General features: G+C 50.4%; 5 protein-coding genes and 1 non-coding gene across 27 annotated transcripts; 4 read left to right on the top strand and 2 right to left on the bottom strand.

Annotated features, from left to right (window-relative positions):
• Positions 1-33,522: 33,522 nt before the first annotated feature.
• GPKOW (G-patch domain and KOW motifs) lies at positions 33,523-44,167 on the top strand. 3 transcript variants are annotated; one of them, XM_024240986.3, is made up of 11 exons: positions 33,523-34,022; positions 34,793-34,947; positions 35,047-35,171; positions 37,764-37,873; positions 39,783-39,993; positions 40,428-40,560; positions 41,266-41,368; positions 41,575-41,698; positions 41,794-41,863; positions 43,636-43,721; positions 43,819-44,167. In XM_024240986.3, the coding sequence occupies exons 1-11, from the start codon at positions 33,847-33,849 to the stop codon at positions 43,951-43,953; spliced, it is 1,428 nt and encodes a 475-aa protein (XP_024096754.1). In that variant the 5' UTR covers positions 33,523-33,846; the 3' UTR covers positions 43,954-44,167. The 3 variants fall into 3 exon arrangements, with proteins under 3 accessions (XP_024096754.1, XP_024096753.1, XP_054400512.1); XM_024240985.3 differs by having other exon boundaries at positions 33,820-34,022; positions 41,266-41,410; XM_054544537.2 differs by having other exon boundaries at positions 33,820-34,022; positions 41,266-41,446.
• A 31,435-nt stretch (positions 44,168-75,602) lies between these two features.
• On the bottom strand, positions 75,603-75,742 carry LOC112131070 (U4 spliceosomal RNA). The gene has a single exon (XR_002913220.1). It is a non-coding gene; the product is annotated as a U4 spliceosomal RNA (small nuclear RNA).
• A 1,222-nt stretch (positions 75,743-76,964) lies between these two features.
• On the top strand, positions 76,965-82,888 carry WDR45 (WD repeat domain 45). Of its 13 annotated transcripts, none has more exons than XM_054544535.2 (11): positions 76,965-77,361; positions 79,217-79,288; positions 79,418-79,492; positions 79,582-79,686; positions 80,579-80,684; positions 80,805-80,899; positions 81,385-81,464; positions 81,577-81,785; positions 81,865-81,966; positions 82,049-82,194; positions 82,419-82,888. In XM_054544535.2, the coding sequence occupies exons 2-11, from the start codon at positions 79,234-79,236 to the stop codon at positions 82,526-82,528; spliced, it is 1,083 nt and encodes a 360-aa protein (XP_054400510.1). In that variant the 5' UTR covers positions 76,965-77,361; positions 79,217-79,233; the 3' UTR covers positions 82,529-82,888. The 13 variants fall into 13 exon arrangements, with proteins under 13 accessions (XP_054400510.1, XP_024096322.1, XP_054400511.1 ...); XM_024240554.3 differs by having other exon boundaries at positions 77,020-77,361; positions 80,576-80,684; XM_063721298.1 differs by having other exon boundaries at positions 77,045-77,361; positions 81,667-81,785.
• Positions 82,889-83,004: 116 nt separating this feature from the next.
• Positions 83,005-86,201, top strand: PRAF2 (PRA1 domain family member 2). Its single transcript, XM_024240560.3, has 3 exons — positions 83,005-83,521; positions 84,710-84,927; positions 85,354-86,201. Exons 1-3 carry the CDS (start codon positions 83,343-83,345, stop codon positions 85,491-85,493), a joined length of 537 nt encoding a protein of 178 aa, XP_024096328.2. The 5' UTR covers positions 83,005-83,342; the 3' UTR covers positions 85,494-86,201.
• Positions 86,202-87,468: 1,267 nt separating this feature from the next.
• Positions 87,469-113,578, bottom strand: CCDC120 (coiled-coil domain containing 120). 6 transcript variants are annotated; one of them, XM_054544530.1, is made up of 12 exons: positions 103,659-104,036; positions 99,201-99,481; positions 95,367-95,525; positions 95,159-95,249; positions 94,883-95,016; positions 93,467-93,607; positions 92,808-93,102; positions 92,374-92,436; positions 91,847-92,021; positions 91,630-91,728; positions 89,311-90,225; positions 87,469-88,857 (listed from the first exon to the last, which is right to left on the bottom strand). In XM_054544530.1, the coding sequence occupies exons 4-12, from the start codon at positions 95,205-95,207 to the stop codon at positions 88,743-88,745; spliced, it is 1,986 nt and encodes a 661-aa protein (XP_054400505.1). In that variant the 5' UTR covers positions 95,208-95,249; positions 95,367-95,525; positions 99,201-99,481; positions 103,659-104,036; the 3' UTR covers positions 87,469-88,742. The 6 variants fall into 6 exon arrangements, with proteins under 6 accessions (XP_054400505.1, XP_054400504.1, XP_054400508.1 ...); XM_054544529.2 differs by lacking the exons at positions 99,201-99,481; positions 103,659-104,036 and adding an exon at positions 113,366-113,578; XM_054544533.1 differs by lacking the exon at positions 99,201-99,481 and having other exon boundaries at positions 103,659-103,796.
• A 477-nt stretch (positions 113,579-114,055) lies between these two features.
• Positions 114,056-128,860, top strand: TFE3 (transcription factor binding to IGHM enhancer 3). 3 transcript variants are annotated; one of them, XM_002831617.6, is made up of 10 exons: positions 114,056-114,465; positions 117,034-117,147; positions 118,177-118,480; positions 119,145-119,390; positions 119,473-119,577; positions 123,332-123,449; positions 123,803-123,859; positions 124,045-124,120; positions 126,041-126,188; positions 126,986-128,860. In XM_002831617.6, the coding sequence occupies exons 1-10, from the start codon at positions 114,350-114,352 to the stop codon at positions 127,427-127,429; spliced, it is 1,728 nt and encodes a 575-aa protein (XP_002831663.4). In that variant the 5' UTR covers positions 114,056-114,349; the 3' UTR covers positions 127,430-128,860. The 3 variants fall into 3 exon arrangements, with proteins under 3 accessions (XP_002831663.4, XP_063577366.1, XP_063577367.1); XM_063721296.1 differs by lacking the exon at positions 114,056-114,465 and adding an exon at positions 114,522-115,524; XM_063721297.1 differs by lacking the exon at positions 114,056-114,465 and having other exon boundaries at positions 118,242-118,480.
• Positions 128,861-131,684: the final 2,824 nt, after the last annotated feature.

The following is a 131,684-nucleotide window of genomic DNA, read 5'->3' as shown; positions in this document are numbered from 1 at the left end:
GATTACAGGCATGACCCACCAGGCCCAGCTGGGTAATTGGGTTGTATTCACAAATGGACGAGGCTAAGAAGGGCATTGATTTGAATCCACAGTGGGGCAAGGCTAAGTGAGGGTTTGCTCCCCCATAGTGTCATTGTAATCAATATTAAAGATAAGCACCAACACTGCTACCAAATAGCTTGGCTTGGCACAACACCAGCAATTTGGAAGCTTTGTTCCGAACTCTCTTGACAATCTTACCATGCATATCTCATCACCCCCACTTCCCAGAGAGGTACATTGAGGTGTCAGACAATGCAGTGGCTGGAGTTCCTCCCTCATGTCTGCATCCTCTCTACAACCCTAACCCTGCCAGCAGCCTCAGTGACACATGCACTACTCTCTGGCCCTGGAATTTCGGCCCTGCTGGTGTCAGCTCTCTCAGTAAACACCTATCCAGCATCCTGGGCCCCTACCCCTGTAATTCACATCCCCTGAGGACGTCCTTGGACCCCTTCATTCGTTCATGATTCCCCAAGCCTGAATACCTCCCAGACTGGAAGCAGTTTCCCATCCAGTTGGCAAGCTCCCTGATGGATGTTAGTAGATTCTACCTGGTGCTTGGATGCCTCCCCTCACCGTCCATCTGTTCTCAGCCCTTGGACAATGCCCCAGTCTGCAAGACCCTCCCATCCATGGAGCTACATAGCCTCAAGCTCTCCTTCACGGTGTGTAAGCACCTCACTCTCACATCCACAGGTTCTTAAAACCTGGAGCCCCAGATTGGAAGCTGCCCTCTCCAGATTCAGGTGTGGAAGTTTCAACAAGAATTGGGAGGAGCAGTGAAGGAGGTTCAGGGTGTCCCCCCCGGCCCCTGGGGACCTGTGGAGGGGGACTCTGGAGGTATGTGGGCCATGGGGGGAACGCGCCCTCTGAGGGAATTCATGGGGGTAGCAGCAGTTGCCTAGGATACCTATAGGGGGAATTGGGGGCCCCAGGGCTACGGGGTCAGGCCGTGTTCTCCCAGGATATCTGGGGGAAATGGGTCCCCTGAGATATCGTGGGTGAAGAGTTGGGCATCCAGGGTGATTAGGGGGCAGTCGAGGACCTCACGGGGTGTTCGGAGGTGTCTAGGACTATTGCAGTCAAACAGCGATCTCCAGTGACACCGTGGGAGCAGGCTGGGGGTGCACCGGCTACCCCCGATGGTCGGGAATCGCGTGAGAGGGGAGGGACAGCAGTGACCTCCGAAACTATCGAGGGAGTGGCCAGGGGTCGCCGGGTATCCTGAGGGGCATTTCTAGTCTTTGAGCGTCCGGAAGCATGGGGTTGGCCGAGGCCGAGGGTCGGCGTTGACCTGTCCCCTCTTGCGCGCAGGCCTGGACCCCTACTGCCCGCGTGCCCCCGCTTCCGGCAGCTCCTGGCGCGGCTGGACGCGCGCCCCCTGGCGGCGAGAGCTGCGGTCGATGTGGCGGCGCTAGTACACAGGGCGGGCGCCACATTGCGCCTGCGCCGGAAGGAGGGTGTGTGACCGGGTGGGGCCTCCCAGGGGGCAGGTTCGGAGAGGAGCTGGGTTCAGAGGAGCAGGCCTGGGGGGTCAGCAGCTACTGCCCTGCCTTGGGTGGGGCCAAGGGGCGCGATTTGGGAGGGCGGGGATCGGAGGATGCTTCGAAGGGGAGGAGCCTTGGGGTTATCCTAGAATATTCCTTGAGGGTTATCGCAGTAGGCGAGGGCCAGATTAGTTGAGAATTTGGAGCTGGATCCCTGTTCTGGCCGGCGGGGCCTTGAGGGTCCTTTCCGAGGGGGCGAGGCCTGGAGAGTGCTGGGGGCGAGCACGCAGCGAAGGGGCAGGCCTGAAATGTGAGACACAGGGATGGAGCCTATAGTCCCATGGGGGCGGGGCTTGCGATGTCAGGAATGGGTTGAGGGTTAGAGGCTAATTAAAGTGTGCTCTGGAAAGTTCGGGAGCCAAATTTTTGTAATTATTATTATACTTTAAGTTCCAGGGTACATGTGCACAACGTGCAGGTTTGTTACATAGGTATACATGTGTCGTGTTGGTGTGTTGCACCCACTAACTCGTCATTTACATTAGGTATATCTCCTAATGCTATCCCTCCCCACTCCCTCCACCCCACGACAGGCCCTGGTGTGCGATGTTCCCCACAGGAGCCAAATTTTGAAGTAGCATTCTCCAGGGTGGGCCGAATGGAGTTTGCCTGTGTGTGACCATATTTGGAGATAATCCTAAAGGTGTTATTTGAGAAATGTTTTCTGCACTTTATTAAAGGGAGATAGGAAGGTAAGGTCTGGAGGTGTTCAAATGGCCGGGCCCAAGATTATTTAAGGAGGTGGAGCTTTGGGGATTACTTGAGATGAGGGTGCGGAGACAGTTTAATTGGAGGCGTGGCTCGGACGTAAATTCAAGGAGCTGCGGCTAGAAAGTGAATTTAGGGGGCGGGGCTGAGACAATTTCTATGGAGAGTCCCTAACCGCTTTCTCCGCCTCTTCAATCCCCTAGCCTTTATCGTTCTGGGCTGTAAGGACAATAATGTCATGGATAGTCGCCTGCCCCACAGACCCCCTCGCCTTTCATGCAGAGGTTCTATCATGACAAATACAGCCAGGCGTGAAAAGCCTTGGGTACTTTTCGGGAGCTGTGAACAGTACGTGGCTCTGGAGTCTGCCTTAATGAACCTTGGGGGCGGGAGGCTTGCAAGGGTATGGGGAAGGATGGAAGGTGAAGAAGGGCAGTGGACAAAGCTAGGCTGAAAACATGGCAGAAGCCCTGAGCCAATATGGAGAATTGGGTAAGACTCCAAACTCTGGTGCTAGGCAGCCTGGGTTCAAGTCTGACTGCTACTACCTGCTTCCTCACCTTCAGTATGTTATTTAAGCTCTTTGTGAAAAGCTTAGCTACAGCCATACAAAAGAATGAGATCATGTCCTTTGCAGGTACATGGATGGAGTTGGAGACCATTATCCTTTACAAACTAACGCAGGAACAGAAAACCAAGTACTGCATGTTCTCAGTATAAGTGGGAGCTAAATGATGAGAACATATGAACACATAGAGGGGAACAATACACACCGGGGCCTATTGGAGATTGGAGGATGGGAGGAGGGAGAGGATCAGGAAAAATAACTAATGGTTACCATTAATACCTGGGGGATGAAATAATCTGTACAACAAACCCCCATCACACACGTTTATCTATGTAACAAAACTGCACATGTACCCCTGAACTTTTTTTTTTTTTGAGACGGAGTCTCGCTCTGTTGCACAGGCTGAAGTGCAATGGCGCCACCTCGGCTCATCGCAACCTTTGCCTCCTGCCTCAGCCTCCCGAGTAGCTGGGATTACAGGTGCCCACCACCATGCCCAGCTAATGTTTGTATTTTTAGTGGAGTTGGGGTTTCACCATTTTGTCCAGTCTGGTCTTGAACTCCTGGGCCCAAGTGATCCACTCACCTCGGCCTCCCAAAGTGTTGGGATTACAGGCATGAGCCACTGCTCTGGGCCACCCCTGAAACTAAAAATTAAAAAAAAAATACTAGACCAGGCACGGTGGCTCACGCCTGTAATCCCAGCACTTTGGGAGGCCCAGGCAGGCGGATCACGAGGTCAGGAGATCGAGACCATCCTGGCTAACATGGTGAAACCCCATCTCTACTAAAAATACAAAAAAAATTAGCTGGACATGGTGGCGGGCACCTGTAGTCCCAGCTACTTGGGAGGCTGAGGCAGGAGAATGGCGTGAACCCGGGAGGGGGAGCTTGCAGGGAGCCAAGATTGTGCCACTGCACTCCAGCCTGGGCAACAGAGCCAGACTCCGTCTCAAAAACAAACAAACAAACAAACAAAAAAACTAAAAGAAAAGAGAAAGAAAGAAAAATTTAGCTACTCGAATGTAAACAAAATACATAAATTCATGTTAAGAATCAGAACAACAACAAAAAACCAAAACCATGTAACCTGTATTTTTCTGAAACAACTTTCAGACCTTTTGTTTGAAATACAGGAGATCATGGGTAGTTAATGTATTGCAATCTTTTAATAACTTTTTAATAGACATATTGAGATATTATATATATAGTTTACATACCATAAAATTCATCCATTTAAAGTGTACACTTGGTTTTAGTATATTCACAGGACTGTGCAATCGTCATCCCATTGTAAATTTAGAACATTTTTGTCTCCCTAAAAGAAACCCCATGCCAGTCACAGTGGCTCACATCTGTAATCCCAACACTTTGGGAGGCTGAAGCAGGAGGATCACTTGAGCCCAGGAGTTCCAGACCAGCCTGGGCAACATAGTGAGACCCTGTCTCTCCTAAAAGTAAAAAATAAAGGTTGGGCACGGTGGCTTACGCCTTTAATCCCAGCACTTTGGGAGGCCGAGGTGGGCGGATCACAAGGTCAGGAGATCGAGACCATCCTGGCCAACATGGTGAAACCCCATCTCTACTAAAAATACATAAATTAGTTGGGTTCAATGGCACGTGCCTGTAATCCCAGCTACTCGGGAGGTTGAGCCACGAGAATCGCTTGAACCCAAGAGGCAGAGGTTGCAGTGAGCCGTGATCGTGCCACTGCACTCCAGCCTGGTGACAGAGCAAGACTCCATCTCAAAAAAATAAAAATAAAAATAAAAAATAAAAATGTAGCCTGACATGGTGGCAAACACCTGTAGTCTAGGTACTTCAGGGGTTGAGGCAGAAGAATCACTTGAGCGGGAGAGGTGGATGTTACAGTGAGTCCTGATCACACCACTGCACTCCAGGCTAGGCAACAGAGCAAGACCCTGTCTCAATGAATGTATGAATGAATGAATGAATGAATGAATGAATGAATAAACCCTATAGCCTTTTTTTAGAGAGATGGGATCTTGCTATATTGCCCAGGCTGGAGTGCAGTGGCTATTCACAGTTGTGATACCACTACTGAGCAGCACAGGAGTTTTGACCTGCTGTGTTTCCAGCGTGGGTAGATTCACCCCTCCTTAGGCAATCTGGTGGTGCCCAGTCCTGAGAGGTCACCGTATTGATCACAAAGTTAGTGTGAACACCCAATCAGCATAGCACACTATAGCCCGAACTCCTGGACTCAAGCGAGCCTCCTGCCTCAGACTCCAGAGTAGCTGAGACTGCAGGCATGGTCACAGAGTCTGCCCCACAACCTTTAGCTCTACTCCTCCAGCCCTTGGCAACCATTAACACACCATCTCTATGGATATGCTTATTCTCATTTCCTAAATATTGAATCATACAATATGTGGTCTTTTGTGATTTCCTTCACAAGGCACAATGTTTTTGAGGTTCTATGTTGTAGCCTGTGCCAGTACCTCACTCCTTTATATTGCCAATTAATATTTCTTGTATGGACATACCATATCTTATTTATACATTCATTGGTAAATGAACATTTGGATTGTTTCCACTTTTTGGCTATTATAAATAATGCTGCCCTGAACATTTGTGTATGAATTTTTGAGTGGACATATGTTTTCATTTATCTTGAGTGTATACCTAGGGGTAGAATTGTTGGGTCATGTGGTAACTCTAAGTTTAACATTCTGAGGAGCTATTAAACTATATTCCAAAGTCATTGCAACATTTTACAATCCCACCAGCAATGTATGAGTTTCCCAATTTCTCCAAGTTGTCTCTAACCCTTGTTATTGTCTATATATTTTTTTGAGAGAGGGTCTCGATCTGTTGCCCAGGCTGGAGTGAAGTGGCACCATCTCGGCTCACTGCAAAAAAAACTCCACCTCCCGGGTTCAAGTGATTCTTGCACCTCAGTCTCCACAGTAGCTGGGATTACAGGTGTGCACCACCACACCTGGCTATTTTTTTATTGTATTTTTAGTAGAGACAGGGTTTTTCCATGTTGGCCAGGCTGGTCTAGATCTCCTGGCCTCAAATGATCCACCCACCTCAGCCTCCCAAATTGCTGGAATTACAGGCATGAGCCACCACTCTCTGCCTTATCTATATTTTATGTATTTATTTTTTTGACATGAAGTCTTGCTCTGGCCCAGACTGGAGTGCAGTGGTGCGATCTCACCTCAATGCAGCCTCTGCCTCCCGGGTCCAAGTGATTCTCCCACCTCAGCCTCCCAAGTACCTGGGACTACAGGTGTGTGCCACCACACCCAGCTAATTTTTGTATTTTTAGTAGAGATGGGGTTTCACCATTTTGACCAGGCTGGTCTCAAACTCCTGACCTCAAGGGATCACCCATCTCAGCCTCCCAAAGTGCTGGGATTACAAGTGTGAGCCACCGTGCCTGGCCCCTTGTCTGTATTTTTTAATATAACATCCTAGTGGATGTGAGGTTGGATCTCATTGTGGTTGATTTGCATTTTCCTAATAAATAATTATGTTTTTATATGCTTTAGATAAATATGTTTTGACAGGCAGAACAATAAGCTCCCAAAGATGTTCACCTCCTAATCCCTAGAACCTGTGAATATGTTACCTTATATGGCAAAAGATACATTGCAGTTGTGATTCAGGATCTTGAAATGGGGAGATTATCCTGGATTATTGAGGGGGGCAATATAGTCAAAGGAGTTCTTAAAAATAAAAGAGGATGCAGGAGAATCAGTGAAGAAAATATGACAAGGGATGAAAAGGAAATGTGAAGCAGGGGTGATAGAGAAAGATTTGAAGATGATGCAGTGCTGGCTTTAAAGATGGAGGAAGTGCTGGCCGGGCACAGTGGCTCATGCCTGTAATCCCAACACTTTGGGAGACCTAGGCGGGCGAACCACCTGAGGCCAAGAGTTTGAGACCAGTCTGGCCAACATGGTGAAACCCCGTCTCTACTAAAAATACAAAAATTAGCCGGGCGTGGTGGCACATGCCTATAATTCCAACTACTCGGGAAGCTGAGGCAGGAGAATTGCTTGAACCCAGGAGGCAGAGGTTGCAGTGAGCAGAGATCTCGCCATTGCACTCCAGCATGGGCAACAAGAGCAAAACTCCATCTCAAGAAAAAAAAAAAAAGAAGAAGAAAAAGTGGCCGGGCGCAGTGGCTCACGCCTGTAATCACAGCACTTTGGGAGGCCGAGGCGGGCAGATCACGAGGTCAGGAGATCGAGACCACAGTGAAACCCCATCTCTATTAAAAATACAAAAAATTAGCCGGGCCTGGTGGCGAGCGCCTGTAGTCCCAGCTACTTGGGAGGCTGAGGCAGGAGAATGGCGTGAACCCGGGAGGCGGAGCTTGCAGTGAGCCGAGATTGCGCCATTGCACTACAGCCTGGGCGACATAGCAAGACTCTGCCTCAAAAAAAAGAAAAAGGAAAAGATGGAGGAAATGGCCACATACCAAGGAATGCAGGCTACCTGTAGAAGCTTCAAAAGGCAAGGAAAACAGATTCTCCACAAGGAAGGCAGCCCTGCTGACACCTTGATATTAGCCTGATGAGAATTCTGCCCTACAGAACTGTAAGACATTTTGTGGTGTTGTTTCAAGCCAGTAAATGTATGGTAATTCGTTACAGCAGCAATCAGAAATTAATACAGATTTTAAGCATCTTTTCATTGTGCTTATTGGCCATGTGTGCATGTGTATACACATATATATATATATATATAAATACATTGTGTGTGTGTATATATGTATATTTAATTACATATATATTTATTTATTTTGGAGACAGAGTCATGCTCTGTCACCCAGGCTGGAGTGAAGCAGCACGATCTCAGCTCTCTGCAATCTCCCTTCCCTGGGTTCAAGGAATTCTCCCTGCGTCAGCCTCCTGAGTAGCTGGGATCACAGGCATGCACCACCACACCGGCTAATTTTTGTATTTGTAGCAGAGATGAGGCTTCACCATGTTGGCCAGGCTGGTCTTGAACTCCTGACCTCAGATGATCTGCCCACCTCAGCCTCCCAAAGTGCTGGGATTATAGGCATGAGCCACCGCACCCAGCAAATTTTGAGCTAACTTTTAAAAAAATTATTTCTTTTTTTTTTTTTTGAGACGGAGTGTCACTCTGTCGCCCAGGCTGGAGTGCAGTGGCGCGATCTCGGCTCACTGCAAGCTCCGCCTCCCGGGTTCATGCCATTCTCCTGCCTCAGCCTCCCGAGTAGCTGGGTCTACAGGCACCCGCCACCACGCCTGGCTAATTTTTTTGTATTTTTAGTAGAGACGGGGTTTCACCGTGTTAATCAGGCTGGTCTCGAACTCCTGACCTCGTGATCCACCTGCCTCGGCCTCCCAAAGTGCTGGGATTACAGGCGTAAGCTACTGCATCCGGCCCTGAATGCCTATTTTTTCTTGCCTAATTACCGTGGCTAGAACTTCTAATATGGTATTGAATAGAAGGAGCAAGAGCAGACGCTCTTGTTTTGTTCCTGATCTTAGGTGGAAGGTATTCAGTCTTTTACCATTAAATATGATTTTAGCTGTCTGCTGGGCTCTCTTGTTTCTGATGAGAAGTCAACTCTTAATCTTACTGGAGTTCCCTTATATGTGACAAGTCATTTTTCTATTTGTGCTTGCAAGATATTCTCTTTGGATTTCAAGATTTTTGACTATGATGTGCCTGAGTGTTTTGTCCTGTCTAACCATGACTGGAATCTCTCAAAAATCAGCAGTAAGGGAGTTCCCACAAGGGAGTGGCTGAAATTGAGGAGAGAGGCCATTTCTCCTACTGTCCCCTGTCTCCAAAGAAAAGGAGGAAGTAAAAACTGAAAAATAACAGACTGATCGGCACCACTGGCCAGGCCTGTAGGTTAAAGATTAACCCACACCCTAACCGCTTGTGATATCTATAGATCACAGACAATGGTATGGAGAAACACTTGCCTTGCCCACCACCCCCACCTAGTCATGTACCCCATGCTTGTTCAATCTATCACGACCCTTTCACGTGGACCCCTTAGAGTTGTAAGCCCTTAAAAGGGCCAGGAACTCTTTCTTAGGGGGGGCTTTGTTCTTGAGACACAAATCTGCCAATGCTCCTGACCGAATAAAGTCTCTTCCTTACATTTCTTGGTTCCCTGACCGGGAAGCGAGGTGATTAACGATGGTCGAGGCACCCCCTTAGGTGGCTTAGGCCTGCCCTGTGGAGCATCCCTGCAGGGGACTCCAGCCAGTTTGAGCAACGTGGATCCTGAAAGCGCTCCTGGGTAGGCATTTGCCCTCGTGGAACACCTTATCACAGCGGTGCACGGCAGGCCCCTGCGGAGGATCAATGCAGCAGCTGAACACCAGGAAGGAACTGGCGCTTGGAGTCCGGGCATCTGGAATATGGTAGGACCAGTCCTGGGAACTTACCCACTCCATTTGAGTGGAAGCATGGCCTGATCACCCACGGTGTGCCCTTATCGGCACTTTGGTCTCAGTTTTGATTATGATTTGGCTTGGCTTGTTTGAAAAAAAGGAAAGTGAAAGTGAGTGAATGCTTGTTTTAGACGGGCACTGGATGGACAGTGGTCGCCATCCAAAGTGAGTGTTGAGCCCCAAGCTGCAGTTCCGTAGGATACCTCACATGGCTAATGGCAGTTCGTGCTGGCGCCTGGTACCAGCCTGCCTAAGCTAAGAGGATCCGAGATTCCCGCGAGGGAAGCGGCCAGTGACTGCTGAGGCGAGTGGGTGACCCCTTTACCCTTTCCCTTCTTGTGTCGTGAGTGTCGTTTTTGTCTTGTGTGGGGGTGGAGATGGGTGAGACGCAAAGTAAGCCCACTCCATTAGGAACTATGTTAAAGAATTTCAAAAAAGGTTTTAATGGAGATTATGGGGTTACTATGACCCCAGGAAAACTTAGGATCTCGTGTGAGATAGATTGGCCAGCATTAGAAGTGGGTTGGCCATCAGAAGGAAGCCTAGACAGGTCCCTTGTTTCAAAGGTATGGCACAAGGTAACTGGTAAGCCAGAAAACCCAGACCAGTTTCCATACATAGACACTTGGTTACAGCTGGTTTTAGACCCCCACAGTGGTTAAGAGGACAGGCAGCAGCAGTACTAGTGGCAAAGGGACAGACAGCCAAGGAAGAATCCCGCTTCACCCACCAAGGGAAGTCGGCACCTAAAGTCCTGTCTGACCCAATATCAAAGGATTCATGGCAAGAAGCAGCGCCAGTGGCCCCTCCTTTCACCAAGAAAGAAGGCCTCCCACTCCTGAGCCCACTGTGCCCAAGCTTCCACAAGGCCTACATACCCCTAGGCCACCTAGAGTAGAAAAGAAAGGATGCGAGACCTCAGGAGAAACTCCTCCCTTGGTAGCCCATTTGAGGTCTAAAACTGGGATACAAATACCCCTGAGAGAGCAACGGTATACTGGGGTAAATGAGGACGGGCATATGGTGGAAAGGCGTGCCTTTGTGTACCAACCCTTCACCTCTGCCAATCTCCTCAATTGGAAAAACAATACCCCATCCTATACTGAAAAGCCTCAAGCTATAATTGATTTGCTCCAAACTATTATCCAGACCCACAACCCTACTTAGGCTGATTGCCACCAGTTGCTCATGTGCCTGTTTAACATGGATGAACGGCAAAGGGTGCTCCAAGCAACAACTAAGTGGCTAGAGGAACATGTTCCGGCTGATTACAAAAACCCCCAAGAGTATTTGATGGCCCAGTTACCAGGAACAGACCCCCAGTGGGACCCAAATGAAAGACAGGATATGCAAAAGCTAAACTGGTAGAGGGAAGCCCTCCTGGAAGGGTTAAAGAAAAGAGCTCAGAAGGCCACCAATATAAATAAAATATCTGAGGTTATTCAAGGAAAGGAAGAGAGTCCAGCACAATTTTACGAGAGACTATGTGAGGCCTATCGTATATATACTCCCTTTGATCCCAACAGCCCTGAAAACCAGTGCATGATTAACATGGCTTTAGTTAGTCAAAGTGCAGAAGACATTAGAAGAAAACTACATAAACAGGCTGGGTTTGCAGGCATAAATACTTCAGTTATTGGAGATAGCCAACCAGGTGTTTGTGAATAGAGATACGGTAAGTCACAGAGAGAACTTCAGAGAGAGTGAACGCCAAGCCCAGCGAAACGCCAACCTGCTAGCCATAGCAATAGAGGGGTCCCCCCCGAAGGGGCGAGAAAGGGGGGCCCCAGGAAAAATACCCAGTCTGGCCATCCACGCTTGCAGCGTAACCAGTGTGCTTATTGTAAGGAAATAGGATGTTGGAAAGACAAGTGCCCCCAGTTGAAAGGGAAACAAGGTGACTCTGAGCAGGAGGCCTCAGACAAGGACGAAGGGGCCTTGTTCAATCTGGCAGAAGGGTTACTGGACTGAGGGGGACTAGGCTCATGTGCCCCCAAAGAGCCCATGGTCAGAATGACAGTCGGGGGCAAGGACGTTGAGTTTCTTGTCGATACTGGTGCTGAACATCCAGTAGTAACCACCCTGGTCGCCCCCTTATCCAAAAAGACTATTGATATAATCGGAGCCACGGGGGTTTCGGCAAAGCAAGCTTTCTGTTTGCCCCGGACCTGCACTGTCGGGGAACATGAGGTAATTCACCAGTTCCTGTACATGCCTGACTGCCCCTTGCCTTTACTGGGAAGGGACCTACTTAGCAAGCTGAGACCCACTATCTTTTTTACAAAGCATGGCTCTTTACAGCTAAAGTTACCTGGAAAGGGAGTCATCATGGCCCTTATGGTTCCTCGGGAGGAGGAATGGAGACTCTTCTTAACTGAGCCAGGCCAAGAGATAGGACCAGCTCTGGCTAAGTGGTGGCCAAGGGTGTGGGAGGAAGACAACCCGCCAGGGTTGGCAATCAACCAGGCCCCCATACTAATAGAAGTTAAGTCTGGGGCCCAGCTGGTCAGGCAAAAGCAGTACCCGGTCCCCAGAGAAGCCCTTGAGGGCATCCAGGTCCATCTCAAGCATCTGAGGGCCTTTGGAATTATAGTCCTTTGTCAGTCTCCATGGAACACTCCCCTCCTACCTGTTCCCAAGCTGAGGACCAAGGACTACAGGCCAGTACAGGATTTGCATATGGTCAACCAAGCAAAATGACTTTGCATCCAACCCATACACATTGTTGGGGTTGCTGCCAGCTGAGGACAGCTGATTCACCTGCTTGGACCTAAAAAATGCTTTCTTTAGCATCAGACTAGCTCCTGAGAGCCAAAAACTGTTTGCCTTTCAGTGGGAGGATCCGGAGTCAGGTGTCACCACTCAGTACACTTGGACTCGGCTCCTCCAAGGGTTCAAGAACTCTCCCACCATCTTCGGGGAGGCACTGGCTCGAGACCTCCAGAAAATTCCCCCCAGAGACCTAGACTTCGTGCTGCTCCAGTACGTCGACAACCTCCTGCTGGGACACCCCATGGCAGTCAGGTGTGCCAAGGGAATGGGTACCCTGCTCCGGCACCTGGAAGACTATGGGTATAAGGTGTCCAAGAAGGAAGCTCAGATCTGCAGATAGCAGGTATGTTACCTGGGATTTACTATCCGACAGGGAGAGCGCAGCCTGGGATCAGAAAGAAAGCAAGTCATTTGCAACCTGCCAGAGCCTAAGACCAGAAGGCAGGTGAGAGAATTCTTAGGAGCTGTAGGGTTCTGCAGGTTGTGGATCCCAAACTTTGCAGTATTGGCTAAGCCCCTGTACGGAGTCACAAAGTGAGGAGACAAGGAACTTTTCAAATGGGGTCTCAACAGCAACAAGCTTTTCATGAGTTAAAAGAGAAACTCATGTCGGCCCCAGCCCTGGGGCTACCTGACCTAACAAAACCTTTCACACTGTATGTGTCAGAGAAAGAAAAAATGGCCGTTGGAGTTTTAACCCAGATGGTGGGGCCCTCGCCAAGACCGGTAGCCTACCTCTCCAAACAGCTAGATGGAGTTTCTAAGGCAAGGTCTGAAAGATGCGAGATGTAGAAGTACCGGCCTAACAACTTTTCAAGTGACTCTTGGCCTAGTGGTCTCATGCACAGCCAGTATGACTGCAGCTCCTAGCAGTTGTGGCACGGCTATTCTTCCATCCGACAACTGGATCCATCCGTCTTCTATCACCTGCCCTCCCTCTGCCTGGAGAAAGTCCAGGCAGGATGAATTACTGGTGAATTACCTCATGCCCCCTGACAGTGCAGGTCCAGGGCAAACAGAAAGCTTGCTTTGCCGAAACCCCCGTGGCTCCAAATTATATCAATAGTCTTTTTGGATAAGGGGGTGACTGGGGTGGTTACTACTGAATGTTCGGCACCAGTATCGACAAGAAACTCAATGTCCTTGACCCCAACTGTCATCCTGACCATCCTGACTCTCATCCTGGCCCCTGTGCTTAAGAGCCTTGGCAGCAACGGCCCTGCTAGCACTAGAGGCAGATAAGCTAACTCTTGGGCAAAACGTAAACATAAAGGCCCCCTAGCTGGGCACGGTAGTTCACGCTTGTAATACCAGCACTTTGGGAGGCTGAGGCGGGCGGATCACGAGGTCAGGAGATCGAGATCATCCTGGCTAACACGGTGAAACCCCATCTCTACTAAAAATGCAAAAAAATTAGCCGGGCATGGTGGCCGGCGCCTGTAGTCCCAGCTACTCGGGAGGCTGAGGCAGGAGAATGGCGTGAACCTGGGAGGCAGAGCTTGCAGTGAGCCGAGATCGCACCATTGCACTCCAGCCTGGGCAACAGAGCAAGACTCCATCTCAAAAAAAAAAAACATAAAGGCCCCCCCATACTGTGGTAACACTAATGAACCCCAAAAGACATAACAGGCTAACGAATGCTAGACTAACTAGGTACCAAAGCTTGCTCTGTGAGAATCCCCACATAACCATTGAAGTTTGCAATACCCTGAACCCCGCCACCTTGCTCCTGTTATCAGAGAGCCAAGTTGAACATAACTGTAGAGGTGTTGGAGTCAGTTTATTCTAGCAGGCCTGACCTCCGAGACCATCCTTGGACAACGGTAGACTGGGAGCTGTACATGGACGGGAGCAGCTTCGTCAACCCACAAGAAGAGAGGTGTGTGGAATATGGTAACCCTGGATGCTGTCATTGAAGCCAAATCATTGCCCCAGGGCACTTCAGCCCACAAGGCCAAACTCATTGCTTTAATTCTGGCCTTTGAGCTAAGTGAAGGTAAGACTGTAAACATTTACACTGACTCTTGGTATGCCTTTTTAACTCTCCAAGTGCATGGGGCATTCTACAAGGAAAAAGACCTGTTGAACTCTTGGGGAAAAGACATAAAGTATCAGCAAGAGAACCTGCAATTATTAGAGGCAGTGTGGAAGCCCCAAAAGGTGGCTCATGCACTGCAGAGGACACCAGCGAGCTTCCACCTCGATTGCCTTGGGGAACTCCCAAGCTGACTCAGAGGCTCGAAAAGCAGCATCCACCCCCTACCGGGCATCAGTCACAGCCCCCCTGCTCCCTCAGGCACCTAACCTTGTACCTACTTATTCTAAAGAAGAGAAGGACTTTCTCCAGGCAGAGGGAGGTCAGGTAATAGAAGAGGGATGGATCCAGTTATCGGATGGAAGAATAGCTGTGCCACAACTGCTAGGAGCCGCAGTCATACTGGCTGTGCATGAGACCACCCACCTAGGCCAAGAGTCACTTGAAAAGTTGTTAGGCCGGTACTTCTACATCTCGCATCTTTCAGCCCTTGCCAAAACAGTGGCGCAGCAGTGTGTCACCTTCTGGCAGCACAATGCTAGGCAAGGTCCAACCATCCCTGCTGGCATACAAGCTTATGGAGCAGCCCCCTTTGAAGATCTCCAAGTAGACTTCACCGAGATGCCCAAATGTGGAGGTAACAAGTATTTGCTAGTTCTAGTGTGTACATACTCTGGGTGGGTGGAGGCCTATCCAACAAGGACTGAGAAAGCTCGTGAAGTAACCCGTGTGCTTCTCCGAGATCTCATCCCTAGGTTTGGACTGCTCTTACAAATCAGCTCAGACAACGGGCCAGCATTTGTGGCTGACTTGTTACAGAAGACAGCAAAGGTATTGGGGATCACATGGAAACTATATACCGCCTACCGACCACAAAGTTCCGGAAAGGTGGAGCGGATGAATCGCACTATCGAAAATAGTTTAGGGAAAGTGTGTCAAGGAACAGGATTAAAGTGGGTACAAGCTCTCCTTGTGGCATTGTTTAAGATTAGATGTACCCCTTCTAGAAGAACAGGATATTCCCCTTATGAAATATTATATCATAGGCCCCCTCCCATACTACGGGGACTCCCAGGCACTCCTCAAGAGCTAGGTGAAATTGCGTTACAGGGACAGCTACAGGCTTTAGGGAAAATTACACAAACAATTTCAGCCTGGGTAAATGAGAGGTGCCCCGGCAGCTTATTCTCCCCAGTTCACCCTTTCTCCCCAGGTGATCAGGTGTGGATCAAGGATTGGAACGTAGGCCCCTTGCGGCCACAGTGGAAAGGACCCCAGGCTGTCATCTTGACCACTCCCACAGCCGTAAAGGTAGAGGGAATCCCAGCCTGGATCCAACACAGCCAGGTAAAACCTGCAGCACCTGAGACCTGGGAGGTGAGACCAAGCCTAGATAACCCCTGCAAAGTGACTCTGAAGAAGATGACAAGCCCTGCTCCAGTCACACTCAGAAGCTGACTGGTCCACACATGGCCAAAGCGTGAGAAAACTCATCGTGGGGCTCATTTTCCTTAAATTTTGGACTTGTACAGTAAGGACTTCAACTGACCTTCCTCAGACTGAGGACTGTTCCCAGTCACTAAGGTAGGACAAAATCAAGTAGGACAAAAGGTTGCTGCAGTCCTATTATTTTATAGTTAGTATGAGTGTACTGGGACTCTAAAAGGAACTTGTTTGTATAATGCTACTCTATACAAGGTATGTAGCCCAGGAAGTGACCAGTCTGATGTGTACTATAACCCATCTGAGCCCCCTACGACTACTGTTTTTGAAACAAGATTGAGGACTGGCAGTGGGGAAAAGCTGATACTAGTAAAGTAATAACTAGAACAGAAGAGAAAGAAGTCCGCAAACAAATTATCTTAAAATTTGATGCCTGTGCGGCAATCAACAGTGACCCATACAGAAATAGAATAAGATGTGGCTCTCTAGATTGGGAAAGGGGCTATATAGTAGAAAATAAGTATGTTTGTCATGAATTAGGACTGTGTAGTGATGAATGTAGTTACTGGTCCTGTGGTATTTAGGCCACCTGGAAAAAAAGATGAGAAGGACCCTGTCCGCCTTCAAAAAGGAAAGAGTAACTCTGCCTGCACTGGTGGTCACTGTAACCCATTGAACTACTAATTACCAATCTCCTTGATCCCTGCTGGAAAACAGGAGAGTATGTAACTCTAGGAATCGATGGAACTGAACTGGATCCCCGAGTAAATATTTTAGTCCAAGGGGAGGTCCACAAGCGATCTTCCAAACCAGTGTTTCAGACCTTTTATAATGAGCTGAATCTGCCAGCACCAGAGCTTCCACAAAAAAGGACAAAGAACTTGTTTCTCCAGTTAGCAGAAAATGTAGCTCATTCCCTCAATGTTACTTCCTGTTATGTATGTGGGGGAACCACTATGGGAGACTGATGGCCTTGGGAAACCCGAGAATTAGTGCCTACTGATCCAGTTCCTGACATAATTCCAGTCCAGAAGGCCCAAACTAGCAACTTCTGGGTCTTGAAAACCTCTATTAATGGACAATACTGCATAGCTAGAAAAGGAAAAGACTTCACCATCCCCATAGGAAGGCTCAATTGTCTAGGACAGAAGCTGTATAAAAGCATAACAGGGACACAGGGACAGTCACCTGGTGGGGTCTAAACCATACTGAAAATAATCCCTTCAGTAAATTTCCTAAATTACAGACTGCTTAGGCCCATCCACAATCTCATCAAGACTGGACGGCTCCCGCTGGACTCTACTGGATATGTAGGCACAGAGCCTACACTCAGTTACCTAATCAATGGGCAGGTAGTTGTGTCATTGGCACCATTAAGCCATCCTTTTTCTTACTGCCCATAAAAACAGGTGACCTCCTAGGTTTCCCTGTCTATGCCTCCTGAGAAAAGAGGAGCATAGCTACAGGAAATTGGAAAGATGATGAGTGGCACCCCGAAAGGATCATACAGTACTATAGGCCTGCCACATGGGCACAAGATGACTCATAGGGATACCATACCCCCATCTACATGCTCAACTGGATCATATGGTTACAGGCCATCTTAGAAATAATCACTAGTGAAACTGGCAGAGCTTTAACTCTTTTAGCCCAGCAGGAAACCCAAATGAGAAATGCCATCTATCAGAATAGATTGGCCTTAGACTATTTGCTGGCAGCTGAAGGAGGAGTCTGTGAAAAATTCAACTCGACCAATTGCTGTCTGCAAAGAGATGATCAAGGACAAGTAGCCAAAAATATAATTAGAGACATGACAAAGCTGGCACATGTACCCATGCAGGTTTGGCATAGGTTTGATCCTGGATCCCTGTTTGGAAAATGGTTTCCAGCTCTAGGAGGGTTTAAAACTCTCATAATAGGAATGATAATAGTGTTAGGAACCTGCATGTTACTCCCCTGTATGTTACCCGTATTTCTCCAGTTACTAAGAAGCTTTGTTATCACCTTAGTTCATCAAAAGACCTCAGCACAAGTATACTACATGAATCACTATGGATCTGTCTCAAAGGAAGATCTAGATAGTGAGGATGATAATGAGAACTCCCACTAGTAAGTGAGGTTCTCAAAGGGGGGGATGAGGAGAGAGGCCATTTCTCCTACTGTCCCCTATCTCCAAAGAAAAGGAGGAAGTAAAAACTGAAAAGAATAACAGACTGATCGGCACCACTGGCCAGGCCTGTAGGTTAAAGATTAACCCACACCCTAACTGCTTGTGCTATCTATAGATCACAGACAATGGTATGGAGAAACACTTGCCTTGCTCACCACCCCCACCTAGCCATGTACCCCATGCTTGTTCAATCTATCACAACCCTTTCACGTGAACCCCTTAGAGCTGTAAGCCCTTAAAAGGGCCAAGAACTCTTTCTTCAGGGACTTGGTTCTTGAGACGCAAGTCTGCCGATGCTCCTGGCTGAATAAAGCCTCTTCCTTCTTTAACCCAGTGTCTGAGGGGTTTTGTCTGCGGCTCATCCTGCTACAAAATGATCCTGAGATGGGATGAGTTGGGATTCCAAAAAAAGAAGCACTAAATGCCGGGGTGATAAGCCCAAAATGCATATTGGGGGAATTTACATACAGAGTGCTGCAGAGACAGCACTCTATCCTTATGAGGGACAGCAAGAGAAAAGGGATGTTCTACCTAGGTATGTCCACAGCCAAAGGGTCACGGTATGGAGTTTATATGAGGCTTTAAGGAATTTGTTCAGGGCTAGGGTCAGTTTCTTTCAGTGCTTGGGCAACAACCCAGATACCTTTATCAGTGCCTGGGAATGTTCAAGGCCTTGGTTTGAGTTCAAGCCTGCTGAGAAAAACCTGCAGCTCACTGGGTGGAAGAATGGCCAAAGCACTCTGTGATTTTAGGTCAGAACACAAAAAGAAAGGAGGAGGAACTCAGGGATCCTACACTAGGTGCGGACCTCTTTGCATTTATCTTACTTGTTCATTGAACTTCTTGGATGTGTAGATTAAAGTTTCTCCATCAGGGACCCACATGGTGGCTCATGCCTATAGTCCTAGTACTTTGGGAGGCTTAGGTGGACAAATCACTTCAGGTCAGGAGTTCGAGACCAGCCTGACCAACATGGTGAAACCCTGTCTCTACTAAAAATACAAAATTAGCCAGGTGTGGTGGTGCATGCCTGTAATCCCAGCTACTCAGGAGGCTGAGGCAGGAGAATCACTTGAACCTAGGAGGCAGAGGTCACAGTGAGCCAAGATTGCGCCATTGCACTCCAGCCTGGGCAACAAGAGTGAAACTCCATCTCACAAAAAAAAAAAAAAAAAAAAAAAAGGCCAGGCACGGTGGCTCATGCCTGTAATCCCAGCATTTTTGGAGGCCAAAGCAGGTAGATCACCTGAGGCCAGGAGTTTGAGACCAGCCTGGCCAATATGGTGAAACCCCGTCTGTACTAAAAACTACAAAAACTAGCTGGGAGTAGTAGTGGGCACCTGTAATCCCAGCTACTCGGGAGGCTGAGGCAGAGAATTGCTTGAACCCGGGAGGTGAAGGTTTCAGTGAGCTGAGATCATGCCACTGCACTCCAGCTTGGGCAACAGAGCGAGACTTTGTCTCAAAAAAAAAAAAAGGAAGAAAGAAAGAAAGAAAAAAAGACAAAAATTAACCTAGCCTGGTTGCGGGCACCTGTAATCCCAGCTACTCAGGAGGCTGAGGCAGGAGAATCACTTGAACCAGGGAGGTGGAGGTTGCAGTGAGCTGAGATCGAGCCACTGCTCTCCAGTCTGGTTGACAGAGGGAGACTCCATCTGAAAAAAAAAAAGAAAGAAAGAAAGTTTCTCCATCAGGCTGGGCATGGTGGCTCATGCCTGTAATCTCAACAGTTTGAGAGGCCTAGGATGGAAGATCCCTTGAGCCCAGGAGTTTGAGACCACCCTGGGCAACATAGCAAAACCTCATCTCTACAAATAATAATTTTTTTAAAAACCTGGGCATGGTGGTGTGTGCCTGTAGTCTCAACTACTTTGGAGGCTGAGGTGGGAGGATCACTTGAGTCTGGGAGGTCGAGGCTGCAGTGAGTTGTGTTGAGCCACTGCACCCCAGCCTGGGTGACAGAGTGAGACCCCATCTCAAAAAAAAAAAAATAATAAATAAGTTTCTCCTTCAAATGTGGGAAGTTTTTAGCTGTTATTTCTTTGGATATTTTTTTCTGTTCCTTCCTGTGGAGTCCTGATAACTAAGCAACAAGGAAGGGGCCCTAGTTCAGGAAGGGCCCCAGGATGGGGAGAACAATGAACAATTGTTCTGAGAGATGGCTAATCACAAACAACCTGCTGGCACAATGACCTCATTCCACCAGGTAGGCCCCTCCAGCATGTATCTCCAGCCCCCACCTCTTGGCAGACAGCCCCTTCTCTGCTGCCTGTTGTACCCTGCAATGTATCTTCATACTTTCTCTAACAAATCTGCTTTTCTTTTTTCCTTTTTTTTTTGAGACAGAGTTTAGTTGTAGTTGCCCAGGCTGTAGTGCAATGGCATGATGTCGGCTCACCGCAAACTCCGCCTCCCAGGTTCAAGCAATTCTCCTGCCTCAGCCTCCCAAGTAGCTGGGATTAATTTTGTATTTTTTTTAATAGAGACAGGGTTTCTCCATGTTGGTTAGGCTGGTCTCAAACTCCTGACCTCAGGTGATCCTCCCACCTCAGCCTCCCAAAGTGCTGGGATTACAGGCATGAGCCACTGTGCCCAGACTTTTTTTTAATTTTTTATTATTTTTAATATTTTTGGGGAGATGGAGTCTCCCTCTGTTGCCAAGGCTGGAGTACAGTGGCGCAATCTTGGCTCACTGCAACCTCTGCCTCCTGGGTTCAGGCGATTCACCTGTCTCAGCCTCCCAAGTAGCTGGTATTTCAGGCATGCACCACCATGCCCGGCTGATTTTTGTATTTTTAGTAGAGATGGGGTTTCACCATGGTGGCCAGGCTGATCTCAAACTCCTGACCTCAAATGATCCGCCCACCTAGGCCTCCCAGTGTGCTGGGATTACAGATGTGAGCCACTATGCCTGGCCTAAATTTTCTTTTCTTTTCTTTTCTTTTTTTTGAGACAGAGTCTTGCTCTGTCGCCCAGGCTGGAGTGCAGTGGCGCAATCTTGGCTCACTGCAAGCTCTGCCTCCTGGGTTCATGCCATTCCCCTGCCTCAGCCTCCCAAGTAGCTGGGACTGCAGGCACCCACTACCACACCCAGCTAATTTTTTTTTTTTTGTATTTTTAGTGGAGATGGGGTTTCACCGTGTTAGCCAGGATGGTCTCAATCTCCTGACCTCATGATCCTCCTGCCTCAGCCTCCCAAAGTGCTGGGATTACAGGCGTGAGCCACCACACTGAGCCAAATCTGCTTTTCTTTACCTATGACTGTCTTGGTAAATTCCTTTACTGCTTGCGACACAGGCCCCAGCTACTCGCAGCCATGATACTTCCTGTCTCCACTTCTTTTATGTATGTATGTATGTATGTTTAATGTTCCCCTTTCATCTTGCATGTCTCCACTTCTGCTGGTATTGCTGTTACTTGTGTGTTGGTGCACCTAATGGTGTCTCATATTTCTCTGATGCTGTGTTCATTTTTCTTGATTCTTTCTACTGTCTGGTCTTCAGTTTGCATAATCCATATTGTTTTCTCTACTAGTTCACTGGTGCTTTTGCCTGCCAGCTCTAATTTACTGTTATCCCCTCTAGTGAATTTTTTTTCTTTTCTCTCTTCTCATTTCAGTTATTATACAGTACTATTCAACTTCAAGATTTGTGGGATTTTGTTTTGTTTTGTTTAGAGATGGAGTCTCACTCTGTCGCCTAGCCTGGAGTGCAGTGGTACAATCTCAGCTCATTGCAAGCTTCGCCTCCCAGGTTCACACCATTCTCCTGCCTCAGCCTTCCGAGTAGCTGGGACTACAGGCGCCCACCACCATGCCAGACTAATTTTTTTGTATTTTTATTAGAGATGGGGTTTCACTGTGTTAGCCAGGATGATTTCGATCTCCTGACCTCGTGATCCACCTGCCTCAGCCTCCCAAAGTGCTGGGATTACAGGCGTGAGCCACCGCGCTCAGCAATTTGTGGGTTTTTTGTAATTTTTACTTCTTTATTAATCTTCTCTATTTGATGAAATAGTGTCATCATACCTTCCCCTTCCCTTAAGGTTTTTTGTTGTTGTTGTTATTGTTTTTTGGGTTTTTGTTTTGTTTTGTTTTTTTGAGATGGAGTCTAGCTCTGTTGCCCAGGCTGGAGTGCAGTGGCACCATCTCGGCTCACTGTAGCCTCTGCCTCCCAGGTTCAAGCAATACTCCTGCCTCAGCCTCCCGAGTAGCTGGAATCACAGGCATGCACCACCATGCCCAGCTAATTTTTGTATTTTTAGTAGAAATGGGGTTTCACCATGTTGGCCAGTCTGGTTTCGAACTCCCGACCTCAGGTGATCCACCCACCTCGGCCTCCCAAAGTGCTAGAATTACAGGTGTGAGCCACCACACCTGGCCTATTTTATTTTATTTTTTATTTTTATTTTTATTTTTGAGACAGTTTCACTCTTGTTGCCCTTGCTGGAGTGCAGTGGCGTGAGCTTTTCTCACTGCAACCTCTGCCTCCTGGGTTCAAGCAATTCTCCTGCCTTGGCCTCCCCAGTAGCTGGGATTACAAGCACGCGCCACCACACCCAGCTAATTATTTTTTAATTTTTAGTAGAGACGGGGTTTCACCATGTTGGCGAGGCTGGTCTCAAAGTCCTGACCTCAAATGATCCACCCACCTCGGCCTCCCAGAGTGCTGGGATTACAGGCGTGAGCCACCACACCCGGCCTATTTTCTTGAATAAATATGTCTCCATTTGCTCTGTGACCTTTGACAACTCTCAGGGGGTTGTTGTTTTATTTTTTAATAATTTCCACCAGTTATGCTTGCTTTGTTGGGGAGAAGGTCCACCAAGCTCCTCATCCTACCTGTCTGAAAGTCCTTCTCTCTCTAGTTTTTAAAATGGTGATATATAGCTAGTAGAGAAGAACATGCATACAATGTACATAAACAGTTTAATGAATTGTAAAATTAATATATGTGTAACCCCTGCCAGGTTAAAAAAGAGACTGTGACCAATTCCCCAGAAGTCACCTGCACACTTCTGAAATTGCTTTTCCCACTTAACAAAATATTCTAGCTATTGTTCCCTATCACTCTAGAATAATTTTTAAACCTGTTTAATCACGGTATGGCATACACTGATTTATAAGCATACAGATTGATGAATTGTCACAAATAACACATAAAAGCTTACTCCTATGGTTTAGACATGGTTTGGCTCCGCCAACCCTCGTGTTAAAATTTGATCCCCAGTGTTGGAGGAGGGGCCTGATTAGAGGTGTTTGGATCTTGTGGGTGGATCTCTCAGGAAGGGAGTGAGTTCGTTCACACTCTTAGTTCCCTGGGGAACTGTTTGTTGAAAAGAGCCTGGCAAAGGCCGGGCGTGGTGGCTCACGCCTGTAATCCCAGCACTTTGGGAGGCCGAGGTGGGTGGATCACGAGGTCAAGAGATCCAGACCATTCTGGCCAACATGGTGAAACCCTGTCTCTACTAAAAATACAAAAACTTAGCCGGGCGTGGTGGCACATGCCTGTAGTCCCAGCTACTCAGGAGGCTGAGGCAGGAGAATTGCTTGAACCCAGGAGGCGGAGGTTGCAGTGAGATGAGATTGCGCCACTGCACTCCAGCCTGACAACAGAGTGAGACTCCATCTAAAAAAGAAACAGAGAGAGGAAGGAAGGAAGGAAGGAAGAAAGGAAAGAAGGAAAGAAGGAAGGAAGGAAAGAAGAAAGGAAAGAAAGAAGGAAGGAAAGAAGGAAAGAAAGAGCCTGGCACTTCCCCTCTCTCTTGCATGGCTCTTCCTATGTGATCTCTGCATGGTGGCTCCCCTTGGACTTAGGCCATGAATGAAAGCAGCAAAAGGCCCTGACCAGAAGCCAAACAGATACTGTCATGCTTCTTGTACAGTCTGCAGAACTGTGAGCCACATAAACCTCTTCACTTTATGAATTACCCAGCCTTAAATAACTAATAAGTAAATAAAAATATTTAAAAAGATTTTAAGTGCCAGGCACAGTGGCTCACACCACTTTGGGAGGTCAAGACAAGAGGGTTGCTTGAGCTCAGGAGTTGGAGACCAGCCTGGGCAACATAGTGAGACCCAATTATATAAATATAAAACATTTATAAATAAAAATAAATGTATTACTCAGTCACAAGAAGATCACTTGAGCCCAGGAGTTCAAGACAAGGTGGGGCAACATAGTGCGACTTCCTCTCCACTAAAAAAAGAAAAAATTAGCTGGGAGTTACTTGGGAGCCTGAGGTGGGAGGAGTGCTCGAGCCCAGGAATTTGAGATTGCAGTACGTTATGATTGAGCCACTGTACTCCAGCCTGGGCAAACAGTGTGATACCTTTTCTCAAAAATAAATAAATAAATAAAAGTAAATTACCTGGCTGGGCGTGGTGGCTCACGCCTGCAATCCTATCATTTTGGGAGGCTGAGGCAGGCCAATCACCTGAGGTTGGGAGTTCGAGACTAGCCTGACCAACATGGAGAAACTCCGTCTCTACTAAAAATACAAAATTTGCTGGGTGTGGTGGCACGTGCCTGTAATCTCAGCTACTTGGGAGGCTGAGGCAGGAGAATCGCTTGAACCTGAGAGGCAGAGGTTGCGGTGGGCCGAGATCGTGCCATGGCACTCCAGCTTGGGCAACAAGAGCGAAACTCCATCTCAAAAATAAAAAAATAAAATAAAATAAAAATAAGGCCAGGTGCGGTGGCTCAAGCCTGTAATCCTAGCACTTTGGGAGGCTGAGGTGGGTGGATTGCCTGAGCTCAGGAGTTCAAGACCAGCCTGAGCAACATGGTGAAACCCCATCTCTACTAAAATACAAAAAAAAAAAATAGCCAGACATGGTGGCGGGCGCCTGTAGTCCCAGCTGCTTGGGAGGCTGAGGCAGGATAATTGCTTGAGCCCAGGAGGCAGAGGTTGCAGTGAGCTGAGATAGTGCCACTGCACTCCAGCCTGGCGACACAGCAAGAGTCCATCTCAAAAAGTAAAATAAAATAAATAAAATAAAATAAAAATAAATTACCTGCCAGGCACGGTGGCTCACGCCTGTAACCCAGCACTTTGGGAGGCCGAGGTGGGCAGATCACTTGAGATCAGAAGTTCAAGACCAGCCGGGCCAACATGGTGAAACCTCCGTCTCTACTAAAAATACAAAAATTAACCGGGCATGGTGGCACATGCCTGCAGTCCCAGCTACTCGGGAGGCTGAGGCATGAGAATCGCTTAAACCCGGGAGGCAGAGGTTGCAGTGAGCTGAGATCATGCCACTGCACTCCAGCCTGGGTGACAGAGTAAGACTCTGTCTCAAAAATAAATAAATAAATAAATAAATAAATAAATAAATAAATCAGGCTCAGTTATTACCTTATAGCAACATAAACAGTCTAAGACACTTATTTATCGATAAAATAAGTGGCATCATAGCTCACTGCAGCCTCCAACTCCTGGGCTCAAGCAATCCTCCCATCTCAGTCTCCCCAGTAACTTGGACTACAGGCAGGCACCACCATGCAAGGCTAATTTTTTAATTTTGGAGAGATAGGGGGTCTTGCTAAGTTGCCCAGGCTGGTCTTGAACTCCCAGCCTCAAGTGATTGTCTTGCCTCAGCCTTCCAAAGTGAACTAATTCTTTTTTTTTTTTTTTTTTTTTTTTGAGATGCAGCTTTGCTGTTGTTCCCCAGGCTGGAGTGCGGTGGCGTAATCTCAGCTCACTGCAAACTCCACCTCCCGGGTTCAAGCAATTCTCCTGCTTCAGCCTCCCGAGTAGTTGGGATTACAGGAGCCTGCCACCACGCCCAGCTAATTTTTATATTTTTAGTAGAGATGGGGTTTCACCATGTTGGCCAGGCTGGTCTCAAACTCTTGACCTCGTGATCCGCCCACCTCATCCTCACAAAGTGCTGGGATTATAGGAGTGAGCCACCACACCCAGACGTGATTTATATTTCTTTCTTTTTTTTCTTTTCGTGTGTGTGTATATGTGTGTGTGTGTGTGTGTGTGTGACGGAGTTTCACTCTTGTCACCCAGGCTGGAGTGCAATGGCATGATCTCGGCTCACTGCAACCTCCGCCTCCCAGGTTCAAGCGATTCTCCTGCCTCAGCCTCCCGAGTAGCTGGGATTACAGGTGCCCACCACCAAGCCCAGCTAATTTTTTTTGTATTTTTACAAAAAATAGAGATGGGGTTTCACCATATTGGCCAGGCAGGTCTCGAACTCCTGACCTCAGGTGATCCGCCTGCCTCGGCCTCCCAAAGTGCTGGGATTACAGGCATGAGCCACTGTTCCCGGCCTGTATATCTTATGTTATGAAATACCTGATTATGTCCATTGCCTATTTTTCAGTCAGGGATTTCCGGCAGTTTATAGTTATTGAATTGGAGGAGCTCTTTGCATTTTGGGGATGTTGACCCTGTATGTTTTATGCATGTTACTTTTTGGGGTTTTTTTGAAACAGGGTCTTGCTCTGTTGTCCAGGCTGGGGTGCAATGGCACAATCTTGGCTCACTGCAGCCTTGACCTCCTGGGCTCAAGCAATCCTCCCATCTCAGCCTCCCAAGTAGCTGGGATTACAGGCGCCTGCCACCATGCCCTGCTAATTTTTTTATTTTTATATTTTATTTTATTTTATTTTTGAGATGGAGTCTCACTCTGTCACCCAGGCTGGAGTGCAGTGGCACGATCTCAGCTCACTGCAACCTCCGCCTCCCAAGTTCAAGCAATTCTTCTGCCTCAGCTTTCTGAGTAGCTGGGATTACAGGTGTGCGCCACCACGCCTGGCTAATTTTTGTATTTTTAGTAGAGACAGGGTTTCACCATATTGACCAGGCTGGTCTTGACCTCCTGACCTCGTGATCCACCCGCCTAGGCCTCCCAAAGTGCTATGATTACAGGCGTGAGCCACCGCGCCGGCCAATTTTTGTATATTTTGTAAAGATAGGGTTTGCCATGTTGCCCAGGCTGTTCTACCTTTTTTTTATATATACTTTTAAATAAAACACACATTTTTGTCATGTCCCATAACCTTCTCATGACTTCCTCATTACCCCAGCAAAGTCCTAATATTCCCTGCTATCCATGACCTAGCCTCTGCACATCACTCCAACTTCACTTCCTGCCATCCTTCACAATCCTTTTTCAGTCTTCAGTCCATTTTGGAAGTAGTGCTGGGCACAATTAATCCCCATTTTGTCTGTTTGACCACCCTTCCCTACAGCCATCTGTGTCTGAGGTCTTAGACACATTTGTAATCCCTGATTTTCCCATCTCGTATGAGTTCCTTGGAGGCAGGACCTGTTAACAGAGTGGATACTCAATTAATTATTATTGAATGAGCAAAAGAATAAATGGCTGGTTTTGTAAAACTTCGATATGGTCTTCCTTAATTATATGGTAAGCAAATACTTTTCTAAATGTTACTCCTGATTTTTTCAATATGAAGTAAAGACAGAAACAAAGGTCTTTTCTCTTATTATATATTTTTTCTTCCTCCCTCTTTTTTATTCTTTTGTTACAGACAGGATCTCACTATGTTGCCCAGCCTGGTCTCAAACTCCTGGGTAGAAGCAACACTCCTACCTTTGCCTCCAGGGTAGCTGAGGATACAGGCATGAGTCACCATTATATTTTCACCACCAAAAATTTTGCATCAAGTTCTGCTGCGGTGGCTCACGCCTATAATCCCAGCACTTTGGGAGGCCAAGGAGAGTGGATCACTTGAGCTCAGGAGTTTGAGACCAGTCTGGCCAACATGGTGAAACCCTATCTCTACTAAAAATACAAAAATTAGTGGAACGAGGTGGCGCATGGCTGTAGTCCCAGCTACTCGGGAGGCTGAGGCAGGAGAATCGATTGAACCCGGGAGATGGAGGTTGCGGTGAGCCGAGATCACGCCACTGCACTCCAGCCTAGGTGACACAGCAAGATTGTCTCAAAAAAAAAATGCATCAGGATCAGGTTAGGCTGGGGTGATCTCCATGATACATATCAGGAGCAAGTCAGAGACAAAGTGTGAACCAGCTGAGAAGGTAAAACTCTCAGGTTTTCCTAGGAACTCTTGCTTAAAAACAAAAAACAAAACTCTTTCAGGGACCTCTTGTCCCAGCGTGTATAAGTCTGCATTGCGCACATTGCCTCAGGCGGCTGCTTTAGGAAGTGGGTATCACTTCCTCCATGGACAGTTTGCACTGCAGGCAATGGAACCAGTGGAGAAACCTGGTAGACAACACCTTAACCAACTGATTCATGTTCATGTAATTAACAATAGAACTTATGAACATCATGAACTCCCTGATATGATGTGATTAGAAGGGCACATCATCTCCATGACATTCTTGTCCGAAACTCATAATCTCAGTCTAATAATGAGAAATCACAAGACAAATCCATATTGAGGGGTGTTCCAGAAGATAAGTGAACTATATTTTTCAGAAGTATTTTTTGGGCCGGGCACGGTGGCTCATGCCTGTAATCCCAGCACTTTGGGAGGCCGAGGCGGGCGGATCACCTGAGGTCAGGAGTTCGAGACCAGCCTGATCAACATGGTGAAACCCCGTCTACTAAAAATACAAAAATTAGCTGGGCGTGGTGGCACGCACCTGTAATCCCAGCTACTTGGGAGGCTGAGGCAGGAGAATCACTTGAACCCAGGAGGTGAAGGTTGCGGTGAGCAGTGATGGCGCTGCTGCACTCCAGCCTGGGCCACAGAACGAGACTCCATCTTAAAAAAAAAAAAAAAAAGGCTGGGCACGGTGGCTCACACCTGTAATCCCAGCACTTGGTGAGGCCAAGGCGGGTGGATCACGAGGTCAGGAGTTCGAGACCAGTCTGGCCAATATGGTGAAACCCTGCCTCTACTAAAAATATAAAAATTAGCCAGGTGTTTGCAGGTGCCTGTAATCTCAGCTACTCGGGAAGCTAAGGCAGGAGAAATTCTTTTTTTTTTTTTTTTAATGAGATGGAGTCTCGCTCTGTCGCCCAGGCTGGAGTGCAGTGGCCCAGTCTCCGCTCACCGCAACCTCCACCTCCCGGGTTCATGCCATTCTCCTGCCTCAGCCTCCTGAGTAGCTGGGACTACAGGCGCCCACCACCACGCCCGGCTAATTTTTTGTATTTTTAGTAGAGATGGGATTTCACCATGTTAGCCAGGATGGTCTTGATCTCCTAACCTCGTGATCCGCCTGCCTCGGCCTCCCAAAGTGCTGGGATTACAGACGTGAGCCACCGCGCCCAGCCAAGGCAGGAGAAATTCTTGAACCCAGGAGGCAGAAGTTGCAGTGAGCCGAGGTCGTGCCACTGCACTCCAGCCTGGGCAACAGAGCGAGACTCCATTTCAAAAATCAAAAACAAAAAAAAATAAAAACAGGCCGGGTGCAGTGGCTCATGCCTGTAATCCCAGCACTTTGGGAGGCCAAGGCGGGCGCATCACGAGGTCAGGAGATCGAGACCACCCTGGCTAACACGGTGAAACCCTGTCTCTACTAAATATACAAAAAATTAGCCAGGCGTGCTGGCATGCGCCTGTAGTCCCAGCTACTCAGGGGGGCTGAGGCAGGAGAATTGCTTGAACCTGGGGGAGGTGGAGGTTGCGGTGAACGGATGTCGTGCCACTGCACTCCAGTCTGGGCGACAGAACGAGACTCCATCTCAAAAAAAAAAAAAAAAAAAAAGCAGAAGTCTAAAGTCTTTTTTTTTTTTTGACATGAAGTCTTGCTCTGTTGCCCAGGCTGGAGTACAGTGGCACGACCTCGGCTCACCACAACCTCTGCCTTTGTTGCCCAGGCTGGAGTGCAGTGGTGCAATTGGAGCTCACTGCAGCCTCCAACTCCTGGGCTCAAGCGATCCTCCTGCCTTGGCCTCCCAAAGTGCTGAGATTACAGGCATGAGCCACTGTGCCTCACCTTTAAATACTTTTTAATGAATTTTGTTGTATCTTGAAAAGCAAAGTGGTTTTACCCTTGAGATTCCAGGGTCCATGCCAGAATGCCCAGAGCTTCTATACCTGGAAACATGGCCATGAGATTGAATAATGGGTTGCCTCTTGTTAAGACCATTCTCCAAACCACCATACTAATCTACCTTCCAAAACATAGTATGTCCCCATTTCATTTAATTTTATATTTTTTCTTTTATTTTCTTTTATTTATTTATTTATTTATTTATTTGAGAGGGAGTTTAGCTCTGTCACCCAGGCTGGAGTGCAGTGGCGCAATCTCAGCTCACCACAACCCCTGCCTCCTGGGTTCAAGCGATGCTCCTGCCTCAGCCTCCCGAGTAACTGGGATTACAGGTAACCACTACCACACATGGCTAATTTTTTATTTTTAGTACAGACGGGGTTTCACCCTGTTGGCCAGGCTGGTCTCGAACTCCCGACCTCAGAGGATCTGCCTGCCTCAGCCTCCCAAAGTGCTGGGATTATAGGCATGAGCCACCGTGCCCAGTCCATTTAATTATATTTATAGCGGCTGGTCATGCAGTGGCTCACGCCTGTAATCTCAGCACTTTGGGAGGCCAAGGCAGGCGGATCACATGAGGTGAGGAGTTTGAGACTAGCCTGGCCAACATGGCAAAACCCCACCTCTACTGAAAATAGAAAAATTAGCCCAGCGTTGTGTCAGGCACCTCTAATCCCAGCTACTCAGGAGGCTGAGGCACGAGAATCGCTTGAACCCGGGAGGTGGAGGTTGCAGTGAGCCGAAATCACACCACTACACTCCAGCCTGGGCAACAGAGTGAGACCTTGTCTCAAAAAAATATATATATATTATATATATATATTTATATATATATTTATTTACAACTTCCAATGTAAAGGCATATTTCTTTCATCCAAGGTGTGTGCTATAATTCATTTACTGCATCCCCTTCTGTTGATAATTTAAGTGGTCTTCAAGCTTTTGCCACAATAATACGATAATGAATCTCATATAAAATTGTTTTACACATCTTCAATGATTTCCTTGAGCCTAATTTGTAGCAGAATTATATTACTCTTTCTTAAGAATATTTAAGTATCTGTCATCTACTGTACAAACTATTTTATTTTTATTTTACTTATTTACTTTCTTAGAGACAGGGTCTTGCTCTGTCACACAAACTATAGTGCAGTGCCACAATCATAGCTCACTGCAACCACCAACTCCTGGCCTCAAGTAATCCTCCTGCCTCAGCCTCCCATAGTGCTGAAAGTGCAGGTGTGAGCCACCACACCCAGCAACTCTGTATAAGCCACTCTGTATAAACTCTTTTTTTTTATTTTAAAATTTTTTTCATTTTCTAAGGCAGACTTTCACTCTGTCACCCAAGCTGGAGTGCAATGACGCGATCTCGGCTCACTGCAACCTCCACCTCCCGGGTTCAAGCGATTCTCGTGCCTCAGCCTCCTGAGTAGCTGGAACCACAGGCGCCTGCCACCATGCCCGGCTAATTTTTGTATGTTTAGTAGAGACAGAGTTTTGCCATCTTTGCCAGGTTGGTCTTGAACTCCTGGCCTCAAGTGATCCACCTGCCTCGGCTTCTCACAGTGCTGGGATTACAGGCATGAACCACTGTACCCTGCCTGTATGAACTCTTGAGGTCCTACACAAGAGAGATCTGTCTCAATAATCTTTTTTTTTTAATTTTCTGACTACTTCATTTTTCCTTCATATCAGTAATCTTTGAAGCCTTAGGACCTGGTTCTCACAATATGTTTAATGTTGCTATATGTATATGTCTGTGTATATATATATATATATATATATATATATATACACACATATATTGCTGTTAATGTTATATGTTGCTATATGTATGTGTTTGTATGTATACATACATTTATTTATTTATTTATTTATTTAGAGATAAAGTATCACCCTGTTGCCCAGGCTGTAGTGCTGTGGCCTGATCACCACTCCGTGCATCCTCAACCTCCTGGGCTGAAGCGATCCTCCCCCCTCAGCCCTCTGAGTAGCTGGGTCCACAGATGTGCGCCACCACACCCCACTAATTTTTAAATTTTTTTGTAGAGTCAGGGTGTCACTAGGTTGCCCAGGGTGGTCTCAAAGTCCTGAGCTCAAACAATCCTCCTGCCTAGGCCTCCCAAAGTGCTGGGATTACAGACGTGAGCCACTAAGCTCGGCACATGCTGCTATATTTTTTAAATATGTATTTAAATGTCTGTATTCCCTACTAGACTACAAGTTTCTTTTTTCTTTTTTTTCTTTTTCTTTTTCTTTTCTTTTTTTTTTTGAGACAGAGTCTCGCTTTGTTGCCCAGGCTGGAGTGCAGTGGGGCAATCTTGGCTCACTGCAACTTCCACCTACTAGGTTCAAGCGATTCTCCTGCCTCCATCTCCCAAGTAGCTGGGATTACAAGCATGTGCCACCACACCTGGCTAATTTTTGTATTTTTAGTGGAGATTGGGTTTTGCCATGTTGGCCAGGCTGGTCACAAACTCCTAACCTCAGGTCATCTGCCTGCTTTGGTCTCCCAAAGTGCTGGGATTACAGGCATGAGCCACTGTGCCCAGCCTATTTTATTGATATTTGAATCTAGTGCCTTGTTGAGTATTAAAATCTGACATCAGTAGGCACTATTCTTTCTTTCTTTCTTTTTTTTTTTTTTTGTTTTTGAGACTGAGTCTCACTCTATAGCCCAGGCCAGAGTGTTGAGATCTCGGCTCCCTGTAACCTCCGCCTCCCGGGTTCGAGCGATTCTCCTGCCTCAACCTCCCGAGTAGCTGGGATTACAGGCACGCGCCACCACACCCTGCTAATTTTTGTATTTTCAGTAGAGATGGGGTTTCACCATGTTGGCCAGGCTGGTCCTCGAACTACTGACCTCAAGTGATCCGCCCGCCTCGGCCTCCTAAAGTGCTGGGATTACAGGTATGAGCCTGGCCAGTAGGCACTATTTCTTTCTTTCTTTCTTTCTTTTTTCTTTTTTAAGACGGTGTCTCGCTCTGTCGCCCAGGCTGGAGTGCAGTGGCAGGATCTCAGCTCACTGCAAACTCTGCCTCCCGGATTCAAGCAATCCTCCTGTCTCAGCCTCCCAAGTAGCTGGGGATACAGGCGCCGCCACCACGCCCGGCTAATTTTTGTATTTTTAGTAGAGACAGGGTTTCACCATATGAGTCAGGCTGGTCTCAAAGTCCTGACCTCAGGTGATCCACCAGCCTCGGCCTCCCAAAATGCTGGGATTACAGGCATGAGCCACCACGACCCGCTAATTTTTGTATTTTCAGTAGAGACGGGGCTTTTTATGTCTATTATTTATTTCATGTCTATTATTTATTATTGTACACAACTGACGCTCCATCCTCCCCGCCCCCGACCTTTTTCTATTTTAGAGATGGGGTCTCGCTCTGTCACCCAGGTTGGAATGCAGTGGTTCAATAAGAGCTAAGTGCAGCCTCGAATTCCCAAGCCTCAGGCCATCCTCCTGCCTCAGCCTGAGGAGTAAATAGAACTACAGGTGCGCGCCACCACACCCAGCTGATTATTTCTAAATGATTTACTTTATCAACACTTCCCACATAAGTAGGGCATACATTAGGCGCTCCATAAATACTTGTCAAACGCCTACACGAAGAATTAATGCCTGGCAAGAATGAATCCACCTTCTACCATGCCTACCCCGCTAAAAACTACATTTCCGGCCAGGCGTGGTGGCTCACACCTGTAATCCCAGCACTGTGGGAGGCGGAGGCAGGAGAATCACGAGGTCAGGAAATCGAGACCATCCTGGCTAACACGGTGAAACCCGATCTCTACTAAAAATACAAAAATTAGCCGGGCGTGGTGGCGCATGCCTATAGTCTCAGCTACTCCGGAGGCTGAGGCAGGAGAATCGCTTGAACCTGGGAGGCGGAGGTTGCAGTGAGCCGAGATCACGCCACTGCACTCCAGCCTGGGAAACAGAGCGAGACTCCATCTTAAAAAAACAAACAAACAAACAAAAAACTACATTTCCCTGGGCGCTTGGCGCGACGCGCTCCCACGACGTTTGAAAGAGCGACAATTACTTCCCACGGCCCCTTACCGCCCCCTCCCGCCGGTGCCACAGTGGTTGATGGGAAAGTAGTTTTTACGCGCTTTGGCCGGCCCCTAGCCATCTGAACCCAAACTAAATTTCCCAGCAAGCAGCGCGCCGGCCTGGGAAAAGGAGCAAGATGGCTGACTCCGAAGAGGGTGTTTTGCCGCTGACGGCTGCTTCCACTGCCCCAATTTCATTCGGCTTCACTCGCACGTCCGCACGGAGGCGGTTGGCCGACTCGGGAGACGGCGCGGGGCCATCTCCGGAGGAGAAGGATTTCTTGAAAACCGTGGAAGGGAGGGAGCTGCAGAGGTGACGCGCCGGGTCTTTCACCCCTTGGAAATCTCTGCGGTGGGCGTAAGCGGGAGGGAGGAATCTCAGTTGTTTGTCTTGGTGACAGTGACCTGTTAAGCCTGAAGCACAGCCTGAGTAAATTCGTGGAGGCCAGAAGGCGGGAGTTTATAGGAGGGGGTGAGGAAATTGGGCCTGATAGCCATGGGAATTGCGAAGAGAGGATGTATTACTGAGAAGAAGTGTCTTTAGGACTTGAAGACACTGAGGTCTGTGCGTTCTGGGAGAAGGAAAGAATGAGAAAATGACAGGACCTGCTAGTGTCTCAGCTGAAGTGGTGAGGCTTCTCCGATATGGGGAACGGGATGGAGCGGCAGATTCAGGATGATGGAGGCTACCATCAGCTTAATGAGGAGAGGAGAGTCTGAGGGGTCTGAGGGAGGGATTTCCAGAAGAGAATCAGGCATCTAGGAAGCTGTTTGGGAACCTGGAGCTGGGGAGGGTCTGGGCTGAAGATAGTGATTTGTGGGCCATTGTGGAAGCCGGTCTTGAGTTAAACAGAGAGTCCAGGACTTATTTCTCGAAGGCACTGACATTTACGAGTTGGGGGCACTGGGGAGATAATCCAAAGAATGCGCGATCAGAGAGGTACAGGAGATCCAGACATGGAGTAGGGAAGACATGGTCTGTGGGGCTGGAGTGAGTTTGGCTCTTGTGTTTTCTCTGAATGAAGGAGTGTGACCCACTGGCCCTGCCATTCTCCCAACCCCACCCCTCTGTGTCCACATCAGTGTGAAGCCCCAGGAGGCCCCCAAGGAACTCGTCATCCCTTTGATCCAGAATGGCCATTGCAGGCAGCCACCAGCCCGGCCCCCTGGGCCATCCACAGATACTGGGGCCTTGGCGGATGGGGTGCTGTCCCAGGCTGTGAAGGAGCTCATTGAGGGTGAGTGATGCCCCTTTACCCTTCCCCAGTGAAGGAAGAAGAGGAAGAAGGTGGAAGGATAGAGTGAGACTTCATTGCTCCCTCCTATTCTTCCTTTAGAATCCAAGAAGTCTCTGGAAGAGAGAGAGAATGCGGGTGTCGACCCCACGCTCGCTATCCCCATGATCCAGAAAGGATGCACCCCCAGCGGGGAAGGGGCAGACAGCGAACCCCGGGCAGAGACAGTGAGCTGGCCCCTTGTCCCCCTCCTGCCCCAGCCTTTCTTTGCCCTGTCTGCCAGGCTGTGTCCCTGCACATAGCAGGGAAAGTCTGTGTGTGTGCTAGAGGTCCGCCACCTGCCCCTTCTCCTGTCATCCTTTTTGGAAGCATTACCAAATGAATCTGGATATCTGGATGCTAAAAACGTACTCGAATCCTAGGATTATCTGAATGAGGTGTGCAGCAAAGGGAACAGGAAATGTAAAGGCCCTGAAGGTAGACACTGCCTAGAGTGTTTGTGGAACACCAAGGAGACCAGTGTGACTGAAGTGGAATGAGTAAGGGGAAGGGGTAGTAGACGAAGTCAGAAAGGTGATGGGGGTGCTAGACCAGTCAGGGCCTTGTAGGCCATTGTGAGGACTTTGGCTTTTACTCTGAGTGAGATGAGAGCCTGGACAAGCCCTGAGCATAGATGAAATATGATTTATGATTTGACAACATCCCTCTGGCAGCTGTGAACAGACTCATTAGTGAAGGTGGAAGCAAGGGGATGAGTAGTCCAGGCTAGAGATGCTGGGGACTTAGACCAGAGTGGTCTGCAAGGATAAGTAGGGTTTAGTGAGAGAGGGAAGAACAGAGTGAGTACTCCTTTTAGTAGTAACAGCCCAAGCAATGGCATAGTGGCAGAAAATCGATGTGGTGTGTGTCCATCAGTGAGGCAACATGTGGTGTATCTGGAGTGAATGGGAAGGAGTGATGATGGGAGGTGACGAGGGGATGTGAGAGGCATGTCTACAGAAGTAACCAAGTCTGTCTTTCATACCCACAGACCTGACTTTTCACCTCTTCTTTCATAAATTTCTTGCACTGCTTCTTTGGAGTCTAGTTCTCCTACAGCCCCACACCACTCTCTCTTTCAACTGAACTGTTCTCTTCAGCCTTCAGATGTGCCCTGGTTTCCTTCAACTTTTTTTTGTTTGTTTGTTTTTTGTTTTTTGAGACAGAGTCTTGCCCTGTTGCCCAGGCTGGAGTGAAGTGGTGTGATCTCGGCTCACTGCAACTTCCCGGTCCCAGGATCAAGCGATTCTCCTGCCTCAGCCTCCCAAGTAGCTGGGATTACAGAAACGTGTCACTACCGCCTGGCTAATTTTTGTATTTTTAGTAGAGACGAGGTTTCGCCATGTTGGTCAGGCTGGTCTTGAACTCCTGACCTCAAGTGATCTACCCACCTCAGCCTCCCAAAGTGCTGGGATTACAGGCGTGAGCGACTGTGCCCAGCTCCTTCATCTTTAAAGAAAAAAAAGATCCTCACTTCCCTCTTCATCCTTTCATCCTGTTCCAGCTTTGGCCTCATTCTTCTAATTTTTCCCTCTATAAACCTCCTCCTGCAGCTTTCTACATATCAGGTGACCAAAAATTCCATCCATCCTTCCTCTCACTCAGCATAAAAACCTTGGAGTCAGCCAGGCGTGGTGGCTCACGCCTGTAATCCCAACACTTTGGGAGGCTGAGGCAGGCGGATCACCTGAGGTCAGGAGTTCAAGACCAGCCTGGCCAACATGGCGAAACCCCATCGCTAGTAAAAATACAAAAATTAGCTGGGCATGGTGGCACGTGCCTGTAATCCCAGCTACTTGGGAGGCTGAGGCAGGAGAATCGCTTGAACCCAGGAGACTGAGGTTGCAGTGAGCTGAGATCGTGCAACTGTACTCCAGCCTGGGCAACAGAGCAAGACTTCATCTCAAGAAAAAAAAAAGAAAAGAAAACCTTGGAGTCATCCTCAATTCCTCTCTTTATTTCATGCCCCATACAATCTGCCAGCACAATCCTATCATCTTTTTTCAAAATGACACCCAGAACTGACCACTTCTCACCACCACCAATACCACTGCAAAGGGCTGAGCCACCAGCATCTCTCATCTGGACTGTTAGAGTAATTTCCTCACTGGTCCCTCTTGTGGCTCCCACCTGGCTCAAGGTCCTCTGACTCCTGCCCAGCTCTCCTGATTTGGTCTCTTCCCCACCCTTCTGTGCTGTCTACTCTCACCATTTCTGTTTCAGTCATGGTGACTTTCATGATACCCCTCACACATACCAAGCCTTGTCCGGCCTCAGGGCCTTTGCTGTTGCTATGCTTTCAGCTTGGGACACTTTCTTCTCATATCCTCATGGCTCCCTCTGCTGTCATCTCCTGATCTCTGCTTAAATGTCAACCCAGTGGCACTCCCTCTCCATCCCTCTGCATCTTCTTACCCTGTTTTCTTGTTCTTTACGTCACCACCTGACATATCATGTTTTCTGGGTTTTATTTATAGTATGTCTCCACAACTAGATCAGAAGCTCTGCAAGGGTAGGGGTTTTTGTCTGTTTGGTTCACAGCTTCATCCCCAGTACCTAGAACAGTACTTGCCATAGACGAGGTGCTTTATTTTATATTTGTTGAAGGACTGAACATGGAGGAGTACAGTGAGGGATGGAAAGAGGAAATCAAAACTCACCCTTGAGCTGATTGGAAAAGACACGTAGCAGGTCTCCCAGTGGGGGGCAGCAAGTGCACTTCAAATAGGAGACCCAGTGTAAGCAAAGCCTGACCCTCCTTCCTCTACCTGAACCTGTAGGTGCCAGAGGAAGCTAATTATGAGGCGGTCCCGGTGGAGGCCTATGGGCTGGCCATGCTGCGGGGCATGGGCTGGAAACCTGGTGAGGGCATCGGCCGCACCTTCAATCAGTGAGTTCTGGGATAGGGGCGAGGGGACAGATAGATCAGGCTGCAATCAAGATCCCCAGGGTCACTGCCAAACCAGAACCACCTAGGCAGGGAGGGAGGATACATTATCGCCCTAACTAATTCAGCAGCCCCTTCCACTACTGTTTTAAACTCCCATTTGCCCTTTGAAACTCTAATAGAATCCTATTTATATAAAGTTTGCCTCTAGGGACATCAATTTCCTCATCTGAAAAATGGGGGTAATAGTACTGACTTCATAGGTCTGTTGTGAGAGTTAAATGAAATTATACACATAGGCCAGGTAGTGGCTCATGCCTGTAATCCCAGCACTTTGGGAGACTGAGGCAGGAGGATCACTTAACTCCAGGAGTTTGAGACTGGCCTGGGCAACATAGGGAGGCCCCATCTCTACAAAAGATTAATTAATTTTAAGAAAAGAAAGTAGGGCCGGGTGCGGTGGCTCACACATATAATCTCAGCACTTTGGGAGGCTGAGGTGGGTGGATCATGAGGTCAGGAGATTGAGACCATCCTGGCTAACACAGTGAAAGCCTGTCTCTACTAAAAAAAAATACAAAAAATTAGCCAGGCATGGTGGCGGGTGCCTGTAGTCCCAGCTACTCAGGAGGCTGAGGCAGGAGAATGGCGTGAACCCAGGAGGCGGAGCTTGCAGTGATCCGAAATTGCGCCACTGCACTCCAGCCTGGGTGACAGTGAGACTCCGTCTCAAAAAAAAAAAAAAAAGGAAAAGAAATTATATACATAAAGCACATACAGTAGGCCCTGACCCCAAGAAAGTGTAGACTAAACATTTGCTATTGTCATGCAGACTTGCAACCCTTTCTTCGCAATTGCAAACTCAAGAATTCTGAAAACCAAACATTTTTTCATTTTTTCATAACCCATTGGCAGCCAAATATGACCTGAATTGGCGTTGAGTTTTTTTGTTTGTTTTTGTTTTGTTTTTTTTTTTGTATTTGAGATGGAGTCTCTGTCTGTCACCCAGGCTGGGATGCAGTGGTGCAGTCTCGGCTCACTGCAACCTCTACCTCCCGAGTTCAAGTGATTGTCCTGCCTCAGCCTCCTGAGTAGCTGGGATTACAGGCATGCACCAGCACGCCTGGTTAATTTTTGTATTTTTAGTAGAGATGGGGTTTCCCCATGTTGGCCAGGCTGGTCTTGAACTCCTGACCTTAGGTGATCTACCAACCTCAGTCTCCCAAAGTGCTGGGATTACAGGCATGAGCCACCATGCCCAACCATGTTGAGTATTTATAATCCGGTTTCTCCTGCTTGGTGTGAATATTCATATGATTTCCCCTGTAGAAATAGTATATTTGGTTACAGCGATCTGCCTCTGATCTCACTGTAGATATTATATAATAGATGGTATATGCAGCATGTTATTAGGTTGAACCAAATGAAATTGCGGTTTCTGTAGGTCAAAAACAGTCCTAATATGAGATCAGAAAGGGCAACCTTGAAAATATTGGTGGGGGCTAGACACGGTGGCTCACACCTGTAATCTCAGCACTTTGGGAGGCCAAAGAGGGCGGATCACCTGAGGTCAGGAGTTCGAGACCAGCCTGACCAACATGGTGAGACCTTGTCTCTACTAAAAATACAAAAATTAGCCGGGCATGGTGGCATGCGCCTGTAACCCCAGCAACTCGGGAGGCTGAGGCAGGAGAATCACTTGAACCCGGGAGGTGGAGGTTGCACTGAGCCGAGATCTAGCCATTGTACTCCAGCCTGGATGACAAGAGCAAAACTCTGTCTCCAAAAAAAAAAAGAAAAGAAAAGAAAATGTCAATGGGTCGGGTGGGGCGGGTTTGGGCAGGAAGAGGAAGTAAATAAGGTGTTGAAGACTGTTGCTTCCTCTCCAACAAACCCATATTCCTCCCTGCAGAGTAGTGAAGCCCCGTGTCAACTCACTGAGGCCCAAGGGGTTAGGTCTGGGTGCCAACCTGACCGAGGCCCAGGCCTTGACCACTGGCCCCTCCCGCATGCCAAGGCCAGATGAGGAGCAAGACAAAGATAAGGAAGATCAGCCTCAAGGGCTGGTGCCTGGAGGAGCTGTGGTGGTTCTTTCTGGCCCTCACCGAGGCCTCTATGGGAAGGTAAGGAACCAACATATCCCGGGAGCCCAAAACAGGCAGCAGGGAAGGTTGATCTGAGGGTCAGATGGAGGAATAATTGGATTTGAGGTAGAAAGGCTGGGACTCCTAGTCTTTTAGGTCTGCTTGGCCCACTGCCTCACTCAGTAACACAGGACCACTTGCTGGCCTTCGTGAGCCTCAGTTCCCAGCTAAAAGGAAGAGAATGCCATATGCCACAAGTCCCTGAAGATTAAATGCTTAAAGGATCCAAGGAAGCCCCACAGTCAGCTGAGGGAGACACAGGAACCAGACCTGGTCCCACTTCTTAGGGGTCAGAGTCTGGTTGGGGAGACAGAGGAAGCAGGCCTCTTAGAGGTAAGGGGTTGACATCTTGGTCCTAGGAATGTGGGTGGAGTCCACAACCCCTACCTGACTTCTTCCCCTCAACACTTTAGGTGGAAGGCCTCGATCCTGACAATGTTCGGGCCATGGTTCGTCTGGCTGTGGGGAACCGGGTGGTGACTGTTAGTGAGTACTGCCTGCGGCATGTCTCCCAGCAGGAGTTTGACAAGAACACCTTGGATCTCAGTGAGTGAGCCTCTTGTAGAGCTAGGGGAGTTGGCAACGCATTCCTAGGGGTGGCAGGGCCTGGCTAATGGGATGGTTTTAGATCTGAAGCAGGGAGGGGCAGCAGTGTGCCTGGCAGATATGACTTCCAATCAGAGGTCAGGAGGTGAGAATGGACATAAGTGACTTACTCCATTTGATTGGAGAAAGGTCGATGTCATACCCCTGGGTCTGTAGCCTGTCTCTGAGTGAGAAGAAACAGGTGCAGAAACCAATTCCTACCTTTGAGATCTTTGTCCATTTAGGGTGATGAACCTCTCTTTTACTAGGGAGTGAGAACTGCTAGGATTAGGGTGTGACCAAGAAGGAAGGAATTCTAGGCAGACAGACCAGCACAGGCGAAGGCGTTTCGGTAGGACAGGGCAGTTTGGCAAATGGGTACAGACAGAGCTCTCTGGGAATCTCTAGTCCACACTAGGTGAGCCTTGTTGGTGTGGACTAGGTTGGCTGCGGGAGGGTTCCTGAAGGAAGCTGAAATGGTTGAGAGGTGGGGGAAAGGCATTCTAGCAAATGCCTGAGGGGTGAGAGGGGCACTTTGGCAGGTGGGAGGTGGCTCTAGGCTGAGACATGGCCTTGGAAGGAAAGGGCAGTGAGACACTGAGGCTCTGTCCTGGTTCTCCTCATAACCTCTTGAACAGGCCAGGTGAGCAAAACTTCCTTCCCCAGGGCAACAGAACGGAACTGCCTCATCACGGAAGACCCTCTGGAATCAAGAACTCCACATCCAGCAGGACAACTCAGAGAGGAAGCGGAAACACCTTCCAGACCGGTGGGACTCTGAGCGTGCGGGAGGAGTCAAGAAGGCAGGGCTGTGGGTAGACTCGAGCAGCCAGGGAAGGCTTCCGAGGCAAGGCAGGCTCATAGAAAGAACTGGGAACTGCATTGTGGGTGGGTTTCATAGCATAGGCAAAGGGAGGGCAACTGGAAAGTGCATCTGATGAAGAGCTAAGCCTGGTGCTGGCACCTTCTCCACAGACAGGATGGGCCTGCAGCCAAGAGTGAGAAAGCAGCCCCCAGGAGTCAGCACTGGTTGCACAGGGACCTGCGCGTGCGGTTTGTGGACAACATGTACAAAGGAGGCCAATATTACAACACCAAGGTGGGAACCCTGCAGCCTGACTCCCTCTCCCTCTCCTAGGGACTGGGCCTCCCTACCTCTCTAAAATCTCACATCCCCCTGACCTGTATCCCCAGATGATAATTGAAGATGTCCTAAGCCCAGCTACCTGTGTATGTCGGACAGATGAAGGCCGAGTCTTGGAAGGTGAGTTTGAGCGATGGCAGCTGGAGGTTGATCAAGAAGAGTGTTTTAGGCCCAGAGCCTGGCCCAGGCAAAGCTGGGAGGTTTGGCAGAGTTCAGGTATTTTGCAAGGCCTGGCATCCTCTTACAGAACATTAGACACTTCCATGATGGTGGTTATCTTGAGCCCCGCTCTCCCAGTCTGTCAAGTTTTCTTTTTTTTTTTTTTTTTTTTTTTTTTTTTTGAGACAGAGTCTCACTCTGTCACCCAGGCTGGAGCGTGGTGGCATGATCTCGGCTCACTGCAACCTCCACTTCCCAGGTTCAAGCGATTCTCCTGCCTCAGCCTCCCGAGTAGCTGGGATTACAGGCAAGCGTCACCACATCTGGCTAATTTTTGTGTTTTTAGTAGAGACAGGGTTTCACCAGGTTGGCCATGCTGGTCTTGGAACTCCTGACCTCAAGTGATCCTCCCACCTCGGCCTCCCAAAGTGCTGGGATTACAAGCGTGAGCCACCGCGCTCGGCCTCCGGTCTGTCAAATTAGCATGGAATTTACTATTTCTTCCTCTTGTGATTGGTGCCTTAGTGAAGGAATGTGTATTGAGCTCTCAGTGCACGGCAGGGGTTAAAACATGCCCGCAATAAAAGGTGCCTGTTGTTATCACCACCACCCTTTATTACAGTGATTTTTGTAAACTACTTAGGTTACCTCATCTGTGAAATGGATGTGGTGGGACTCCCATCTGTCAACAGGGTGTAGAGTGGCTCCAGAGAATACAGGAAAGGCCCTTCTTTTTTTTTTTTTTTGAAACAGAGTCGCTCTGTCACCCAGGCTGGAGTGCAGTGACGCGATCTCGGCTCACTGCAACCTCCGCCTCCTGGGTTCAAGTGATTCTTCTGCCTCAGCCTCCTGAGTAGCTGGAACTACAGGTGCCCGCCACCACACCCAGCTAATTTTGGTATTTTTAATAAAGACAGGTTTTCACCATATTGGCCAGGCTGGTCTCGAACTCCTTACCTCGTGATCCTCCTGCCTCAGCCTCCCAAAGTGCTGGGATTACAGGCATGAGCCACCACAGCCAGGTGAAAGGCCCTTCTTTTTTTTTTTTTTCTTTTTTTTTTTGAGATGGGGTCTCGTTTTATCACCTATGCTGGAGTGCAGTGGCACCATCATGGATCACTGCCACCTCGAATTCCTAGTTTCAAGCCATCCTCTCACCTCAGCCTCCTGAGTAGTTGGGACTGCAGGCACTCACCACCACACCTGGCTAATTTTAAAATTTTTTGTAGGCTGGGCGCGGTGGCTCATGCCTGTAATCCCAGCACTTTGGGAGGCCGAGGAGGGTGGATCACCTGAGGTCAGGAGTTTGAGACCAGCCTGATCAACATGTCAAAACCCCATCTCTACTAAAAATACAAAATTAGCCAAACGCAGTAGTGGTTGCCTGTAATCCCAGCTACTCAGGAGGCTGAGGCAGGAGAATCGTTTGAACCCAGGAGGCGGAGGTTGCAGTGAGCCAAGACCACACCATTGCACTCCAGCCTGGGCAACAAGAGCCAAACTCAGTCTCAAAAAACAAAAACAAAACAAAAAATTTGTAGAGACGAGGTCTGACCATCTTGCCCAGGTTGGTCTCGAACTCCTGGGCTCAAACGATCCTCCCAACTTAGCCTCCCAAAGTGCTGGGACTACAGGTGTGAGCCACCACGCCTGGCCAGGAAAGGCCCTTCTGACAGGACGCTGGTTGGGCTGGTCCTTGCTGTGGGCGTCACTCCCCTCTCCCTTATCCATAGGCCTGAGGGAAGACATGCTGGAGACCCTGGTTCCCAAGGCAGAGGGTGACCGTGTGATGGTGGTGCTGGGCCCACAGGCTGGAAGGGTGAGTCTCAGACCTGGCAGTAGAGGTTTGTGAGTCGTTCAGGGCCTGTCCCAGGGTCTAGGCTTGCCTTGCTGATTCCACTTCACTTCTGTTCCAGGTGGGACATTTGCTGAGCCGGGACAGAGCACGGAGCCGGGCTTTGGTGCAACTGCCAAGAGAAAATCAGGTGGTGGAGCTTCACTACGATGCCATCTGCCAGTACATGGGCCCTAGTGACACAGATGATGACTGACCCATGGGACTCCTCCCATCCCCCAGGCTGGTACCAGTTCTGTACCATATGAGAAAGTTGCCTTCAGAAGGTGGGAAGATCATTGTTCCATCCTCTACTTCTGGTGCAGTCCTAGGACAAGGACAAGGGAAAGGGATGGGTGAACCAGTAGGGAAGCTAGAAACAAACCCAATATTTACCAAAATTTAGGGTATAATAAAAACCATTTCAAGTACTTAATAGAAAGATGAAATCATAAGTAGTATGATGAGCTGCGAGTTAATGTGGGAACTGAGTTGACTGAGGTGGGAACCATTTCACTTTTCAGCCTTGCTTTTCTGCTCAGGGTACAGGACAAGTTAAAAGACTCATTTGATTGTGAGCTCACTCTTGGAATATAGAAACTATGAGCTTGGGCACAGTGGTGCATGCCTGTAATCCTAGCACTTTAGGAGGCTGAGGTGGATGGATCGCTTGAGCCCAGGAGTTCAAGATCAGCCTGGCCAACAAGGCAAAACCCTGTCTCTACTAAAAGTACAAAAATACAAAAAATTACCAAGGTATGGTGGTGCACGCCTATAATCCTAGCTACTCAGGAGGCTGAGGCAAGAGAATCGCTTGAACCCAGGAGGCAGAGGTTGCTGTGAGCCCAGATGGCGCCACTGCACTCCAGCCCGGGGGACAGAGTCTCAAAAAAAAAAAAAAAAAAAATCTTTGGATGCTGTGGAATCTGAAATACTGTATCTCTGAACAACTTTCTGAGCAAGAACTCTAGCAACTAGCAGCAGAATATGCTTTCACTCTCAGCAGGACCCCAGAGAATATGCTGAGCCTGGGGTCTTCCTCTGTTGCCCAGACTGGAGTGCAGTGGTGCAGTCATAGCTCACAGCAGCATTGACCTCCTGGGCTCAAGCGATCTTCCCGTCTCAGCCTCCCAAAGTGCTGGGATTATAGGCACTGGAATGAGCCACCATGCCTGGTCTCTGGCTTGTATTTTGTTAATCATAGGGAGGATGTTCCCAACTTCTCATGTCCAGTAGTCTGTTTCCTATGCTTTATGCACTTCACTCTGTCAAGGAGGCCTCCTCCTTTCTCCAATCATAATAAACCAGCCTTGGTAGCACCTTTGAGAAGGGCTAAAGCTCCCCAGGGAATGGCACTGGGGCTCTGTCTCTGCCTGTAGCACGACATAACCCGGCCATTTCAGACACCCTCCATCTCCTCCCCGTGCCACAATGCTAAAGTAGATATCTCATCAGCTTCAGATTTCCTGGAATTCATCTTTCTCCTAAGCCTACGCTTGAAAATGGGGCCCAAAGTTCTTGAATATGGCCCTTTGTCCAGAACACCTAGCTCCAGCCAAAGTGCCTGGTCTCCCCTGACAGGCCACTGGGACTTTTTCTGCTTTGCCTTAAAAGGAGCCCTGCTGATCCCCATTTTGAGGACAGGGCTCCTTACATTCAGGGAAGTGTGGACAATATAAGGAGGCTTTCCCAATATGCCCCTTGTTCACTGTGCACAAACAAAGCCTTGTATCTGAAGACGCTTTGAATCTGTGCAGTGTTCTCTCAGCTTGCTGCCTGGCACCTGCCTGCTGCCAGAGTTGCTCTTGCGGCAGTGGTTACTGCAGCAACAGCTTCTGTGAGCCCGAGAATTCTCTACAGGCCCCTCACAAGCTGGGGACTGTGACCTGTACAATTTGTCCAGACTGGCTTTTTTCACATCACAGGGATTGAGCAAGAGGTAGATTAAAAGGCATCTGCCTCTTCTGCCAAGCCCCCAGAAGTTTCCCCGGCAGGGGGCTGCTTCTGTTAAAAATTGTCCAGACGCCGAGCCTTGAATTTGTAGCAGCAGACTCAGGAAGCAGTTTCTTTGCCTTTCAGAGAGGAGTCAATTATTGAGGTGCTGGGGGTTGCTGTCTGGGCTGTGTTCGGTGGCAGATATGGACAGGTCAGGTCTTCTTTTAAAAAAATTTTTTTAAATAATTTTTTATTTTAGAGATAATAGAGACAAGGTCTCACTATATTGTTCAGGCTGGTCTTGAACTCCTGGGCTCAAGTGATCTTCCCATCTTGGTCTTCCAAAGTGCTGAGTGCTGGGATTATAGGCATGAGCCACCACGCCTGGCCTCAGCTCTTTTTTTTTTTTTTTTTTTTTTTTGAGATGGAGTCTTGCTCTGTTGCCCAGGCGGGAATGCAGTGGCGTGATCTCGGCTCACTGCCTCAGCCTCCTCAGTAGCTGGGATTACAGGCGCATGCCACCATGCCCGGCTAATTTTTGTATTTTTAGTAGAGACGGGGTTTCACAATATTGGTCAGGCTGATCTCGAACTTCTGACCTCGTGATCTGCCCACCTCGGCCTGCCAAAGTGCTGGGTTTACAGACATGAGCCACCACGCCCAGCCTCAGCTCTCTTTCCTAACATTCCTTCCTCAGTCAAGGGAATGCTCCCCTCTACTCCCACACTGAGGCCACCTCTTCATCTCCATGTCTGCAGCACCACGCAGAGGGATGAAGTATCCAACAGCTTCTAAAGCTATCTAAGTGGGGGCGGGTCCTCACCAAGTCCCCTATCACATCAGTTCATTCAACAAACATCTCTTGAGCTCCTACTGAATGCCAGGTACCATCCTGCATGCTAGGGGAACCGTATGGAGTAAATCACTTAATATCAAGACCCTACGATATGCCAGGCAGCATCCTGGGTACCGAGTATGGAGCTACAAACAAAACAAACATCCTTGCCACTGGGGCTGAGACAGTGAGAATAAGCAGAAGTAAGTGATGGAAGATGTTATAAGAAGCTAAGAACCATGGGGGAAAGAGGCAGTATTAATAGGATGGCCACAGAAAGCCTTAGAGAGAAGGTGACATTAAGCAAAGGTATTAAGGAAGTAAGGGACGGTCATGCAGCTATCTGGGGAAAGCGGTCTAGGCAGGGGAAATGAAGTGCAGAGGCCCTGTGGTAGCACTGTTGCTAGCGTGTGTGAGGAACAGCCGGGAGGCTGGTGTGGCTGCAGGGGAGTAAGTGAGGGAGAAGGTGGTAGGAGGTCAGGTCAGGGAGATCCTGTAGTGCTGTAAGGTCCATCCACTGGAACTACTGTGGCTTTTGTTCTGACTGAAGTGGAAATCATGAGAAGCCTCCATATAGCCACTGCTAAAGACTGCCAGTTGACAACTCCCCACTTGCCATACACCCCCCACCATATGCACACAGAACCACTCTAAATACATTTGTTCCTCTGGTGCTTTGGTCAGTCTAGCTGATTTCCATTGTTGGGAACACAGATTTTCCCATTAGATGCCCAGCAAGGCTTCCTTTTTTTTTTTGGAGACAGGGTCTCACTCTGTCTCCCAGGCTGATTGTGCAGGGACACAATCATGGCTCACTGCAGCCTTGATCTCCTGGGCTCAAGCAATCTTCCTGCCTACTGAGTAGCTGGGACTACAGGCGTGCGCCACCACGCCCAGCTAATTTTTAAAAAATTTTTTGTAGAGGCGAGGAGCACTGGCTCACACCTATAATCCCAGCACTTTGGGAGGCCAAGGTGGGCGGATCACCTGAAGTCAGGAGTTCGAGACCAGGCTGGCCAACATGGTGAAACCCCATCTCTACTAAAAAGACAAAAATTAGCTGGGCGTGGTGGCGTGCACCTGTAGTCTCAGCTACTTGGGAGGCTGAGACAGGAGAATCATTTGAACCCGGGAGGCGGAGGTTGCAGTGAGCTGAGATTGCGCCATTGCACTCCAGCCTGGGCAATAGGGCGAGACTTCATCTCAAAAGAAAAAAAAATAAATCATAACCACCCCATGTGATGGCATTAGGGGTGGGGCCTTTGGGAGGTAATTAGGTCACAAGGGCAGAGCCCTCATAGATGGGATCAGTGCCTTAAAAGGCACCCCAGAGACTCTCGTCCTCTTTCAGCTATGTGAGGATACAATAAGTCAGTAGTCTGCAGCCTAAATATCTTGCTTCATCTTTGGTGTTTCTGAACTGTATAAAAGTATACATCTTAGGCTGGGCACAGTGGCTCACGCCTGTAATTCCAGCACTTTGGGAGGCCGAGGCGGGCAGATCACGAGGTCAGAAGATCGAGACCATCCTGGCTAACACAATGAAACCCCGTCTCTACTAAAAATACAAAAAATTAGCCAGGCGTGGTGGCGGGCGCCTATAGTCCCAGCTACTCAGGAGGCTGAGGCAGGAGAATGGCATGAACCTGGGAGGTGGAGCTTGTAGTGAGCCGAGATTGCGCCACTGCACTCCAGCCTGGGCGACAGAGCGAGACTCCGTCTCAAAAAAAAAAAAAAGTATACATCTTAGTCTGTTTTGTGCTGTTGTACCAAAATACATGACACTGACTGGGTAATTTATAAAGAATAGAAATTTATTCCTTATAGTTCTGGAGGCTGGGAAGTCCAAGATCTAGGTGCAGCATCTGGCCAGGGTCTTCTTGCTGTGTCATCCCATAGTGGAGGGGGAAAGAGTAAGAGAGGGCCAGAGAGGGGGCTGAACCCATTTTATTATGAGAAACCCACTCCCCACTCCCATAATAGCAGCAGTAATCCATTCATGAGGCCTCTTGATTACCACTTTTTTTTTTTTTTTGGATTAAACAACAGAAATTTATTTTCTCACAGTTCTGTAGGCTAGAATTCCCAGAACAAGGTCTGGCAGGGTCATTTCTGATGAGGACTCTTTTCCTGGCTTGCAGATGACCTCACTATGTTCTCACGCGGTAGAAAAAAGACTCTCTCTCTCTCTCTCTTGCTTCCTTGATGACCTCTTAAAGATCTCACCTCTTAATACTGTTACAATGGCAATTACATTTCTTTTTCTTTTTCTTTTTCTTTTTTTGAGACAGAGTAGTGCTCTGTCACCTAGGCTAGAGTGTAATGGTACGATCTCAGCTCACTGCAACCTCCACCTCCCAGGTTCACGCGATTCTCCTGCCTCAGCCTCCCAAGTAGCTGGAATTATAGGTGCCCGCCACCATGCCCAGCTAATTTTTGTATTTTTAGTAGAGATGGAGTTTCACCATGTTGGTCAGGCTGGTCTCAAACTTCTGACCTCAGGTGATCCACCCACCTTGGCCTCCCAAAGTGCTGGGTTTGAGAGGTACAAGTCATCAAACCATAACATTATGTAATCTTTGGAAACTTACTTTTTCCCCACTGGACATTCTAGATTTATCTTTTTTTTTGTTTTTGTTTTTGTTTTTTTTGAGACAGGGTCTTGTTATGTTGTCCAGGCTGGAGTGCAGTGCTGCAATCATAGGTCACTGCTGCCTCAAACTCAAGTATTCCTCGCCCCTCAGCCTCTTGAGTAGTTGGGACTACAGGTGCATCCCACCACACTTGGCTAATTTTTAAATTTTTAATAGAGACAGGGTCTCGCCATGTTGCCTATGCTGGTCTTGAACTCTTGGCCTCAGACGATCCTCCTGCCCTAGCCTCTCAAAGTGCTGGGATTACAGGCGTGAGCCACTGCACCTGGCCTCTGGTTTTCTTTTTCTTTTTGTTTTTTGTTTGTTTTGAGACAGAGTCTCGCTCTTTCACCCAGGCTGGAGTGCAGTGGCGCAATCTTGGCTCACTGCAACCTCCACCTCCCAGATTGAAGCAATTCTCCTGCCTCAGCCTCCCGAGTAGCTGGGATTACAGGTGCCCGCCACCACGCCCAGGTAATTTTTGTATTTTTAGTAGAGATGGGGTTTCTCCATGTTGGCTAGGCTGGTCTCGAACTCCTGACCTCAGGTGATCCATCCACCTCGGTCTCCCAAAGTGCTGTGATTACAGGCGTGAGCCACCACACCCAGCCGGCTTTATCTTAACACTCATGTAGCACTTGATGTGTGTGTCAGGCACTGTTCTGTCACCTTTACATTCACAATCCTTTATTTATTTGTTTGTTTATTTATTTATATTTTTGAGACCGAGTCTCACTCTGTTGCCCAGGCTGGAGTACAGTGGCACGATCTCAGCTCACTGCATCCTCTGCCTCCCAGGTTCAAGTGATTCTCCTGCCTCAGCCTTCCAAGTAGCTGGGTTTACAGGCCCCTGCCACCACACCTGGCTAATTTTTTTTTTTTTTTTTTGTATTTTTAGTAGAGATGAGGTTTCACCATGTTAGCCAGGCTCATCTTGAACTCCTGACCTCAGGTGATCCACCCACCTCGGCCTCCCAAAGTGCTGGGATTACAGGCTTGAGCCACTGTGCCCAGCCCACAATCCTTTAAATCATTTAAATCCTCATAATGGCCTGTGGGATACACACTGTTACCATGTCCATTTTACATATGAGGGAACTGAGGCACTGAGTGGTTAAATGATTTGCACGATAGTTCTAGTTGGCAAACAGAGAGCCAGGATTGTAAGCCAGGCAGACCGGGCATGAGTGCACATTCTTGTCCCTCTGCTTCACGTCACTCCCAGCTGTTGCTATGATTCCTGTATGCCTGTAGGGGTAGCTGTTCATTTATTTCCACTGCTATACAGCATTCCGTGGTGTGCATGTGCAGCCTGCATGTCCATATTCTCCTGTAACAGGCCTTTGGGCTGTTTCTGGTTGTTGCTGTTGGGAGTAACACTGCAGTGTTCACTCCCGCACGTGTCTCCTGGTTCACATAGGCACGCAGACTCTCAGAGGGGAATCTGAGGGCGTAGGGTTTGCATGTCTCTAACTTCTTCAGGTGATGCCAGACTATTTCCACAAGTGAATGCTAGCTCAGTCCCTGGGCCTCCCCAGTCCTCAGTTTCCCCATGTATTAGATAGGCCATTTGGGGACTTGAAGCTCTCAGATACAGGAACAGCAGTTTGGAGGAGCTGAGCAGGTCTGGGGTGTGACTGACATTCCCAGGTACCTGAAGGAGGAACGGCACATCTCCACGTGGGACCTGCAGTCCTTCCTGGAAACTTCCATGGCTCCCCACACGTGCAGGTTCAAAGCCTCTCTCCTGAACCTAGGTTCAGAGCCCCTTCTGTAGTGGCAGTTCCAACCTCCCTCCCGTGTCCCCACTCACAGCCAAGTTTCGGGCCTGGAGCACCTCCAACCTGCTGATCAAGGCAAGCCCCGATGTGGCCTTCAAGGCCATTTCACATGTTCATTGTGACACTGTTCGCTGAGCAGTCACTGTGTGCTAGGCGTATTTCCACCATCTGGACAGACAACACTAAATGGGTATTGAAGGATTGAATGAGGGATCAATAATGATATCCAATTTGATTCAGTGGTTCTAGAGGTTTTTCTAAGTGCTTTCCATTTATTAACTCATTTCACATTCACAGATGATCCCATAAAGTAAGCACTGTTGTTATCCCCATTGTACTGACAGGGAAGCTGAGGTCCAGAGGAGCTTGGGTGCCTTGCTCGAGGTCACACAGCTTGTGAGTGGTGGTTGGAACTGAGGAAACGTGAGAAATTGTTGTTCCCAAGCTGTGAGGTGCCACATGGGGGCCAAGATAAAATTATTCTGCTTTTTCTTTTTAGAGATAGGGTCTCACCATCATTCAGGTTGTAGTACAGTGGCGCAATCATGGCTCACTGCCACCTCCAACTCCTGGGCTCAAGGGATCCTCCCACCTCAGCCTCCTGAGTAGCTGGGACTACAGCCCAGTGCCACCATGGTGGGCTAATTTTTAAAAGTTTTTATTTTCCATAGAGATTGGGCTCTTTGCCATTTTGCCCAGGCTGGTCTTGAACTCATGGGCTGAAGCAATCCTGCTCCCTCAACCTCCCAAAGCCATGGGATTACAGGCGTGAGCCACTGTGCCTGAACTGTTCTCCATTTTTCTACTTCTTTCTCTGCGTCCAGATCGATCCCCTTGAACACTAATTTAGGGGACACTAAACATCTGCTACATTTGCTGGTTATTTTCTAAATTAACATTTAAAAGTTGCATATTTCCTTATCAAGGTATAAGAATGATTTAAAAAAAAAAAAGAAAGTCTGGCTCTATTGCCCAGGCTGGAGTGCAGTGGTGTGATCTCGGCTCACTGCAGCCTCCGCCTCCCAGGCTCAAGCCATCCTCTTCCTCCCACCTCAGCCTCCCGAGTAGCTGGGACTACAGGCATGTTCCACTGTACCTGGCTAATTTTTATATTTCTTGTAGAGATGAAATTTTGCTATGTTGCTCAGGCTAGTCTCAAACCTCTGAACTCAAGGGATCTGCCCACATCAGCCTCCCAAAGTGTTGGCCCGATTTTTGTTATTTTAGTACATAGTGGAATGAGTTTTCCCATTATGGACTATAGTGATTTACTAATCATTTTAATATCACGTTTCATATCATTCATATTTTTTATTACTCTTGATTGGCATCAGTAATTTGGAGCTAGTATGTATGTCTGTATGTATGTATGTATTTATTTATTTAGAGACAGTCTCACTCTGTTGCCAAGGCTGGAGTGCCATGGTGCAATCTCGGCCCATTGCAACTTCTGCCTCCTGGGTTTCAAGTGATTCTTGTGCCTTAGCCTCCGGAGTAGCTGAGATTACAAGCATGGGCCACCACGCCCAGCTAATTTTTGTATTCTTAGTAGAGACAGGGTTTCACCATGTTGGCCAGGCTGGTCTCAAACTCCTTACCTCAAGTAATCCACCTGCCTGGGCCTCCCAAAGTGCTGGAATTACAGGTGTTAGCCACTGCGCCTGGCCTTTGTTTTTTGTTTTTGTTTTTGTTTTTTTTTTTGAGACAGATTCTTGCTCTGTTGCCCAGGTTGGAGTGCAGTGGCGTGATCTCGGCTCACTGAGGCCTCCACCTCCCAGGTTCAAGCAATTCTCTCACCTCAGCCTCCCAAGTAGCTGGGATTACAGGCCCATGCCACCACACCCAACTAATATTTGTATTTTTTTTTTAATAAGACGCGGTCTCACTCTGTCACCCAGATTGAAGTGCAGTGGCACAATCTCAGCTCACTGCAACTTCTGCCTCCCAGGCACAAGTGATCCTCCCACCTCAGCCTCCCCAGTAGCTGGGACCACAGGCACACACACTACCATGACAGACGAATTTTTTGTATTTTTAGTATAGATGGGGTTTCACCATGTTGGCCAAGCTGGTCTTGAACTGGCTTCGGGTGATCCGCACACCTCCCAAAGTGCTGGGATTACAGGTGTGAGCCACCACGTCCGGCCAGAGCTAGTTTGTTTTTTGTTTGTTTGTTGTTTTGGTTTTTGTTTGTTTGTTGTTTTGGTTTTTGTTTGTTTGTTTTTGAGACAGAGTCTTGCTCTGTTGCCCAGGCTGGAGTGCAGTGGCACGATCTCAGCTCACTGCAACCTCTGCCTCCCAGGTTAAAGCGATTCTCCTGCCTCAGCCTTCCCAGTAGCTGGGATTACAGGCACCCGCCACCACACCTAGCTAATTTTTATATTGTTAGTAGAGACGGAGTTTCACCATGTTGGCCAGGCTGGTCTCGAATTCCTGACCTCAGCTGATCTGCCCACCTCAGCCTCCCAAAGTGCTGGGATTACAGGCGTGAGCCACTGTGCCCAGCCGAGCTTATTTGTTTTTTATGTGTCTCCATCAACTCTTGCTTTTCTGCACTGGATGCCAGTATTTGGTGAGGTAATACCTCAAAGATAATTTGCTCTCCTGGGCCTTCAAATAGACTTAAAAACAGCAGCTTTAATCCAGCTTTTCTGTTTGCTTGTCCGCACAGCTGGAAGCAGAAGTAATTTACTACACAGTAAACACCAGGAACACCCAAGAACTGGGATAGACCCCATCACCTTCGTCTCCAACCTCCAGGGGCACCAGATGAATCACCTCCTGTTTATATCTTTTTTTTCTTTTTTTGGAGACAAGGTTCTTGCTTTATCACCCAGGCTGGAGTGCACTGGCACGATCACAGCACACTGCAACCTTGAACTCTCAGGCTCAAGCAATCCTCCCTCCTCAGCCCCTCAAGTAGCTGGGACTACAGGCACACACCACCATACCCGGATAATTTTTAAAATTTTTTTTATAAAGACAGGGTCTCACTATGTTGCTTAGGTGGGTCTCAAACTCCTGAGTGCAAGGGATCCTCCCATCTCAGCCTCCCAAAGTGCTTGCATTACAGGTGTGAGCCACTACGCCTGGCTTCCTGTTTATATCTTCTGTATTTTGCTTCTTGTTGAGAAGGCATTCCCTACAAGATCCTGGTTGCCACACCTCAGGCCCTGAGTAGGTAATAAGACACAGGGGTGTCTTCCACACCCTGGCCCCACTAATTGAGTCCTACACATAGGGAAGGTCCAGCTGCTGTCCTTTAAAACCAAACTGAGGCCAAGATGGCAAAATTTACGTTGCTATATCCTCCTCCTCCCCTCACCATACTATCCTCATGGCCCTCCGTACCCCTGACTGCAGGGTGCTTCCTGGGACAGGCCTGACTTAAGGAAGTGTCATTTCCCAACCCTCAGACCCAATGCTCCCTTTTAGTAAGAAACATTTCGGCCAGGCGCAGTGGCTCATGCCTGTAATCCCAGCACTTTGGGAGGCCGAGGCAGGCGGATCACCTGAGGTCGGGAGTTCGAGACCAGCCTGACCAACATGGAGAAACCCCGTCTCTACTAAAAATACAAAATTAGCTGGGCGTGGTGGCACATGCCTGTAATCCCAGCTACTAGGGAGGCTGAGGCAGGAGAATCGCTTGAACCTGGGAGGCGGAGGTTGCAGTGAGCCGAGATCGCGCCATTGCACTCCAGCCTGGGCAACAAGAGCGAAACTCCTTCTCAGAAAAAAAAAAAAGAAACGGGCTCCTTTTACCATCCTGAAATGACATTCACATTCATGTACATTACAAGTCTTGCTGGTGTGGGACTGCCCCCCAGCACCAGACCTCTGCCCATTAATGCCAAAGCACCCTCAAGGAGGAATTCCCAAAACACACCCCGAGGGCAGGCAGGAACAAGACCCTTGTCTGTCTGGTTTAGTGTGGAATCCCCACCACCTAGCACAAGACCCTGAATGCACTAAGTAAATAATTGCAGTCTGGATAGCTATGCTGTGATTTACTGCCCTCTTCCTACAAAGCTTCCCTGTCCTCTGTTCACTGCCCCTGCCTGGGGAGCCAGGGAAGAAAAACGACTCAGGGTGCGCAGGGGCCAGCTCACTTGCACAGAGAGTTCTACACGGTTCACTGATGCTGTGGGCAAATGGATGCTTCAGGGGCCCTCTGTCCTGCCAGGGGCGGAATGAGGACAGGGTGAGCACAGAAAGCAGAGACATCTGTAGAGTCAGTGACGCATGGTCAGAACACAGAGTCCAGAGTGCACAGCCTGACCCTGGCCCTGGCTCTGCTCAGCTGTGTGCCTTCTGGTAACCTCTACAGGGCCTTAGGTCTCTCATCCAGAACGCAACGATGATAATAGTAGTTAAGGTGGTTGTGAAGACGCAGTGAAATTATTCACGTAATCAGGAGAGGTTGGCACGTGTTAAAATTATCCATTACTGAGTAATTTGGATCAACGAACTATCATTCCTGACGCCTAGATTCCCCCGTCCCTCAAGCGCCTCCCCACCCTCCTCCCTCAGACTTCCAGGTTCCACCACCACTGGTGGATGGTCAAGAACCCAGAACAGGCGACCGACCTCTTTTTCTTTCCCCTGCTGCACAGCCCATCTCAGAGCTCTCTTCTGTGAGGCTCAGCCAGAGGCCTGCAGGGTTGGGACAGGCTCCTGGAGCCCTCCCCGCCAACCAGAGGCCCCGGCCTACTCCCCTCACCTGCACAGGAAAACCCTGGCCCAGCCAGGGAACCAGAAGTCTCCTCCCAGTCCCTACCTTGCCCTCACCCTCAGCCACCACCAACTACCCCTGGGCGGGCGCGCCCTACCTCTATGCACCTCGGTCTGTGTGACCCCAGGAGTGCCCACTCACCAATGTGTGTGCCCCTGTGGGTGTCCAAAGCCCTGTCTGTGTAACCCTAGGGGTGTCCACTCCCCAGCGTGTCCGACCCTCGGACCCCAGAGCCCGCAGCCCACAGCCTGGAATGGCCCGCCACGCGCGGGGCAGGGACGCGCGCATGAAAGCGTCCACGTGGGGCCACAACACTGGGCAGGGGCGGCCAACCCGGGCACACCTTTTTATGTGGGGTAAGGAAAGAGCCTCTTCCCCGCGCGGGGCCCGGCATGCTCGTGCCCATCCCGTCCTGTTGGCGCTCCGAGACCCGAGCGGCCCTCGGCCTCTCTCCCGCCCACCGCATTGGCCTCTCCCCCAAAGGCTTAGTCTTGACCCAGCCCTCCCGCAGCGGAACAAGCAACTGGCTCAAGGCCGGGGCGCGGTGGACTCTGATTGGTCGACGACGATTGACGGTGATGATCTGATTGGTCGATGGTTGATTGGCGCTTCTCGGTAGCGGCCCGGGCGCGCCTCCGCCCCTGCGCTCCGGGCTCCCATTCGTCGCCGCTCTGGGGCATGCGCAGTGGGTGCCATGCAGTGCCTGGGCTCAGGGAAGCCGTGCTTTTACGGTTCCGGGTGCTGGTTCCCACACCACTACCTCGTGTGGGGTTGTTCGCCCGTGAAGGGGCAGGACAGGGTGCTCGCTGATGGAGGTTAGTGAGGTCACACACCGGGCCGTGGCGCCTGGTGCGCTGGGCGCTTCCACCTCAACCTTCGTAGCAAACCCAGCGGGGTTCTGTGCCTGCGCACCGTGGTTCCTGCGTTCATTTACTGTCCCGTTTCTCACTCCGGAAAGTGTGGCTTTGAGTTTGATCTGCAGGAGTAGGACGGGCACAGCGGGTGTCTGGTCCTCCTCGCACCATAAATCGCAGAGCGAGCCCTCTGTGGTCTCTGGATACAGTATACCAAAGTTAGATTAACTGTACTCCTTCTCACAAGCCGGTCCAACGTTCGCAGCAGTGAAAAAGCCCTAAGTGTCAGGGCCTTTGGCGAAGCGTGTGTAAGGGAATAAACACTTTTCCCAGTTTTCCAGGCGCAAACTGATGGTTTTGGAGCATTAAGGTCTGGTCGGATGGGGCAGGATGGCTGCGTTGACACGTCTTATTTAATCCACATCATAGGTAAAGTGACCACTTACCTTTTTACAGGTTGAAATTGTTACATTTTGGCCGGGCGCGGTGGCTCACGCCTGTAATCCCAGCACTTTGGGAGGCCGAGGCAGGCGGATCACGAGGTCAGGAGATCGAGACCATCCTGGCTAACACAGTGAAACCCCGTCTCTACTAAAAAAAATACAAAAAATCAGCAGGGCGTGGTGACGGGAGCCTGTAGTCCCAGCTACTCAGGAGGCTGAGGCAGGAGGATGGTGTGAACCCGGGAGGCGGAGCTTGCAGTGAGCCAAGATCGCACCAGTGCACTCCAGCCTGGGCGACAGAGCGAAACTCCGTCTCAAAAAAAAGAAAAGAAATTGTTACATTTTATATATATGTAAGTTGAAATGGAAGTATATATTACAAGCATTATAAACGTATATATCAATATGTATAAATCCATGATTTATAGGGATATAGATGCAGATGGAGCCGTGGGCCCAGTTCATTGCCCTGGGGTGAGTCACATGCTGAAGGGACAGGGGACTGTTGATCTTTTAACTGGGTGCCCAAAATGTTAGGAAGCCTGAGCCCTGAGGCCCCAGCTTTCACCAAGTGGGAAAAATTCCCTTAATTAGCTTGGAAACTCCAATAGCGCAGTGCTGCCTCCACTGCTGAAAACAGCCAACCTTGATATCAGGTCTGGTCCCAAGAAACACTGTTCTTTTTTTTTTTTTTTTTTTTTTTGAAACGTAGTCTCGCTCTGTCGCCCAGGCTAGAGTGCAGTAGTGCGATCTCGACTCACTGCAAGCTCCACCTCCCGGGTTCACGCCATTCTCCTGCCTCAGCCTCCCGAGTAGCTGGGACTACAGGCGCCCGCCACCACACCCGGTTAATTTTTTGTATTTTTAGTAGAGACAGGGTTTCACCGTGTTAGCCAGGATGGTCTCGATCTCCTGACCTCGTGATCCGCCTGCCTCGGCCTCCCAAAGTGCTGGGATTACAGGCATGAGCCACCACGCCCACCCCAGAAACATTGTTCTTTCCTTTCCTCTTAGATTGTTATTTTATCCCTCTTTTCTCAGGAATGAGGAAAAAGGTTGCTATTTTAACTGTGAGTGTGTGGGAACTGGAGTACTGGGTAGCACTCATCAAAGGTTCAGTTGAAGTCCGGGCACTTAGTCACCTCTGGATTTTTTTTTATTTTTTTTTTTGAGATGGAGTCTCACTCTGTCGCCATGCAGGAGTGCAGTGGTGTGATCTCGGCTCACTGCAACCTCTGCCTCCCGGGTTCAAGTGATTCTCCTGCCTCAGCTTCCCGAGTAGCTGGGACTACAGGCACGCACCACCACGCCCAGCTAATTTTTGTATTTTTAGTAGGGATGGGGTTTCACCATGTTGGCCAGGATGGTCTCAAACACCTGACCTTAGGTAATCCACCCACCTGGGCCTCCCAAAGTGCTGTGATTACTGGCATGAGCCACTGTGCCAGGCCCCTCCTCTGGATGTTTCTGAGAGTGGCTGGCTTTGTAACATGTATACTTCACTTTTGTATAATACTTTGTATATACTTCAGTTTCGCCACTCAGCTGCCAAAGGAAGTGAGGGGTGCATTGTTTTTGTTTGGGATTTTGTTCTAAAGATTATAGTATAACCAAACATACAATAAGCTGTATTAACTCCTTTTTTGGTGGAGGGGGTAGAGACAGGGTATTCCTTTGTCACCCAGGCTGGAGTATAATGGCGAAGTCATGGCTCACTGCAGTCTGGACAGCCTGTGCTCAAGCCATCCTCCCACCTCAGCCCCCCAAGGAGCTTGGAGTACAGGTGCGCCATGCTACACCTGGCTAATTTTTTACTTTTTGTAGAGATGAGGTCTCACAATGTTGCCTTGCTGGTCTCAAATTTCTGCGTTCAGGCAATCCTCCTGCCTCAGACTCCCAAAGTGCTAGAATTACAGGCATGAGCCACTGCGCCCAGCCTGTATTACCCGTTTTTTTTTTTAGATAGGTTCTCATTCTGTCGTCCAGGCTGGAGTTTAGTGGCACGATCTTGACTCACTGCAACCTCCACCTCCCAGGTTCAAGCAATTCCCGCACCTTAGCCTCCCGAGTAGATGGGATTTACAGGCGCTCACCACCACTCCTGGCTAATTTTTGTATTTTTAGTAAAGACCAGGTTTTGCCATGTTGGCCAGGCTGGTCTCAAACTCCTAACCTCAAGTGATCTGCCCACCTCAGCCTCCCAAAGTGCTGGGATTACAGGCATGAGCCTCCAGGCCCTGCAGTATTATCTTTTTTAAAGAGAGAGTACTTGAGGCCAGGAGTTTGAGACCAGTCTGGGCAATGTGAGACCCGTCTCTACAAAAATTACAAAAAATTAGCCCAGTTTGGTGGTATACAGTTGTGGTCTCAGCTACTCAGGAGGCTGATGTGGGATGATCACTTAAGCCTTGCAATTAGAGGCTGCAGTGAGCCATGATCGCACCACTGCACTCCAGCCTGGGCAACAGAGTGAGACTTCATCTCAAAAAATAAATAAATAAGCCGGGCACAGTGGCTCGTGCCTGTAATCCCAGCACTTTGGGAGGCCAAGGCAGGTGGATCACCTGAGGTCAGGAGTTCAAGACCGGCCCGACCAACATGGTGAAACCCCGTCTCTACTAAAAATACAAAAAATTAGCCAGGTGTGGTGGCTAATGCCTGTAATCCCAACTACTCTGGAGGCTGAGACAGGAGGATCGCTTGAACCTGGGAGGCAGAGGTTGCAGTGAGCCGAGATTGCGCCATTGTACTCCAGCCTGGGCAACAGGAGCAAAACTCCATCTCAAAAAATAATAATAATAATAATAATAATAATACAAAAATTAGCTGGGGGAGGCCGGGCGCGGTGGCTCATGCCTGTAATCCCAGCACTTTGGGAGGCCGAGGCGGGCAGATCACCTGAGGTCAGGAGTTCGAGACCATCCTAACCAACATTGTGAAACCCCATCTCTACTAAAAATACAAAAAATGAGCTGGGCATGGTGGCACGTGCCTGTAGTCCCAGCTACTCGGGAGGCTGAGGCAGGAGAATCACTTGAACCCGGGAGGTGGAGGCTGCAGTGAGCCCAGATCACGCCACCACACTCCAGCCTGGCGACAGAGCGAGACTCTGTCTCAAAAAAAAAAAAAAAAAAAAATTAGCTGGGGGTAGTGGTGGGCGCCTGTAATACCAGCTACTCAGGAGGCTGGGGCAGGAGAATCACTTGAACCCCAGAGGTGGAGGTTGCAGTGAGCTGAGATCATGCCACTGCACTCCAGCCTGGGCGACAAAAGTGAAACTCCATCTCAAATAAGTAAATAACAGAAACACACCCTTCCTTATCTGTTGTGCATACTTAACTAAAAGAAACACACCCAAAAGTATTTACAAATAAAGAAGATGAGGGAGGAAAAGAAAATCTTTAGCTTATTAATAAAAGAATGGGTCTATTTGAAAAGTACAAATGCTAAAAAAAAAAAAAAAAAAGCGCTTCAATGTATATAGCTTGCCTTTTAAGTCTGTAGCCATTTAAATTATAAGAATTTCATCACTTGCCGGCCAGGTGCAGTAACTCACACCTGTAATCCCAGCACATTGGGAGGCCGAGGTGGGTGGATCACGAGGTCAAGAGATGGAGACCATCCTGGCCAACATGGTGGAACCCCATCTCTTATTAGCCGAGCATGGTGGCGCGCAGCTGTAGTCCCAGCTACTTGACAGGCTGAGGCAGGAGAATCGCTTGAACCCAGGAAGCGGAGGTTGTAGTGAGCCGAGATTGTGCCACTGCACTCCAGCCTGGCAACAGAGCAAAACTCCGTCTCAAAAAATAAAAATAAAAAATTTCATCACTTGCCAAGCCTGGTGGCTCATGCCTGTAATCCCAGCACTTTGTGAGGCTGAGGCAAGAGGATTACTTGAGTCCAAAAGATTGAAGCTGCAGTGAGCTGTGATTGGGCCACTGCCCAGGCAGCAAGACCCTATTCAACAATAACAAAAAAAGGAATTAGGTGATGGGAAATGCCTACCATTTGAATCTATAAAGATAAGCAAGGCAGGGTGCAGTGGCTCACACCTATAATGCCAACATTTTGGGAGGCTGAGACAGGAGGATCGCTTGAGCTCCAGAGTTCAAGACCAGCCTGGGCAACATAGTGAGATCTAGTCTCTACAAAAATAAACAAATTTAGCTGGGTGTGGTGGTGCATGCCTGTAGTCTCAGCTACATGGGAGGCTGAGGTGGGAGAACTGAGTGAGCTCAGGAGGTTGAGACTGCAATGAGCCATGATTACGCCACTGCACTGCGGCCTAGGTGACAGCAAAACCTGTCTCAAAAAAAAAAGAGAGAGAGAGATAAGCAAGAGTTACTCATGATGCTTGGACTTGGGGGAAGATGCCAACTCTGGCACATGTCAGTTACTACATAAAAAGTCAAGTGCAATGTCAAATCCAGAGCATCAAGAGGAAAAAAGTTCAGTTCCCAAGAGAACATGGATAGCTTAACAATGTAAAACTTGGCCAGGCGGTGTGGCTCACGCCTGTAATCCCAGCACTTTGGGAGGCCAAGGCAGGTGGATCACAAGGTCAGGAGATCAAGACTATCCTGGCTAACACGGTGAAACCCCGTCTCTACTAAAAATACAAAAAACTAGCCAGGCGTGTTGGCGGGCACCTGTAGTCCCAGCTACTCGGGAGGCTGAGGCAGGAGAATGGCATGAACCCGGGAGGCAGAGCTTGCAGTAAGCCGAGATCGTGCCACTGCACTCTAGCCTGGGCGACAGAGCGAGACTCCATCTCAAAAAAAAATGTAAAACTTAATCTAGACTATATCTGCATTAAATTAGTACTGCTGAAACAATACATTGAGGAATTACAGTAGCACTTGCAAGTTCCTACTAATGTCCATATAAATAGAACCATGGAAGCTTTTTATATTATCTGTTTTATGACCTTATGGAATTAGTGAACCAAATAAAAACTTAATCATTATTTCAAATAACATAATTTATTTCTAGACAAAATCTATTCTTATTTTCAAGGTAGTTTAAGTGTCAATATTTCTTAAGCCACAATTTTTTTTTTTTTTTTTGAGACAGTCTTGCTATGTCACCCAGGCTGGAGTGCAGTGGCATGATCTCAGTTCACTGCAGCCTCTGTCTCCTGGGTTCAAGCGTGCACGTCTGCTAATTTTTTTTTTTTTTTTTTTTTTTTGAGACAGAGTCTCGCTCTGTTGCCCAGGCTGGATGGAGTGCAATGGCGCAATCTCGGCTCACTGCAAGCTCCGCCTCCCGGGTTCACACCATTCTCCTGCCTCAGCCTCCTGAGTAGCTGGGACTACAGGTGCCCGCCACCACACCCGGCTAATTTTTTGTATTTTTAGTAGAAACGGGGTTTCACCGTGTTAGCCAGGATGGTCTCGATCTCCTGACCTCGTGATCCACCTGTCTCGGCCTCCCAAAGTGCTGGGATTACAGGTGTGAGCCACTGTGCCTGGCCCACGTCTGCTAATTTTTAAGACAGGGTTTTTCACAATGTTGGCCAGGCTGGTCTTAAACTCCTGCCTCCACCTCCCAAAGTGCTAGGATTACAGGCATGAGCCACTGTGCCTGGCAAAAAATACTTTTTCAATGTTTAAAAATATCCAACCTTTCGAAACTTTTTTTCTGATTAAGTAGTAGTAGTCTTATTGGCCGGGCACAGTGGCACATGCATGTAATCTCAGCACTTTGGGAAGCTGAGGCAGGTGGATCACCTGAGGTCAGGAGTTCGAGACCAGCCTGGCTAACATGGTGAAACCTCATCTCTACTAAAAATACAAAAATTAGCTGGGTGTGGTGACGCACATCTGTAATCCCAGCTACTCGAGAAGCTGAGGCAGGAGAATCGCTTGAACCTGGGAGGCAGAGGTTGTTGCAGTGAGCCGAGATTGCGCCACTGCACTCTAGCCTGGGTGACAGAGCAAAACTCCATCTCAGAAAAAAAAAAAAAATTAGCCAGGCGTGGTGATGGGCACCTGTAATCCCAGCTACTTGGGAGGCTGAGGCAGGAGAATTACTTGAACCTGGGAGGCGGAGGTTGCAGCGAGCCGAGATCGCACCACTGCACTCCAGCCTGTGCAACTCTGTCTCAGAAAAAAAAATTATAAAAATAAAATTTGCGTTATAGGCCAGGTGCAGTGGCTCATGCCTGTAATCTCAGCACTTTGGGATGCCAAGGCGAGCAAATCACTTGAGTCCAGGAGTTCATGACCAGCCTAGACAACATAGAGAAATCCCGACCCTACAAAAACTTAGCCAGATGTGGCCGGGCGCGGTGGCTCACGCCTGTAATCCCAGCACTTTGGGAGGCTGAGGTGGGTGGATCACGAGGTCAGGAATTCAAGACCAGCCTGGCCAACTTATTGAAACCCCATCTCTACTAAAAATACACAATTAGCCAGGCGTGGTGGTGCATGCCTGTAATCCCAGCTACTAGGGAGGCTGGGGCCAGGCTGGTCTTGAACACCTGACCTCAGGCGATCTGCCTGCCTCTGCCTCCCAAAGTGCTGGGATTACAGGCTTGAGCCACTGTGCCCAGCCCTATGAATTATTTCAAATGCATTAGATCCACCTGATCAAAATGCTCTCATTCAACATATAATTTTGAGTGCCAACTATGTCTCAAGGTCAGTGTTCAGCCCTACAGTAAACAACGTGGACAGAGCTGCTGCCTTCACAGAACCTCCATCTAGGGAGCAGGTGAATATATCACCAGGCTGTAATTGGTTGCTTAGCTCCAAAATAGTGAATTTAGGGTCAATTAAGATAATAATCTACCTAACTCTAATGACATCTCTAGAGTATTGTGTCTTTTAAAGTACAGTTATAGCCTGGGCAACGTGGGGAGACCCCGTCTCTACAAAAAAAAAAAATTTTTTCTTTGAGACAGTCTTATTTTTTCACCCAGGCTGGAGTGCAGTGGGGCGATCTCAGCTCACTGCAACCTCAAACTCCCGGGTTCAAGCAATTCTCATGTCTCAGCCTCCTGAATAGCCGGGATTACAGGCATACACCACCATGCATGGCTAATTTTTGCAATTTTAGTAAAGACGGGATTTTGCCATGTTGGTCAGGCTGGTCTCAAACTCCTGGCCTCAAGTGGTCTGCCTGCCTTGGCCTCCCATAGTGCTGGGATTACAGGTGTGAGCCACCGCACCTGACCCCTCCTGTCTCTCTTAACACACATTGCCTCCTTATAGAGGTTCAGGCACCATGCTGAGCCTGGGAGGTAATACAAAAATGAATGAGTGGACCTTGTGGGTTCCATGCTAGTTAAAGACACCCTATGAGACCAGCCTGGCCAACATGGTGAAACCTTGTGTCTACTAAAAATACAGAAAATAGCCAGGCATGGTGGTGCGTGCCTGTAATTCCAGCTACTGGGGATGCTGAGGCAGGAGAATTGCTGAACCCAGGAGGTGGAGGTTGCAGTGAGCTGAGATCACACCACTGCACTCCAGCTTGGGCGACAGAGTGAGACTCCGTCTCAAAAAAAAAAAAAAAAAAAGACAACCCGGGCCAGGCAAGGTGGGTCACACCTGTAATCCCAGCACTTTGGGGAACAAGGTGGGAGAATCACTTGAGGCCGGCAGTTTGAGACCAGCCTGGCCAACATAATGAGACCGCATCTTAACAAAAATTATGTTTTAAAAAGCTGGGCATGGTGAAGTTCGCCTGTAGTCCCAGCTACTCGGGAGGCTGAAGTGGGAGTATTGCTTGAGCCCAGGAGTTTGAGGCTGCAGTGAACTATGATCACACCACTGCACTCCAGTGTGGGTGACAGAGGGAGACCCTGACTCTTTAAAAAAAAAAAAGAAGTTTGATTGTGGTGGCTCACGCCTGTAATCCTAGCACTCTGGAAGACTGAGACGGGAAGATTACTTGAGCCCAGTGGTTCAAGATTAGCCTGGACTGGCCGGGCTCAGCGGCTCAAGCCTGTAATCCCTGGCAAGAGAATTGCTTGAACCCAGGAGGTGGAGGTTGCAGTGAGCTGAGATCGTGCCATTGCACTCCAGCCTGGGTGACAAGAGCAAAGTTCCGTCTCAAAAAAAAAAAAAAATAGCCTGGGCGACATAGTGAGACCTCAAGACCCCATCTCTATTAAAAGAAAACAAAGTATCAAGCTTCAAAACATAATACTGGCCAGGCACGGTGGCTCACGCCTGTAATCCCAGCACTTTGGGAGGCCGAGGTCAGGAGATCGAGACCATCCTGGCCAACATGGTGAAACCCCATCTCTAATACAAAAATCAGCCAGACGTGGTGGTGGGCACCTGTAATCCCAGCTACTTGGGAGGCTGAGGCAGGAGAATGGCTTGAATCCAGGAGGCGGAGGTTGCAGTGAGCCGAGATGGCGCCATTGCACTCCAGCCTGGGTGACAGAGACTCCCTCTAAAAAACAAAACAAAAACACCATAATACTAAGTGAAAAGAAACAGAATGAGGAAACACAGACCTGCATGAGTTAGGATTGCAGTTCCCAAACTGTGTTGAGGCACCTCAGAGTGCCATAGTGAATTCTCAGGGACGCTGCAAGATGCTTTAAATTGTTTGAGGGAAATACATGGGTACTCAACATGTCAGACACCTTATAAACTATTCAAGGGAGTTCAAAGTTTCAAAGTTACATTGAACTACTTTTCTTTCAATGACATCTTTTTGCAAAGCTGGGTTTACAGCAGTTTCTGTGATAAAAAGCAAACACCTGACAAAAATCAGCATGGATCAAGTGATTTAGGTGATATCATACAATCTGATTAAGGTTTGGGAAGGTGTGCAGAGTCTAACAAACATGCATCCATTAATAAGCAATTGTAGTTATTTAACATTTTTTTCTATCTATGTGTTGTCGATTTTCTAAACTGCTACTATTTTTTTTAGGACATAAATAGGTATTACATTTTGGTCCAAGCAGGTGGTGGGGGCAGGGTAAGTTAAAAAAAAATTTGGTCCAAGAAACAGAAGTGTTAGGTATTTGTTTTGAAAAAAATAACATATGCATACACTCATGAACCATCACCATAACCAAGATAGTGAACATATCATCGTCTCCAAGTTTCCTCATGCCCCTTTGTAATTCCCTTACTAACTGCCCCACCTCATCCCCAAGCAACCACGGATCTGCTTTGTTACTATAGCATACAAAATATAACAAAGTATACAAAATATAATAAAGTGTACAAAATATACTTTGTTATATTTTGCCTTTTTTTTTTTTTTTTTTTTGAGATGGAGTGTTGCTCTGTTGCCCAGGCTAGAGTGCAATGGCATGGTCTCGCTCACTGCAACCTCCGCCTCCTGGGTTCAAGCGATTCTCCTGCCTCAGCCTCCCAAGTAGCTGGGACTACAGGCAAGTGCCACCAGGCCTGGCTAATTTTTTGTAGAGACGGGGTTTCACCGTGTTAGCCAGGATGGTCTCGATCTACTGACCTCGTGATCCACCCGCCTAGGCCCCCCAAAGTGCTGGGATTACAGTCGTGAGCCACTGTGCCTGGCATATTTTGCCTTTTTAAGAGTTTTATATAAATGCATCTGAGTATGAACTCTTTTCTAAATTCCTTCTTTCTTTTCTTTCTTTTTGAGACGGAGTCTCGCTCTGTTGCCCAGGCTGGAGTACAGTGGTGCGATCTCGGCTCACTGCAACCTCCACCTCCCAGTTTCAAGTGATTCTCTTGCCTCAGCCTCTGAAGTAGCTGGGATTACAGACGTGCACCATCACGCCCAGCTAATTTTTGTATTTTTGGTAGAGATGGGGTTTTGCCATGTTGGCCAGGCTGGTCTCAAACTCCTGAGCTCAAGTGATCCACCCGCCTCAGCCTCCCAAAGTGCTGGAATTACAAGCATGAGCCACCAAGACTGGCTCTCTCTAAGTTCTTTCACTCTATAAAAGTTACTGGAGGCCGGGCGCACTGGCTCACACCTATAATCCCGGCACTTTGGGAGGCCGAGGCAGGCGGATCATGAGGTCAGGAGATTGAGGCTATCCTGGCTAACACGGTGAAACTCCGCCTCTACTAAAAATACAAAAAAAAGTTAGCTGGGCATGGTGGTGGGCGCCACTTAGGAGGCTGAGGCAGGAGAATGGCATGAACCCGGGAGGCGGAGGTTGCAGTGAGCCGAGATCGTGCCACTGCACTCCAGTCTGGGTGACAGAGCGAGACTCCGTCTCAAAAAAAAAAAAAAGGTCTGGATTACGGTGGCCCACGCCTGTAATCCCAGCACTTTGAGAGGCCCGAGGCAGGTGAATCACCTGAGGTCAGGAGTTCAACACCAGCCTGGCCAATGTGGTGAAACTCTGCCCATATTAAAAATATAAAAATTAGCCGGGCATGGTGGCGGGTGCCTGTAGTCCCAGCTACTCGGGAGGCTGAGGCAGGAGAATTGCTTGAACCCAGGAGGCGGAGGTTGCAGTGAGCTGAGATCAAAAAACTCCATCTCAAAAAAAAAGTTATTGGAGATTCACCAGGTTGTTCCATGTTTCAATAGGTCATTCCTTTTCTTATAGTTGTAAGATAAGATTTACATATCATAGAACCAACCTCTTCAAAGTGTGCAATTTCAGCAAAAGAAACTACCATCAGAGTGAACAGGCAACCTACAAAATGGGAGAAAATTTTCGCAACCTATTCATCTGACAAAGGGCTAATATCCAGAATCTACAATGAACTCAAACAAATTTACAAGAAAAAAACAAACAATCCCATCAATAAGTGGGCAAAGGACATGAACAGACACTTCTCAAAAGAAGACATTTATGCAGCCAAAAAACAGATGAAAAAATGCTCACCATCACTGGCCATCAGAGAAAAGCAAATCAAAACCACAATGAGATACCATCTCACACCAGTTAGAATGGCAATCATTAAAAAGTCAGGAAACAACAGGTGCTGGAGAGGATGTGGAGAAATAGGAACACTTTTACACTGTTGGTGGGACTGTAAACTAGTTCAACCCTTGTGGAAGTCAGTGTGGCGATTCCTCAGGGATCTAGAACTAGAAATACCATTTGACCCAGCCATCCCATTACTGGGTATATACCCAAAGGACTATAAATCATGCTGCTATAAAGACACATGCACACGTATGTTTATTGCGGCACTATTCACAATAGCAAAGACTTGGAACCAACCCAAATGTCCAACAATGATAGACTGGATTAAGAAAATGTGGCACATATACACCATGGAATACTATGCAGCCATAAAAAATGATGAGTTCATGTCCTTTGTAGGGACATGGATGAAATTGGAAATTATCATTCTCAGTAAACTATCGCAAGAACAAAAAACCAAACACCACATATTCTCACTCATAGGTGGGAATTGAACAATGAGAACACATGGACACAGGAAGGGGAACATCACACTCTGGGGACTGTTGTGGGGTGGGGGGAGAGGGGAGGGATAGCTTTAGGAGATATACCTAATGCTAAATGACGAGTTAATGGGTGCAGCACACCAGCATGGCACATGTATACATATGTAACTAACCTGCACATTGTGCACATGTACCCTAAAACTTTAAGTATAATAATAATAAAATTAAATTAAATTAAATTAAATTTTAAAAAGTGTGCAATGCAGTGGTTTTTAGTACATTAACAAGATTGTGCAGACATCAACACTATCTAATTCAAGAAGCTTTATTTTGGGCTGGGTGTGGTGGCCACGTCTGTATTCCCAACACTTTGGGAGGCACAGCCGGGTGGATCACCTGAGGTCAGGAGTTCCAGACCAGCCTGGCCAACATGATGAAATCCTGTTTCTACTAAAAATACAAAATATTAGCTGGGCGCAGTGGCAGGCGCCTGTAATCCCAGTTACTCGGAAGGCTGAGGCAGGTGAATCGCTTGAACCTGGGAGGCGGAGGTTGCAGTGAGCCAAGTTCACACCACTGCACTCCAGCCTGGACAGAGTCGGACTCCTGTCTCAAAAAAAAAAAAAATAAATAACCTTTATTCCTTTATTTCATTACCTCTAAAAGAAACCCCATAGCCATTATCAGTCACTATTCCACCCATCTCCTAGCCTTTAGCTCCTAAAAACCACGAATGTATTTTCTGTCTCTGAAGTTGCCTATCTTGGTTTTTCATATAAATTAATCATAAAAATATGTAGCCTATTGTGTCTGGCTTATTTCATATAGCATAATATTTTCAAGGTTCATCCATGTTGTACCACACGTATAAGTACAGTACTTCTTTTTTTCTCTTTTCTTTTCTTTTCTTTTTGAGATAAGGTTTTGCTCTGTCACCCAGGCTGGAATGCAGTGGCCCGATCTCAGCTCATTGCAACCTCCACTTCCTAGGCTCAAGCAGTCTTCCTGCCATAGCTTCCTGAGTAGGTGGGACTACAGGCACGTACCACCATGCCCAGCTAATTTTTTGTAGAGATGGGATCTCACTATATTGCCTGGCCAACATGGCGAAACTCTGTGTGTACTAAAAATACAATAATCAGTGGGGCGTGGTGGCACATGCCTGTAATTCCAGCTACGTAGGAGGCAGAGGCACAAGAATCGCTTGAACCCAGGAGGCTGAGGTTGTAGTGAGTTGAGATCACACCACTGCACTCCAGCCTGGGTAACAGAGTGAGACTCTGTCTCAAAAAAACTTTGTCTAGTAATTCCAACATCTGAGCTTCCTCAGTGGAAGTTTTTATTTACCGTTTTTTTTCTTCTTTTTTTCTTTCCTGTGTATGGGCTACGCTTTCTAGTTTATTTATTTTTTGAGATGGAGCCTCCCTCTGTCACTCAGGCTGGAGTGCAGTGGCGTGATCTTGGCTCACTGCAGCCTCGGCCTCCTGAGTTCAAGTGATTCTCCCGCCTCAGCCTCCTGAGTAGCTGGGATTACAGGCGTGCACCACCACGCCCAGCTAATTTTTGTATTTTTAGTAGAGACAGAGTTTCACCATGTTGGCCAGGCTGGTCTCGAACTCCTGACCTCAAGTGATCCACCCGCCTCACCCTCCGAAAGTGCTGGGATTACAGGCGTGAGCCACCGCACCTGTCCTTGAAATGCTTTTTCCTTTGACTTTCTGGAATCCTCTCTTGGCTCTGTTCCTGCCTCGCTGGCTTCTCCTATTCAGTCTTGCTAGTTCCTCCTGGTTCCCCTGAGCCCTATATCTTAGCAATGTCCCACGTCTTAGTCCTGTAACCTCTTCTTTATTTACATTCACTTGCTAGGTGATCTCTTTTATTTCATTTCATTTATTTATTTATTTATTTATTTATTTGATATAGTCTCGCTCTGTTGTCCAAGCTGGACCGAAGTGGCACAATCTCGACTCACTGCAACCTCCACCTCCTGGGTTCAAGTGATTCTCCTGCCTCAGCCTCCCGAGTAGCTGGGATTACACGCATGCACCACCATACCCAGCTAATTTTTTTTCTTTTTTTGAGACAGAGTTTTGCTCTTGTTGCCCAGACTGGAGTGCAATGGCGCGATATCAGCTCACTGCAAACCGCTGCCTCCCAGGTTGAAGAGAGTCTCGTGCCTCAGCCTCTCAAGTAGCTGGGATTACAGGCATGCACCACCATGCCCGGCTAATTTTGTATTTTTAGTAAAGGCGGGGTTTCACCACGTCGTCCAGGCTGGTCTTGAACTCCTGACCTTAGGTGATCTGCCTGCCTTGGCCTCCTAAAGTGCTGGGATTACAGGCGTAAGCCACCATGCCCAGCCTTTTTTATCTTAAAAAAACAAAAAACAAAAAACAAAAAAACAAAAACAGTATACTGATGGCTCCTAAATTTGCACTGAGAAAATAAAACTAGGCTGGGAGCAGTGGCTTATGCCTGTAATCCCAGCACTTTGGGAGGCAGAGACAGGAGGATCCAGACCCTGTCTCTAAAAAAGAAAAAAAGGAGGCTGGGCACAGTGGCTTACGCCTGTAATCCCAGCATTTTGGGAGGCCAAGGCGGGCAGATCATTTGAGATCAGCAGTTCCAGACCAGCCTGGCCAACACAGTGAAACCCCATCTCTACTAAAAATACAAAAACTAGCCCAGCGTGGTGGTGCACGCCTGTAATCCCCACTACTCGGGAGGCTGAAGCAGAAGAATCGCTTGAACCCAGGAGACGGAGGCTGCAGTGAGCGGAGATTGTGCCACTGCACTCCAGCCTAGGCGACAGAGCAAGACTCCGCCTGGGGGGGGGGGAAGAGAAAAGACAAATAGCCCAAGGGCAGTCTGAGCTATGTAAAGTATGCAAAATTTATCAGTCCCAGAGAGAAAGGAGCATCTCAGCTCAGTCACATCCTCCACCCACCCACCCATGCCCAGGGGCAGTTGTTTAAAGAGATGTTGGGCCAGGCACGGTGGTTCATGCCTGTAATCCCAGCACTTTGGGAGGCCCAGGTGGGCGGATCACTTGAGGTCAGGAGTTCAAGACCAACATGACCAACATGGTGAAACTCCGTCTCTACTAAAAATACAAAAATTAGCCGGGCGTGGTGGCACGCACCTGTAATCCCAGCTACTCAGGAGGCTGAGGCAGGAGAATCGCTTGAACCCAGGAGGCAGAGGTTGAAGTGAGCCAAGATCACGCCATTGCACTCCAACCTGAGCAACAAGAGCGAAACTCCATCTCAAATAACCCTCTCTTGGGGTCTGGATTGGGACCCCTTTGTGGTAATAAAGGAGGGACACTAATATTAAAGCTGGCTCAACTGGGTCTGAGCAGAGTAATTTTTACCTTAGAGATCTGTGTTTTGGGTGTGCACTTTCAGTTTACATTGGAAGCTGTCTCCCCAATTTAAAAAAAATCATGTTTTGAGGAAGATTTTCTCTGAGATATAGATACAATTAATTTGCACAAGTCTGGAATACCTAAACTTTCATCCAAGTTTCCACAGATTACTAGGTCATTGGAATATTGTCCTTTTCATTTTATTTATGTATTTATTTTTAGAGACAGAGTCTCACTCTTTGTCACCCAGGCTGAAGTGCAATGGCCCCATCATGGCTCACTGCAACTTTGGCCTCCCGGGCCCAAGCGATCCTCCCACCTCGGCCTCCTGAGTAGCTGGGACTAGAGACACACGCCATCACTGCCAGCTAACTTTTAAAATTATTTGTAGAGACAGGGTTTCACCATGTTTCCCAGGCTCTTCTCCAATTCCTGGGCTCAAGCAATCTGCTCGCCCTCCGCCTCCCAAAGTGCTGGGATTACAGGCATAAGCCACTGCACCCAGCCTCCTGCTTCTTTTTATGCCTGGTAATCTTTGTTTGGATAACAGACATTGTCAACTTTACCTTTTTAGGAGCTGGGTCTTTTTTTATTCTTATCAATCTTTGTTATTCCTAAGGATCTTTTAGGGTCTTCTTTTATGATGTGTAAAGTGAGCCTGGAGCAATACTAAGTCTAGGGCTAGTTACTCCCCACAACTGAGACAAGACATTCCTGTGTACTCTATGCCCTGTGAATTATGAGTTTTCCAGTCTGGTTGGTGGGTGCAGGCACTATTTTCAAAAGCTCCATGTGAGTGTCAGGACCTGTTCCCTCCAATCCATTTGGATGGTTCTTTTCCTGGCCTTAGGTAGCTGCCTCATATGCATGTGTTGATAAGCACTCTGCTAAATGCTGAAGGGGGACCCTCTGCAGATCTCTGTGATTCTCTGTGCTCCTCTCTCCTGACATTCTGTCCTTTTAACTCCAGCTGCCCTTGTCTCTCTGGACCACCTCAACTTAGGGAGTCCACCAGGCACTGCCTCAGTTTCCCGTTCCAGTGCCATAGCATGGAAGCTCTCCAGGCAGTGTGCTGGGACAGTTGTAGTGCTCACGTTGTTTCCCATCTTTCACGGATCACTGTCCTTTGGTGCCTGATGTCTAATGTCTTAAAAATCATTGTTTCGGCTGGGCGCGGTGGCTCACACCTGTAATCCCAGCACTTTAGGAGGCCGAGGCGGGCAGATTACCTGAGGTCAGGAGTTCAAGACCAGCCTGGCCAACATGGTGAAACCCCATCTCTACTAAAAATATGAAAATTAGCCAGGCATGATGGCAAGTGCCTGTAACCCCAGCTACTCAGGAGGCTGAGGCAGGAGAATCACTTGAACCTGGGAGGCAGAGGTTGCAGTGAGCAGAGATCTTGCCATTGCGAGATTGTGCCTGGGCAACAGAGTGAGACTCCGTCCAAAAAAAAAAAAATCGTTTCATGTATTTTGTTTTTTTTGTTGGGGGCAAAGTTGGTTGTTTCCTGTGAGAGGACAAAGTTGGTCCCTGTTATTCCACTTTGACTGAGAGTGCATGACACCTTTTTTCTTGTAGAGACAGGGACTTGCCCAGACTGGTCTCAAACTCCTAGCCTCAAGGAATCCTCCCACCTCAGCTTCCCAAAGTGCTGAGATTACAGGCATGAGCCACCATGCCCAGCCCATGATAACTTTTGACAGTGGGACCAACAGAATTTGCCAATGAAAATGTAGAGGAATCAGCTGGGCGTGGTGGCTCACGCCTGTAATCCCAGCACTTTGGAAGGTCAAGGCAAGTGGATCACCTGAGGTCAGGAGTTCGAGACCAGCCTGACCAAGATGGTGAAACCCCGTCTCTACTAAAAAATATAAAAATTAGCTGGGTGTGGTGGTGGGCACCTGTAATCCCAGCTACTTGAGAGGCTGAGGCAGGCAAATCGTTTGAACCCAGAAGGCGGAGGTTGCAATGAGCTGAGACCATGCCATTGCATTCCAGCCTGGGCGACAGCGCAAGGCTCCATCTCAAAAAAAAAAAAAAAAAAAAAGAGAAAAAAGAAAAAGAAAATGGAGGGGAATTAAGCATGATATATCGGCTCTTTGACTCAAGTAACAAAATGTATTTTAATTTTTATTCTTTTTTTGTTTTTAGACGGAGTGTCGCTCTGTCACCCAGGCTGGAGTGCAGTGGTGCAATCTCAGCTCACTGCAACCTCCGCCTCCCGGGTTCAAGCGATTCTCCGGCCTCAGCCTCCTGAGTAGCTGTGATTAGAGGCATGCACCACCACACCCAGCTAATTTTTGTATTTTTAGTAGAGATGGGGTTTCACCGCGTTGGCCAGGCTGGTCTCAACTCCTGACCTCAAGTGATCCGCCCACCTCGCCCTCCCAAAGTGCTGGGATTACAGGCGTGAGCCACCACGCCTGGCCACAAACTGTATCGTGATGCCATTGGTTGAGATGAAGGAGACAGTGGGGGAGCATCTGAGCAAAGGAAATAGAACAAATCTGTTTGGATGGATAAGCAGTATGTGACACCCACATAAATGTCAAACAGGTCATTACAGTACGTTTGAGTCTGGTGTTCCAGAGAAAGGTCTAAGCTGAAGGCCTAGAGGATCTTCCAAATATTTGCAATAATTAAGGCTATAGGAGAAGAGGAAGTCACTTAGGAAGAAAGGATCAGACAGGATTATACCCAAGGATATTCTAATATTTGGAAGTTTGATACAAGTGGAGGAGTAGCCAGAGATAGAGAAAGAAAAAACAAAGAAAAAAAAAAAAACAAGAGAGGCCGGGCGTGGTAGCTCAAGCCTGTAATCCCAGCACTTTGGGAGGCCGAGACGGGTGGATCACGAGGTCAGGAGTTCCAGACCAGCCTGGCCAATATGGTGAAACCTCATATCTACTAAAAATACAAAAATTAGGCTGGGCACGGTGGCTCACGCCTGTAATCCCAGCACTTTAGGAGGCCAAGGCGGGTGGATCACGAGGTCAGGAGTTTGAGACCAGCCTGACCAACATGGTGAAACCCCGTCTCTACTAAAAATACAAAAATTAGCCGGGCATGGTGATGCGTGCCTATAATCCCAGCTACTCGGGAAGCTGAGGCAGGAGAATCGCTTGAACCCGGGAGGCGGAGGTTGCAGTTAACCGAGATCATACCACTGCACTCCAGCCTGGATGACAGAGCAAGACTCAGTCTCAAAAAAAACAAAAAATTAGCTGGGCATGGTGGTGCATGCCTGTAATCTCAGTTACTCGGGAGGCTAAGGCAGGAGAATCACTTGAACCCAGGAAGCAGAGGTTGCAGTGAGCCAAGATCGTGCCACTGCACTCCAGCCTAGGTGACAGAGTGAGACTCCATCTTAAAAAAAAAAAGAAAGAAAGAAAGAAAAAGAAAAACCAAGAGAGTGAGAGGAAGAAATTGTGGGTTTCACTAGAAAGTCACAGGAGAGGGCAGAGAAGTGATTGCTGGTTTGGCAAGATTATTATTCTTCAGTGGTCTGGTTAAAAGCAGTCCCAAAGACATAGGAGTGACAGACACCAAATTGAATTGAGTTGAATATGGTCTGGGACATGAGGAAGTGGAGTCTGAAGAAAGCCAGATGATTGGCCTTGTTGAGGAGCACAGTAGTGGAATCATGCCAAGGGGAGTATATAGGGCCAAAATTCACAAGTAAATATATACGTGGGAATTGACGACACAGTATCTGAAACAACCTAGGCAGCCATCAGTTGGGGAAGGGCTGAACAATGCTACATAATATCATGAACCAGTTAAAAAGGATGAGTTAAAAAGATGTTCTTATATATTAATATATGAAAAAACAGAAGCATCAAAACAATACTTCAAAAAAAGTAAAGGGGGGATTTCATCAATATGAAACCCTGATTGTATTAAAAGTATGAGATTTCTCTGTATTTTTTCTTTTTTTTTTCTTTAATATTCAGTCTTCATAGACTGTCAAAAATTGCCAATGCCAACTATACTGCAAGTCTTCGGAGCGGGGTATTGGGAAAAGTTTCCAATTAGCAATATCCACACCTTGGCTAAACCTCATTGGCTATGACACTGCCACTGCAAAAAGCATATTTCTTTTTTTTCAAGAATATTCTTTTTTTTTTTGGAGACAGGGTTTCCCTCTGTTGCCCAGGCTGGAGTGCAGTGGCACGATCTTGGCTCACTGCAACCTCTGCCTTCCAATGATTCTTCTGCCTCAGCCTCCCGAGTAGCTGGGACTTACAGGTGCCCGCCACCACGCCCGGCTAATTTTTTGTATTTTAGTAGAGAGGCAGTTTCACCATGTTACCCAGGGTGGTCTCAAACCCCTGAGCTCAGGCAATCCACCTGCCTCGGCCTCCCAAAGTGCTGGGATTACAGGCATGCACCACCATGCCCAGCCCTTTTTTTTTTGAGACGGGAATTTCGCTCTTGTCTCCCAGGCTGGAGTGCAATGGCAGGATCTGGGCTTGCTGCAACCTCCGCCTCCTAGGTTCAAGCGGTTCTCCTGCCTCAGCCTCCCCAGTAGCTAGGATTAAAGGCCCGTGTCACCACACCCGGCTTTTTTTTTTTTTTTCCAAGACAGAGTCTCACTCTATTACCCAGGCTGCAGTGCAGTGGTGCGATCTCTGCTCACTGCAACCTCCTCCTCCTGGGTTCAAGTGATTCTCCTGCCTCAGCCTCCCGAGTAGCTGGGACTACAGGCACGCACCACCATGCCTGGCTAACTTTTTGTATTTTTAGTAGAGACGGGGTTTCACCATGCTGGCCAGGCTGATCTCGAACTCCTGACCTCATGATCCGCCTGCCTCGGCCTCCCAAAGTGCTGGGATTACAGGCGTGAGCCACCGCGCCCAGCCTATTTATTATTTCTTAATGTAAAGTTTAATTAAAAATCCTTCCAGACGGGCGCAGTGGCTCACGCCTGTAATCCCAACACTTTGGGGGGCCGAGGCAGGCGGATCACCTGAGGTCAGGAGTTCAAGACAAGACTGATCAACAGGGAGAAACCCGGTCTCTACTAAAAACACAAAATTAGCTGGGCGTGGTGGCACATGCCTGTAATCCAAGCTACTTTGGAGGCTGAGGCAGGAGAATCCCTTGAACCCGGGAAGCGGAGGTTGCAGTGAGCCGAGATCGCGCTACTGCACTCCAGCCTGGGCGACAGAGCGAGACTCTGTCTCAGTAAACAAAACTAAACAAAACACAAAAGACAAAACTCAGAGCTGGCGGGGTTGGGGGAATAGGGTGGGGAGAAAGAAAGTGAAATCTGTTCCTTGGCTTCCCGGAGCCAAGGAGGTTTCTCCACTTTCAAGGTCTCCAGGTCCGCCCCCTGCCTGTAACCCCCAGCGCCGCCCCTCTGGAAGCCTGGGAGGACTGTGTGTTGCGAACTGGGGCGGCTACTCTCGGCCGCCGCGAAGGTCCGCGTCTTGTTCGCAGGGAAGGTTTACTCCCCCATCGTGGGTGACACCAAGGGGCTGAGGGCTCGGCCGGTTTCGCTTTGCTGGGGGCAAGACACGCTCTCTCTCCCCACCCTTCCGGGTTCCCTCAGACAGTCTCGGCCTTGAGGAACCCCCTTCGCCTCCGGTCCCCCAGCCGACCTTCCTCCGCTCCCCACGCCCTCCCCGGAGAACCCCACTGTCACTCGCGATGCTCCGAAGACCCGGGAACTGGGCGAGGAAGGCGGCGGCCGCCTTTTTCCAGCTGGGGTGAGTCATTTCCTGCGACAGGCTCCCTCCCCCGGAAGTAGGGCCTGATGTAAACACCCGAGCCGGGCTCCAAGGCCCGGGAGGTCAGAAAACCGGGCCGCGGGCGGCACCGACAGCTGGGGCCCGGGTCAGGGACACGCGGAGGTCAGGCCGGTGAAGGCGGCAGGAAGCTGGAGCACGACCCCAGGGTTGGTTGGGTCTGGGGGAGGCGGGGAGGCTGAGAGTCTTTCGAGTAGGGGTCTAAGGCAGAGGTCTTGAGTGGGTGCCGGCGTTGGAAGGGGCATGCGGCTGGTCTCTTGGGAGAGGGGCGAGGCATCCCGGACAGAGTCTGGGGTGGCGCGGGCGTTTGGAATGGAGGTGCAAAAAAGGGGTCTTGAAAGTTGGAGCTGTCCAGAGAATAACTCTAAGGCAGAGCTGTCCAAAGAAAGAGCATGAGGCATTCCAGTGGAGGGTGTAACTGAGAGAAAGGAAGGAGATTTGGACTCTTGGAGGATGGGGAAGGAGTGTGTCTGGCCAGAGTTCTTGGGGAGTTGAGGATTTGAAGGGAAGTTGGGGGCTCTATGGCAGTAATCTTAGTAGGGGACTGCGCAGGCATCTTAGGGGTTGAGGTTCTCCTAGGTAGGAGTTTTGGGTGGTTTGTTTTTGGCAAGGGTCTTAGAGGGCAAGGGTGCCCTGGGGCAGGGTGTTGGATAGGGGTCTAGAGGGGGAATCTTAGGAGAATGGGTGGGGTTCCTGGGGTTGGGTCCAGGCCAGGTTATGTTGTAGTCAAGGACAGCAGAACACAAGGAAGGAGATGTCCCAGGGGTGGAAAATTTAGAGTGCTAGGGGGAATCCTAGGGTAGAGTCCCCAGGGCATAAGCCGATCTAAGGGAATGTCTAGGCTGGCCCTGATAGGTAGTTACCAAGGCATGAGAAGGGGTCATCCCAAGGTAGGCATCCTGAAGGGGTTTGGGGAAGCCGGTGAGGGGGAAAGGTGTGAGAGGACTCTGGGGTGGTCAAATAGGTTGGGGTACAGTTAGAAGGGTATGAGCAGAGGAGTTCCTGGAGATGGCAGACCAAGCGTAGCAGTCTCAGGGCCAAGTCAGGGAGGTACAAGAAGTGCATCTCCTAGCCCACTTTTGTCTATTTATTGACAGAGTCCGGTGCTAGGTCAGGTGTGAAGATGAGAAATGGGTTGGGAGTGGTTCCAGGCCATGTCTGGCATTGGGATCAAGATTGGCTGGGGGTGGGGAGGAGATATCACGGGGGCACCCCCTATCACATTACTTCCTGACAAGTCAGTGAGGGCCAGCATGTAAAGAGGAGGTGTGGGGTCCACATCAGTGTGGGCCTGGAGCTTGCCAAACCTGAAAGAAGGAGGGTTCCTGGCCATGCTGTTTGGGATCTTGGGAGCTTAGAGCAGAGACCCTGGGACTCTCTCTGTTTTTATCTTTTTTACCCCCTGAGACGGAGTCTCGATCTGTCACCCAGGCTGGAATGCGATGGCTCGATTTTGGCTCACTGCCATCTCCGCCTCTCGGGTTCAAGCGATTCTCCTGTCTCAGCCTCCTGAGTAGCTGGGATTATAGGTGCGCCCCACCACACCCGGCTAACTTTTGTATTTTTACTAGAGACGGGATTTCACCATGTTAGCCAGGCTGATCTCAAACTCCTGACCTCAGGTGATCCACCCGCCTTGGCCTCCCAAAGTGCTGGGATTACAGGCATGAGCCACCACACCTGGCCTGTTTTTATCTTTTTTGCAGTCACTCCAGAGTCAGTAGTTAGCAGAGTGGGAGGAGGAGGAAATCAGGTGAGGCAGAACTTGGAGGGGAGACTCCAGGACTCTTTTCATCTTTATCCCATTTGTATCCAGGGGAACAATCCTGCACCATGACTCAACAGCCACTTCGAGGAGTGACCAGCCTGCGTTTCAACCAAGACCAAAGTGAGAGAGGATTGGGCCTGTACCCTTGTGGGAGGAAGCGAGGGAAAGAGGGGTTAGAAGTGGGCCGTGGGCCCCCAGCTTCCTACCTGGGCATTCTTTAAGGCAGTCTGGATTCCTTCCATCCCCCAGGCTGCTTTTGCTGCGCCATGGAGACAGGTGTGCGCATCTACAACGTGGAGCCCTTGATGGAGAAGGGGCATCTGGGTGAGCTGTTGGCAGGGGAGGGGCAATGGGCAGAAGAGCTGGGCTGGGCATTGGCTCCCACCTCCACTGACACCCTGGTCCCTGTCCAGACCACGAGCAGGTGGGCAGCATGGGCTTGGTGGAGATGCTGCACCGCTCCAACCTTCTGGCCTTGGTGGGCGGTGGTAGTAGTCCCAAGTTCTCAGAGATCTCAGGTAAGTGCCCTCATCCTGCCCTTTGGCCCAGATTTCTCGGATTCCTGGCCTCCCACAGGCACCCCAAGGTACTGGCAGATGAAGACGTCAGAGTACTTCAGAGTCACACAGAGAGGAGGCCTACAGCTTGGAAGTCATGGATCTTATAGCTTGAGAAGCTTGGTGCTTTGTTTTCATTTTAAAAATGCTGATTGAGTGCCTCCTGTGTGCCATGCCCTAGAGCACTTACTGTGAGCCTGGGACTGCCCTAAGCACTTTACGTTTATTAACTCATTTAATCCTCACAGTAACTCTATGGGGTAGGAAGGATCATTATCCCCATCTTTACCGATGAGGAAACTGAGGCCCAGTGCAGTTAAGTGACTCATCCAAGGTCACACAAGCAATAGGTTTTAAAATCTTGGAGCCGTCTTCCCAATACCCCCTTGGCTTGAGCCTCAAGTGCCATCTTACTTTAAGGGTTTTTCTTGATGATCCCATCTGAACAAGGCAGGAGTTGCCCTAGGTGAGTCACAGAGCCCTAGGATTCCTCACGGAAATCTCCAGGGTGCGTGGACTAGGACCCTGGAGGCAGAAATAGTTACCAAGGGGAAGTTACAGGCCTGAGTGTGAGTCCCTGTTTGGTTGCTGATGGGCTCTGAGGTCCTTGGCCAGACACTCTACCACTTTGAACCTCAGTTTCTTCATCTGTAGATGAGTGTAACAGTCTAGAACACTCCTCTCAGGGATCATATCTACAAGTGCTCGTGCTGTGCGAGGATCTCACTGGTTGTTTATTGAAAGGCTAAGCAAGTAGGTTGAGGCCCCTGGGAAGCAGGGGTGGATCCTGTGTCACCAGGGCTGCCCCTTACCCTAAACCTTGGCCCCGACAACCCACCCACCTGCCCAGCAGTGCTGATCTGGGACGATGCCCGGGAGGGCAAGGACTCCAAGGAGAAGCTGGTGCTGGAGTTCACCTTCACCAAGCCAGTGCTTTCTGTGCGCATGCGCCATGACAAGTGAGCCTGAGGAGGACCGGGGTGGGAGGTAGGAGGTCCCCACAGTAAGTGAGAGGGATAGTCCTCCCTGGGCATCCCGCCACCCCCTCACGGCCATCCTGTGTTGTGTGATACCCACAGGATCGTGATCGTGCTGAAGAACCGCATCTATGTGTACTCCTTCCCCGACAATCCCCGAAAGCTGTTTGAGTTTGATACCCGGGACAACCCCAAGGGTGAGAGGGCTCAGATACACAGGTGTAAGGGCATGAAACAGTGGATGGGGCAGAGGGGCAGAGATGAGGAAAGAAAGGAAGGGGCACTCACACACAGAGAAATGGGGAAAGAGGCAGGGAGATGCTCACACTCATAGCCTCTCCATCTTTCCAGCCCTCAGCCAGTTCTCCCCACCTCTCGTCCTGCCCCACCCCTGGGTACGCCAGTGGCAGAGCAGAAACACCTCCTGAGGACATGGGTGGGTGTGTCAGGGATCCCTGAGCTTCTGGGGCTGTGATAGCAGCTTACTAGATTCCACAGCTGCAGAGCAAGGAATGGAATCTGCCTAGCTGGCGGGGCGTGCAGCTGAGCTGAGCCCCCTCAGGGTTCTTTGGGTTAAGCTTATCGTGGAGGGTTGAAGTCTGGTCCTCATCCAGCTCTGTCCATTCTGAGATGCTGCCTCCTCTTCAGCCGCCCACCCCACCCCCCCATCTTCACACCCTAGGGCTCTGTGACCTCTGTCCCAGCCTGGAGAAGCAACTGTTAGTGTTCCCGGGACACAAGTGTGGGAGTCTGCAACTTGTGGTGAGCCGTCCAGTGGACAAGGGTGGGTAGGTTGGTGGACTGGCTTCCTTGTGGACTCTTGGCCCCTTCCCTCCATACCACCCCAACCTCAGACTCCTCCCTCCTACCCCAGGACCTGGCGAGCACAAAGCCTGGCACCTCGTCTGCTCCATTCACGATCAATGCACATCAGAGTGACATAGCCTGTGTGTCTCTAAACCAGCCAGGCACTGTAGTGGCCTCAGCCTCCCAGAAGGGTACCCTTATTCGCCTCTTTGACACACAATCCAAGGAGAAACTGGTAGAGCTGCGCCGAGGCACTGACCCTGCCACCCTCTACTGGTGAGCACAGGGTATGCATGGTGGGCTGGTGACCCCATACCACATGACATATGGGCATCACTGCTGATCTGTCTTCTAGCATTAACTTCAGCCACGACTCCTCCTTCCTCTGCGCTTCCAGTGATAAGGGCACCGTCCATATCTTTGCTCTCAAGGATACCCGCCTCAACCGCCGCTCCGCGTGAGTACCCCCTCCCCACCCTACCGTGTCCCTGTCCCCCTGCCCGTTTACCATACCTGGGCTTAGCCGGTGCTGCCTGCAGGCTGGCTCGCGTGGGCAAGGTGGGGCCTATGATTGGGCAGTACGTGGACTCTCAGTGGAGCCTGGCGAGCTTCACTGTGCCTGCTGAGTCAGCTTGCATCTGCGCCTTCGGTCGCAATACTTCCAAGAACGTCAACTCTGTCATTGGTGAGTGGGAACAGCCCCTTGGTTGGGGGTACTGCATGGGGCAAAGAACTGCGGGTTGGACCTGAAAGGATTTTAGGGCCCTGTGAGGCTCAGCTTCATCATCAGTAAGGGGGACAGCACTGGGCAAAGGCCTGGAGGCAGACCCTAGGTCCTGAGATGCCTGAGAGGACTGGAGCCTGTGGCTGTGGCAGCCTCTGACCTTTTACCACCACCCCCCTCCCCAGCCATCTGCGTAGATGGGACCTTCCACAAATATGTCTTCACCCCCGATGGAAACTGCAACAGAGAGGCTTTCGACGTGTACCTTGACATCTGTGATGATGATGACTTTTAAGGACCCTGGGGGCTGTGCTAGGGACCTGCAGTGGCAGACTGCAGAGCTGAGCCTTGGCAGTGGGGCGTGCTTGGAAGCCACCAGCCAGCAAGCATTAATGGGGCTGGTGCCCACTTTCCACTCAGCAGAGCTATGTCTAAATAAAGAGCTCACTTCCCCCCAGCACTTCTTGATGACTGTGTGCCCCAAGGGCCAGGCCGGAGACCCAGGAAGGCAGCGACCCCTTGGGATCCCTAACCTGGAGGAAATTGCCAGGGACCCAGAGGAAGTGCCCTAATCCAACCTGGGGATTTTTTTAAAGCTTCCTAGGAAGAGATGATCTCCGATGTGATGAATACGAATAAAAGGCCCTTAATGGCATTTACGGCTTGACCTCAGGGGCGGGGCATGGAGTTTCCTGGAGAAATGTGACCCTCTTGGGCGCTGACAGGAAGGAGGTGGAATCCAACTCGGATCCTTGTGACAGTCCCTCCTTTCTTATCTGTCTGGCTACTTTGTGCTTGAGCCGCTGGCACCGCCCGGAGCAGCCCCTGCGGCGCCCCGCGCGGGGGTGGATAGCAGTTTCAAGGGTTGGGAGCATCTCGCTCCGTGGCCAAGGCTTGATTTCCCGGCAGCCTTTGCTGCTTTCCTGAGCGGCGTGTTAGTTGCTTTTCCGGTCACGTGCATCGCCGCCCTTGCGCAATCCACCTAGGAGATTAGGAAAAAGCTGCCCAGCCCAGACTCCATTTCCCGGTGTGCCCCGCGGTGGCGAGGGGCGTAACGGTTGTTGTAGTCCGGCCCCCTCCTGGCTGGTCCAGCCACATTAACCGGCAGGATGTCGGAGGTGCGGCTGCCACCGCTACGCGCCCTGGACGACTTTGTTCTGGGGTCGGCGCGTCTGGCGGCTCCGGATCCATGCGACCCGCAGCGATGGTGCCACCGCGTCATCAACAACCTCCTCTACTACCAAACCAACTACCTTCTCTGCTTCGGCATCGGCCTCGCTCTCGCCGGGTGAGGGAGGGAGGCGCCGGTTGGCCAGGGACGTCTGCAGAGCGTGGGGGTTAGACCCGCAGGTCTTTGAGGACCAGGACGGGGAACCTGAGGGGGATGCAAGGCCGGGAAGGGCGAAGTCAGTAGAGATGGACGGCCTGAGGGGCTTGGAAGGGGGGCCTTGAAAGAGGTGGAGCCCAGTTATAAGGAGGGCCTCAGGGAGATGGAGCCTGGCTGATGAGGAGGGCCTACGGGGGATGGGGGTCTACAGGGAAGATCTGGGGAGGATGGAGACAAGTGTGGGACTGAAGGGGAAAGTGGGCTGGAAGGTGAACCGGAAAAAAAGGAGGGCCCGAAAGGGGGACATGAGAGTACTTGAGGGGCGTAGGGGGGGTGTGATGTGAATGATGGGGCCAGATTGAGGCCGACCCTGGAGTACTTAGGGCAGAGACCGGGAAATAAACGGTAAAGATGGAGGTTTTAGAAGATGTATTTATTGGGGATCCGGTCTTGGAGGGGAGCCTGGCTATGATTGGAAGGCGCCAGGGGCAGGTACCTGTTGGGGAACTTGGGCCCAGGAGGAGGATCCATGGTTGGAAAGCCTGAGACCAGAGAGGAATGGAGAATCTGGAGGAAGGACTTGAGCAGTGCTGGAAGTTCAGAGTGGGGCTGACGACCTGGAAGAGGTCCTAGCAATGATGGAGGGAGGAATCTATAGGGAAATAGGAGCCTGGAGGGGGCATTGGGAGGGGAGGAAGCCTGGAGGGGGCTCCTATAAGGACCCTAGGCCTGGGGAGAGGGGAACGTGTGGAGACAGAAGGCCTGGAAGAGGGATTTGCAGGTGCTGGGGTTAAAGGGGGAGCTTGCGGGCAGGCTGATGAGGGGCCCTACGGGGGTAGAGTCGGAAGGAAAGTCCAGGGAAGTGTTGGGAGCCCGGGGGTGTGGGGAGTGTCTAGCAGGATGGGAGGGCCTGAAGCGGGAACCCGAGGAAGACAAGACAGTGGAATTGACAAGGAGGAAAGGAGGGGTCTATAGGGGTGAGTCGGGAGCCCTGGCAGATGGGCCTGCTGGAGACAGGGCTGGTGGGAGGATGTGCCAGGCTGGAGCGTCCGGAGACGGGAGACCCTGGCTCTTGGGGCCCAGGGTGGGTGATGGTCCGGAGGCCGTCTCTCCGCCCGGCCGGCTAGCGTGGTTCCCTTGTACCCGCAGGTACGTGCGGCCGCTTCATACGCTCCTGAGCGCGCTGGTAGTGGCGGTGGCCCTCGGCGTGCTGGTGTGGGCAGCTGAGACCCGCGCAGCTGTGCGCCGCTGCCGCCGCAGCCACCCTACCGCCTGCCTGGCCGCAGTGCTTGCCGTCGGCCTCCTGGTTCTCTGGGTCGCGGGCGGCGCTTGCACCTTCCTGCTCAGCATCGCCGGGCCGGTGCTTCGTGAGTCTCCACTGCCCCGAGATAGCCAGGAAAGCGGCCAGAGCATGCTTAAGGCACCAGGCCAGCCCTGCCCCGGTCCCTGGGTTGAGAGGGGGCTGGGAAACCCGAGGGCCGGGCCACGACCCCGCTAAAAGCGCCTTCCCGGGCTTCGTTCCCCCTTCTGGGAACACCCATTTTATTATCGCCTTTCCTATCTCACTCTTGGTGTTAAGTGCCTTCCACTGGCCACGTCCCCGTTACTGGGCGCCTTCCCTGGCCATGCCCACGTTGCCAAGCCAATTACTCGGCCACGCTTTCAGTATCTGAGGCGTCCTGGCTGCTCACCACTCCATTGGCCTGCCTGTGCGCCAATTCCCTTCGGTGGGCCCCGGTTGGCTGCAGGCTGAGATCTATTCCACTGACCACCCCTCTCGGTGCCGCCCACAGTGATCCTGGTGCACGCCTCGTTGCGCCTGCGCAACCTTAAGAACAAGATTGAGAACAAGATCGAGAGCATTGGTCTCAAGCGGACGCCAATGGGCCTGCTACTAGAGGCACTGGGACAAGAGCAGGAGGCTGGATCCTAGGGCCCTGGGATCTGTACCCAGGACCTGGAGAATACCACCCCGCCCCCAGCCCATAATTGGGACCCAGAGCCCTTTCCCAGCACTTAAAACAGGAGCCTAGAGCCCCCTGCCCAAACAAAACAGGACATCTGTGACTGCCCTACCCCCACACCAGCCCCAAACTAAGATATCCCTCACACCCAGCCCCCATTACCTAGGGACAAGAGTCTTCCCCAGCCCTGAACCTAGGACCAAGAGCCACCTACATCCAGCCCCAAAACGGGCTTCAGGCCAGAGCATCCATGGCCAATTTCAAATTGTGAACCCAGAGACACTCCCATCCACCCTTCTCCATGCTCATCCCCAGACTGAGGCCTGGGGCAAGGCACTCTCAAGTCTTGAACCCTGGACCAAAGCTTTTCCAGACCCCACCCTACCTTCCAACCCAGGTCAAGACATTGCCAAATCTTGAACTCAGAACCCAAGTGTTCCATGCCCCTGTGTGGATAGAGTCGGGTATCCTGACTGTTGGACCACTGGTCCAGGTGATCCCGACCCTCACCAGTCCCACTTGCCTCCCTCCAGCTCTGCTTAGGGATTTTGCCCCTCACCCCAATGTTCCACACCATCGACAACCAAGGGATGAGGTGGGGACAGGCCTCAGCAGAGAATGGGGCATATATGTTAGTGTTGCTGCAACAATAAAGCCTGTTGCATCTCTCATGCCAATTTGAGACTCCTGGGTAAAGTCCTTGTACATTTCAAAGGACAGAAGTGGCCTTCTACTTTTCAATTCTGCTAGACTCTTCCTGAATATGTGGGCTGAAGAGGTGATCTCTGAGGCCCTTCCTTGAACTTATTACCTCTGGATCAGCATTAAAGCACAGGGAAGGACAGGTGCGGTGGCTCATGCCTGTAATTCCAACACTTTGGGAGGCTGAGACTAGAGGATCACTTGAGGCTAGGAGTTTGAGACCAGCCTGGGCAATATAGCAAGACTCTATCTCTACAAAAAAATTAAAATTTAGCTGGGCATGGTGGTGTGCTTCTGTAGTCACAGCTACTTGGGAGGCTGTGGCAAGAGGATGGCCGGAGCCTAGGAGGTAGAGGCTGCAGTTAGCTGTGATTGTGCCGCTGCACTCCAACCTGGACAACAGTGAGAACCTGTCTCAAAAAGCTGGGCATGGACTGCTCAAGCCTAGGAGTCCGAGACTAACCTGGGCAACATAATGAGACCCCATCTCTACATTTTTTTTTTTTTTTTTGAGACAGTCTTGCTCTGTCGCCCTGGCTGGAGTGCAGTGGCATGATCTCGGCTCACTGCAATCTCTGCCTCCCGGGTTCAAGCAATTCGCCTGCCTCAACCTCCTGAGTAGCTGGGATTACAGGCACGTACCACCACACCCGGCTAATTTTTTTGTTATTTTTAGTAGAGACGGGGTTTCACTGTGTTAGCCAGGATGGTCTTGATCTCCTGACCTCGTGATCTGCCCGCCTTGGCCTCCCAAAGTGCTAGGATTACAGGCGTGAGCCACCGCGCACCCAGCCTACAATTTTTTTTTTTCTTTAATTAGCGGGTATGGTGGTGCACAACTGTAGTTTCAGCTATTCAGGCGGCTGAAGTGGGAAGATTGTTTGAGTCCAGGAGGTCAAGGCTGCAGTGAGCCGTTATCGCGCCACTACCTTTCAGCCTGGGCAACAGAGTGAGACATTGTCTCAAAAAAATAAAAATTAAAAAAAAATGTATAGGGAGGTTAAGGACAGGGTCTTTGTTATCACCATTTATATTACCAAGAGTTACTGTTTTGAGGTTGGCTAGAAATCTGAGTGCAGACAGGCAAAGAAGTTGCCCCACATCACAAAGCAAGTAAAGTCAAAACAGATGACACTATCACAGGCTATTCCCAACGTATGTTTTTTCCTGTAAAAATATATTATTTGGTCTTGACTAGAGGTGTGGGCCCTCAAGGTGAGGCAGACAGCAGCAACACATGGGTTCAGTTTACACATTTATTATACAAATCCCCTTCCAGTGTGGGTAATGTCTTGGGTCCAGATCCATTGGTATAAAAAGAAAAGTTTTAACACCAGGAAAAGGGGGTAGGGGAACTCCCAGCTCTGAAAATCACAGATAGGTATCATAGAAAACACAACTTGTGTGGGTTTGATTAAAAAGTGGTGGATGGGGGCTGGGTGCAGTGGCTCACGGCTGTAATCCCAGCACTTTGGGAGGCCAAGGCGGGCAGATCACGAGGTCAAGAGTTCAAGACCAGCCTGGCCAATATGGTGAAACCTTGTCTCTACTAAGAATACAAAAATTAGCCAGGCGTGGTGGCGTGTGCCTGTAATCCCAGCTACTCGGGAGGGTGAGGCAGGAGAACCCAGGAGGCAGAGGTTGCAGTTAGCTGAGATTGCACCACTGCACTCCAGCCTGGTGACAGAGCAAGACTCTGTCTCGAGAAAAAAAAAAAGAGGTGGAAGGAAAGCCAAGGAAGGTGAGTGGTGAGTGGCCCGTGGCCTGTAGCCAGACCTCACCTGAGGATTTCACTGGCATCTACCGGGTGCCAGATCTGGTAGATGCCAAGTTCAACCCCCACAGGATCCCAGGACACAGCACACCTGATGGCTCTTCCCTTTACTCCTCCTGTGGGGCCTCCTGACTGGGGGTGGTCAGGGCAGAGGCCATGGGCACAGACGGGGTTGGGCTCCTTCAGGCATCCCACCCAGACTGCAGTCCTTCCAAGTGTGGGCAGAGAGCCCACTGCCCCAACAACTGCCCTGGCGATGCGTGGCAGGGATTTCTGTTCACACCGGAGTCTCCTGGCTGCCCTAAATCGCCCTGAGACCCGATATGGTCCATTTTATGGAGGGGGTTCCTGAATGGAACCTGGTTGGGCATGGGAACAGGAATGAACCCAACCAGATGAGATCACAGTTTCCCTTTTATAAAACACCTAGTGTTGGAGGAAGACAGTGAATACCTAAGTCACAACTGTAAACATAAATGGAGGAAGGGGCTTGGGGTCCCCATGACATCATCCCCTCTCTTTTAAGCTGGCTGAAGGCCCCCAGTCCCCAGCACAGTGTGAGAGAAGAAGCAGGGTGTCAGACACCTTCCTGGGCCTATGGGGAGCCAGGGGCCTTGGAAGATTAGATTGGCGCACTCCGCTCAGGACTGAGAGCAACCACATGCCAGGGCCCAGCGAGGTCAGCTGTGTGCTCCCCAGATTGGAATCGTGCCCAGGCCAACAAGGGACATATCAGAAGGGGTCAGACCAGTGTCCCCGGGGTCTGGGTGTCAGAACTGGAGGACTGCTCCCCCTCTAGCGTCAGGTCACTTAAACGAGCGCTCAGCTCCGGGGGATACAGGAAGTCCGCGTAGTATCTTTAGAAGGGGTAGCAGGAATCCGGAGGACAGGGCGGGGAAGACAAGAAGAGGAAAAGACAGACAAGACACAGAAAAAGAAAGGAAAAGAGGCTCGTTAAAGAGGTGGAGGCAGGCACAGGACAGCACTTTCAGGCTCCGGGGCATGGAGAAAAAAGGAAGAAAACAGCAAGGGGCATGAGATGTCCCTTCCTCCCGGCACCCTGGCTTCAAGGCTCATCTTCAGCCTATAACTTGATAAAGAATTGCTGCTACCAGTGCCCAAGATCCCCTCCACCAGGACCCCATGGACTAATGCCGGTCATGTGCAGTAGAGTGACCCTGTGCCATCACAGCAGCTAGTTTCCTCATGGTCCAATTCATTAGCTATCATGACTAGCCACTCCCTGGCCTGGATATCTTCACCATCTGCCTTAAGAGACCCCTACCCATCAGTAAAAGCACCCCCCATACCTGCCAGAGACAGGGGGCGCCGTGAAACTCCTCGAGTGTGGGAGTGGCGCTTGGCTGGGGGTCCCGTACAGCGCCTGGCCCACCTCATAGCAGCGGGCATGGAGGAAGGGTGGGTGTGGCGGGCCCACGGAAGGGAGCACAGGCCGGCGCTGGGGCCCCGCAGCCAGTCCCGAGTTCCGGATGTACCAGTCCCGCAGCCCCTCCAGAGCCAGGTTCTTGTGGCCACTGCGTTCACCAGCCGAGGGGATACGGGTGGGTGGGGGCATCCACAGCAGAGGGTTTGGATGCACCTCAGGGCCCTCGGCAGCCTCTGGGGGCAGGCCACAGGGCTTAGTGCGGGTGGCACGGGTGTGGGGGTCCTTGGTGCGGAGGAGGGGGCTGTTGCTGTCAGCTGCATACACAGGTGGTGGGCCGGGGAGCATGGTGAGGAGCCCATCCCGGCGGGAGAGGGGTCCTGGGACCTCAGCTGCAGGCAGCAGCTCCCCCCAGCCTGCTCCACCGCCACTGCGGGGCAGGCCCCGGTCCAAGGAATAGTCCAAGAGGAAGTCCCCACACACAGGTGGGAGCCGCGGGGCACCTCGAGAGGCAGGGGCAGCTGAGCTAGGCCGGGCGGCCCGGGGAGGGTCTGGGGGGCCTGCTGTGCGGGAGGAGAAGGCAGGGGTTGGTTGGGGGCGCTCATACAGCACCTCACTGCTCTTGCAGACTGGGGGGCCAGAGGCAGAGGGAGCCAGAGGGTCAGGCGGGGAGCCAGCTCCCCCACCAGCGGCCCGGTCCACCAGCAGGGCCTCAGAACTGTTGCTGCGGCGGGTGCGAGCTACGAAGAGGGAGGCGCGATCGGAGGCAGGGTCCGCCCGGGGAAAGCCCATCTGGGAGTCCTGGCTGCCGGACCACTGACGAGAATGAAGGCCTTCAGGTCTGGGGTGAGAGGCGAGGGTCATGGGAATAGGGTCAGAAAAATCAGGCAGAAGGCGTGCAGTGCCCTCCCTACCCCACCCCTTTCTGAGCCTTCACTTTCACATCTCCAAATGGGCCCAGGGTTGGAAGCTGTGTGTATAAAGGTGGCAGGTAGTGACATGTAAAAGGCAGCTGAGGTTCTATCCTAGGCTAGGCGGTCAGGGGTAGAAATGCGTGGGGGAGGCCTGGCACTGTTAGCTCCAAGGGAGGTGTAAATCTGTGTAGGGACTCAGAGGAAAGGCTAGCAGAGTAGATGCCGGGCAGGGGGCTATTCCTAATCCAGCTGACCCCTCTCCCTGCTAAGGCCGTTCTCATGGCTCACACGGCCTCCAGGATTGAGTCCTAGGCCTTAGGGCTCACATGTAAAACCCTGCCTGAATTCTCTATCCGACCATACGTATGAATCACCCAAAGCTACCATTCCAACAGCCACTATTCACAGAATGCAAGCCCCACAAGGACGGGGACTTGGTTTTGTTCAGAGCCTGGGGAAAGTAGGCACTCTGTTTAAGAAGCAGAAGAGGACAGTGGTTAAAAGCATGGACTCTAGAGTAAAACTTGCCTGGGCTCAAACTCCAGGACTTCAGTTTACTAACAAGTTACTTAACCTTTCTGTGCCTCACTTGCCTCATCTATAAAATGGGAATAACAATAGCACCCACCTCATAGGGATCTCATTATGATTAAATGAGTTGATGCCACGTAAAACACTAATTCCTAGAAGGTGGCAGGCACTCAGTATATGTTAACCAGAACTTATTATGTCCATGTCTTTCAAAGGCAGATATTATTATTTCCATTTCACAAATGAGGAGACTGACTCAGAGAAGGGGAATGGCTTGTCCAAAGTGCACAGAAAAGCCCATAGTCAAACTTTGATGCTTCTGCCCCAAATCCCTACCCCATCATCCACCGAGATGCCTGCTCACCTTTAATGCCCAGCCTCCCATGTCCCACACTTTTTGTTTTTTTGTTTGTTTTGAGACGGAGTTTCGCTCTTGTCACCCAGGCTGGAGTGCAATGGCACGATGTTGATCTCAGCTCACTGCAACCTCCGCCTCCCAGGTTCAAGCGATTCTCCTGCCTCAGCCTCCCAAGTAGCTGGGATTACAGGCATGCTCCACCATGCCCAGCTAATTTTTGTATTTTTAGTAGAGACAGGGTTTCACCATGTTGGTCAGGCTGGTCTTGAACCCCTGACCTCAAGTAACCCGCCCACCTCAGCCTCCGAAAGTGCTGGGATTACAAGCGAGAGCCACCATGCCCAGCCATCCCACCTTTTGATAATGCTGTCCTCAAGCTTCCAGTGAGAACTAATGGTTCCCTCCCCTCTGATCCTCCACCCCACCCTCAGATTCCCCTTACTTGCAGAGCTGGGGGCCAGCACCCCGGGTGAGGACAGGGGTGGCAGGCACACTTCGCCCCTCAAAACTGGAGGCACTCCTGGGCAGCGAGCGTGTGGGGCTAGACAGAGACAGGCAGGCCTAGGTTAGAGACTATACCCACCAGCAGACCCTCTGCCAGCCCAGACTTGCTATCCCATTCCCAGCTCCTGCGGAGGGGAGGAGGGGCTCATTCTCACCTGGTGGGGCTGGCCACAGAGTTCCGCCGGCTCTTCAGATCCCCATAAAGATCTGATGGAGGTGGTTTCCATGGGGTTCGCCGCTCAGGGCTCCCCCCAGATACTGCCCGCAGTTGGTCCCAAGCCTTGGGTGGTGAGGGGCGCTCGGCCAGAGAGAAGCAGCCATGGGGCTCCTCTGAGTGGAAGAGAGCAAGTGGGATAGAATTCAATGAGGGGGGCCCAGAGGGGGCAGGACAGGCTGGGGGGCAAGGCCATGGGGAGGGGCAAAGTGCTGGGACAGGTTAAGCAGGCTGAGGAGGAGCTAAGGCTGACAAGTAGGTTCTGGGGCTCTGGGGCTGGGGTGGGGTGAGGCTATGATGGGGGACCCATAGGAAGATGGAGCATGGCTAAGGAGAAGCTGAAGCAGCACAGGAGGGGCTGGGCATCAAAGGATGGGCTGATCATGCAGGATGTGGTCAGATGAATAAAGGGGATGGGCTGAAGGGACGTAGGAGTCGGGGGCAGGTTTGGGGGATAGGAGTCCTCACCATTGTCATGGCTGGCCCCAGACTCTGAGAGGGAGCTGCTCTCTGAGTGCAGAACTACGTCCTCTACAGGTGAGAGGGGAAGAAGTGGGCCTCTCACTCCCAGGCCTGGGTGCCACCCCCTTACACCACTGGGTGGGCACCTCTACTTGGGCCACCTTCTGGACAGTTTCCGCCTCATCCTGTTCCCTTCCCAAGAATCTGCTTTTACCAGAGCCCAAGACCACCCCAGTTTGGTTCCTGACTGTCCCGGCAGATATTCATCAGTGCCCCACAGTTTGTCCTTTCTGGTAAGCCAGTTTGTCACAACTCTTCTCACGGGTTGGGCCACTTGAGTTGTGCCTACCTCCCGGTTTTCACCAGCCAGCCACCCATCCCAGCCCTACCACGTCCATTCACCAATGTCCACTCTCACACCCTCACCAGGGGATGCTCACCTTGGCTGAGCTGAGCAAGGCGCATGCCCAGGCAGACTCCCTGGGTGGTGATCACTGACCCCGTGGACACTGGCAGTGGCTGGGGCAGCGGGAGCACTGGGAGGCCAAGGCGGGCCCGGACATCCCCGAGCTGCTCCTCTAGCTCGTGCAGCCTCCTCAGTGCGTCTGCCTGGACCTGGCGCCGGCGCCGGCGCTGCTCGGTGCTCAGATCAGGGGCCAGGGCCAGGCGGCGGGCGGCCGCCGCGATCTGCTGCTGCACTGACACCTCGCGCTCCAGGGCCTCAAGAGCCAGCTCCTGTTGGGCCCACCCAAATGTTGGAAATGGCCAGGAACAGGGACCTGGCGGGGCCAAACCCACTAGAGGCTGGCCTGCACTTCCTGCAGCCTATTCAGACCTATTCACCCTGGGGAGGGGGCGGGTCAGGGCCTCTCTTGGTGAAGGGCTGGGTCTGTTCATCTTCCTTAGGGTGGGAGGCCTGTCCTGACAGGGACCATCATCCTCCCTCATCGCAGGAACCTACCTCCAGAAGCCCTTTTCCTTCTCATCTTAGCCTCTCCCTCACCTGGCCACAAGTCCCCTCCCCACACCTTCCTCCTGGCTACTCCTCTGTACCTGTCCCCTCTCCCCACCCTCTTGCTCTCCACACCCATCTGCTCACCTCAGCAGGGCACAAGGAGTGGTGTGCTTGGTTGGGGTGCGGTGGAGGGTAGGCGCGGGCTGTGGGGGGCCGCCGGCGGACCAACTGGGGCCGTTCACCAGGCTCTAGTGGGCACTCAGGGGGAAGCTGGCCAGTCAGCTCCTGGTGGGAGGCAGGGGTCAGAGACTACCAAGGGTTAGTTGGAAGGATGGGGTGAAGCATTAATGATCCCAGAAGCTATAGAAGTCCTCCCAGGAGCCTGGCCCTGCTCAGCAACCACGCACGATACTCCCCTCCCTCCTACCAGTATCTCCACCAGGCAGGTGTGCCCAAACCTCAGTGGCCCAAACCCCCTGTGGTGGTGGGCATGGGAGGCAGGGAGACCTGCTTTGGAATCCAGAATTGTTTCGTTTTTATAAAGGTGACACCATCGAGATCCTAAGTATTATATAACTCCCTTCAGGGGCTGTGGCTGTGTGGTCTGAGCTGTAGTAGTATTTCCGGCACACTGTAGGCATTCACAGTAAGAGGGGTAAACTGAAACTACAGATCACCCTGTGCCAGTTCAGGTCAGACTGTGCTGCCAAATTTTGGACAGAACCTGTTTTCTGAGGTTTGTTGGATTTGAAATTGTCAACAGTGGGCCTGTATTACCGTATATTTTTTTTTGAGGTGGAGTTTCACTCTTGTTGCCCAGGCTGGAGTGCAATGGCACAATCTCAGCTCACCGCAACCTCCACCTCCAGGGTTTAAGCGATTCTCCTGCCTCAGCCTCCCAAGTAGCTGGGATCACCACGCCCAGCTAGTTTTGCTTTTTTATTTATTTATTTATTTTTATTTTTTTTGAGACAGAGTCTTGCTCTTTCGCCCAGGCTGGAGTGCAGTGGCGCAATCTCGGCTCACTGCAAGCTCCGCCTCCCGGGTTCACACCATTCTCCTGCCTCAGCCTCCCGAGTAGCTGGAACTATAGGTGCCCGCCACCATGCCCGGCTAATTTTTTGTATTTTTAGTAGAGACGAGGTTTCACCGTGTTAGCCAGGATGGTCTCGATCTCCGGACATCGTGATCCGCCCACCTCAGCCTCCCAAAGTGCTGGGATTACAGGTGTGAGCCACTGCGCCCAGCCTAATTTTGCATTTTTAGTAGAGACGGGATTTCTCCATGTTGATCAGGCTGGTCTCGAACTCCCGACCTCAGGTGATCCACCTGCCTCGGCCTCCCAAAGTGCTGGGATTACAGGCGTGAGCCACAGCGCCCAGCCTATTTCATTCATTCTAACACATCTAAGCTGAGCTTTGAGGAGAAAGTGGGTGACAGGGAATCTACAGCCAAGACAAGTGGTTGAGGAATTGCCACCCAAGTCTGTCTACCTAGGGGCCCCAGCTCCTCACCTCCTCCCAACCTCCCCGCCTGATACCCCTAGGGCCCGGCCCTCACCGCCTCCTGGAGACACACTTTGCGGAGCTCCTGAAGTTTCAGGCTCAGGGCCTCCTGCAGGGTCCGCTGCCGGTCAAGCAGCCCCCGCAGACGCTCTGACTTCACCTGGGGGGCAGCCTCTCCGAACAGGGCAGCTGGACACAGAGGGAACAAAGATCAGTGAGACAGCCAGGGCATTCTGGAGCAGCTGTGGGGCAAGGGACCGATTCTTCCCGAGCAAGCAGGTGGTGATTCAGAGCAGGGGAGGAGGCAGCAGGAGGGGAAGCAGCCACCGACCTGGGGCATTGAAGGTAGGAGAGCTGATCAGCTGACCTTTGACTTCCATCTTGGTGCTGTCGAGAGGCCGTGGCTGATGGCTGGACAAAGTCTGGCAGTGACACACAGGAGCCGTTAAGGAAGCACATCCCATGATACCCCAACCCCCAGCCCTTCCCAGCTTCCCATGTCACAGCAGGGAATAAGGGGTAACCTGGGCCCCACGTGCCTGCTTGACCTGCCCTTTCAGAATCCGTGTGGATGTCTGGACCCACTTGGCCCTGGTACCTTGGTTCCCTTCGCATTGAGTAAGAGCACAGCAAGTGGGGAGCTGGGCGGACTTACAACGCCTCCTCAGAGGCCCATGGGTCACAGCCACGAGTCTTGCCTGGGGAAGGAGAATTAATGGGACAGATTCAACCAACTATAACAACAATGGACACGCAGTCAACACCTGGGTGCCTGCAACAGTTACCTATGATGCCACACTGAATCTTCAGAGCCACCCGGAAAGATTTGTATCCCCATTTTAGAGATGAGGAAAGGCACAGACGTGAAATAACTGGCCCATAGCCACAGACATAACCCAGGCCCACCCCTCTGGTCCTACACTCTCGCTCATGAGAACCACTCTAACTCCACCAACTTCCTCATAAGCTCCCTGGTCCCTCAGGCCTCAGGGCCTTTGCCCAGGCTGTGGATGCTGCCTGAAGTACTTTCTTCAACCTCTCACCACCCCAGCCCCTGCATCACACTTATCATTCTAGAACTTAATTATCACTTCCACAGTTATATCCTCTCACAAACGGTTGTCCAACAAGAGATTGTGCCTCCTGGAACATCAACGAGGACAGGAAACATTATCTGTCCCATTTTCATCAGCATCACCAGCACCCTGAACACGGCTGTACACACAAGTGCTCAATGAATGGGTGCCAGCTGAATGAATAAAAGGTGGAGTAAGTGAATGAGGAGGCAGTGGAGCCAAGGTTCAAGCTCAGATCTGTGGGTCTGTGCTTGTCCCAACTCCATTCCGTAGCTCTAGTGCAGCAAGGAGAATGTTCACTTGACCCAGGGTCCCTCCAGCCCCTCTCGCCACGACAGCCTGTCCTGAGCCTAGTGTAGGGAAGTCCTGCTGCTGGGATTTGTGAGAAGCAAAGTCCACAGCTGCAAATAACGAACCACCTGCCTCCTGCCTCCTGCCTCCTTCTCTGCCCTCGATGGCTCAGCTGACCATGGAACCTGCCTTGGCTGGCCACCCCTCCTCTGGAGTTTGCTCCCTTCCTTCCACATCATGCTCAGTCCCCAGCTGGGCAGCTGAGTGACATCACCTCCCACCACCTGGCCTAACCTAGGTGGCAGGTGACTGGGAGGGCTTTATGGGGCCACAGAGCTCCCATTATCACCTACCTTGAAGTCGGCAGCTTGTCATGACATGTTAGCCTGGTGTGAGGAAGACCGAGCCAACCAAGGAGGCATGGGTTCAAGCCCCTTCCCCATCTGTGTTTTGCGGGGTGAGGCCAAGCTGCTTTAAGTGTCATGTTTCTCTGCAGTCCTCCTGCCTGCCCCATAGGGCCTGTACCCCTCTCTTGAAGCAGTGGTGCCCTGCCTTCGATGACAGGGGTGGGGATCAGTCCCTAAAGCCTTTTGACAAACCCAGGCCCCACATCCCCACTCATCTAAGGTCTGACACTTCCCAGCATGGCAGGGGTTCCTCCACATCCCAGATCACTGGGGCTCCAACTTTCCCAGCCCCTATTTAGGCCCAGGGAACTCTCACAGGGTTCCCTGGAACCTTCCTTTACCCCCACAGGAACCCAACTCCATCCACGGTCCTCCTTGCCAGCACTGGTCCTAATCCCAATCCCATGCTGGGCTGCTTCAATTCTTTTTTTTTTTTTTTTTTTTTTTGGAGATAGGGTTAGGCTGGAGTGCAGTGGTGGCACGATCTTGGCTCACTGCAGCCTCCACTTCCCAGGTACCAGCAATTCTCCCACTTCAGCCTCCAAAGTAGCTGGGATTACAGGTGCACGACACCATGCCTGGCTAATTTTGTATTTTTAGTAGAAATTAGGTTTCACCATGTTGGCCAGGCTGGTCTCGAACTCCTGACCTCAGGTGATCCACCCGCCTTGGCCTCCCAAAGTGCTGGGATTACATGCATGAGGCATTGAGCCCAGCCAATCCTTTCTTCTCTAATTTCTCAGAGCGTCCTGGAAGTCCAGACAGGGTCCACACAGGAACCCCAACTCCTCCCTATCAGCCCGACCTCAGGGGGACATAGCTAGAGTATGAGTCATGGGGTCACTGGGCAGGCTAGACACAGTCAACGCCCCACACCCCCACACCTAGTTCCTAAGCCTCTGCCTTCGCTCACCTGCCCTCTGCATACTTGCCTTGTGGCCTGGGGCTGCCTCATCCCCACTCAGATGGCGAGAAAGGGATCCCAGCAAACCCCTCCCCAGCACACCCCCACACCAACCCCAGGTCTCCCCCTACCAGTGACCCCATGGCCCCCATCCTGTCCCAGGGACCAGGTGCAGCGGGAGAGCAGCAGAGGGCACCCCCCACACCCAGAGGCGGGCCCGGCAAGTTTTTCAGGTCTGCCATTCTGACACCACAGCCGAGAAAGAAATTCCTGGCTGTAATGACTGTTTACAACCAAGATACCTCACCTGGGTGGCACCCCAACACTTGGGGGGTCATTTCCACATCCTGCCACTATTACAGCAAATACAAACTCTCAATGTCTGGGCCATTCCCCTCCCCAGAGCCCCTGCTTCCTCCACTTTAGTGAACAAATCAGGCATAGGCAGGCAGGTGCCTGAGTAATGGTTTCTTAGTAGCCCAGTCTGGTCTTTCTTGGGGAGCTGGGCCCTGGGTTGGGGGAGGACAGAGGCTACTCCTGGGGGGGAGTAAAGGAAGCAGGGATAGGGTGGAGAAGGGGGGACTCATACTTCTCTTTTCCCCGATCCCTCCTCGTCCATTTCCGGCCGGGAATCGGCTTGGTGCCAGGAAAGGAAATTGGTGTTTTGGGCTTTGCCCCGTCCTCAGGCCCTCCATTCTCACTGCCCCCCCACACCCCCACCACCACCCTGCCCTGCACTGTTGGTGTGCCTCTCCCACAGACCTGGCTCTCTACCGACGGAAACTTCAATACACCCTGCCCCAGCCCCCCAATGCCCTTATCCCCCTCGCACCCTGGGCCCACTGCTCCCAGGTGCTCACCAATGCCAGAGAGTGCTGTGGGGTAGCCTCAGATACCTCAAAAATAGTTGTCTCGACCAGGCCCTGGCTCCGGTTGGTAGTGGCAGTGAGCAGCAGTGGCAGATGCCTTGGCCACCTCCCACTAGGCAATGGCCCAGCCTACCTGGCCAGGAACTGGGCCGGCCCATACCTTTTAACCCTTACCTGTCTGCCACGAGGACTAGGGTCACCCCGGGGGCAATTTCAGGGCCAGGTCCACTCAGGGTGCCCAGCATGTCTAAGAAGACAGCCTGGGCCAGGCAGGGTAGCTGGTGCCTGTAATCTCAGCACTTTGGGAGGCTGAGGTGGGAGGATCGCTTGAAGCCAAGAGTTCAAGACTGTGCAACATAATGAGACCCCCATCTCTAAAAAAATTTTTTTTTAAACTGGCCAGGCATGGAGGCATGTGCCTCCTCACCCCGTATACTTAGCAGAAAACTGGGAAGAAGGGCTGAGAGTGGTGGGAGTAGCAGCTGCCTCTCCTACTGCCCAAATTCCCAGAGGATTAGATGCTGCCCACCCAAGAGGCACCTTGGATCTGGGCCATAGAGGTGTGGGGAGCTGTCAAGTACATGGGAGGCTTCGGGTATAAACTGGGTTTTTGTCTCTTGGCAGTAAGCATCACATTCTAAGGCCCCTACCCTTTCCTCCCAGGGCAAGGCAGTGGTAGAAGGCCTTGGGGCAATTCCCACCCTCACTGGAGAATAGTTTCCCAAGTTGGGGACAGAGGAAGTCAACCTTTCTAAGGACAGGCCAGGTCTCAAGATCCTTCTGTGGCTCCAGAAGAAATAATCTCAACAAATCAAGCACAACTTACACCCTACAAAACACTTATGGGTTTTGATTCCTCTTGGTTCCTACAAATGTAGCAGGATGGCACAGACCCAGCCTCCTCACAGCCATTTTATAGATGCAGAAGCTGAGGCCTGGAAAGGTGAAGAGGCCTGAATCAGATCACAGTGGCAGAAGAGCAGGTGAAATCAGAATTTCCGGGGGCTGGGTCCTGGCTGGGAGGCAGACAGAGGCTACTCCTGCAAGTGGGAAGGAGAAGTAGGGAAGGGGGCTCATGCTTCTTCACATCCATGCTGGGTCTCTCTTCTTTGGAGAGTCAGGTTTCATGCCAGAGAAGGAAATGAGAGCTTTGAGTCCTTACGATGTACTCTTCCTGCCTCCCCTCACCCCGCCCACCACCACCTCCATCACCATCACCACCACCACCACCACCACCACCACCACCACCACCACCACCACCACCATCACCACCACCACCACCACCATCACCACCACCACCACCACCATCACCACTACCACCTGGGCTCTGGGCCAGTCTCGGCACACAGCACACATCCTGTGCTCCATTCAGGACCATCTGCTCTGTGACCCAGGGCCCAAGCCCTACCCAGACCCCTGCAGCAGCCCACACCATGACCAGAAGTGAGGAAAGCTGCAGATGGGCTGAGCCTAAAGAGGAACTCACTCTGAATCAGCAATGCCCCAGACTCACACTATTAAGGCCTCCCGCCATCCCTGCCCACCTTTCTTCCTGGGTGTGAGATTTCCAGCATGGAACACAAAGGCCCCTTTCATCGCCTTCCCCCCTTCACTGCCTGGGGCGGGCAGTGCTAAGGTGGGCATTGGGTGTCTGTGGGGAGTGTCCTCTCGGCTACAGCCTCTCCCACCTCTTATGGGCCACCAAAGATGTTGGGAAGCGGGACAGTAATAAAATCAGAGCCAAGAGGGATGAGAATCTGGCTGGCAAAGTAGATTGAGTCTCAAAGCTTAGGTCTCCTCATCTGTAAAATGGGTAAAAGGTGGTTACAGAGACAATGGAGGCCCCAAGTAACTTTGAAAGGCATTTCAAAGTGCAAGGAAACATACCATGTCATTAATGACTCTTACCAACAACAATTAATACACTCACACAGAGGTGGGCTGTTGTGGGGGTAACTGGGGGAGAGCAGGTAACTGGACCTCCTGGGCCAGGCAGACAAATGGGGCAGAGTCACTAACACACATCATTGCCCTGGTCCATGACTTTTAACAGCCTCGAAGACCACCCAACCTCTAAGCCCTACCCCAGCTGGGCCCTGGGCCTCACGTGACCCTGCTATCACTAGTAAATGGTGAGTCTGGGATTCAACCCAGCGCTGCCACTTACTAGCTGTGTGACTGCTTGAACAAGTCACTTAACCTCTCTGTGCCTCTCTGTCAAATGGGGACGATGATAACAGTATGTACCTCACGGGTCTATTGTGAGCATTGAATCAGTTAATACATTTAAAGCTTGTGCAGAACAGTGCCTAGTAAGAGCTCAGTGTATGTTGGCTGTCACAGTTACAAGTATTCTTCCCCACAGGAAGTCAGGAATCAAGTAGATACATTCAGATACATTTTTTCCAGACAGAGCTGGTGTCCTTCAGTCTCACTTGATACATTTGAAACAGTTGTTTTTCCTCAGATAACTTGTCTGAACTCTTGCTATCCAAAATCAGAGATTAAATGTATTTCGACGCAATTTTTTTTTTTTTTTTTTTTTTTTTTTTTTTTTTTTTTTTTTGAGACGGAGTCTCACCCTGTCACCCAGGCTGGAGTGCAGTGGCATGATCTCGGCTCACTGCAACCTCCACCTCCCAGGTTCAAGCAGTTCCCTGCTTCAGCCTCCTGAGTAGCTGGGATTACAGGTGCGTGCCACCACACCTGGCTAATTTTTGTATTTTTAGTAGAGACGGAGTTCCACCATCTTGGCCAGGGTGGGCTCGAACTCCTGACCTCGTGATCCACCCACTTCAGCCTCCCAAAGTGCTGGGATTACAGGCTTAAGCCACCGCGCCCCGCCTCAGATGCATTTTTGAGACAGAACTGGTATCCCTCAGCTTCCAAATCCTACTTGCTATCTACACACAGTACCCTCCCTGCTCACCAAATGAGACATATTTGAAACAGAGCTGTTTCCCTCATGATCCAATCTCTCCTTTCTCAACATTAAAAATGCAGGAACCAAATACATTCAGAAAAATTGTCTGAACTCTCACCATCCAAATGCAAGAACTGAATGGATTTAGAAACATTTTTGAGATACGACTGGTATCCCTCATTCTTGAACTTTCCTTACCCTCCAAACAAAATGCAGGAACCAATTACATAACAGGGTACCCTCACTATCCCAACTCTTGTCCCTGGAGCTCAGGAAAGTTCATAGATTTGGATACATCTTTTAGTTAGTCATTATTCTTCATTATCTCAATTTTCCCTACTCACTATGTAAGATGTGAAAACAAAATACCTTCAAATAACTTGGTAGGTTTCACTGTCTGAACTTTGGGCACTCTCCCTCTCAGAATTCAGGTACCAAATAGATTGGGACAGTGAGGAATGCTTGTTTTGTTATCAATAGGTTTGGATAGATGTTCACGATAAATAAGATAGGTCTGGCATCTTGTTATTCAAACTCACTAGTCTCTATGAGAAATGCAGGAACGAAACCTAATTGAGTAACACATTACCCTCTAGCTATCCAAGTTCTCCCCATCATCCTCAGAATCAAGGAGATTCGGACAATGAGGGGAACTCTGCATTATTGTTATTACTGTTACCACTGGATAGGCCTGATTCTTACATCCAGTGACTGCCTGGCCTTCTCCCCCACAGACAAGCCCCACAGAGGTGGAGTGGACTTAGCACCAAGATTTTTTATTGCTTACTGCTGAGAGAAGGAGGATGAATCCTTGACCCCATCCCTCCTCTATACCAAGCCCCGAAGTCTTGGCCTAGAATAGACTTCTTCTTTTTCAGGCCAGGAAAGCAGGGATCATGCACCCAGAATCAAACATGGCCTAGAAGATTCATACATACCCCTGGGTCCCCCATCTCTTCATATTTTCTCAACTCTTCCCCCCAACATGAGGCAGTCCCCAACACAGCAAGACTGGAAACATGACCCAGACCTCTCAGACTCCCAGAAAGTCACTGAATAATTTAGTGTATTCTTTCACACTTGCGGAGGGCAGGGGCGTAGGAACAGTTGCATGCCCTCCTGGGGCAGGAAGAGAAATGTAAGCTCTATGTAAGATCACTAGGGTGGGGATAGGGGAGATCACATACAAAAACCCCCATCAGCCACGCAGGGCACATAGGGCTGCTTGCTCTTGCTAAGAGAAGCATTTGGGATGTACTTCAGAGGTCCTGGAAACAGCAGAATCTTCAAGTTCCGGGCACAGTATAATGGGACCCCTGTCCTGGGCTCAGAAGGGATGGCAAGTGGATATTAGGAAGGAAGAAGATCTGAACAGGGTGGAGGGGCATGGTAAGGGGGAGAACACCCTGGGGCTGGGATGGGAAGGGAAAGAACAGGAAGGAGTGTAGGGGACAAGATAGAACCAGAGTTATCGCAGGATGGAGGTCAGGGGATGGGATAAGGTGAGGTTCAGGACAAGGGTCAGAGAAAAAGTACAAGAAAGAGACAAAACAGCGGGGCAGGGGTCAGGATTAACATAGAACAGCAGTCAGAAGACATGACTAGGAAAGGCTAAGCCAGTGGTCAAAGGAGGGGACAGGGAAAAGGGCAGGTTCAGGATGGAGGTCAGGAACAGGAAAAGACCAGGACACAATGAGGATAGGAATGAGTATGGTGATGGGACAAGAAAAGAGGGAAAAACGGGGCAGAGTCAGGGGCAGGGACAAGGCAGGAGACGAAGGTGGTGAGCCAGGATGCAGATCACGAGTATATAGGAGAAGATATCATATAGGGTGCAGAGAAAGGACGGAAGTTAGAGGGCAGGAATCAGGACAGAACTACACCAGATTGTGGTTAGGGGGACAGGACATGACTGGAAGAGGTTTGGAGACTGGATAAGAGTTTAGGGAACAGACAGGTCAAACGTCAGGACAGAAACTGGGGTCAGTGTTGGGCATTAGGATAGGGCAAGATGTTTCAGCGATGAGACAGGGTCAGGCAAGGATCAGGGTCAGGTCAAAGATCCCCAGGACAGAACTGGATGGGGTTTGGGGTCAGGACTGGATTTAGGGGGACAAAACAGGGGTTGAGGATCATACCAGACCAGAATATGGTTGGGTCAGGGCCCGGATGGAAGATCCTGAGGCCAAGGCCAGCAGGGGTTGAGGTTTAAAAAAGATGTAGTCAGGTCGGAAGGGGTCAGGGCTGAGGCCACGGGGTCAGAGGTCGCGGGTGCGCGCGCAGGTACGCCCCGTCGGCGTTTCCGAGCCTTCACCCCACCCTGTCCCCTCCCTTCCTCCGCAGGCGGGGCTGGTTACTCACCAAGGGTCCCCGCGCCGCGGTAGGCGGGGTCGGTGTCGGCCGGCCGGGGCAGTGGACGCGCCCCTCCCTCACTGCGCCCTGCTCGTCCCCGGGCGCGCGCCTGCTCCCCTTCGGCGCCCTGCCCGTGGGCCGTGTTCGGCTGCGCTCCCGTTAGCCGTGGGGGCCAGACGGGGGTCGCGGGGAGGGTGGGAGGGGAGCGCCGGCCCGGCCGCAGGCGATGGACCCCCGCCCCCACCTCTAACTCGGGTCTGTCCGCTTCCAGCGGCACAGCCACCTCCGCCGCTCAGCCAAGCCTAGGGGGTGGGGGGACCGGGGGGCGGGGCACGAGACCACAGCAGCGGCGGAGACGAAGTGCGCAGGCGCCGGCTCGGGTCTTCGATTTCCTTGCCCTGGGAGCGCCAGGAGCGAACAAGCTGGGAGCGCGTGCGCACACGCTTTCTCGAGGGCGGCGGAGCCCTCCCTCGCCGAGGCCACGCCCCCTCAGGGAGCCTACTGGCGCCCCTCACCCCAAGTCGTCCCCCAGGGACCCTCAAGCAGTACCCCAAGCTGCTCACTGTAAGCTATCCCCACACCTCTAAACCCCAGCTACCCTCCCTGTTGTTCCTCAAATGCATTCCAAACCAACCTCCATTATCCTCCAAATTATATCCCCAAACTACTGTCTGTTGATTCCAAGCGGTACCTCCAGTCCACCCTCTATGGACACCCAAGCTGTAGCAGTAAACTACCTTACACTACCCCCAGTTTGCTCCATCAAACCATCTGCAATCAGCCCTGAAACCATTACCCTCCAAACAGCATGTCCAAATCACCTGCTATCTACTTCCAATGTGCACCCATAACACCCTCCATTGACCCCAAACTCCTCTCCATGTACCCTCCAAACCATACTCCATTGACCCAAAATGGCTCTCCAGGAGCCCCCAACACCAGCCCAAACATTCCTAATTACCCTCAACGTGGGCCTCACCTGCACCACAAAATAATCCTACAGTCACCCACACTACCTCCAAACCATGTTCCATGGACCCCTCTTACCCAGCCACCTTTCATTGACCTCCACTCGTATCCCCACAAAATTACCTTCCAACAGCCCCTATCACTGTGCCATATAACCCAACTACACTTTCTGTGGTCTTTCAACTGCATTTCAAGCCACCCTCCAGCACCATCTACACCTCTAACCCACACTCCACTGACCCAAACTGCACTTCAGACACTCTCCAACAGTCCTCAACTGTACCTCCGAATAGCCACCAACCATCCTGCTGTAGTTACCCAATTGGGCTCCCAAATCATACTCCAGTGGCCCCAAATGTGTCCCCTAAGCCCTCCAAAGACTTACATGCACCCTGGATCATACTTAAGTGACCTAAATTACAAAGCACTCTCAGTGATTTTTTTCTTAAAACAACTTAACTGGGATATAATTTATGTACCAGGCCGGGCACAGTGGCTCACACTTGTAATCCCGGCACTTTGGGAGGCCAAGGCGAGTGGATCACTTGAGGCCAAGAGTTCAAGACCAGCCTGGCCAACATGGTGAAACCCCGTCTCTACTAAAAATACAAAAAATTAGCCGGGCATGATGGCTCACACCTGTAATCTCAGCTACTCAGGAGGCTGAGGCAGGAGAATCGCTTAAACCCAGGAGGTGGAGGTTGCAGTGAGCCAAGATAGTGCCACTGCACTCTAACCTGGGCAACAGAGTGAGACTCCATCTCAAAAAATAATAATGATAATTATGTACCATAAAAGTCATCCACGATTAAGTGTGCAATGCAACAACTTTAGTAAATTTACCTAAGTGAGGCACAGGGGCTCACACTTGTAATCCTAGCACTTTGAGAGGCCAAGGTGGGCAGATCACCTGAGGTCAGGAGTTCAGGACCAGCCTGGCCAACATGGTGAAACCCCCATCTCTACTAAAAATACAAAAATTAGCCAGGCGTGGTGGCAGGCACCTGTAATCCCAGCTACTCACGGTGCTGAGGCAGGAGAATAGCTTGAACCTGGAAGGCGGAGGTTGCAGTGAGCTGAGATCGTGCCACTGCACTCCAGCCTGGGCGACAGAGCAAGACTCTGTCTCAAAAAAAAAAAAAAGAAAAGAAAAGAAAAGAAAAAGAAAAAGAAAATTTACCAAAGTGTGTAACAATCACTATAGCCCAGTTTTAGAGCATTTCCATTACCCCCCAAAAAATCCCTCATGACTGAATGCCATTCCCATTCCTAACCATAGGCAACCACAAATCTACTTTCTGTCTCTATAAATTTGCCTTTCTTGGACATTTCATAAAAATGCAATATGTGGATTTTTTGTGTCTCACATCTTTCATTTAGCTTGATGTTTTTGAGGTTCATCCGTGTGGTAGCATGTAACAGTGGTTTGTTCCTTTTATTGCTGAACAGTAGTCTATCCAATAATTTTTAACTTCTCTCCAAATTACCCACCAATAGCTCCTCAACCACAACTCAAAACACCCCTCTGACATCCAGACTTCAAAACAGACCCCCAAACTGCACACTGGACCATACCTACCAGCCCTCAACTGTACCCCAGACCACTCTATAATCCCCAAATATCATCACTAAACTTCCCTCCCGAGCCTCATCTTCACCCCTAAACCACCTTCCAGCAGTCTGCTCTACATCCTCAAACTGCTCTTTATCGACTCCCAAGAATATCCCCAAAATGCCTTTTCAGTAATACCCAAACCTAACTCTAAACTACTCTCCAACAATTCCAAACCCCACCCCTAAAATTCCCCTTCCAACAGCCCCAGCCATGACTCTACCCACTAACTACCTTCCTTTGGTCCCAGAACTGTAGACCCAGACTGTAACCTCAAACCACTCTTCACTGACTGCCATGCCCAACCTTGTCTTTTTTTTTTTTTTTTTTTGAGATGCAGTTTGGCTCTTGTTGCCCAGGCTGGAGTGCAATGGTGAGATGTCTGCTCACTGCAACCACCGCCTCCTGGGTTCAAGCGATTCTGCTGCCTCAGCCCCACAAGTAGCTGGGATCACAGGCATGTGCCAACACGCCCGGCTAATTTTGTATTTTTAATAAAGACGGGGTTTCTCCATGTTGGTCAGGCTGGTCTCGAACTCCTGACCTCAGGTGATCTGCCCGCCTCAGCCTCCCCAAGTGCTGGGATTACAGGTGTGAGCCACTGCACCCGGCCCCAACCTTGTCTTAAATTATGAGCAACTACACCCACAAAACATCTTTCAATTTTTCCCAACAATACCACCCAAACCACCCTCCAAGAACTCCCAACTACACCCTAAACTGCCCTCTAATAGCACCCAATGCTACCTGTAAACATTCCCCATTTACCTCCCCACAGTCTCCCAACTATACCTCCCATCCACCCTCCAATGACCCCCCAGATCCCACCTCAATTTTCCCTTTGATGGCTCCAACTGCACCCAAATGCTTTCCAATGGCCTCTAATTATACTCTCAAACTGCCCTTGGTAATCCCCAACATAGCCCTAAGTCCTTCCAGTGACCCCCAACTCTTCCCCAAAGCCATCTGTAGTTCTTCCCTGTGGCTGCTGTAACCAATTACTACAAACTTGGTGGCTTAAAAAAACAAAGAGGGCCAGGCACGATGGCCCACACCTGTAATCCCAACACTTTGGGAGGCCGAGGTGGGCAGATTAAGAGATCAAGAGATGGAGACCATCCTGGCCAACATGGTGAAACCCCGTCTTTACTAAAAATACAAAATTAGCCGGGCGTGGTGGCACATGTCTGTAATCCCAGCTACTCGTGGGGCTGAGGCAGGAGAATCGCTTGAACCTGGGAGGCGGAGGTTGCAGTGAGCCGAGATCTTGCCACTGCACTCCAGCCTGGCGACAGAGCGAGACTCCATCTCAAAAAAAACAAAAAAAGAAAAAAAGAAAAGAAAAAAAAAGAAACAAAAACAGAAATTTGCGGTGGCTCACCCCTGTAATACCACCACTTTGGGAGGCCCAGGCAGGCGGATCACTTGAGGCCAGGAGTTTGAGACCAGCCTGGACAACATGGCAAGGTCCCGTCTCTACTAAAAAAAATTAACAAAAATTAGCCAGGCATGGTGTAGTCCCAGCTACTAGGGAGGCCGAGGTGGGAGAATCGCTTGAACCTGGGAGGTGGAGGTTGCAATGAGCCAAGATCATGCCACTGCACTCCAGCCAGGGTAATAGAGCGAGACTCCATCTCTAAATAAATAAATAAATAGCTACCTCTCTTAAAAACAAACAAACAAAAAACAGAAATGTATTCTTTCACAGTTTTAAGGGCCAGAAGTCTAAAATCAGTTGCACTGGGCCAAAATTAAGGTGTCAGCAGAGCTGCACTCCCTCTGGAGGCTATAAGTCAGGGATCTCCAACCCCTGGGCCAAGGACAAGTACCAGTCAGTGGCCTGTTAGGAGCCTGAGTGGCAGGCAAGCAAGCATTAACACCTGAGCTCCAGCTTCTGTCACAGCAGCAGTAGTATTAGATTCTCATAGGAGAGCAAACCCTATTGTGAACTGTGCATGCAAGGGATCCAGGTTACATGCTTACAAGATTCTCCTTATGAGAATCTAACTAATGCCTGATCATCTGAAGTGGAACAGTTTCATTCCGAAACCATCACCCACCACACTCCATGGAAAAATTGTCTTCAGACCAGGTGAGGTGGCTCACACCTATAATGCCAGCACTTTGGAAGGCCGAGGCAGGTGGATCACCTGAAGTCAGGAATTCCAGACAGCCTGGCCAACATGGCGAAACCCCGTCTCTACTAAAAACACAAAAATTAATCAAACATGGTGGCGGGCGCCTGTAGTCCCAGCTAATTGGGAGGCTGAGGCAGGAGAACCGCTTGAACCCAGGAGGCAGAGGTTGCAGTGAGCCGAGACTGCACCATTGCACTCCAGCCTGGGAGACAGAGTGAGATTCCATCTCAAACAAACACACAAACAAACAAAAAGGACTATCTGTTGCCTCTTCAGGCATTCTTTGGCTTTTGGCAGTCATATCACTACAGTCTGCCTCCGTGGTCAAATTGCCTCCTCCTTTTCTGTCAGTCGAATTTGCTTCTGCCTACCTCTTATAAGAATATTTAGGATTACAGTTAGGGTCTACCAGCTAACCCAGAACAATCTCCTCATCTCAAAATCCTTAACTTAATCACACCTGCAAAGTCCTTTTGTCACGTAAAGTAGCATTCAAAGGTTCCAGGGAATTAACCAGGCATACTGTCACACACCTGTAGTCCCAGTTACTCAGGAGGCTGAGGCGGGAGGACTGCTTGAGTCCAGGAGATGGAGGCTGCAGTGAGCCGTGATCATGCCACTGTACTCCAGCCTGGGTGACAGAGTGAGACCTTGACTCAAAAAACAAACAAACAAACAAAATGGGTGAGGGGGCAGGCGCCGTGCCTCATGCCTGTAATCCCAGCACTTTGGGAGGCGGAGGCAGGCAGATTGCTTGAGGTCAGGAGTTCAAGACTAGCCTGGCCAACATGGTGAAACTCTGTCACTACTAAAAATACAAAAATTAAAGGGGCATGGTGCAGCATGCCTGTAATCCCAGCTACTTGGGAGGCTGAGGCAAGAGAATCGCTTGAACCAGGGAGATGAAGTTGCAGTGAGCTGAGATCACACCACTGCACTCCAGCCTGGGTGACAGAGCAAGACTCTTAAAAAAAAAAAAAGAGTTCCTTGGCTGGATGCGATGGCTCACGCCTGTAATCCCAGCACTTTGGGAGGCCGAGAAGGGCAGATCACGAGGTCAGGAGATCGAGACCATCCTGGCTAACACGGTGAAACCCCATCTCTACTAAAAATACAATTAGCCGGGCATGGTGGCGGGTGCCTGCCTGTAGTCCCAGCTACGCGAGAGTCTGAGGGAGGAGAATGGCTTGAACCTGGGAGCCGGAGGTTGCAGTGAGCCAAAATCACATCACTGCACTCCAGCCTGGGCGACAGAGTGAGACTTCGTCTAAAAATAATTAATTAATTAAAAAAAATTCCAGGGATTAGGACATAGGACATAAATATATTGGCAGGGTTGGAGGGGATTATTCAGCCTACCACACCATCTTATGACAGTTAACATCTGTTCCTTAAACCACCTTACAGAAGGCCGAACTCTATCTCTAAAAACCCACCTTCCTATATTCCCTCCAACTGTACCCCAAACCATCCTCCACCCATTAACCATATTCCCAATCCACCCTCCCAATAGCTCCCACCTGCACTCTTAAACTGTCTTATTGAAGCCCCATTCCTCCCTTCAAATGATCCTTCAAATCCTTCAAATGATCCTTCAAAGACCTTCAAATGATCCTTCAATTGCCTGCAAACTGTCCTGTTGTAGAACCCAAACTCACCCCCAAGCCACCTTCAATCACCACTCATATCTATCCCTAAATACCCCCAACTTCACCATCCAGCTGCCCTCCCACTTCGCTCCACATGTCCCCTTCACAGCACCTTGAAGTTGTCTTGCGGTGAAACCCCAGATAAGGTTGCAGTGAGCCGAGATCGCACCACTGCACTCCAGCCTGAATGACAGAGTGAAATCTTGTCTCCAAAAAAAAAAGAAACGAAAAAAAAAAAAGGAACTCCAACTATATGGCAGGGGTGCAAGTATTGAGAAAGTTGAGAATGAGATATTGACAGAAACTAGGGCTGGGCCTGTGGCTCATGCCTTTAATCTCAGTGCTATGGGAGGCCGAGGCAGGCGGATCACTTGAGGTCAGGAGTTTGAAACCAGTCTGGCCAACATGGGGAAACCCTGTCTCTATTAAAAATACAAAAAAAATTAGCTGGGCGCTGTGGCGGGCACCTGTAATCCCAGTTACTTGGGAGGCTGAGGCAGGAGAATCGCCTGAACCCAGGAAGCAGAGGCTGCAGTGAGCCAAGATAGTGCCACTGTCCAGCCTGAGTGACAGAGCAAGACTCCATCTCAAAAAAAAAAAAAAAAAAAAAGGAGAGAGAAAAAGAAAAAAGAAGGCCAGGTGTGGTGGCTCACGCCTGTAATCCCAGCACTTTGGGAGGCTGAGGCAGGCGGATCACGAGGTCAGGAGATCAAGACCATCCTGGCTAACATGGTGAAACCCTGTCTCTACTAAAAATACAAAAAAATTAGCCAGGCATGGTAGCAGGTGCCTGTAGTCCCAGCTACAGGCACCCGCTACCTGAGGCTGAGGCAGGAGAATGACGTGAACCCAGGAGGCGGAGGCTTGCAGTGAGCCGAGATCGTGCCACTGCACTCCAGCCTGGGCAAGAGCGAGACTTAGTCTCAAAAAAAAAAAAAAAAGAAATGAAAAAGAAAAAGAAAAGAGAGAGAGAAACCCAGAAAGATGCAGGGTAGGCATATCATGCAGGGTGTCGTGGGATATCACTTGTCATGGAGACATTTGAGATGCGTGTGTGAAGCTGTTTTTTGTAGGATTGGGATGTGTGACAGGATAATTACTCTGTGGCTCTACTGCTGTAAATATTTGTTGCCAGTCTGTTGTTAAGTCTTTTAACTTTGTAGCATCTTTCATCAGACAGTATGTAGTTTTATTTATTGATTAATTGATACAGAGTCTCATTCTGTCGCCCAGGCTGGAGGGTAGTGGTGCAAACACGGCTCACTGCAACTTCAAACTTTTCAGGCTCAAGCGATCCTCCTGCCTCAGCCTCCCAAGTAGTTGGGACCACAGGTGTGCATCACCATGCCCGGCTAATTTTTCTTTTCTTTTTTTCTGAGACAGAGTCTCACTTTGTCGCCAGGCTAGAGTGTAGTGGTGCGATCTTTGCTCACTGCAACCTCCGCCTCCCGGGTTCAAGAGATTCTCCTGCCTCAGCCTCCCAAGTAGCTGGGACTACAGGCCAGGCGCGTGCCACCATACCCAGCTAATTTTTGTATTTTTAGTAGAGACGGGGTTTCACCATGTTGGCCAGGATGGCCTCAATCCCTTGACCTCGTGATCCTCCCGCCTCAGCCTCCCAAAGTGCTGGGATTACAGGCGTGAGCTACCATGCCCGGCCTAATTTTTAAAAAAATTTTTTGTACAGACGGGGTCTCCCTACGTTTCCCAGACTAGTGTCAAACTCCTGGGCTCAAGCAATTCTCCCACCTTGGCCTCCCAAAGTGTTGGGATTACAGGTGGGAGCCACTCCCCCGGACCCTCCTCTTTCTTCTTTTGTAAAATTAGCCATTCTTACATGTTTGTTTTTGTTTTTTTTGAAACGGAGTCTAGCTCCGTCTCCCAAGCTGGAGTGCAGTGGCACGATCTCGGCTCACTGCAACCTCCACCTCCCGGGTTCAAGCGATTCTTGTGCCTCAGCCTCCCTAGTAGCTGGGATTACAGGCGCACGCCACCATGCCTGGCTAATTTGTTTGTATTTTTAGTAGAGACAGGGTTTTGCCATGTTGGCCAGGCTGGTCTTGAACTTCTGACCTCAAGCGATCCACCTGCCTCGGCCTCTCAAAGTGCTGGGATTATAGGCGTGAGCCACCGCACCGAGCCATTGTTTTTGTTTTTGAGACAGAGTCTCACTCTGTCGCCCCAGGCCGGAGAGCAGTGGCGTGATCTCGGCTCACTGCAACCTCCGCCTCCCGGGTTCAAGCTATTCTCCTGCCTCAGCCTCCCGAGTAGCTGGGACTACAGGCCAGGCGCAGGCCACCATGCCCGGCTAATTTTTGTATTTTTGTAGAGATGAGGGTTTGTCATGTTGGCCAGGCTGGTATCGAACTTCTGGCCTCAAGCGACCCACCCACCTCGGCCTCCCAAACTACTGGGATTACAGGTGTGAGCCACCGTGCCCAGCCCATTCTTACATGTTTAAGGCATCATAGGAATTTTAACATTGGATCTACAAGTTCCGTTTTAGAATTTTGAGTGGTACAATTGGTAATGTATTCTTTTTTTTTTTTTTTTTTTTTTGAGACTGAGTCTCACTCTGTCACCCAGGCTGCAGTGCAGTGACGCCATCTTGGTTCACTGCAACCTCTGCCTCCCAGTTCAAGGGATTCTCCTGCCTCAGCCTCCCGAGTAGTTGGGATTACAGGCGCCCGTCACCACGCCCGGCTAATTTTTTGTATTTTTAGTAAAGACAGGGTTTCACTGTGTTGGCCAGGCTGGTCTCAAACTCCTGACCTCAGGTGATCCACCCGCCTCGGCCTCCCAAAGTGCTGGGATTACAGGCATGAGCCACCGCGCCCGGCCGGAAGTCATCTTTATTATGTAGAGGTATCCCCCTTGTACAAGATGGTTGTGTGTGAGTATGGATGAGTTTACGAAAGCAACTGACAGACCTGTGAAATAATGATGCCAATACAGGAAGGTCCAAGGTAAATGAGAGCCCGGTGAAATTCCTGGAGGCGCAACTCAGGGTGGGGTCTTGGGATGCCAGGAAAGAGGAAGGGAAGGCTATAGGTCTGGGTGTTTCGTGAGCTATTTGCACCTGATGATATGGGTGAGACCCTCCGCCGTGTGCGAGCCGGCTTGCATGCGTCTGGCATACAGAAGCGCTCAGTGAATGTTGAATAAGTGAACAAATGAGTGAATCAACTAATTTTGGGAAGCTTCTTGTATGCCAAACAACCTGCTAGCACTTTTCATACATTATCTTTAATCCTCAGAACAACCCTGCCAGACAGGTATTTTGACCCCCATTTAACAGGCCAGGAACGCTGAGGCTGGGAGAGGGGAGGTCCCCTTCCCTATTCAAACCTGGATCTTTGTGATTCCAGAAGTCGTCATTCACCGAAGGGACCAGATTCATCCTCCCGTCAAGAATTTTTAAGCACATATTGCGCAGCGCAATGAACATAGTACAACCGCTCTCGATTGCATGGAACAGGCGGAATACTCCCGGAAGACCAGCTGGGCGGCTGGACTGCGAACAGCGAAAGGGCGGGGTTTCTGGCCCACACCTTCAGGCAATGTAGCTGCCTCTGCCTCATAGTTATGGCTTTGGCTGAGAGAGCACAGCTGGATCGAGGTTGGAGCGCGGTCTAGGGCTCAGATATTACAAATATTGGCCGAGAGAGGGCGCGGTTCCGCAGCTAAAAGCTTGGCCAGGAGACCCTCCGTGCGCCGACTGGCCATCGATGCGCAGGCGCAGAGGACCCAAGGAGCGGCTTAATATTATCTTGCAGACGGATAATTTGAGAAGAGAGGGCGTGGCTCCGAAAGCGGCGCAAACATAGAGGCGTGGTTCAACCAAATCACCCCTCGCCTATTTGTCGCTGCCCCTGAGGGCGTGGTCTGGGTGCAGCTTCTCGGAATGAGGGCGGGCCGAATCGCGTTTTTCCTCCGCGTCGGAGGCGTCGCTTAGGGTGGGCCTTCGAATCGCCGTTCAGCGATTGGCCGCCTCGCTAATGGGTCGTGGCCAGACGGGCCGTCCATCCCCAGTGCGGTCACTTCCTGTGGAGTTTCCCCATCCCTGGGAGGAGGGAGGAGGGGGAAGAAGATGAGGGGGAGGAGGGCGGTCGTCCGGGGTTAGGTTGAGGGGGGGCGTCGGTCCGTTCTGAGCGGGGGATGACTCACAGCCCATCCCATCTCCCCGACGCCGCCCGCCCGCGCAGTGCTAGCTCCATGGCTTAGCGGAGGAGGCGGCGGTGGCGAGCTGGGGGGAGGGGGGACTCTTATTTTGTTAGGGGGACCGGGCCGAGGCCCGACTGGCCTGGCAGGGCTCGCCCGGGGCCGGGCGTCATGTCTCATGCGGCCGAACCAGCTCGGGATGGCGTAGAGGCCAGCGCGGAGGGCCCTCGAGCCGTGTTCGTGCTGTTGGAGGAGCGCAGGCCGACCGACTCGGCTCAGCTGCTCAGGTGCGGGGCCGCCTGGGGCCGGGAGTGCAGACTGGGGCTCCCAGGGGCCTGATCGCGGGGGCCCCGGACTGGGATTGGAGGTCCTCGGCCTAGCCTTGGAGGACGTCGGGGTGCCCGTCTTGGGGGGCACCTAAGGAATCCAGCAGTGGCCTGCTTGGATTGTGGCTTTATTAAAGGAGTCTTGGGAGTGCATTAAGCGGGGTCTGGGTCAGGTTTGGGGAGCCCTTGACTGCGTCTAGAGGGGCCTATTCTGGAGTATCCAGAAACTGGTATAAGATAGCTGAACTTGGCAGACAGGGTCTCTGATTAGAGGCTGAATTCGGGGATTTTCAATCGGACATGAGGGGAATGAATTTGAGGGGACACTGTCAGGTGAGGCACTGGTTTTAAGGGAATCCTAGAATCTTTTTCCCTCAGTGTGGGAGAAGGGGTCCTGAGGGACAGAAGTGCTGTCTTGGGAGCTTGGTGCTTCTCAGTGACTGGTTGCTGTGTTTGGGGATAACATGAATCTGGAGGGATTCGGAGGTATCTCAGATATGCTGCCTGGGACCAGCCTTGTGAGTGCGTGTGAATGAACAAGAGAAGCAACATTCAGCAAGACTTGACCAGAATAATCCTTTCCCCCCTGCCCGCCTACCCAGCTGGGGCAGATCCCAAGGATAGTGGAAAAGCCCTCTTCCCACATCTGTTAAGGGCCTGAATGGGAGACAGACAGCCAGGCAGAGGGTGATGATGTTACCTCTTAGCTCGGAGAAGGCCTCAGACCTTGTTTGGGAACCCAGAGGAGGCTCTTGTTCATGCTGCTACTCGCTCTAGCCTCTCAGCCCTTCCCACTCCCTAGCCCCACACCCCTTTTCTTTTTATCTTCTTTTTGATCTCTGAGCTCCTGGGGGTAATCTTGAATCTGTCCATAGAGCTGGAATGAGTACAGATTGCACCATCCCTGCCTGGGTGGATCCCCTCTGGCCTCTTCTCATCCTTACTTTCATCAGTGGGCTTTGGAGCCCCAGCCCTCCCTGCTCACCCCAGTGCCCATCTCTTCCAACTTCTGTGCAATGGGTGTGTGAGCCCTGGCGGCGTGGGTGGGGGGGGGGGGGGGTCTTTGCCTCTTTTGTGCCTGGGATTGTGCTGAGCTCAGTGGCTCGCCCGAGCTTCCTCTTCCCAACTTCCTGGGTGGTTTTAGGGCTCCATCTGAGGGTGAGGAGAGGAAGGAAGACAGATCCTTGGGGAGGGGAGAGGATTCTTGTCAAGTGAAGTCACCAGCAATCTCTCAGCATTCTAAATGTTTAGCTAAATTGAAGGATGCATATTCATCCACGTGTGTGTTAACTGTCCCTTGCTCTCTGGGGCTGAGCAGAGCCTTTCTGTATATCGATTCACCATCTTCTAATTCCTCTGTAACAACCTAGATCATCGCAGTAGTGGACATAGTTAAAGGGAGGGGTGTATATGGCTTCTTATTTTGTGCGCCAGTGGGTGTTAGTGTTGGGGGTGTGTGTGTGTTTTGATCTATCCAAAAAAACAGGAGAAGGCTGGGCAGGCTCCTCCGGTAAGAAAAGAATGCTTGTATAAAGTGGATCAACCACCCAAATTCTCCCTCTTGTAAATCCAGTCTGTGGGAGCGAGGGGAGCCTTTGATATTTCTATTTTATATTTAGGCATGTGTTGGCATCCCATGAACTCTGGCTGGGGCTGGGAGAAACTCATTTGTGAAATGGTAGATCTTTACGTCAAGTGAATTATTCCCAGTTCTCTTTGTGATGCATTCAGTTTGTGTTACGAGGGACTGTTATGCTGAGGGATGCCTCTACTTGCTGTGTGTGTGTGTGTGTGTGTGTGTGTGTGTGTGTGTGTGTGTGTGTGTGTGTGTGTGTGTGTGTGCGTGCGTACACATATACCTGGGCTCACATTCAGCTGTAAAGAAAATAGGGGTTGTCCGGGCGCAGTGGCTCACACCTGTAATCCCAGCACTTTGGGAGGCAGAGGCAAGCGGCTCATGAGGTCAGGAGATCGAGACCATCCTGGCCAACATGGTGAAACCCCATCTCTACTAAAAATACAAAAATTAGCCGGACGTGGTGGTGTGTGCCTGTAATCCCAGCTACTCGGGAGGCTGAGGCGTGAGAATCGCTTGAACCCAGGAGGCAGAGGTTGCAGTGAGCCGAGATCTAGACTCTGTCTCAGAAAAAAAAAAAAAGTAGGGGGGTATGGGGGCTGGGAGAACTCTGAATAGGAAGTCAGGAATCCTTCTATAAAGTGAATTGTTATTCCTAAATTCTGTTTTTCTCAAACCCAGGTTGTTACAGTGTGGGGGTTGGGATGCAGGTGTTCTTATTATTCTGACTCCTAAGGGACTATGAGTAACACAGTGGGGAAGGGAAAGGGGGATGGGGGAAGGAGGTGGGAATTCATGGTGGTGTGGTACCCAGCAAGGTGGCCAAATATGAGGGGCTTGTGCCCTCCTGTTCGTTCTCCCCCTCTCTGTCTCTCTCTTTCTCCATCTCAGGGGAGGGCTGGGGAATAAAGTCCTTCGTTCAATCACTGACCACCACTCCACCTCCCCCTCAGCCTGAACTCTTTGCTTCCGGAATCCGGGATTGTTGCTGACATAGAATTAGAAAACGTCCTTGATCCTGACAGCTTCTACGAGCTCAAAAGCCAACCCTTACCCCTTCGCTCAAGGTATGTATGACTTGTCTATCTGATTCCCCTCCCAATTCCTCAGCCCTCCTCTCCCCTCTTGATGGGCAGAGGCCCTCAGTACCAGCCCAACCCATTCTTTCACCAGCCTGCGTTTTCTAGGTGGTAAAATTAGGGGCCAGAAAGAGCATGTCACACAGGAAAGTAGGTGGCCAAGCTAGGATTCCAGTATCTCTGTCAAGACCTCCTCTGCCTGCCCCCAGCCCACCTGCACACCCATTCATATGCAAGTGTTCCAGCCGGCCTGGAGTGCTCAGAGATAGGGCGTGGCCTGCTTAAACTCCTGTCCCCGGGTGGGCGGGGACATGCCTCTAGCCCCAACTCAGTCCCTTCCCACACTACCAACTCACCCACCCTCAGCCTTTGAGGAGCCCCTGCTGGTCTCTTCTTTCCCCAAGCTTGGAAGTCTAAATGTGCTGAGTCATCGGCCCGGGCTCTGAGAGAGGGGAGGGGAGGTGGAAGAGGGGCAGGAAGAGAGTATTGTGAAATCTCCGAGGTTTTCAAGACTGACTAGCTCCTGGGACCAGAGGCCCAGGCAGGGGAGGAAGAGGAACCTGGGGCTTCTCCTATCACCTGACACCCACCCCCAGGAGCTCAGAGAGCTTCTCTAGCCTCACATTGGGCTTAGGAGCCCTCTGTATCCACATTCTGCTGCCACAGCCTCAATTCTGCTTCTTCTGCTCTCCTGTAAATAGGACAAACCCCCCCTTGCAGAGCTGAACAATAGCATCTCCACTTAATATGTCAACAGGCTCAAATCTAGGCTTCACCATAAGGACCAAAGGCTAAAACTCCCCCACCAGACTGACCTCCAGTGTGTCCCCCATCAGACTGTGACCCCTGAGAGCCACCACCAAGCCTGGTTCCTGTGTCTCTGCTTCTACATTGTGGCCTCGGAAGGCAGAGAACAGGCCTGGTTCCTGTGTCTACTCCATCACGCTAAGACCCTTTAGGCTTGGGATGAGACTTTTAGCTTACCTAAAATATGGCCCCATATTTCCCATTCCACAGCCTCCCAATATCACTGCAGGCCACACCAGCCACCCCAGCTACACTCTCTGCATCGTCTTCTGCAGGGGGCTCCAGGACCCCTGCCATGTCGTCATCTTCTTCATCGAGGGTCTTGCTGCGGCAGCAGCTAATGCGGGCCCAGGCACAGGAGCAGGAGAGGCGTGAGCGTCGGGAACAGGCCGCCGCGGCTCCCTTCCCCAGTCCTGCACCTGCCTCTCCTGCCATCTCTGTGGTTGGCGTCTCTGCTGGGGGCCACACATTGGGCCGTCCACCCCCTGCTCAGGTGCCCAGGGAGGTGCTCAAGGTAAGGTGAGATCCAGAGGCCCTGGGAGGGGGCTCCTGGTGACTGAGGAGTGATCCTAGGAGCTAGGGATGGCCTCGATGCGCTGGCGATTTGGGGGCAAGGTCTTAGGGACTCTAAGGAAGGTCCCTGGTACTGTTTAAATGATCTGTGTTCGTGTCTCATGTGTTTTGGGTTTCTGAGATGATCTTGTGAAATTGCGAGGAGTTCTTGGGGGCCATGAGGATGTCTTGGTGGACCATGGAGGCTCATGAGTGCCCCAAGTGGGCCCTGGCTTTGTAGGAAGAGCTTCATGTGTGTAGGATACATTAGTTCTTTGGCCATTAGGGGGTCTTGGGAAGCATTGTATGGTTCCCAGGTCTATTAGGTGGTGTCAGAGACTAGGTGGGGAATCTTGGGGACTGTGACAGGGTTTTCCAGAAACTACGAGGGATCCTGTCAGTCATGGGTGGATCTTGGCAGCTGTGAAGGATTTCTGAGAAAGAGAGTTTGGGTCCTGGGGGAGACTCGCCAATATTTTTGGGGTGTTCTCAGATTCTGGGCCCAGCTTGTCTGCCTGAGTCTAGGCACCAGTGAGTTAGGAGGGTCAGGCTGGGGCTCAGAATTCACCCCTTTGAGTCCTGTTCTGCCTTGTCCCCTCCCTTTCCTTGTCTACCTTATTTCACAGGTGCAGACCCACCTGGAGAACCCAACACGCTACCACCTGCAGCAGGCGCGCCGGCAGCAGGTTAAACAGTACCTGTCTACCACACTCGGGCCCAAGCTGGCTTCCCAGGCCCTCACCCCACCGCCGGGGCCCGCAAGTGCCCAGCCACTGCCTGCCCCCGAGGCTGCCCACACTACCGGCCCCACAGGCAGTGCACCCAACAGCCCCATGGCGCTGCTTACCATCGGGTCCAGCTCAGAGAAGGAGGTAAGAGGCTACAGCCAAACCTCCCCCCACATTCCCCTCCCAAATTCTTCTAAACCTGTATAATATTTACTTCTTCCCCTAGATTGATGATGTCATTGATGAGATCATCAGCCTGGAGTCCAGTTACAATGATGAAATGCTCAGCTATCTGCCCGGAGGCACCACAGGACTGCAGCTCCCCAGCACGGTGAGGCCCTGAGATCGGAGGTTGGTCTGAAAATTAGGGCATTTCTGTATCACCAAGACCATACTCAGGCTGGCTGTGTGTATATGAGACCCTTGCCTTGATTATGGTAAGATAGAGAGGGAGGCCTTATGACGAGAACAGGGTATATCAATGCCCTTGGACCTTGTTGGACTGTGTTGAGAGGTGGACCATGTAGACTGTGAGAGATACAGGTGGGGAGTTCACTGAGACAGTAGGGCATATCAGGCATATCAAGGTGCTTGGGCTTTGCTGTGAGAAGTACCAAGAGATGATAATCTTTTTTTTTTTTTTTTTGAGACGGAGTCTCGCTCTGTCACCCAGGCTGGAGTGCAGTGGCGCGATCTCGGCTCACTGCAACCTCTGCCTCCCAGGTCCAAGCGATTCTCCTACCTCAGCCTCCTGAGTAGCTAGGATTATAGGCACGTGCCACCACACCCAGCTAATTTTTGTATTTTTAGTAGAGACGGGGTTTCATCATGTTGGTCAGGCGGGTCTTGAACTCCTGACTTCGTGATCTGCCCACCTCAGCCTCCCAAAGTACTGGGATTACAGGTGTGAGCCACCGTGCCCGGCCCAGATGAGAATCTTATAGCAACTTGAATGTACCAAGGGATTCAGGTCATTGGGACGTATACACCAGACCATGTAATGATTGGAGCATTTTGTTTTATTTTATTTTTACCTTTTTTTTCTTTTAAGACAGAGTCTCACTCTGTCGCCCTGGCTGGAGTGCAGCGGTGCAATCTCGGCTCACTGCAACCTCTGCCTGCTGGGTTCAAGCGATTTTCGTGCCTCAGCCTCTCACGTAGCTGGGATTACAGGTGTACGCTACTACGCTTGGCTAATTTTTGTATTTTTAGTAGAGACCGGGTTTCACCCTGTGAGCCAGGCTGGTCTTGAACTCCTGACTTCAAGTGATCCACCTGCCTTGGCCTCCCAAAGTGTTGGAATTACAGGTGTGAGCCACCACGCCCGGCCTTGAAGCATAACAAAAGTCTTCAAACTTGCTGTGGGTTATAACAAGTAGTTGGATCTCGTAGTGATTGGAACATACCAAGTGAACTGTGCCAGGAGGCAGAGTCCTTCTAGTCAGTAGATAAAACTTTCTAGAGCAAGGAATATACCATTGTAACATTCTGGTTTTGAACACTCCAAGAGTCTCGTAACTTGCTTTATTATATTTATTTATTTATTTTTTGAGACAAAGTCTTGCTCTGTCACCCAGGCTGGAGCGCAATGGTGCTATCTCGGCTCACTGGAACCTCCGCCTACCAAGTTCAAGCGATTCTCTTGCCTCAGCCTCCTGAGTAACTGGGACTACAGGCGCGTGCCCCCATGCCCGGCTAATTTTTGTATTTTTAGTAGAGACAGGGTTTCACCGTGTTACCCAGGATGGTCTCAATCTCCTGACTTTGTGATCTGCCTGCCTCAGCCTCCCAAAGTGCTGGAATTACAGGCATGAGCCACCATGCCTGGCCTAACTTGCTTTATTTATTTATTTATTTAATTTTTTTTTTTTTAAGATGGAGTTTCGCTCTCCTTGTCCAGGCTGGAATGCAATGGTGCGATATCTGCTCATTGCACCCTCTGTCTCCTGGGTTCAAGCCTCCTGGGTTCTCCTGCCTCAGCATCCCAAGTAGCCGAGATTACAGGTGCCCACCAGCACACCTGGCTAATTTTTGTATTTTAGTAGAGACGGGGTTTCACTATGTTGGTCAGGCTGGTCTCGAACTCCTGACCTCAGGTGATCCTGAGCCTCAGCCTCCCAAAGTTCTCGGATTACAGGCTTGAGCCACTGCGCCCGGCCTATTTATTTATTTTTGAGACAGGGTCTTGCTCATGTCACCCAGGCTGGAGTGCAGTGGTGTAATCCTGGCTCACTGCAGCCTCCACCTTCTGGGCTCAAGTGATCCTCCCACCTCAGCCTCCCAAGTAGCTGGGACCATAGGCTTGTGTCACCATGCCTGGCTAATTTTTTGTATTTTTAGTAGAGACAGGGTCTCACTGTGTTGCCCAGGCTGGTCTCGAACTCCTGAGCTCAAGCCATGCACCCACCTCAGCCTCCCAAAGTGCTGGGATTACAGACATAGCCACCATGCCTGGTCTCATAACTTGCTTTAGAGCATACCAAGTGGCTGTAGTTTTGCTTTTTTCCAACTTATCAATAGGATGGAAGCATGTATAAAAATGGGACTAATTTATCAGAACTTTTTATTGATTTGGACACAGCTAGAGATTGGGACCTTATATCCACCAGATTGGAAGTGGGTTCAAGAGATTAAAGCTCAGCCAGGTGTGGTGGCTCACACCTGTAATCCCAGCACTTTGGGAGGCCGAGGCAGGCAGATCACAAGGTCAGGAGATCGACACCATCCTGGCTAACACAGTGAAACCCCGTCTCTACTAAAAATACGAAAAAATTAGCCGGGCGTGGTGGCGAGTGCCTGTAGTCCCAGCTACTTGGGAGGCTGAGGCAGGAGAATGGCGTGAACCTGGGAGGCAGAGCTTGCAGTGAGCCGAGATTGCGCCACTGCCCTCCAGCCTGGGTGACAGAATGATACTCCGTCTCAAAAAAAAAAAAAAAAAAAGAGATTAAAACTCATGAAGAAGTGGGATTTGGATATACTTTATTTGTATGTATTTATTTATTTATTTATTTTGAGATGGAGTCTCGCTCTGTTGCCCAGGCTGGAGTGCAGTGGCGTGACCTCGGCTCACTGCAACCTCCACCTCCTGGGTTCAAGCAACTCTCCTGTTTCAGCCTCTCAAGTAGCTGGGACTACAAGTGCAGGCCCCCACGCTCGGCTAATTTTTTTTGTTGTTTTGTATTTTTAGTAGAGATGGAGTTTCACCATGTTGGCCAGGCTGGTCACGAACTCCTGACCTGAAGTGATCCGCCCACCTCGGCCTCCCAAAGTGCTGGGATTACAGGCGTGAGCCACTGCACCTGGCCCTGGGTATACTTCAGATTGGCATGCTCCTCTGGAGTATATCCAGAAAAATGTGAAGGAGAGGAAAAAAAAAAAAAAACTAGGCTGACATAAAGCAGTGCTAATTGAATAGTTGGATAAGAATCTCCTGAGAGAACAGAATGTGCAGGAAGATACTGGAGTCAGGACCTTGGTCCACAGCAACAGGAGACCCTGATGTGGAAGATGGTACAACTTGATCAGAGTGGAAGATGGTACAACTTGATCAGAGTGAAAGACTGGAGATTAGGTTGGAATTCTCCAGAAGGCCAGATTTTGGATAGAATGTTATCATGACAATTTACCAAGGTCGGAGAAGATTGGGTTGGAGTGTTCCAAGAATGCTGGATTGGAATGTTGTGCTGGGAGGAGCTAACGGACTGGAATGTCCCATCAGAGCCCACAAAGACCTGAGAAGGGTGGTTTTCCAGCATTTCTTCTCAGAGCCAGCCCCGGGGTTTGGGAGAGGGGCTTTAGAGGTCACTGAGGGATATGAGGGACTGGAGGAAGCGATAAGCAGGCCAGGCAGGCTCCAGTCTCCCAGCGAAGCAAGGTAGGTCCGGTTTGCTCTGTCCTCCCTGTTTGGTCGCCATGTGAATTTGCCTTGAAGGAGAAGCAAGGGTTCTGGTGCTGAGTCAGCCAGTCCTTGCATTAGAGGGTGCCCCATCTTTGGGATATGTGGAAGCTCAGGAACCTGGTTCTGAGGAGGAGCCAAGCCTGGGGTTTGTTCCCAACTGGTGGTTCTCTGCCCTCTCTGCCCCCAGCTACCTGTGTCAGGGAATCTGCTTGATGTGTACAGTAGTCAAGGCGTGGCCACACCAGCCATCACTGTCAGCAACTCCTGCCCAGCTGAGCTGCCCAACATCAAACGGGAGATCTCTGGTAGGTGATAGGGTCTTGGCCCCATGGCCCTACACTTTACCCCAGGTGAGCCCTGTGCCTACCAGGTCTAGAGATGGGCCTGATTCTGAGGGGAATGGTTTGGACATATGGAAATGGGGGCTGTTTGTCCCCTTTCCCCATATGGCTTGTGGTCTTGCTTTCACCCCACTTCTCACTTCCTCTCATCTTGGATTTAACAACCAGCCTATCACCATGGTTTAAAATAGTAAAAAGAAGGCACTTTTTAAAAAAGGCATTTCCCCTGCTTTTGGCTACCAAACCCTACCTTAGCATCTGCGTGTGTTTCTTGCCTTCCTGTGCCCAGAGGCCCTGATCACTCTACTCTTTTCCAGAGACCGAGGCAAAGGCCCTTTTGAAGGAACGGCAGAAGAAAGACAATCACAACCTAAGTAAGCCAGAGAGCGTGTGCATTGCCCGGGTGCTCTGCAGGCCTGCCTCACCCCAAGTCCTGGGCCCCCATGGGGAACTCCTTCCCTGCAACAGCCTCCCAACTCCCTACTTTCTGTCTCTTCCATTTTTGGCTAATTGACAACTCTTTCTCCCACTCTTTCTTCCTCTCCTCCCCTCTCCAAAGTTGAGCGTCGCAGGCGATTCAACATTAACGACAGGATCAAGGAACTGGGCACTCTCATCCCTAAGTCCAGTGACCCGTGAGTCTGGGCTGGGACCCTCAGGCCAGCGGGAGGTGGGGCAGGCGTCCCATGCTACTAAAATTGTGCCTTGGTGGGCTCACCAGGCAGTCTCGGCCCAGGCATTTCTCCTCTGTCTGGTTCTTTCTCAGCCTGAGCAGGGTTGCAGACCCTCACTGTGTCAGCACCTAAAATGTTAGGCACATAATGTTATGGTCTGTGTGCCCCATCTGGTCCCTGTAGGATATATGCACCTACTTTTCTGTTCACTTAGTACTTCCTTTTTTTTTTTCTTTTTTTTGAGATGGAGTCTCACGCTGTCACCCAGGCTGGAGTGCAGTGGTGCAATGGTACTTCCTTTATTTACTCAAGATTTATTTATTGGCCGGGTGTGGTGGCTCATGCCTGTAATCCCAGCACTTTGGGAGGCCAAGGCAGGTGGATCACCTAAGGTCAGGAGTTTCAGACTAGCCTGGCCAACATGATGAAACCCCGTCTCTACTCAAAAATACAAAAATTAGCTGGGTGCAGTGGCTCACACCTGTAATCCTGGCACTTTGGGAGGCCAAGGTAGGCAGATCACGAGGTCAGGAGTTGAAGGCCAACATGGTGAAACCCTGCCTCCACTAAAAATACAAAAAATTTAGCTGGGCGTGGTGGCACGCACCTGTAATCCCTGCTACTCGGGATGCTGAGGCAGGAGAATCACTTGAACCCGGGAGGCGGAGGTTGCAGTGAGCCAATATGGTGCCACTGCACTCCAGCCTGGGTGACAGAGCAAGACTTTGTCTCAAAAAAAAAAAAAAAAAAGATGGCCGGGCGCAGTGGCTCACGCCTATAATCCCAGCACTTTGGGAGGCCGAGGCGGGTGGATCACGAGGTCAGGAGATCGAGACCATCCTGGCCAACATGGTGAAACCCCATTTCTATTAAAAACACAAAAATTAGCGGGGCGTGGTGGTGGGCACCTGTAATCCCAGCACTTGGGGAGGCTGAGACGGGTGGATCACCTGAGGTCAGGAGTTTGAGACCAGCCTGGCCAACATGGTGAAACCCCATCTCTACAAAAAATACAAAAAAAATTAGCCAGGCATGGTGGCGTAGGCCTGTAATCTCAGCTACTCAGAAGGCTGAGGCAGGAGAATCGCTTGAACCCAAGAAGTGGAGGTTGTAGTGAGCCGAGATTGTGCCACTGCACTCCAGCCTGGGTGACAGAGCGAGACTCCATCCCCCACCCCCCCCCCCAAAAAAAAAGGAAAAGAGAAAGATTTATTTATTGAGCCTCTGGTTTGTGCCAGGTACCATATTAGGCCCTAAAGATACCAGAGGGAACAAAACAGACCTCATGAAACTGATGTTTTAGTGGGTGCAGGCAAATAGTAAATAAGTAAACATCCATGAGATCCATTATGATGAGTGTTATGAGAAGAATAAAGACTGGAAGGAAAATGGGAGAATGTTGGGGAGGGTTAGTTTGGGGTAAGGAAGGTGAGGACAGGGCAGGCCCCAACTGACAAGGAAACGTTTGAATAAAGAGCCTAAGGAGGCAAGGCGGGGAGCCGCATGGGTGTCTGGGGGTAAGAGTATTCAAGGCAGAGGGCACGGCTGGGATTGATGCCCTGAGATGGGAATGGTTTTCCATATTCTAGGAGCACTGAGAGACCAATGTGGCTGTAGTGAGATCAATCGGAGGGACATAGGGAAGAGAGGAATCCTAAGGGGTCAGGTCAGAGACGGCTTCCAGCATTTGGAGTGTGATGGGGCACCATTGTAAGATTCTAGGCGGGAAGTTTTCCTCTGGGTACTCCATACCTTTGAAAGACCCCAGCCTCAAGTTCTAAGCATGTGGTGGGAGGCTCCCACCTGGTGCAATCCCCGCCTCAGCTCCTGAGAAACCCCTCATGTGGCATTTCCTGCTTGCCTCCCACTTGGGCCCCACAGGGAGATGCGCTGGAACAAGGGCACCATCCTGAAGGCCTCTGTGGATTATATCCGCAAGCTGCAGAAGGAGCAGCAGCGCTCCAAAGACCTGGAGAGCCGGCAGCGATCCCTGGAGCAGGCCAACCGCAGCCTGCAGCTCCGAATTCAGGTTTGAAAAGAGGAGATGGTGGTGGGGGAAGAGGGGGAGAGCTTCCTGCAGGTGGAGGCAGAGAGAGAGCAGGCCAGGGTTTCCCTTCCTGGCATACTTGGGGGATCCCCGGACTTCCCAGCTCACACGATGATGATAGTGATAATGATAAATAATAATCATAATATTAAGAAGGATAATAATATTGCTAACGTACATAGCATTTATCTTGTGCTCTGTACTGTGACAAGAGCTTTATGTCCACTAACTTATTCAATCCTCAGAATTCTATGAGATAGGGGCCATTATTTTATTTATTTATTTATTTATTTTTGAGATGGAGTTTCGCTCTTGTTGCCCAGGCTGGAGTGCAATGGCGCAATCTCGGCTCACCGCAACCTCCGCCTCCTGGGTTCAAGCAATTCTCCTGTCTCAGCCTCCTGAGTAGCTAGGATTATAGGCATGCACCATCACACCCAGCTAATTTTTGTATTTTTAATAGAGACGGGGTTTCTCCATGTTGGTCAAGCTGGTCTCGAACTCCCGACCTCAGGTGATCCACCTGCCTCGGCCTCCCAAAGTGATTACAGGCGTGAACCACTGCGCCCAGCCTAGGGGCCATTATTATATACCCACTTTACAGTTTGCGATTCTGAAGCTTCAGAGATGTTAAGCACCTTGCCTAAAGTTTTGCAACTAGTGAGTAGCAGAAGCTGAATTCCAACCCAGGGAACCTACCCTTTTCAAACTTTACACTCCTCTGCCTCTCAGGGACTCTGAACCCTACTTATCCTGCACCCAACCCCTATTTTTTACAGGAACTAGAACTGCAGGCCCAGATCCATGGCCTGCCGGTACCTCCCACTCCAGGGCTGCTCTCCCTGGCCACGACTTCGGCTTCTGACAGCCTCAAGCCAGAGCAGCTGGACATTGAGGAGGAGGGCAGGCCAGGCGCAGCAACGTTCCATGTAGGGGGGGGACCTGCCCAGAATGCTCCCCATCAGCAGCCCCCCGCACCGCCCTCAGATGCCCTTCTGGACCTGCACTTTCCCAGCGACCACCTGGGGGACCTGGGAGACCCCTTCCACCTGGGGCTGGAGGACATTCTGATGGAGGAGGAGGAGGGGGTGGTGGGAGGACTGTCAGGGGGTGCCCTGTCCCCACTGCGGGCTGCCTCCGATCCCTTGCTCTCTTCAGTGTCCCCTGCTGTCTCCAAGGCCAGCAGCCGCCGCAGCAGCTTCAGCATGGAGGAGGAGTCCTGATCAGGCCTCACCCCTCCCCTGGGACTTCCCCACCCAGGAAAGGAGGACCAGTCAGGATGAGGCCCCGCCTTTTCCCCCACCCTCCCATGAGACTGCCCTGCCCAGGTATTCTGGGGGAAGAGGAGATGTGATCAGGCCCCACCCCTGTAATCAGGCAAGGAGGAGGAGTCAGATGAGGCCCTGCACCTTCCCCAAAGGAACCGCCCAGTGCAGGTATTTCAGAAGGAGAAGGCTGGAGAAGGACATGAGATCAGGGCCTGCCCCCTGGGGATCACAGCCTCACCCCTGTCCCCGTGGGACTCATCCTTGCCCAGGTGAGGGAAGGAGACAGGATGAGGTCTCGCCCCTGTCCCCTAGGGACTGTCCTAGCCAGGTCTCCTGGGAAAGGGAGATGTCAGGATGTTGCTCCATCCTTTGTCTTGGAACCACCAGTCTAGTCCATCCTGGCACAGAAGAGGAGTCAAGTAATAGAGGTCCCAGCCCTGGGGGTTTAAGCTCTGCCCCTTCCCCATGAACCCTGCCCTGCTCTGCCCACGCAAGGAACAGAAGCGAGGATGAGACCTGGCCCCTTCCCCTGGGAACTCTCCTGGCCTTCTAGGAATGGAGGAGCCAGGCCCCACCCCTTCCCTATAGGAACAGCCCAGCACAGGCGTTTCAGGTGTGGAAGAATCAGTAGGACCAGGCCACCGCTAGTGCTTGTGGAGATCACAGCCCCACTCTTGTCCCTCAGCAACATCCCATCTAAGCATTCCACACTGCAGGGAGGAGTGGTACTTAAGCTCCCCTACCTTAACCTGGGACCAACCTGACCTGACCTAGGAGGGCTCTGAGCCAACCTTGCTTTTGGGAAAAGGGACAGATTATGAAATTTCATGGATGAATTTTCCAGACCTATATCTGGAGTGAGAGGCCCCCACCCTTGGGCAGAGTCCTGCCTTCTTCCTTGAGGGGCAGTTTGGGAAGGTGATGGGTATTAGTAGGGGACTGAGTTCAGGTTACCAGAACCAGTACCTCAGTATTCTTTTTCAACATGTAGGGCAAGAGGATGAAGGAAGGGGCTATCCTGGGAGCTCCCCAGCCCAGGAAAAACTGGAAGCCTTCCCCCAGCAAGGCAGAGGCTTGGAGGAGGGTTGTAAAACATATTGTACCCCCTCATTTGTTTATCTGATTTTTTTATCGCTCCGCATACTGAGAATCTAGGCCACCCCAACCTCTGTTCCCCACCCAGTTCTTCATTTGGAGGAATCACCCCATTTCAGAGTTATCAAGAGACAGTCCCCCTTCCATTCCCACCCCTCATACCTACACCCAAAGTTGTCAGCTTTGGATTGCTGGGGCCAGGCCCCAGGGAGGGTATACTGAGGGGTCTATAGGTTTGTGATTAAAATAATAAAAGCTAGGCGTGTTTGATGCGCTTTTAACTTTGGCAAAGAGTCTCCTGTCCTTGTTTTTCACTGTGCAGTGAACATAGCCCATGCAGGCCAAGAGGGATAAAAGTCCTTGGGAGAAACAGATTCCAGAAGGATGGATAAAAGAATTTAGAAAGGAAGAGGGCATGGAGGAAGACAATATGCAAACAAAAGACATTAGTACTTTTAAAGACCAATCACCAGGCACAATTTTAACTGCTGCAAGTGTTTCATCTAATTTATTTCTCTAAAGGGATGTTAGTCAGAACATGCTGCTTCTTACTTCCATTTGGTCTTTGAAGAAGCTGAGGAATAGAATTGAACTGTTCTGAAGATATGCAAGCCTGTAAATGGGTGAGGCGGTAAAACAGTAAAGTCAGGTGAGTGAGGGCTCGATTGAAAAATGCCACTGAGGGCAGAGGGGGAAAGAAGCTTTTCTTGCAAATCCACTTTTGAAACTGATAAAGAAGTCTATGAGGATATTTCCTGGCAGACAACAGAGGTATTTAAGATGGTGGAAAGGGCAAAGACAAATATCTGAAAGGCAGAGGAACAGGCAACCAACTGAATTTTGGAACAGATGTTGAGATTTTGGGAGAATTTAAAGGAACACAAGTATCTTGAAGGCTGGGAAAAAGTATTTTCCCGCAATTTCTCAACCAGACACTGACTCCTAGAACAAGCATCAGGCCTGGTCCCTCCATTTCCCCCACCAGACTGTGACATCTGAGGGCTGGAACTGGGCTTGGTCACCGTGACTCCCCTAGACTGTGACCACCATACTTGATATCTCTTTTTTTTTTTTGAGGCAGAGTCTCGCCCTGTCACCCAGGCTGGAGTGCAGTGGCATGATCTTGGCTCACTGCAACGTCTGCCTCCCAGGTTCAGGTAATTATCCTGTCTCAACCTCTCTAGCTGGGATTACAGGCGCCTGCCACCATACCCAGCTAATTTTTTGTGTTTTTAGTAGAGACGGGGTTTCACCATGATGGCCAGGCTGGTTTCGAACTCCTGACCTCAAGTGATCCGCCTGCCTCGGCCTCCCAAAGTGCTGGGATTAGAGATGTGAGCCACCACACCCGACCCTTGCTAGGTCTTTCTAACCTATCACACTGCTACCCCTCCAAGCCTGGTTGCTGAATCTCTGTAACCAGACTGATGGCTCCCTAATAACCTTTATTTTTTCTCCTCAACTTTGCTATACTCTCTTTTTTTTTTTTGAAACGGAGTCTCACCCTGTTACCCAGACTGGAGTGCAGTGGCACGATCTCTGCTAACTGCAACCTCTGCCTCCCAGGTTCAAGCGATTCACGTGCCTCAGCCTCCCAAGTACCTGGGATTACAGACACGCAACCATGCCCAGCTAATTTTTGTATTTTTAGTAGAGACAGGGTCTCACCATGTTGCCCCGGCTAGTCTCAAACTCCTGGCCTCAAGTGATACACCTGCCGTGGCCTCCCAAAGTGGGATTACAAGCGTAAACCACCATACCTGGCACTATACTTTCTTATTTTATTTATTTATTTATTTATTTATTTTGAAACAGGGTTTCCCTCTGTCACCCAGGCTGGGGTGCAACGGCGTGATCTCAGCTCACTGCAACCTCCGCTTCCCGGGTTCAAGCGATTCTCCTGCCTCAGCCTCCTGAGTACCTGGGATTACAGGCATGTGCCACCATGCCTGGCAAATTTTAGGTACTTTTCTTTTTTTTTATATGGAGTCTCACTCTTGCCCAGGCTGGAGTGCAGTGGCACGGTCTCGGCTCACTGCAACCTCCATCTCCCAGGCTCAAGCAATTCTCCTGCCTCAGCCTCCCGAGTAGTTGGGATTACAGGCACCTGCCACTGCGCCTGGCTAATTTTTGTATTTTTATTAGAGACAGGATTTCACCATGTTGGTCAGGCTGGTCTCAAACTCCTGACCTCATGATCTGCCCACTTCGGCCTCCCAAAGTGCTGGAATTACAGGGGTGAGCCACTATGCCCGGCCTTTTTTTTTTTTTTTTTTTTTTTTAAAGACAGAGTCTCGCTCTGTCGTCCAGGCTGAAGCGCAATGGTGCGATCTCGGCTCACTGCAACCTCTGCCTCCCAGGTTCAAGTGATTCTCCTGCCTCAGCCTCACGAGTAGCTGGGATTACAGACACATGCCACTACTGCTCAGCTAATTTTTGTATTTTTAGTAGAGATGGGGTTTCACCATGTTGGCCAGGCTGGTCTTGAACTGACCTCAAATGATCCTCCTGCCTTGGCCTCCCAAATTGCTGGGATTACAGACGTGAGCCACGGCCCCTGGCCCAATTTTTTGTACCTTTAGCAGAGACCGGGTTTCACCATGTTGGTCAGGCTGGTCTCACACTCCTGACCTTAGATGATTCGCCCGCCTTGGCCTCCCAAATTGTTGGGATTACAGCGTGAGCCACTGTGCCTGGCCTCTTCTTTATTTTTTAAACGTAACATGTAATGCTCAGAGGTTTTTTTTGGTGGGGGTGGGGGTACAGGGTCTCCACTCTCACCCAAACTGGAGTGCAGTGGCATGATCTTGGCTCACCACAACCTCCACCTCCCAGGTTCAAGCGATTCTCCTGCCTCAGCCTCCCGAGTAGCTGGGATTACAGACACATGCCACTACTGCCTGGCTAATTTTTGTATTTTTAGTAGAGATGGGTTTTCACCATGTTGGCCAGGCTGGTCTTGAATTCCTGATCTCAAATGATCCAACCGCCTCGGCCTCCCAAAGTGCTGGGATTACAGATGTGAGCCACTGCACCTGGCCTCCCAGAGGTGTGTTTTTTTGTTTTTGTTTGAGGCGAAGTCTCACTCTGTCGCCCAGGCTGGAGTGCAGTGGTG

The sequence above is a fragment of the Pongo abelii genome, chromosome X, assembly GCF_028885655.2.
Source record: "Pongo abelii isolate AG06213 chromosome X, NHGRI_mPonAbe1-v2.0_pri, whole genome shotgun sequence".
Taxonomy (NCBI): Eukaryota; Metazoa; Chordata; class Mammalia; order Primates; family Hominidae; genus Pongo; species Pongo abelii.
Note: the sequence above shows the minus strand (reverse complement) of the source record. Positions and strands in the feature narration are given on the sequence as shown.

Coding starts and splice junctions, on each gene's coding strand:
- GPKOW (XM_054544537.2), top strand. CDS start 33,847: ATGGCTGACTCCGAAGAGGGTGTTTTGCCGCTGACGGCTGCTTCCACT. Junction 34,948..35,046: donor TGTGAAGGAGCTCATTGAGG/GTGAGTGATGCC, acceptor TTCTTCCTTTAG/AATCCAAGAAGTCTCTGGAA. Junction 41,699..41,793: donor GCCAATATTACAACACCAAG/GTGGGAACCCTG, acceptor CTGTATCCCCAG/ATGATAATTGAAGATGTCCT.
- WDR45 (XM_024240554.3), top strand. CDS start 79,234: ATGACTCAACAGCCACTTCGAGGAGTGACCAGCCTGCGTTTCAACCAA. Junction 79,289..79,417: donor GCGTTTCAACCAAGACCAAA/GTGAGAGAGGAT, acceptor TCCATCCCCCAG/GCTGCTTTTGCTGCGCCATG. Junction 79,687..80,575: donor CAAGTTCTCAGAGATCTCAG/GTAAGTGCCCTC, acceptor CCACCTGCCCAG/CAGTGCTGATCTGGGACGAT.
- PRAF2 (XM_024240560.3), top strand. CDS start 83,343: ATGTCGGAGGTGCGGCTGCCACCGCTACGCGCCCTGGACGACTTTGTT. Junction 83,522..84,709: donor ATCGGCCTCGCTCTCGCCGG/GTGAGGGAGGGA, acceptor TTGTACCCGCAG/GTACGTGCGGCCGCTTCATA. Junction 84,928..85,353: donor CATCGCCGGGCCGGTGCTTC/GTGAGTCTCCAC, acceptor TGCCGCCCACAG/TGATCCTGGTGCACGCCTCG.
- CCDC120 (XM_054544529.2), bottom strand. CDS start 113,395: ATGACGACTTCTGGAATCACAAAGATCCAG. Junction 95,017..95,158: donor TCCTACCTTCAATGCCCCAG/GTCGGTGGCTGC, acceptor CTCTGTGTCCAG/CTGCCCTGTTCGGAGAGGCT. Junction 90,226..91,629: donor GCTGGCCCCCAGCTCTGCAA/GTAAGGGGAATC, acceptor CTCTCACCCCAG/ACCTGAAGGCCTTCATTCTC.
- TFE3 (XM_002831617.6), top strand. CDS start 114,350: ATGTCTCATGCGGCCGAACCAGCTCGGGATGGCGTAGAGGCCAGCGCG. Junction 114,466..117,033: donor GACTCGGCTCAGCTGCTCAG/GTGCGGGGCCGC, acceptor CCTCCCCCTCAG/CCTGAACTCTTTGCTTCCGG. Junction 123,860..124,044: donor GAAAGACAATCACAACCTAA/GTAAGCCAGAGA, acceptor CCCTCTCCAAAG/TTGAGCGTCGCAGGCGATTC.